This window comes from Parambassis ranga, chromosome 3, assembly GCF_900634625.1.
Source record: "Parambassis ranga chromosome 3, fParRan2.1, whole genome shotgun sequence".
In the NCBI taxonomy this organism is placed as follows: Eukaryota; Metazoa; Chordata; class Actinopteri; family Ambassidae; genus Parambassis; species Parambassis ranga.
This window is the reverse complement of record NC_041024.1, coordinates 10,595,424-10,731,555: the sequence shown is the minus strand read 5'-3', so window position 1 is coordinate 10,731,555 and position 136,132 is coordinate 10,595,424. Positions and strand designations below refer to the sequence as shown.

Sequence of the window (136,132 nt, the reverse complement as noted above, 5' to 3'; positions counted from 1 at the left end):
TGCTGCATGTCAGCAAAAAATATTTTCCAGCTCCACCTGTCACTTAGTGCTCTGTGGTGTAGGTGGATGATAAAAATCACATGTAAGTGCAGGCTGGGTGCACGTTATTTAGCATGCTCCTGCAGCAGTAGTGTTCTGTCTGTGTTCATTTTTTACAATTGTGTTGTCACAAGGTTGCTGGATTTTTCTTTGATAGTGATGTGTAACAGTCATTGTTTTTTTTGGACAAATCAAATAGGGTAGTGCGTGATATAGGCTGTTGCAACAAAGGGAAAGCTTAAATTGTTGCTCATGAAGTATTTACTGGCAGGCCACACACATACACTCGATTGAGCTGAGCGTGTTAGATTGTGTCTTGGGATTTGACATATTTTTAATTTACAGTCTCATTCTGCAGCAAGCGGTGGGGTTGTCACGTGGATGGAAAGCATGATGTAATGGCTACCTTTGTCGTCACCAGGTTCATGAGTGCTGGGTGTGGATTTATACAAAAAAAAAAAGACACAACATTCATTATTCTCATTAGTTAAAAGCACAACATCATAGCAACGTCCTGTTTCTTTACAGGAAATGAATAATTTTGTCGTATCTCTGCTGTGATGCAGATTGAAGATCGGTCAGGTTCACTGTAGCAGTCTCTCTTCTTCTCTGGCTATAAAAGGCCCAGCAACCCATGTCTCTCTGTTGAGAAGAGAAAGAGCAAGGAAGAGGCAGAGAAAGAAGAAAACTTGAGATTTTTTGCTTGGCTGATCACAGACTGCCTCTTAGAGTAAATGTCTTCAGAAGATTAAAAGTAGCCCGGTTCTCTTCTATCACATCCTGACCCTCAGTGGTAAATTTAGTCCTACAAAAGCTTTTTCCTTCATCGCAAAGAGAAGAAAGTGTTGCTTAAAATAACAGCACTTTAAACTATTCTCCCACACGCTAGGTTTATTTTTGTGATTGTGAATGAATTAGGGAGCAAAAAACAAAACAAAATGAGGATTATCAATTTAAATTACTTCAAACCTCCACACATACACTATGCTTAATATGTTAACCATAATGCAGTTTAGCAAGTGCTGCCAGGAGCTGGAGGGGGCTTATTGTTGGAGGGCGTGATTGATGAATCACATGGCTGAATATGGAAGAGAGAGACCTGATGACTGAAAACTGTTGACAGGTTTACTGGAAGATTCACAAAGAGGATGGAGGCTTGAGTAATTGTTATTCATGCACACTCCTCTCTCTGCTGGGTCATATTTAGAAGTGAAACAGTGGTTGGAGTGTTTGTACTGTTACAATTTAAACTGACCTAAAAGGCAAAGTAAAAATTAAAGACTGATGATTTATGATGGTTTATTGGGGTGGGATCGTCATCATTTCACTTTATGGATTTATAAACTGGGCTTTGATGCTTGACACATTTTTCTTATTACATGTACAATCCCTGTTTCCTGCATAATTGAGACCAGATTTATGGTTGTGTCTCCACAAAACCCTGAACAATATTGACCCAGAAGGTCAGGGCTGCATTTGCAAGATGCCTGCTAATCCTGTCATATGATACTAATCTGGCCACAAACAGTTGGCCTCTTAAGCTGAGATGTGATATTTGTGTACTGATCATGAACAATTTACCCCACAACCTTTTCCTTTGTGGCTTTTACAGAGAAGATTAGTGTCCTGGAAGGAAAGAAATTCTTAAACTGAAATCTAGGTAAAAAAAAAACAACTTAGTACCACTGCATATATGCTACACATTTCTGAAGAACAAACAAAAATGTGTATGTATGTATGTATGTATTGTACATTGTCAATAAGAAATCAATTATCCTTGTCCTTGTCCTTCACAAAAACATCTACAGATACATGTATATGGTGATGATATGGATTCTCGGTTTGGCAGTAGTTTGCATGGTCTTCAATAAATGCGACATGGATTGATGGAGAACTTAAGTTGGCCTTGTATTTCCAGAAGGTTTTGATTAGCATGTCGAAACAAAGAGCCTCCGCTGGATCTGCAGGGCAGCTCTGAGTCAACAGGGCGCTGGAGGGATCACACAGACACCTAATTCAGGACAGATGAAAGCATCTGCTCAGGAACTTTCACCCAAGGAAAACAACTAACGTGCATTCTTCCTTATTCATTTTATACGTTTGCTTACACTTGTACGTGCATCAACAGTCAGCTGTACATTTGTAGGTTGTGCACATTATGCTGTTTCACTCTACATTAGCCTTTTTGCTGCAGGAGAAGCTGGGTTGAGTGAACCCTGTGATGTGCTCCACTTGAATGTGGGCCTTCATGTTCACCTTTGTTTTCCATGTGCCTGCTCTTCCATGAGTGCACCTGAGCTTTGAAGCTGCTGTTGTCCAGAAGAGCTATGTCTGTGCTTCTGTGCACGTGTGTGTGCTTGTGTGTGTGTGAGAGGGAGAGGGAGAAAGTGTGAGAGAGAGAGAGAGAGAGAGAGAGAGATGGGCACAGGGATGCAAGCGTAGAGGACAAAGATAGCTTTGATCACATTGGAGTGTCACTAATGTCCTCATCCTCTCTGTAAGAACATCTGAGGTTCCATCACAGGTGTAGATGAGAGTGAGATGCGAGCACCAGAGAAAAGACTGTCATTTTTTTAAGAGTGATACGAAATATTTTTTTGCGCTGAATTGGCTATTTTATTATAAAATTATTGTCCGTTGACACCTGAGCTATCATGTTAAACATCCTGCTGTCTGCACTGATTGATCCTTACAAGCGTTTGAGGAGCTTCAGAAGGAGTGAGCGACTTGCATCTATACTAGTATGTATCATTTTTGGGCCATGTGAAGTGCCTCTTTAATGTGGTTTGTGTGTTTTCACATACATTTTATGCTAAATTTTGCTAAACTCTGTATGTCCCAGGCATTATGTATGATTATGTGTTTCCCTGGCTGGATTAGGGCTTCAGGTTTTAGAGCTGTTTGTCTGTCTTTATCCTCTTCTCGGTGTGACCTACCCCATCTGCGGGTCATCCTTACCCTGAAACCCTCAAGACATGTCTACTGCTCCAAGCTGGTCTGTATTTTAGCTGGGAAGGATTACGCCTGGTGGGAATTAACTCCTTAGACCACCTACACTGCCGCCAAGCCCTCCTCCACAGCTCAGGAAAGAAGACAGAGAGGAAGGAATCATTAGAGGAGCTAGATTGGGGGAGTGTGATTGCTCTGTTTGTTTGGAGAAGATAGGGTGTGTCTCTGTGGTCATATGCTCTCAATTATATGTACTGTAACAGTGGACACTGAAAACTTTAATAATGTCACATTTTTTCATCATTTTAAGCACCTTTTTTTAAATTATTATTATTATTATTATCGCAGAGGCTATATTGTTGGCTGGAATCAGAAGTAAACTGTGAAACAATGCAAGCTGAGATTGGTGCATCCTGTGGGTGGGGTCTGGTTTAGGAAGTCTTAGCAGAATGGGTTTTGTGGTTTCCTGTGAGGTGACTTATCAACCGCACACACTGCCAAATTCCCCATGCTGAGAAATGTTTCTAAAAAGGGTTTGTTTTGTAGTCATTTTGTAAATGACCCACACAAACACAAGGGGAAACAGTCTCCATCATGTCTTATGCAACTAACTTTTTAAATATTCTGCTCACGTTGTTTTGCTCTATAAGGACAGGCTTTGGTATGGGCCTACTTTGAACCGATTCGTGCTGAATTTAACAGACGAAGAACTTGTATTGAAACTGAAAACAGGAGGCGGCTTTTCTCTTCAGATTTGAATTTTTACAGGCTACTGTAGTGCTGGTGTAACATACTATTCACCATCATCACACAGTGAAAGTGAGCATTCAGCATCAGCAGGGACAGCGGCGTCGCTTCTCCTTATTGTATCCCGGACTCTTTATTTCATGGGATAGCGGGGGTGTGCGTTTTATTCAGCATTGGTAAAAGTACATGGAAACCTAAAGACGCGTTACGAGATGAATTGATAATATATGTACAATGCTATTTAAACGAAACAAAGTTAATACGACTTAATTGTTGCTGGTAAATAGTCGATGTCCCCGTTTTTGTAGTGGCCGTCCACCCCTACATACGTGCAATGGTCCGCTCCGCAGAGACACGACACGGTCGTTGCTCACAGAACCGAGGAGGGAGAGGTTTAGTGAGCCTGCCATTGCTGCACACCGTCCGAGTGATGCCCACTCTTCCCAACTTTTCATCCAGAGGTTAGCGACGGGACGCCAAAGCAAGGAGCACTTGTTCGTTTTTTTTATTTTATCCACAACCGGACTTTCTTTACATGACTCGATACCTGACTGGAGTAACGTTAGCGTTTCGGGCAGCTAAGATAAGATAATGAACTTTGGACTTTACAAACGGCTTTTCGTGACATGTTTTCCGTCGTCCTGGATAAAATAAAATAACAACGTAGCCCGGCGTGGCGGCAGCTGGGCGAAAAAAAGACACAACTGGAAGGAAAATAGCGCACTCATCCAAGTGATTACCCAAACAAAGACAGGAACAACTTTTAACCTGCCACCTTTGAAGCGGAATAGCACTGTAAAATGTCCTCCAAAGCTTCCAATAAGGTGGGTACCTGGCCTCATAAAAAGCAAGTGTGAACGTTATACGCTTGGTCTAGATGGTGTCTGTGATATACTGAAAAGCTAACTAAAGCTAAACACATGAGCAGTGGTGGATTTTGCTGTAGCTTGGCTACTAGTAGTACTGTAGCATGCCTAATGATGGTGGTGTGTTTGTGTAGCTGTGTGGCTTAGGGGGGTTTATTTTGAAATCTACACCCAGGAAACATAGCCTACAACTAGCTATACTGTTTCCAGTGTACTAGATTAAAGTGAATTGACTTATGCTGGCTGTTTCTGTTGATAAGCTGTCAATGATAAATCAACCAGCTGTGTTCATAGCATGGTCTCAGTTCAGCTACCTGTTGATATCCAGTCCCAGTTTCATTAAAGCAGTGGTAGGAAATCCCTGAGCATCTAAAAAGTGACTCAGCCCCAGAGGCAGACTGGACCCTGTTTTTTAAGACCACAGCTTCACAAAATAAACTCTGATGAATGAAAACTATTTTTTAAGAACATTTTTATAAGGTTAAGTGTTAAGTAGTGTCTGTTTTAACAAAGTTTTGTGAAACAGTGAAATAAAGAGTCACTATTTTCCAGTACTTTTATGCTGAATTGTATTAATCATTTTCAGTCCTCCCATCACTCACATGTCAACTCCCAGCTGTGTGAAATTATTGTCCATCCATCACTCTAAAACAGCTGCCTGAAAATCTGTAGGGCCTTGCACATTTTTGAGTTTTATGTAATATATTATACATTATAAGTCATTAATAAAGCATCTCTGCAGGATTTAGAAACAGGGTTAGCATAGGTGTTGACAGCAGAACTATCTTTAGCACACTGCTGGTCCATACTTTTACATAGTGTGATTGTAACACCTAAAAAATATTAAAAAGTTGAAAGAATTTTTATTTAAGTGGAGTAGCACTCATATTTGACCTATAATTCCTCATGTTGTTTATACTGCAGTCATTTTTCCTCTAAAGGGGTTGTATTTTTCATTCTGACAAGCGAGGAATGTGCCGTGTTTGTCCAACAGAGGTAGTGATATACAGGTTTGGGCGGTTATGCCAGTTAGACGAAACCACTTCCATCATGTCAGCCGGTGACGTTATGCTATCCTACTGTACTCGATGGACATGGTCACACCTTGACATTACGCTTACTTATTAGTAAAGATTCCATACTGGTTACATTGTTGTGTAATTAGAATTCATATGATCTTCACTTTCTTGTTGTTTTAAACCATTTTAATTTACGGAAGTGTGCATTTTATTACAGTAGGTTGACTTTTGAACTTTGCTTTGTGTTCATTTAAAGTGAAACTGTAATGCCCAGATGACTGCTCTGACAGTTAAATTACATAATGTGCTACGGTGTATCATAAGCAACCTAAAATACAAAATAATAGACAGTATTTTGTAACAGCATTTCCTCTATCTGATTTTGAATAAAGCGCCTTGCTGTGCTAGCAAAAAGTTGTGATACATAAAATCAGGTACTGATACCACCAGTAGATGAATCAGACTGCTCTCAGATGAATAAACGTAGGAATGAAGGGGTTGAAGATGTCATAAACCTAGATTGTTGTTGGGCAACATTGGCAGGCAGAGTGATACCAGTAGTCAGCCACTTTACTATCTATTTTGCATGAGAGGGGAAATTCTGAAATCCGAAGTTTCCTGTTGTAGATGTCTCATATAAAGGGTAAAAACAAATGTCTGAAACAAGTATGAGTATTTTCATTGTCAGCCTTCTTTGCAGGTCATTAGTCAATTCTCATATATTGGTACCTCCATTATGACTAATGATAAACTGCCATAGCACTGGTGTTACTTGCATACCACATCATTAACTTTGATGATAAACTTTAATACAATGTTGCCGGGCATGCTTTCTGGAATAGATCATCAGTGAGTGTGCTGGCATCATGTTTCAGCAGTCAGTATTGTTTGTTTTGCACAATGTTATGTGATATTTATGTGTCAGACGGTTGGTATGAAGTATTCTGAATATTTAGCATTCACTCAGTTTTGACAGCTTTGGCAAAAACTAGAGTAAAGAGTGCCTTACCTAATTGTAGTTGAGGCTGCTTTTCAGTTTTGTTATGGTAGATCCACACTACAAAATTATAGTTTATGTTAATTGCTGTTTAGGAGATTATGTTTTTGACTGAGTGTTATTGGAGAGAGAAGAAAGCTTTGCTGTTTTTCCTTGATTCCATTGGCAGAAAATCAAGTCTGTTTCCAGACCTCTATGCATCTGCATTAAAATGTATTTGGTCAGTGTTTAATACACACCATGAAAACAGTATTTTTCCACATTTAAGAGCATTATTTAAATTGGTTTGATTACTATTCATATAGTTCCCAAACCAATAATGTAAATGATAATAAATTAGTTGGAACCCAACTAAATCCTGTGATATAAACTTTGCTTCACAACACTAATTGCTGGCCTCATTCTTTGTGTTTGGCCTTCAGTCATCCTTGATTTTTTTTTTTTGTTAATGTATCACAGAAGAAGGAAAAGAACCCTCCAGCCATTGGACTGGTGTGTTTTGGGAAGAAAGACTGAAATAAGTGGAAAATGCATTTGGATGGAGGAGGTTGTATTAATTAGAGTTGCACAGCAGGCCAAGAACAGCCTCTGTTTTGCTTTGATGATTACACATCTCCATTTACATCACTGAAGGAGGGAAATGCAATTAGAGAACCAAGTGCTAGAGAGGGAAAAAGAGTCTTGATGGTGTTTTTGTTCTGTGTCCTAAGCTCCCCGTCCTTTTTGGAAAATCAGGGATGATATGCAAGTGATTAACATAGTGGGGAACGGCCTGTCTGGTGTCGTTGAAGAGTTACACCATCAGTTGAATCATATGAATCATTGATCCAGTGTTTTCTTTTGCATGCATCTTATCTCCCCTCAGCATTAGTTCATCAGTGTAAAGAAAAAATCTCCAATAAACGTAACGTAAAGCACCTCCAGATGAGTTGGACATAGTCCCAACCAGATGTGTATATCTGTTAATACACACAACCTGTGTTATCATAAATGCTGGGGGATTCCTAGAGCATGACACAGAAAACACCCTTGGTCAAAATCAAGGTCATTTTGAGAACACTTCATGTTGAACAGTGATTAATGCAGTGTAAGTTGCTGCATATGGGGAGGGAGGTATTTAAAGACTACAGCAGTCTTGTATGGTAGGATGGAGACCTGCTGCCACAAACCCTGTCACTTTTTCCTACTTGCACAAACAGACACGTCTTTGATTGTAGACCCTTGAAGAGAGAGAGCAGGTGTAAGCTGTCTCTGTAAAGGATGAGAGGGATGCCAGTTGCCCACATTGAGGACAGCAGCCTGGAGCCTTGTGGTTCAGCTGGGCTTCAGTTTTTTGGGTAGTTTGTCCCCAGCTGTGACCTATCTGAATACAAATGTTAATGCATATGTCCATGTAGCACAAGAGACTAATATGCAGACTAAAAGCATCATTTTGTTAAAAAGGTGAAGACTCGGACTTCGCCAGTGAAAGCTTCTTGTTAAGTTTGACCTTCTGTCATAGTCTAGATAAAAACATTGAGAGAAAGCAACTGTTTGTGTTGATTCAGTGTCAGGGGATTTGAAAGTGTGGCTGGTAGTTATCAGGATATCTGACCTGCTTATCCTTGTGTCTCTGGGGGGAAATCCAGGGCAGATACACACAGCAGGAGGCAGGTGGATAACAGAGAGGCGAAAAAGAAGGAAAACAGAAAATGCCTTCTGAGGGAGGAGGGGTTATTAGAGGGGTGAAATGGAGAAAGGAAGGAGTGGGAGGGAGAGATGCACCGGCTATAATCTGAGTCACATGGCAGATCTTAAAAAGACTGCCTCTCACATATAACCATGGCATTACAGCTCTTGGACTAGCACATTAATACCTGTTTCAATGTATTTTTAAATGAAACGCACAGGGTGAACTGGATTTCATTGCCTGGTGTGGTTCAAAAGGCTTTTGTGGATAGGAGTAGCAGTTGGCAGCAGCATTTTATTTTTCTTATTGTGGTCTGGCAGCACATTTCAGATGGATGTTATTAAGACACAAGATGATTGACGGCTATCTGCCTCATTGAGACATCAACATGAATACATCCTAAACATTATTGGCTGAGCTTGCCACTTCCTTGGTTGTTATTGGTCCATTCCACAATTTCGTGCAAAAACATGGGTGGGGTTCTGAACTCTCCAAAGGTCTGCTCAGAGAGGCCAAAGCCTACTTCTTTCTAATCCTTTCTAAGATATAAGCACTCATCACAGAGCTTCTATGAGTATTTAAAGTTTTGCCTTTAGGTTTGGCCGCTAAACAATTTACATACCACTGATATACTGATGCTCTAGTCTGGTAGAAATATTGTATAACCCTGTCTCTTGGTTAGCTCCTTGTTTCTCAGCTTATGGCCAGTCTAGCAAAGCTGGGACACTCCAAGCCAGCCCTGCATCCTTTTTGGCGGTGCAGTGCAGTGCAGTGCAGGGCAGGTCTCTGCAGGGATTTATCATTCCCACTACAGGCATAGGGGATTTGACACAGGGTGTTTTGTGTGTGAGAGAGTGAGAGAGAGCGAGAGACGGTGAGAGAGAGGACATGGAGAGGTACAAGGGAGAGTGCATGTGGCAGCCGTGGCTCAGCTGGTTCGGGGAGAGAGAAAGAGACTGGAACAGATTCATCCCAAGGCTTGTTGCCCTACATGCCTTTACACACACACAGCTCTGTGTTCATTTGCTGTCTTCCACAGTGTTGGGAATCATAGCATTGCCTTTTCTGTCTGGGAAGTGCTTATCAGCCGATTATTATCAACCTATGGGAGACATTGTCTGAAGCTTTAACTAAAATAAGAAATCATTTGCACACACTATACAGTCAGTGTGTAAATGTTCCAGAAACCAGGCCACCCACCGTTAAAGGACTTTACTTCTTGTATTGAAAAGGATTGTTAGTTGCTGTGTTCTTTTGAACTACTTTATGGACACATGTGGTAGGTGTGATGTGATTTGACCATGAATCAGTGCAGCACTGACATCGTGCCTCAGGCACGATAGCCCATCATTAATCACCTTTCACCATCATCATCAGTTTGAGTTCTTTCTATAAACAGCCCTGTGATGATCCATATCTGCTAGGTCCTGTTAATTTGGCATTTCCTTTGTTTGTGTGTCTCTACTTCTGTTCCTGTTTTAGTTTAAAGGAAAAGTAGCCTGCATTAACAGTGCTCTGTCATCATCTTATTTTTCCTCTACTGCATCAGCCATAATTCACCTGATCTAAAAATAAAATTGATGTACTTTCACCTTTATGAATCTTGCGCAGTCATGCATATGTGTAGGCACTGTGATTTTTTTTTTAATTGAGATGCCATGGAATAATCTGCCAATGTTGTGGTGTTGTAGTCTGTCACTGCATAATGCAGGTTGTCAGTAATTAAAACCCTAAAACCCCTTAAAACCCTTTCTGTCAATTAGAATAGGGACACCTCTAGTATCATAGATAAGACAGATTGTGTCATCCAGACCTGTTGTTGTGTCAGCTGGAACATGCTTTGTTGGTTAGCCTTTTAAAGCTGGGCAGACACAGTGACTTTTGGTATTCTTGGGTAATGTGTTCCTTACCCCACATGTTTTCAGTCCTGCTGCAGGGCCAGATCATGCTTACACTGTACACAAAGAACTGCAGCATTATTTTGTTTTAAAGCTAAAAACGGAACTGCTGGTTTTAATAGTTAATTTACATTCATTATGAATATATAGCACTCTTCGTAAGGGATGATTTTATTTTATACATCAGAGAAGTACAATGAACTATTGCTGACGTGCTTTTGTTTTGTTTTTAATTATTTGCTGCATGTCAGCATTAAGTGCCTTCAATGCTAGAGTAGTGGTTGTGGTTTTTGGAACTTGATGAAAAGGGTACAGTGTGTAGCTTTATAAACAAAAGTAACTTAGTCCTTGTTGATACACTAAAGTAAAGATAGTTTATAATGTTTACACAGTTACTGTATGTACAATACTGAATACATAATGGTGCTTCATTACACATTTATGGTAGTTATTTGCACATTGTAATTAGTTCATTTGGGGCATTAGACAGTGTAAGCTTCCTTTTTTTTTAAATGTATTATCTCTTCATGCTTGCGAATCTTGATTAAGAATGTACACTCCCCCTCTCTGTCTCTCATCTCTTGGTGGAATGGTAATTATGTTTCCAGTTAAATGCTGGGAAAATGGCCACACTAACAGTAACTCATTAATTCACTATAGATTCTGCCCCACAACATGCCTATTGTAGAGAAGTCCTCAGAAGGCTTGGGAATGCCGTTGAGTGGGCTTGGCCTCTTGTTTTATGGTACCATGTGACCAGGCAGACTGTGAGTTGTGGTTCAGAGTTGCGTAGTTTAAAATTGTTGTGCAATGTACAACTTGGAGGGCATTATGTTTATACTTTTGTGGCAAATATTCAAACTGGCTGCTCCAAGTTTATGTTTGAATTTGAAATGCTGTGCTTTTATTTTGCCTGATCCTCCTGTCAGGCAGAAAAACATGAACAGTTGAAAGACCCCTTGCTGAATCACCATTTTATTTAATGTGTGTTTGTGCATGTTTGTCCCTATGGTGCCATGAGTTTCATCACTGTCAAATCCAGTCACAGTGTGGAGTGGACACAAAGTATACCAATGTTTTGGTCTCTCAATATTCAGAGGACTACACAGCACCAAGCCCTTTGAACTCTGTGCTGCTTAGCTTTTGTTTTTTAACAACTTGTCAGTGTCAAGGACTGCAAAAGTGTAGATATACCATTCTTTATTTTTGTTATTTAAACATTGACATTAGTTCTGAGCCTCTGTACAAAACTTTAAGGTATTCATTTGCTGTAAACCTCCTTGTGGTTTGTTGCTAATCAGTGCAATTGTATGGATATTCATTTAAGGTCCGATGGCCAGGGTTCATGTGGTTCGTAATTTGTGTGACCAGAACTGCAACGTCTAAAATACTACTAAATAAATATAAAAGATACACTAACACATAGCTTTGGGTGATCACAGACAGAACCAATTTTGGAAAAACCTTCATTGTAGTCACCAAACTATGAATGTTCTTCTACTACAGTCACAAATACTTGTATATTTTAGTGTTCTTGTGTTTTGTACTCATTGGAAATTAGGCAGAAGTAGAGAGGGAACACAAGGCAACTGAAGGTGAGGGGAAATCATTTAGTATGAGAAACAAACTGAGTGAGGAAGGTGGGCCTTGTCTTCTTATCTGTACATTCCTGTAGAGTGCATGAGTGTATGTGAAGGGAGGGGTAGGGTGGGAACACTGATAGTTGTGTGTGCTGTGATTGGTTCCGTACATTTCCAGTGCTGTTTCTGGTTATCATTCTCAGTGCCTGGGATTACAGTTTGTTTCCACAGGCACAAAATAAAGCACAACAGTATAGAGAGGGTGTGTGTAGATACAGCACTACAAAACTGTCACCTTTGCATCCTCATCTCTGTCCTCCTACACAATTCACCCCTCATCCATCTTCATATGAGCTCACATACTGATTCCTGTAAAAGTGTGTTAAGACAAAAATAGCTGATTAGACTGATGCATTTAGTGGCCGGTGTCCAGTCATAAAACATTTCCTTTCTTATCAAAGATCTCATTGTTATTGGAAATAAGAAAAGAATTACTCTTTCAAAAGGCTGATCATATTAGGAAAACATGCATTCATGCATAAAATGTATGCTAGCTGGCAGAACCCTGGCCTTGGAACTTTGCCGCCAGCCTGTACACACCACAAGAGAATAAAACTGCTCTCTTTAGCTAACCATCTTTTAGTCCTAAAATAAACATCTCATTCTTGTGATGGTTGGGCCTTCAAATTCCAAGGGTGAGACCTGTTTCTAAAAGGCTATTTGAAACTTTGAAGTTGGTGAGAAACTGCTCCAAGTAAACCGAGAGAAGGATTGAGGAAAAAGTCAGAATCCCACCAGAAGTTACTGTTCTCCTCTGTGACCTCAACACTTCCTGTCTCTCCAGGCAGAGAACAATTAGTGTGGTTGAGCTGGGATGACTTTGCTGCTGGACAAGCTGCACATGAGATGTTAGCCTAGCATAGCTGTGTGTTTGGGTCAGTGGACAGCAGTGAACAGCTCACTGCACATCAGCTCTGTGGAGCTGCACTGTGTTCAACAAAAATAATCAGAGCCTGCACCTGACCCAGAGCCTTTAATGAAGTTCTCACTGTATCCAAGTGGAAAAACATGATTTAGACAAGCAAATAAACTGCAAATGGACATTTTCTATTATATTGCAAATCATAGCCATAGCAGTCCTGAGTCAGATTTTATTTGTGAATTTTTCCTGCTATAAACTGTTTCTGAATGGTTTCACAGTATACTACAAGAACCATGTTTGCTGACGCGACAAGATAAAAATACATTCTAAAACGTGCCTTCTATCCACCCTTCTATCCATTTCACCCTGTCTGCTTTCATGAGACAGCATCAGTCAACTTCAGAGAGAAGCATGGCTCAGATTAACGTTTTAATCCAAAAGCCCGGATTATAGGTTTTGTATTTTATTCCTACCCTCACTATTCTAGCACTGACTCTGTGTCAGATAATTTTCAGTTAGAGGTGTGTGTGCATGTGTTTAGCAGCATCTTGTATGTTGTGTTGAGTAGAGTCCTAATGAAGAGGTTTTTCATGGAGCTGGGTGACAGAGTGGAGCTGCTATTTGAAACTAATTAACTCAAGCATATTTGAGCATGTCAGCACAACAGTACATCATTGCAGACTGCGACCCTGCATCATCATCAGCAGCAGCAGCATCGTCATCTGCCCATTGGCTACTTGCCCTCATATGCACACCCATGTGTACACATACTTGCAGCACTCTCTTCTCCTCTCTAAAAATCACTACTGCCGAATTCCTCTGTTATAGAGAAAAAGTAATGGTGGTTGTTTTGTTGAGGTTGTCACTAAATGTGCAACTGCTGTCTTTCAGATTAGTGTGTGTTGAGTTACACAATACACACTAATCTGAAAGACAAATTGTAAAAACCCACATTAGTGGTTTACACGTTGCACATGTTTACTGTTGAGTGGTTGCCCTCTAGTAAGAGCGTGCGTATCTCTAATTATGTGTTGTTTGAGTTTTGCTGCCTCCGTCTTTTCTTTGGGTCCGATGAGGAGAGATATGATAACCATGGATACAATTGCCCCAGTGATGGGCTGTTGTTGTATCCATGATGGGTGGACTGTGGGATTTGCCAGTGTAAATATTGATTGTAATGTTAGCCTCTCCTTTACTCTGAGTCTAGTCTTACTCTAGTTTTATTCTGTTTATTCATCTGTAATAACAAAATTTAGGCTTTTTCTATTCTTTAACTGTTTGTCTCTAAGTAGCTTCATAATTTTCGTGTATGTTCTTTTCTGTATGCAGTGACCTCAAATGAGGTAGTGAGATGGTCTTAGGTTGCAGGTTGTAAGATGGGAAGTGCTATGCTAGGAAGACTTTTCAATAGTTTGCACTGGGATTTCACTGGACGTTGGAGCTATTTCCTGCAAACAGGAAGTGGAATGTTTTCCTGTGGGTGCTGTGACTGTGCTCGCTTACATCCTGCCTCAGGCTATCAGAGAAGAGCAGACACACTGACCTAAAGTTTTGTCAGGATTTGGCCACACACACTTGTCGTCATCTAGACACTTACTCCCCTGTTGCACAATATTTATCTCTATACCTCTGTAAAATGAATTGTTCTCACCTAGTGGTGCAAAGGTCAGTGTTGACCTATTCTTTCATCTTTTCTTTTTTTATACCAGCACAGTTTATCATGTGTGTTTCAGTTAAAAGCAGTGTCTTGTGGTTTGCATTTGATACACCTACTGACTAAAGCATTCCTTTATTTCAAACAAAGGAAGGTTGTTTAGTAAAGGCCTACTGGTTAAAACAAATTTATTGGTAAACCACTGATAAAGAGCTTGTGTGGTGATTCCAAGAAGGCCATGACATCACTCGTAAGACAACTTCACTCCCTGCTTTTTCGTGTCAGTCATGTCTCCTTAATTTTTGTGTACTCAATACACTTACATTGGGTTAAGTGGGCTAAGTTCACAAAATGTTTGTGGTATTTAGCTGAATCCAAATTTGGACTATACTGGCTGAGATGCATATGTTTGAAGACTTGCATGCTAGTCCTGGCCGTTTTTTTTTTACAATTTCTTTCTGCAGCAGGTTATTATTGTCCATTTCATCATTCATTTTATTCCAGTCAGTTCATCAGTATGCCCCAAAGAAGTGGATTAGTCTTTGCCTTTGAAGAGCCAGAGTGAGTTGTTATCATCTGCGCTGGACTGTGTGTTATGGTGGGCCAGGCAGGGCCAAGCAAGGCTGACTGTAGCTGAACAAAGAGGCCCTGTAGTGTTAGATCATGGCTTGTGCCTGTGTGTGTGCGTGTGTGCGCGTGTTTGCACGGACAAGTACACATGTGTGTGTGATTTGATGGCTGCTCTTTGTTTCCCAGCCCTGGGCCTTGCTGGCCAGAGCTCAAGCCTGACTAATATGGATGTATAAATACACTAGTCTGCCGTCAGTTTGTGCAACATCAAGCACACCATTGTTTCACACAACTCTGTGACTTCAGAGATAAACCTCATCCTTTGTTCCCATTAGTGTTCTTATTATTGTTTTACTTCAGAAAATGAGACACACTTGCATTGTGTTTGTTTTGGCCTCACATGTTATGTGATCTTTGTCGTTGCATGATTGAAATTGTTCCTGTAATAAAATATATGAAGTCTGAGATCATCAAATTACCTTTTGACACCAAGCTGCAGCCAGAAAGGTCTTTTCCACATGGAAAGTTCCTCCCTGTGATATTTGTTTTATGAAAAATACAACCACACGGACACCCCTTATCCACATCACATATTAATTAGCTGTTTAAATAAATGTGTAATTCTGTTGGATTGAATATTGTGGTTGATTTTCTCATGGATGGGGCTTTCACTTGCCCTTTTCCCAGTTTTACTAAAACTTAAGCTCTATTGCTGTGTGCTTTCCATCATCCTTATATCTCACACTCAATCAGCCAGCCTGTTAATCATCACTTCACATTGTAGTGATTAATTACTACAGTAATCTCATCTGGTGGCAAAGCTGTAGTCCCAATGGAGTAAATAGTCTAAGCAGCCTATGAAACAGAGGCTTTCTGTATCTTGAGCTGAGTTATCTTAGTCTACCAGCAAACCTTACGTCTTGAGCATTTTAGCCTGTATTATGTTTAGATATACTGTGTCTTTAGTGACAGAACCTCCATTTGTGTGAATTTACCTGGATCCATTGACAGTGCATTTAGATATTGTAGGACAAAATATGTGATACAAATTATTCTTTCATATTTCATTTCTCTGATTGATTTTCCATTATAATTTATTTTAATGGGTGTCATTAATATGCATGTGTGTAAACCAGAAAGAAATGGGGAAGCAGAGAAACAAAAGAGCCTATTTTTTTCAGCCTCTCATCTTCTACAGTTTCATGTATGCTGTCCCTTGGTACTGTATATTTACGTTGTATAAGCAGAAGCCCACAGGCTCGCTCCCTTCCTCCTGCTCCTCCCTCTTTGCCTATCAGTGCAACCCGCAGTTCAAGGACAAGGCCACCTGCATGCCTGACCGCCTGGTCACATGACCCCAGCGCACTGTTGTCTCTCACAGCGTACCCCCTCTCTGTCTGCCTGGACTGTTGGATGAATGAATAGATGAACGGATGGATGAATATATCACAAAACACTTTTAGAGGAATGGATGTGTTATGGAATGTCAGGGGGAGCCATGGTTAAATGGGTCAGGTCCTCACACACAATAGTGGCATTTCTGTGGGAGTCGTAGGGGCAGACAGAAGGGTGGAGAGGGAAAGGAGGGATGAGAGGGGGGACACCCAAGCCCTCTGCGCCAATTATGGACATAAATAACATCCACACAGAGCTGCTATGGAAATTAGGGTAAAAGGGTTAACTTTGTATTCTAGAGGTGTAGGCCAACTGATTCATTGTCATTTAGTGCAGATGAGTGAAAGGGGTAGACTGACCACAAACTCAGAATTGGTGGACTACTGTAAATGCAGCAAAGGTTTCCACTGGCAGAAGACAAACATTAACCTGCTCGGTCTCACACATTTTGCATCACAATTTAATTTAATTTAATTAGATTTTTTAATGAAGTCTATGAAACAATTATTTGATACTGGTTCTCTCAGTTGTATAGAGACAAATCTTCCTTCTATGTGTTTCTCCATTTGTCCTTTTCAACAAACCTACAGTATTATGTGTCAAGGCATGTTAACAAACACCACTCTCTCTTATCAGGTGGCCTTTGGTCACATGCCCTGTTTTCAGCTTTGCAGTGTGCACCTCCTGTAAACTGTATATTTACGATAAAGGAAGGTGATGACACTAATGACCATGATGATGTTGAAGATGATGGCTGAGATGGTTTGGGGATTAGGTGATGATGAAGGGGTGAGGCAGAGAGATTACTGCGATGACAGGGTGGACAGATGACATGGTGTGTTATTTTAAAAGGCTGATTATAGAACGTGTAGTAAATGAGCACCCTGCCACGTGTGGTGGTGTTTATGTCTTTTTCCCTTCCCCTTCAACACTGGACTGTGCTCAGCACTCTGCCACAGACAGCTGTACCATCGCTCCCTGCAGGGAGACAGATAAGACAGCAGTGTTGCTTCATCAGCTGGAAGGAAGCAGAGTAAAGCAGTAATTTAAAGCTGGATACATGGCACTCTGGGAGTTTAAATAAACAGTGCTGTTTGATAAACAAATTGAAGAATCACACTGACCTAATAAACATTAACAGCCAGATGGTTTGTACATTTATTCAAGGTCTTTGGTATCTCCCATGTATCATTTGAGTCTATGTGGAACACACATTTAAAAAAAAAAAAGCCTATGCTTAAAGAAACCTGTACTTTTTAGTACTAATTTAAATGAAAGTGAATTATACCTGCTTAGTACCATTTGAACCATGCATGGCAACATGGAATATAGACCAGATACCACCGTAGCTCTGCTGATAACCCGTATAAGTATAATATGTTCACTCAATATTTGGGGCCTCAGTCAATATCTGCCAGACGTTAAGTGATGCTGCTGTCACTCAGAGTCTGCAATCATGTAAAAAAACCGGTAACCACACAATTGCTTTATGACAAAATAAGGACATAGTATTTGCGCATGCAGTTTACTGACTGATGCTCTCATTGAAAGCTGTATATGATAACATTCCAGTAGTTATTGTTCCCAGTTCTAATTTTGGAATCGTTTCTGGTTTTATAAACCGTGTAACATATTTAACCTAGGAAGGGTGGGGAAATGCTTACATGCAGTTATGGTGTGCATATCCACATGAAGGTTATGATGTGCACTTGCTAATAGTCTGTCAACTATACTGCATCGACTGTCATGTAAAGGGAATGGGCAAGTCTGCAGTGTAATAAGAATATAAATAACGGCAGAGTTTCACACAAGGTAGATGGTACCTGTGTATATTTGAATGTACCTGTGTATCTAATTAACTTTTTTCTGGATACTGATACTTTTCCTGTTTTGTCTTGTGTTGCAGAGTGCAGCAATGGAAGAAACAGTCATATGGGAACAGCACACAGTGACCCTTCACAGGGTAAGTGTTTACAAGCCTTAAATCCACTCTTCCTTGTCGTCTTTTCCCCTCTCTGCTTGTCCTGAACATCCTAATCCTGTATGTCTTGTGCATTCTTCACTTTTTCCTTGCTGTTCCTTTCTGTCCTCTGCCCATCCATGTCTCTTCTCTCTGTACTGAGAGACCCAGCTGTAGCAGCAGGATGTGTGCTAGTGAAACAATAGTCAGGGAATCCAGATGGCAGGAAACAAGGCTAAGGAAGACAGAAATCAGCATCCACTTCCTTACTACTTCATTTCATTTCCTTCCTGTGGGCAACACACTCTTCTCCCTTATACAATTCCAGTGAGAGATCATTGTTGAAGTCCACATGCTTTTTGTCTGGTAATTAAGAAAGATGGCACCTCCTAACCTCACTAACTATTGTAAGAACAGTGAGTATCACTGAATATACCCTTACAGTATTCCCCATACAAAATGCAATATACTTATTTTCTTAACTAATGCTGAAATTTGAATGCATTTTGTTTTGAGACAGTACAGTTAGAGGATGCGGCTGTGTCTTGGGATTGTTAAGAGCACCTGTCTAGACTGGCTTGCTTGCTGTAATCTAATTAGGAGCGGCTTTATTGAGGCTGGAGGAGCGGCCTACTGTGACCTGTGATTCTCAGACTTGCAGCTCTCCTGTATTGTTGTGGTTGTAAGATTAGCCATTTACGTCACATGGCATTCTCCCTTGGTGCTGGCATGTGAAGACAAAAACACAGCAGTCCTCAAAATCTAAATGAAAGCCTCTTAGAAAATGTGCAAACTTGCACATGTATAGCTTTGTTATTGCCTAAAGTAATTCCTATATTCCCATTAAAGGCCTCCCTCACTGCACTAAACACATTATTATACAGTTGTGTTGATAATTAGCTTGAAAAGGGCCTTTTACGGTATTTGTTAGGCAGCACAGCCTCAATACAAGTCTAATGTATACGCCATGTTTGCTGTATCAGTCAGTCTTGTTTGTGTGCCTGTGTGTGTGTATAGGCCCCAGGATTTGGGTTTGGCATTGCCATTTCAGGTGGGCGAGACAACCCTCATTTCCAGAGTGGAGAGACATCTATTGTGATATCTGATGTATTGAAAGGTGGTCCTGCAGAGGGTTTGCTACAGTAAGTTCTATGTATCATTCTGAGCTTAGAGCAAGCTGAAATAATGGCATGTCCATTCTGGTTTATATAGTATGTCTAATTAACTTATTATTTTCCACTTTTTTAGAGAAAATGATAGAGTGGTGATGGTCAATGCAGTTTCTATGGACAACGTGGAGCATGCATACGCCGTTCAACAACTGCGCAAGAGTGGCAAAAATGCAAAGATAGTAAGTAACCTAACCTAAATTTTAGTTAGGTAGTGTTGAGATCCGTGGCATTACAGAAAGATGGATGGAAAGTTTTTGCAATATGAATGTTGTGTCACATGTATCACAAATGCAAATGCAAAAGCAGAGTCTTTCTCATTAAACTTTGTTTTTGTCAAGACTATTCGTAGAAAAAGAAAAGTACAAATCCCAGTTTCACGGCCAGGGGACCGGGAGACAATGTCTGAGCATGAGGAAGAAGACAGTGATGAGGATGATGGTTACGAGCACCACAGTAGTCGTGGTGGCCAAAGTGCCTACGGAGGTGCAAGTGGAGGCACAGGCACTGGCAGGCGACATGAACGTGAGCGTAGCAACAGCGGGAGGCGGGATCACAGTGCCTCACGGGAGAGGAGCGTCTCACCACGCTCTGATCGCCGATCACAAGCCTCCTCTGCTCCACCCAGGCCTGCCAAGGTCACCCTTGTCAAGTCCCGCAAAAATGAAGGTGGAAATACAACGTCTAAGCATCAGAAAACACAATTAAACATGTTTTAAAACAAACTTGGGCAGATTACTGATATTTCATATTAATGTTATTTTGTTGTGCTTACTTACATTTGAAAGTAGAATATGGACTCCGGCTGGCCAGCCACATCTTTGTGAAAGACATCTCTCCGGAGAGCCTTGCTGCCAGAGATGGAAACATTCAGGAGGGAGATGTTGTACTGAAGGTGAGAGACATTTTTGTAGAAATTAGCCTGAGTAGGTAAAACCAAATATTCTTAGTGTAGACATAAAAGATATATGTCAAAAAGTAGTACAAAGTAGATTTCACCAATGTATTTCTGACCTGTGATGATAAATGTGGCTTCCAGGGTGAGGTCACAATTCATTATTATGCCCGCTCTCCAGAAGAAATACCACACATGCCATTATTCCTTTGAGTTTTTTTATCCACTCATTGTCTGAGGGGATAAATCCCCCATCACCTTACAGAATTGCATTCAAAATCCAATTTAATGTTTCAGTTTTACAGAAGAGAAGTGGAAGCATTTTCTAGTTGAAATTACAGGAACAAAAGCAATGTAAGATAAATATAGTGTTACTTTAATCAGTGTGGTTTAGGATACTTATTTTTTTATTTTCTGTTTCTCCGATAACACTAAAGCTTTGTTATGGCAACTTAATTATGTCATTGGTTTTATAGCTTCCTCTTCTCCTCCCTATTATAGACTCTTTTGTGATGATCCTTTAATTTTTAGAAGTTCATTGGGGTCTCCACTGAGTAACTGTGTAGTAATGATAGTGTGTTTTTGTAGTTCTTTGTTGACCTCCTCCCTTTTCTCTGGCAGATCAATGGCACAGTTACAGAGAACCTATCACTGATAGATGCCAAGAAGCTGATTGAGAGGTCAAAGGGTAAGCTGAAGATGGTAGTGCAGAGAGATGAGCGAGCCACACTGCTCAACATTCCTGACCTTGATGACAGCATCCCTTCAGCCAATAACTCTGACAGAGATGGTGAGACGAGTAGCGGTGCCTTGTTGTATGCAGCTAGCCTTTAGTGGTGACTGTATTTTCTAGAATCCAAATTAAACCTATATACAATACGGTTTTTATTGTGATTTTAACTCCTTTCTGGTATGTACCCTTGAATGCTAATAAATGCAAAATCTACATTTCACAGATATTTCAGAAATACATTCACTGACATCAGACCATTCCAATCGATCCCATGGTCGATCACGTTCACCTGACAGGCCCGAAACGTCGGACCATCTCCGTCACTCACCTCGGCAGATTAGCAATGGCAGGTAGGCAAAGTGCACATATATCTGATTGCAAATCTGGTGATGGGTCACAGCTGTCATACATGACACAGTCATACATCCACTCTCTCACCCACTCCTACTTCATACATCATGTTTGCACCCAGAGGTGAGTGGGTGCTGAGTAAGCACTGATGGATAAATCAATAGATGAAGACATAACATGCATAAACCATCACCCTCCCTCTGGAGCCATCAGTGAGATCCGATAATGGCGTTCTCTGGAAGAGTAGTGGGGAAGAGGGGAGAGATTGATCCATACTGGTTTACTTGTTTTGAAAGTAAAATAGAGTGCAAAGCCAAGAATATTGAACATAAGCAAAGTTTTAACCTGGGAAAACTATTCTCCACATAAACAGTACACATTATGTACAATTGATTCATTTCAATTGATGACCATACTGTCTCCTCTTTTTTCCTTACTGCCAGTTGGAGGTTCCAGTAAGTTATCATTCTTGTAGCTTCGAGGTTGCATAGCTTTTTGTAGCTTTGGCATAGAGGGCTAGCCCGTAGTGTTGTGCATATCTGTATTCAGGGCTGTACTGTGTCTACATAAATAGCTTTTTACAATGAAACGTTGCAGGGAAAGTAGGGTACTCTTTGAGTCTTTATGTGTCGGTTTTAGAAAAAGAAGACAGTTGGTAGTATCAAAAACTATAAACTATTAACTAAAGGGTAAAAGGCAAGAGATGCTTTTCAAAGAGGTGCTCTCTGTCAAACATTTTCCTCAATCTTTTGTGACTTACATGATCTCTAAAGGAAGCCTTTGACAGTAATTCAAAGGTCAAATTTAAGCCATTAACTTTGAGTCTGAGACTGAGATTGCATGCATACCCAGGTATAGGAGGGCTGTTGTAGCTATCAGATGTTAGTTGTTGCTGCTTATTTAACACCCTGGCTCAATAGTTGTTTGTCAATAATATAAAAGAAGATATACTTAGAATGCAGCTTTTTTTGTTAGATGGTACATTGTTTCAGATTCTGGAGTAACCATACTTATTTCAATGCAGGATGAGAGCAGGTTCACTGTTGCATAGATTTCTTACTATGTAAGTGAACGCATCCATCTGACAACACACCTGTGCGTGTTTGTTTTGAGCACTTTTTACTGCAGCATTTTGGTTGCTCTTTCCTGTTACTTTTTGTGCTAATTTAAGACACTGTAGTGATGTATAATATTATATACAAATTTGCGTGACTGATTAAGCTGGAGAGCATGTTATTTGTAAAAATAGACTCTACACCTGACTCTTTTGTGGTGTAAGAAGTAATTTAGTCCGATTGCGACTAGGCTGTGATGCAAGGGAATGTTTTTACTATCTTTTGGTTTAGAAGGAATTTGACATACTTCCCACAGTGCTTTGCCCCAAGCCAGATGCTTCTCTGAATCTGATTGGCTGTAGGGCTTAGACACATTCTTTCCCCCAGGGCACTACGCTGCTCCAGGTTTATGAATAAAGCAGATCACCAAAAAAGCTCTTCATCAAGAGTCTTGCTGAGTTCATACTTTGTGCTGTCTGTCAAGGCATTAAGATAGAATCCTCCTAATAAGTAATGGTTCAACTTACAGATACATATGTGTGAGTAACTTCATGTTTTTTAATATTTTGTGTGTTATTTATGCATAGTTTATAGTGTAGAATTATATGGTCATGTATTAGATTGTTAGGGAGGAACTGGGACTGTGGGGATTTTATTGACAGTAGTACAGCTAGTCACTTGTTTTTCAATTTTTTTTCTATAAATTTTGTGAAGCATTTTTAGAATTAGGGATCACTGGTAGTATTTTGCAGTGTAGAGGTTCAGGTCTGGTTTTGCTGCCTTTTCAAGCTCCTTCAGTTTTTTCCTGCATCTCGCTTACATGCTTTGTGTTTTGTACCCATAGTACAAAAAAATGTGTGAGAGGATTGAACAGAGGGTTCTGTCAAAAGGCATTTGTCAGAGTGACGCCTTTTTTAGCACCATTCTGCGGCAAGCAGCAGCAGATTTAGGCCACACCACTTTCTCTCTCTTTTTCTCTACTCATTCATCCTGTACACACTCACAGACTCTCTCTCACACATTACAATTCTGTCATTTATCACCAGGATGCAGTTCTTATTTACCCTTCTTCTTTTCATAACAAATTCTAAGCCAGGTCCTGGTTGGTGTAATTTTTGTCAAGCTATTTTTTAAAAACAAATATATTGAGATTAGATGTATTCAAAATTGGAATGTATTGTAAATAAGTCTTGCAGTTTAGTCATTTGTGTGTAAATGGATGCACACACTGCCTTTGTGTTAGTTCTATTCTACAGAGTTCTATTGTGTTTGTTTTTTTACTACATGAACAAAAACTGAGAGGACAGGCATGAGAGAAGTCGTGTAGTCTGAGCTGGCTGTACAGCCTGCACCTTAACGTTCTTGTACAAAAGCCTCTGAATACAGCTGAAGTACTGTGCCAGCAGGCAGTCATGTGATCAGATTGGAATTCAACCATTGTTTTAAGCAACACAGCCCTTTCTACCCTGTTAGACATAACTTGCTAGACTCACACACTCAGTTTCCCCATATTTATTTTGTCCAGGTTAAACAGGAATTTAGACTGAAAGGTATCCTAACTAAGACTTTATAATGGGAGGCTCAATCTGATTAGTCTATTTCTGCCTTAGTCCTCAAATTGGCATGGTTGGTGTATGCTCTAAAACAATAGGACTTTATATCAATTTCTGTCATAGTCCACACAGTTTTTTTGGAAGAAAATGGAAGAAAACTGGCAGCAAATTTGCACAGCCTTGTTGTACAGAGCCACACATCCTTTTTTAATTGCTTATTGTCTTTTCATTTACTTTTTTTGTCCACATGCTCTTATGACGTAGTTCATGGTCCATGCTATTTCCTTTTGGGGTTAATTTTATTGTCTTTGTCTTCCTGGTAATGTCAGCACAAGACAAAACCTCTACTGCACATAGAAAACATGAGGTCATCCACACACACACACACACACACACACACACACACACACACTGTAAATGACTAAGCAGTCATTTAAGTAATGATAGATATTAACTGCCAAATTTAAACTCAGTTACTCATACTGAAATGTGCTATTTTTCTATTGCAGCCATCGAAGTCGAGATGAGGAGCGCATTTCTAAACCAGGGGCCATGTCCACACCCGTTAAAAGTTCAGATGATGGTGTCTTGTCACAGGCCAGCGACCAGGCCAGCTCAAGAGATGACAAACAGTTACCACCTCTGCCTGGTAAAGAAACCCAAACTCATCGATTGTCATTTTTGACAAATAAATGGCTAAAATCAGTGCTTCCATTTATAAACCTGTTTTACTGCAGTGTCTTGCTATTCCCTTGCTGTGTTTACCAAAAAAATAAGAATATTGATGCAGTTTTGCGCTCTTATTGTTTAACAGTTTCCTTGTGTGCAAGTGAGTCATTCTACTTGGTGTGTTTTGTATTTGTGCCAGAACCAAAGCCTGTTTATGCACAGCCTGGTCAGCCTGATGTGGACCTGCCTGTAAGCCCATCAGATGCCCCTGTACCCAGTGCCGCTCATGATGACAGCATCCTCAGGTAAATGTCCTAAATGCTGTCTCCCAGCATGCTAAGCGCTGATTTTGGAGCACAGTCTGTTGACATATGTCAGAAGTTGCTCTTGGATTTGAGCAGAGATTCTAGTCGATTTTAATTTTGGCTTTGTTGTTACAGCACACTATGTTTGCTTGAATAGCTGGCTTTATTTTGTGTCTCAGAATGATTGTTTTTAAATCCATGCTTTGCTGACCTTTCTTGTTTAACTCTCTCTACCTGTATTTTTCTGCAGACCAAGTATGAAGCTGGTCAAGTTCAAGAAGGGAGAAAGTGTCGGTCTGCGGTTAGCGGGAGGGAACGACGTGGGGATTTTTGTGGCAGGAGTTTTGGAAGACAGTCCGGCAGCCAAGGAGGGGCTAGCAGAGGGAGACCAGATTCTCAGGGTATGCTTCACTCCTTCTCTTAAGCAACATGACCAATGTTTTCTTTCTGCAGTAACTTCTCTGTTTACACAACTTCAATACTTTCAGTATCTAACATAGAAGCCTTGTAATTGCAATGTTCTGTCTTGTAAGATGATTCCAGGATGTTGTTTTCTGTCAGAGATCATTCACACACTTTTTTTTAAAGTATGGGAGTGTTACATGTATTTAAGTGGGAAGAACATCTGGTGTTATTGTCAAAATAGACAAGTCATAGCTGCCCACACAAAATGAGATGATAAGTGGTGAAACTATGTGGTCTACAATAAGTTTACTTCTGTGTAAAGAGATCTTGGGAATCAAGCACAATGTATCTATCAGACTATGAGTCATTCTTGGGCTCTGCTTCATGTCAAAACTCCCCTTGTTTCCAGTTTGAAGACACAATATAGGTCATTCTTGTGTCCTGACCCCAGAACAGTCAAGTGTCTGTTTAGCTGAACACTAGAGTAACATTGTTGATGGGGTGATGGAAACCTCCTTGATGTCACTGCTGGATCCACTCTTGCATGTTACACCTGCTGTGAAGCTGTGAAGTTCAACTGAGGCTGAGCAGCAGAGCCTTGATACATAGCTGCACTTATATTCCTCAGTGTTATATTCCTTCCACTCAACCTCTTTTGTGCACATGCGCTTTCCCCACTGTACAAACAAATCTTACAGATTTCCAGGACATTGTTTTCCATCTTTAGGTGGTTTCCTGTTGGTCACAGTGTGCTAGTGGAGATAAAGACATCAATTCCTCCTGTTTCTGGGAAGGATAAAGGTGTCTTTCTGTGGTTCACTGACTCAGCCCATGTGTTTCTGGTTCCCCTGCTGTCCCGCAAGCAGTGTCAATAAACAGCAGTTATTGTGTTAAGGGCAGCAACAGGAGATCTGGAGAAGGCTGCTCAGTTGTATGGGGAATGCGTTGCCCTACTGTTGTTAAGAAATCTTTTTCTGTGAAAAAGCAGCTGCTAGTGATACAAGTGATACAGATGACAAGTCCTTTAACAGTATGATAAGCTCATTTTCTGCATCTGCAGGTGAATAATGTGGACTTTGCTAACATCATCCGGGAGGAGGCTGTGCTGTTTCTGCTGGAACTCCCAAGAGGGGAAGAAGTTACTATTCTCGCTCAGAGGAAAAAGGACGGTGAGTGATGGCAGTGTTAATCACCCTCTTAGCAGTGTAAACAAACTGTTGCTATAATCATCTGTTATTTTCTCTTTGGCCTTAGTGTATCGGAGGATAGTGGAGTCAGACGTAGGCGACTCCTTCTACATTCGAACACATTTTGAATATATAAAAGAGTCACCATACGGGCTGAGTTTCAACAAGGGAGAGGTTTTCCGTGTAGTAGACACACTCTACAATGGCAAATTAGGCTCTTGGCTTGCAATTCGTATTGGCAAGAACCACCAGGAAGTGGAAAGAGGAATCATTCCCAACAAGAACAGGTAAGAGGTGTTTTGGGTCACACCTTTTAATATACCTGTACAGCTTGCTCTGGCACTTCATGAATGAGGCATAACAATACAAGCATTGTGATTGAGTCATTCACAAGGTGTGTTTTGCTGAGTTTACTGAAATTATTGTGTTTTAATAACTGAAAATGTTTTCAAAGAATTTTAATGAGTGACATTTGGCTTGTACATCTGAGGATACAAAGTATATATGTGCAGTATCACGATTCAGTCAGCAGCATGTAGGTCTGTCTCAGCTTTGCACAGCTTCTGCACAGTGTTTGCATAGAGATTCCTCACTGTCTGCTAACAGAAAAGACAAAGGCTCCTCACATGCTGCATGCATTTTTAACACATATGTGCATTATGCTTGTTGAAGTGTGTCAGCCTTTCAGCAAAGTAAGCTCATTGCAAACATAAAACTATCAAATCAGGATGCAGTTTAAATGTCTCCTGCTCTATAGCTCATTGCAGTGTGGGAGAGAGAAAGCAGAAAGAGATCACCGTTAGCAATAACAAAGCAGTGAATCAGATAATTTGAGCATGATTTTCTGTCATAGCAGTAACATTTATATCGATAAATAAACACATCCACACCTATCCATGTGAATTGCTTGGTTGCTATGTGACAACAGAAAAACAGCTTGGATGCAGGCAGTTTTTTTTTTTGCTAAATGCTTCAAGTACATTAAAGTTATAAAAAAATCAATTCAATGTATGAAAGCGGAACAACCCTGCATGCGTGCACTGTGCAGTAGAACAGTAGCTATTTCCTCTCAGTATCTCTTCTCCCTAAACAGTACCGCAGAAACATCAATGCTTCGAATCTGACCTGTCTAAAAGTGACTACTCTTTCCTCTCTAGAGCTGAACAGCTGTCCAGTGTGCAGTACACTCTCCCTAAAACACCTGGAGGTGACAGAGCAGACTTCTGGAGATTCAGAGGATTGCGAAGTTCCAAGAGGAATTTGCGGAAGAGCAGGGAAGACCTGTCTGCCCAGCCAGTTCAGACCAAGTTCCCTGCCTATGAGAGGGTGGTGCTGAGGGAAGGTAAGAGTATAAAGGCCAAGATTGCAGCAATCACTGGAGACTCCCACGTGTATTTGTTGTATGCTTTTTTCTATTTCTATTGACTAGCTCGGCTATATGAGCACAAAAATCACAAAAAAGGCATAGATTTTTTTTATGTAAGTGGGTTCACCTCACTTTGCTCCACTATTGGCACTTAATTGTCTTGAGTTGCTATACATTTTCATGAAACTGCATTTGCACTTTGAACTTAGCAACTGTTACTAACTGATGTATTGTCTTTTTGTAACACCTGCTCACCTTCGGTAAGCTACACAACATGTTTATATTTCAATACAGCTGGGTTCCTGCGGCCTGTGGTCATCTTTGGGCCCATAGCAGACGTGGCCCGAGAGAAACTGGCCAGGGAGGAGCCGGACATCTTTGAACTAGCAAGTAAGTACCTCTGTCTCTCTTTCTCTCTCTCTCACTCTCTCTCTTTCTCTCTCTTCCTCTCTTCTTCTGTCCTGTCTTAAATTATCCTACTGTAGAATCCTACTGTGTGTCTTGAATTTAGACCACACTCTAAATTTGCCATTTAAACATTGCTTACACAACCAAAGGCATGCTCTTAGCATCATGTATTCAAAAGAGTGACTTTATATTTAAAATCCAGTAAGCAGACATTAGTACAGAACAGGTTGCCCATTGAGTTCCTCTTTTATTATTTTGCTGTGTGCCTAACTTTAGAATACTAGATAATCCTCAGTATGTTTTATTAGGTCTTTTTAGTTGGTTATTTTCCCTGTTTATAGCTTCTGTTTTCACAACTTTCCCTTTGATTCTTCCAGTCTCCAAGGCGAGCTGAACTGCTTTTAATTTCAGTCCTCTTCCACCTCCTCTCTTAAAATTGCAAGCATTTTGAATATGTGGTTTTCATCATAACACTCCGTATTGAATTTCAGTTACTTGAACTACACAACCACACATTCTGGTGCAACCAAACACATTTAACACACACCCACATTAAAAAAAACTATTTCCATTCCTTGATGTTTATTTGCACAACTGCAGTGATGTTTGTGTAACTGTATTTTCTTTGCAGAGACACAGCAACAACAAGGAGGGGAAAGTATGTCACTTAGTGCATCAAATTTATTTTGTTTTATTTGATTCAATGAATGGCAGTCAATATATAAACTAGTGTTTGGTGGCTATCTCCCTACTTTGTAGTTGTTTATACAACAGCTATTGCCTGGTTAACGCACATAGGGGAATATCATTTAATTTAATTTATAGTAGTCGTAACATTTGGCAATACCTCTCTTATAATTACATTTTAGGAGTAACTCCCAGTCTTGCAAAACTATCATACTGACACAGAGCTAGTGCACAAACATGAAATAGTGACTTGGTTGTGTGAATGTTTTTTAGAATGGGAGGGGTTTGTAAGAAACCGAAGTTGCAGGACAATGCATGCTTTGGATTCAGTTAAAATTTAACAGTAGGCGGAAGAATGAGCTTTTGTTTGCTGTTCTACACCCTGCACAATTTTAAGTCTCTGGAGCTGTGTGTCAGTGTGATATCCTCTGTTACCTTTCCTTATTAAAGATATTGGTGAATCTAAAAAAAGGATACTGTAGGACAAATAATTATCTAATTAAATTCAGTGGTATTCCCCTTCTATATATTACCTGTTTCATATGTATAATGACAACAGCAAGGCTGCATGTTGAGCTGTGCAGTTTAACATGAACAATTTAATTACTAAAACGTTAGAATGAACAGGATTTACTAACTAGGACTGTTCATTTTTTATATTGAGGCACTTTTATGGATGTCCTACATTACATCATACTAAAGTAAAAAAAATCATAAGGCATCAACTAAAAGCCTCTGTTAAGACTGAAACCTAAAAAACCTTTTAGGGTGTGCGGTAGTAATATTTTTAAAAAGTGTAACTTACATGGTAGTAGTGGGGTAAGATTACTGCAAGACCAAAATTGATGAGTATTTAACCTGTGGTGTTTTTCACAAACTCATACGAAGCTTTCAGAATGTTTGTTTGTATGTGTCCATCACAATGTTTGTTAATGCGGTGATGGAAAATCGGAAATGACCATTTTAAAATGCTTAAAGACAAAACATATTTACTGTTTAACATTGCTGCATATGCTTGAACCTCTGCATGCATGGCTATATTTATTTGCTCTTTATGAAACATGTTAATTTCTTTGATAGTTATGACCAGTGTTTATACATAGATCCTATTAGAAGTCAAGCTGGCCCCATGGTGTGTTTGAGTCCTTGTTATACTGAACATCCTGGTGATATGACTGCCCTTATTTGAACCTTGTGTTTCTAGGCAGGAAACCATTGCTTATCTTTGTTTGAATCATAAACCCCTCTTCACATCCTTGCTTAAATCCCAAAGGCTTACAAAGACACTGTAGTCTCATTAATCCCAAATGACCCTCTTGCTCTTGTATGTGCATATTTAATTTCAGCGTCCCTCACATAACACGTTTCCTGCACCATAATTTATACTGCTACATGCACTTGCACACACATATTCATTAAACACGGAATTTCATTCCCTAAACCTACCAAAAATACCCAATGACTGCTGCATGAATTGGCTGCTGTCCTCATTTTGTCTTGATTATCAAGCTGTTTTTATAAACGTACACTTGTCTTCTCCTATATGTAGATTATTGTTCTTTATTTAACTGCTCTATTTATGGGAGTTGACAACTGCACGCTACAAGGATGTCTAATTGGGGCACAGCCTGTGTTTGTTGTTGTTGGTCTGTTGCATTGACGTGATGCAGTGACTCTGTCCATTTGTCTTCCATAGAGAGTGAACCCAGGGATGCAGGAACTGACCAGAAAAGCTCTGGCATCATTCGTCTGCACACCATTAAACAGATCATTGACAGAGTGAGTGTAACTACATATATATGCATGTTGTATGTACCAAATTATTAGAGTTGATAATGTAAACATTCATGTGAGATTTGTTCTGGTAATGAAAACATTGCAATCATATGGTAGTGTGCGTGGCTCACTGCTGCCCTCTGGTGTCCAATCCTTTGAAAGTCATGAATTTTATGAAACTCAGCTGTCTTTTCTGAAATATGTGAAAAAATAATAACATCCCCAGACAGGATTTTTTTTTATGGTCTTAAAAATAAAAAGCAGAGGAATTAAAAATAATTATTGCTTACAAATGTAGGTTTTGTTTTTCTTTGTTTTCTTTATATAAAGGACAAGCATGCAGTGCTGGACATCACCCCTAATGCAGTGGACCGTCTGAACTACGCCCAGTGGTATCCGATTGTAGTGTTCCTCAACCCAGACACCAAGCAGGGTGTCAAAAACATGAGGACCCGCCTCTGCCCTGAGTCAAGGAAGAGTGCAAGAAAACTTTATGAGCGAGCACTCAAATTAAGGAAGAACAACCATCACCTCTTCACCAGTGAGTCAAGTGGGAATAATGGATGGGTCATCCAGGACAGAGGTTTGATTATGAGAGATCTCACAGAGGGTTAAGTCGCATCCAGTTGAGTGCTGCAGTATTTCTTATGCACTCTGTATTGCCTGGCACTGTAACTTTAAAGCTTGCTGACAATTGTCTCACAACGGCCCTAGGCACCTTCTCAGCATGTGTCTTCCTTCTTTGATTTTATCATACAAAGCACACTTTCCAGTGTGCAGTGATTGGTTTATACGATACCTAAGGGAATTGCAATTTTGTGTGTGCCTTTACTGTCAGTGCTTTTACTCTCAGTTTTAAAGAGCCTAGAAAATTATAAGTGGCTCTGAAGTGGGTAAATTGACAGCACTGCTTAAATGTTATGCTTGAGTCCTTTTTATAAATATGATGTCAATCTTAAACTACTGGTACAGCGTCTATGGATGAGAGAGTCTTTTTAGGTTGGGCCTTTAGTTTTGATGAGATGGTTATACTTAATTGGCAACAAAATAATGAAAGATTTGGCTCAAGATTTTGTTTACCCCTCTCTATTTGTCTTTTTGCATTCAGCCACAATTAACTTAAACAGCATGAATGATGGTTGGTTTGGAGCACTCAAAGAAATTATCCAGCAGCAACAGAACCAGCTGGTGTGGGTTTCAGAGGGCAAGGTAAGATGTGGACAAACCTACATACACAAACAAAGCTTTTTATGGACTGGCATTTATCTATTCTGACCCTATTTAATTTATTTATTTGTTTTTTTTTTTATTAGGCTGATGGGGCAGCTGAGGATGACCTGGACATCCATGATGACCGTCTGTCCTACCTGTCGGCGCCAGGCAGTGAGTATTCCATGTACAGCACTGACAGCCGGCACACCTCAGACTACGAGGACACAGACACAGAGGGTGGAGCCTATACCGACCAGGAGCTGGACGAAACCCTGAACGACGATGTGGGTCCGCCTACGGAACCTGCCATCACCCGCTCCTCTGAGCCTGTCCGCGAGGACCCACCTGTCATCCAGGAGCCCCCTGGCTATGCTGCTTACCCGCACACAGTGCAGCCGGATCCGCTGAACCGCATCGACCCAGCTGGGTTCAAGGCACCAGAGCCGCAGCAGGTAGCGTTTCTGAGAGCTGTACGTCTCCCCTGTTGTCTGGAGGACGCAGTGTGCGTTAGAAAGGTTTTCTGGAGGCGCTATTGAAGGCACCTTTTACCTTTACAGTTATTCTCTCTCTCTACTGTTACAAAACTATATCAGTGGGAAAACGTTTGTGGTCAGGTATTTATCCTAATATACATATATATAAATATTATACATAATACATAACTATATTTATTATATTTGCCTTTGTGTGTTTGTTGATTGATGTTTGTGAGAGTTTGTTTTCATTTTTTGAAGAGAAGACCGTGATACTCTTGTACTCTGTATTACCGCAAGCTGTCTTATTAATATGACTGTTGCTAGTGTCACTGGGAGGAAAAACTTGTTTGTCCAAGTGTCTGTACCAGTACTCACCTATGTGCACTTCCTGCCTTTGTTTAGCCTATGATGGGGACTGTGACAATACAACACCAGAAAGTATTATGTGCATGTTGGAAATGCCAGTGTTAAACCAGTGTACCTGTGAAATGTATTAATCAAACTAATCAATACGTGATTGGCAGTTGTGATATCCAAATCTAAGCGTTTGTCGTCTCATGATGTGTTAAGAAACACAAAAAGGGAAAAAACTACTTACTGTATTGTAACCGTAGAATTAAAATCAAGTTAGTATTCTCTAACAATGAAAACTTGTCCTGCGGCTAATTCTTAACGCTCACATGATATTGGTTGATCTACAGCTACTGTAGAGAGGAAGCTGGTAAATTGCTGTTTGTTTCGTTGTCAGCTGCTAAGTAGAAGTAGGAAGCAGGTCATTGTAGAGGGGCTGAGGAGGTAGTTGCACTTGTTAGTACTGCAGCGTAGTGTGTCAGCGCGTGTTATTAAACATTTCTGAACCATTCACAGAAAGCAGAAGCCGCTGCCGTCCCTAGCATCTCCCAGCCTGAGCCCCTGGCTGAGACAGCGCCCCCTGCTGTCGACGTTTCTGTAAAAACTGTAGGGGCTCTGAGCCCAGATGAGCCTCCCTCCTACAGCCAGTCAAGCCCCAACCCAGAGGCTGGCTCACTTAGGAGGCCCACCCCTGAGCTAGCCCCTCAGAGCGTCACACCAGAACCTCTACAGTCCGGACTGGCCAGTTCAGAACCAAAGGTATCCATCTGATCGTCACTGGATGCTCCGTGACCTGGCCGGCTCGGCTCGGCTCAGCTCGGTCTGACTCGGCTGACCTCCTGTGCTACTGCTGCTGCCTGTCTACCTACCTACCTCCTGCTGCCATGCTTGTCTTTCTCTCCTTCCGCCCTGCATGTCTGCTGTCCACAGTGCTGCCCAGAGGAGACAGATGTGTGTGTGCGTGCAAGAGTGTGTTATGAGTGCGTGCACATATTGGAGTGCAAGCAAATGCTGGTAAACAACAGTGGGCTTGAAGGCTGCACTGTTATGCCTATATGTAGAGGAGCAGTGGACATCCTGCCGCTCTCACTGTTGCTTATCTTCTTTGCATGGCTGCAACATTTTTGCCTCATTCTCTGTTAACCATTAGAAGTAGCTCTGTTTGTGTGATATTTATCAGTGCAGATTGAACAGATTATTTACATGTAAAAGTAGCCATCAATTTTCCAACATCTTATCTATGGTCTGTCTCACATGTGGCCATAGGCAAGAAAGTTGTGGCCAACCTACAGTAAAGTTAAATCTGCTTCTACGAAGGATAGTTGATGGCCACTTCTTAATTATCAGGATTTAAATGTGCTTTTTTGTACAATGAGTTTGTGCCTGTATTATTTAATATTATTGTGTATGTTTATGTTATTGCACAAAAACAGTGGGTGACATTTTTTTGTTATTACACTTGTAGACATGCATGTGTCATGCATGAAAAAAACAACAAGTATTAGTCAAAGCATAACAATCATCTTGAAGTAGTTAAACAGTACAATCTTATACATGTTTTGTTGGTAAAGACAACAAAATGGATCCCATTGTTTTGTTGTATCTTTTAACAACTTTGTTACTTTATTTAATTTGAAGTATATTGTGATGTTTGTAAGCTGCAACATTTGGCTGTGCTGCAATTTCTGTTTAATCTAATATTGTCTGACTAGTAACCCCTCCCTCTCAGTTTCTCTATTTCAGGTCTTTCCCTTCTCGTTTTCTCTTCTGCATTTAATTTTTATTAATATGTTTGTTTTCATTCTTTTACTGATTTTTGTGTTTTTTCAAATTCCATGTATCTTTACAGTCTGTAGTGGAAGCTGTGCTGTTATTAACCTTTTTTGTCTTTTTTTTTTTTTGGTAGATGTTTCAGAAGGATCCATACAGCACAGGCAACACAGGGAGAGTTGGTCACAGCATGAAGCCTGTGACCTACAGCCCTCAGCAGGGCTATCACCCTGACCAGCAGCCATACAGAGATTACGACCACCCACCCAGTCGATATGATGTCAGCAGCAGTGGTGTCAACAGTGGAGGTGGTTACTCAGATCCAAAGTACCGTAATTATGACTCTACTCCACCCTATGAGAACAGTGTGCCTCACTATGACCAGCAACAGTGGAACCCCTACAGCCAGTCACTCTCTACTGCCAACTCCCAGGCCTATGATCCCCGTATGCCTTACGGTGATGGCCCTGACTCACAGTACACTCCTCCTCTGCGTTACGATGAGCCTCCACCTCAGCAGGGATTTGATGGACGGCCTCGCTACGGCAAACCGACAGGTTCAGGACCAATCCGCTATGATGACCCTCCACCTCCTGCTCTAGGCCCTGATCTGCACTATGACCAGGATCCTCACCTGACCACATACCCGTCAGCTGCCCGCTCCCCAGAGCCTGCTGCTCAGAGGCCGGCCTATAACCAGGGACCAACTTTACAACAAAAAGGCTACAAACCTCAGCAGTATGACCCTGCTCCTCTAAACTCTGAAACCAGCCCTACACCTCCTCCTAAAGCAGAAACCCCCTCACCCTTACCTGCAGATGCTCCAAAACCTGCCCCTACCAGAGATGACCAACAGGAAGATGACCCCGCCATGCGGCCCCAGTCAGTTTTGACCAGGGTTAAAATGTTTGAGAACAAACGCTCTGTGTCCATGGACCGAGCCAGAGATGCAGGGGATTCATCTGCGATCAAGGTAAATTGTTTGGCTTTGGATCCTGTTATCGTCATTACTTGATTTGTGTGTTGGATTTTCAACTTCAAGAAATTAGGAATTTGATGAAGATAACTTATAATAATAATAATAATAATATTTATTGATTTTGCTACTTTAGGCTGCTGATTTACCCTTGAAAGCAGGTGGAGTAATCCCTAAAGCAAACTCTCTGAGTAACCTGGATCAAGAGAAGATTTTTAGGTAAGCCTGTAGTTGTGTTGACATTAATGTGAATCATCAATTTTATTTTTCTCACATACTTTTTGTCATTTGTCATGGCATACATGTTATAATCTTCATGTTCTGCTTTTATTACACCAATGCAGAGCCCCAGAGCCTCAAAAGCCTCAGCCCAAAGTAGCTGATGATATTGTACGCTCCAACCATTACGACCCTGATGAGGATGAGGACTACTACAGGAAACAGTTGTCATATTTTGACAGGCTTCAAACTGGCCCCAACAAACCACAGGCACAAGCACAAACGAACTACCCCAGGTTAGGCTCACTGTTATAGACTTACTATAGACTATCATAGCTTGTGTCAATCTCTTTTGTCTTTTTTTCACAAATATCACTTTTATGGTCTTATTCTTGTGATCTAGGGTGGAGCCAGTGGAAAAACCAAGTCCTGTGGAGAAAAAATATGAACCTGTTCCCCAGGTGACACCAGCTCTGCCACCAGCCACACTGCCCAAGCCCTCACCTGAAGGTAACATTTACTGTTTCTATTAAAATAAAGATATAGAAAGTTCATTTGAGTTTGTAATTAAGTAAAAATGCATCTGTTGTACTGACCATTATATATAGTTGACATCATTTCAAACGAAATACAAACATGGATGCTGACCTGCACTGTTTTTCCACAGCCAAGCCTCCTGCCCGAGAGGACACTGTCCAGACCAACTTTCTGCCTCACAAAAGTTTCCCAGAGAAGTCTCCAGTTAATGGCACTAGTGAACAGCCTCCAAAGACAGTCACTGGCACCGGGGTTCCACCGACGTCCAGCTACAACCGCTACGTGCCCAAGCCCTACACCACCTCTGCCAGACCTTTCGCACGCATGTTTGACAGTCCTAAATTCAACCACAACCTTCTGCCTAATGACAAGTCTGAGAGTGCTCCAAAGGTAAGCAGACTTTGCGACCACTTGCATATCATATTGTCAAGTTTTGTAGTACCATGCTGACCTGATATAAGAGTTATATAAATTATAATATCTGACAAGTTCCATGTTGCATCATTGTCATGGAAGTAATTGTATTTATTACATATCTCAGTGTTATACCAATGCCACTTGCCAACAAAAGGGTACATGTAATCAAATGAAAACTAGTCAGACATTTTTCCCCTCATCATCTATTTCACACCTTCCCTCTTATCTGTGACTCCACAACTCTTTGCTGATTTAAGTGAGTCACATTCGTCTCCAGTCATCTCTCCTTTACCCTGCAGCTATCGTTCAGACTCATGGTGTAGTCTCAGCCAAACGTCTTGGCTTAAGTTATGTTTTTTGGCTGTTGCCTGTGTTTGTTCATATAACACTTGCTGTCTTTGTGCCTGCCTATAGTTTGTTGGCATATGTACATTGGCAGAATCCTTTGTTTACATAATATTGAGTGTGGTTATACTGCCTAATTAGTCAAAGTTAATTCAATCTGAATTGAGAACATTAACCTACGTTTACTTGGCATGAAGTTGTGTATATAAAACTTTGTAAATATATGAAAAGAAAAGCACAAACAAGTGATCTATATGTGTCAACTTCTGGTGTAAACACAAAGTCATGTCAGGTGTGTAACGAAATTAAGCACTCCTTGTGTTTTGAACAGGGTCGAAGTTCCAGTCCAGTGAAGCCTCAGATTCCCCCACAGCCACAGAACGCAGACCATGATAGCGGCGTGGACACTTTCACTCGTACTATGGACCACCGCTCCAAATATCAGCACAACAACGTCAATGCAGTGCCCAAGGCGATCCCTGTGAGGTGAGGACATCAGCCTGAGTAGACATTAAATCCCAGGTATTCTGTTGAATGTGTGAGTGTAACGGTAAGGTTTTTGTGTTTCCCCAGTCCTAGTGCCCTGGAGGATGATGAGGATGAAGACGAAGGCCACACAGTGGTTGCGACAGCTCGTGGGATCTTCAACTGTAACGGTGGCGTTCTGAGCTCGATTGAGACAGGTGTCAGCATAATTATTCCACAGGGCGCCATCCCTGACGGTGTGGAGCAGGAGATCTACTTCAAGGTCTGTCGAGACAACAGCATCCTGCCGCCACTGGACAAGGAGAAAGGTAGAAAGCCTGGGGGGTCTTAAGTCACAACTACATTTTGGAATTCTATATGAAGACAGCTCAAATGTTACTTCTTAAGTTTAGTGTGCGCTAGTCTAATGTACGGTTCAGGCAGACGTATTCTCTATTTACCACTGAAAAGACCATTGTGGCTGTCCCTGTCTGTTAGAAGATGATCATTTGGTGTGAGAAATGATGTTTTGACAAGTTAGAAATGATCTGTTCATCAGTTTGACTCTCCTCGTTTTAGCTTTCAGCTGTAAAGCTTCTGTTGCGTTCAGTTTATCCTGGGTTTAACACCATGCTGTATTTGTGTTTACAGGAGAGACTCTGCTCAGCCCTCTGGTGATGTGTGGACCTCATGGCCTCAAGTTTTTGAAGCCTGTGGAGCTACGCTTACCTCACTGTGCGTCAATGACCCCTGATGGTTGGTCTTTTGCTCTAAAATCCTCCGACTCCTCGTCGGGTATGCTGTGCTCTCTCTGTTCTTCGGGGTCGTTTGGGCTGGCTGTGTGACAAAGTGAGGGGGTTTTGGGTCACTGTTTGATCAGCTTTTACCCCTAGGTTTGATTCTCTTCATCAAAAATCTAATTTTAAACCCAATAATGTCTTCACTCTCTGAGAATCAATCTAGGGGAAAAATCTGTCTCTCCTTTCATAACTCTAGCTTTGGGTTGATTAATTTTTATAATCAGTACTGTTCTCACCCACACAAGCTTCCATTTGCTGTATCACTGGTTTCCTTTATGTGACATTTATTAATTTAATTCACTAAAACTGAAGTGGTTTCTACTTTTTTTTCTTTCTTCTAAGTCCACTTAACACATTACTCTCATTTTATTTAACATTTATTTGCATGTACTGGATGCCAGGCGTACAATAATTGATTTTCATTTCATCAGTGGGATTATAGTGCATGCTTCTCTGCTCACAAAGATTTTTCTCACATAGCCACCCAAATCCTGACCTGAAGAACAAACTGCTTTTATGGATTTTCCAGAAATTAGGACACTCTGACAGAACCAATAATGCCCTCATTATCCTGCATAAAAACCAGCAGATACACAAAGACATCTTTTTTTTTATCGTGTCCAAATGTAGCTCTCTAAATTTAGCTTCTGCCTTCCAGATAGTTCTTCTTTCAAGGTAGCTGTCAGGTGGCAAGAAAATGAGATTTCTCACCAGTTCATTTTTCTGATTTATTTCAGTTGAAATGGGAAGGAAGGACAGGAAGCACAAAGTAAAAATACTGTTGGTTACTCAAGCTCATATTTATGTTTAGCTATGAAATAAGTCATTGAGGTATTTGGGACACCAATTAGTTAAAAAAAAAGAAATGGGAAGAACAGAACAAAGCTGAAGAAAGTAATTTCTTCTTTCCCTTTCCTTAATACCTCTGTCCTTCAAAAACAGTGGTAATTTTGGCAGTGGTCAGGATTAGCTGTTAATTAGCCTCATTTTAAGGATGAGACTTGGAGGGCTGAATGAGATGTCAGCTCACTCCGTTGTCCAGCTGAATTGTGCAAGGATTATTGGGCTGCATCGTAATCCTCTTATTGTAAAGCAAGGCCACTCTCTGGCCCCCTCCTGTCCTCCTCTGTGCTTTTTCTTCTCACTTTGCTTCTCTGCTTTTTCCTTTTCCCCCTGTACCAGTCTCTGCTCCTGACTGCTTCTCTCTTATTTCTGCTGTGTTATGCTCTGATTGAGCATGCTACACTGACAAAGTCGACGTGATAAATACTAAAATCAGAACCAGTGTGATACAGTTAAGCTTTGTAAAAGAACTCATTCCTTTTTGAATGAAAATACTTAAACACACTGACACAGTATGCTGCAATTTATCTTATTTTAGGGCTTATATGTCTGATTACCATCTGAAGTCACACCTATTCAGTGTGGTTCTACTTGCACACATATACACATAGATGACTGCAGCAAATTGAGAATAAATTTTGTTATTATTTTTTTTAGGAAGTCGGTCTATTTTGACAGCTCTGAATATCAGCCAAAACTAGACAAAGAAATCCATTTTCAGAAGTATTAAAAGGGTTAAATGTGCCAACACATACATGTATATTTTGCTTCTGTAGAGAAAAGAATTCAGGAAATTTGCACCTAATCCTGCTTGAATCAAAACAAAGAGAAGAAAGCCAATCACTCATAGTAACAGCAGTTTTAAAGATCTGCTCTTTGGCATGCAGCCTTCTCGGATAGAATTAAATGTGTTCTGTCCATCCTGAATGCCAAAATTGACTTACAAATGACTCTCTATTAGGATGTGTGCTGCAATAACAAAATAAAAGAATCTGCAGGCCAACCAGCTGAGGTTGTTTTGGGCTTACCTTGAGTCAGCATTAGCGGTTAGTTCAAGGACCGACCCCAAAAAGGGAACACTGAGCTTTTTGAAGGAAAGAAACGGAGCTAGACGCTTAACTGATCTGGGGAAAACAGCAAATAGGCATAGACTCTTCATAACCAACCGCTTTTATTTCAGCTAAAAGTTTCTTATCTGAGTTTAACAGGTACAGAAACAAGCAGGATTTATATGACACAAACCAAGTTAAGAAGTCTGTGGTTATCTAATATCCAAGTGTTCCATGGAATGTTAAAAACAAATGTTTGAAATAAACAGTATTTGCATATGAATGTTTTATGGAAACTAATAAGCAGTCAGTTTTAATGAGAAACCAGCATATCTTCTGTCACGTGTACTGCAGTCAGCGTGTGTCGATGGACCTGAGCCGAGCTGGCTCTGCTTCCTCTGATTGATTACTGGAACTTTCCTCTTGGCACAGACCTGTATGTTTATAATTGCAGTTACACTCACAGCGACTGAGGTTTAATTTGCAGTCAACAAGAGGCTAGGGACATTCAATAAAAATATGAAGTAGCTTGGTCTCATGTGCTGCTGCGCTTGGATATAGGCCACAGGATGCATTTAAAATTGCTTGAGTAGATAGCCGCATCTGCAGTCGGTCCATTTTAAAATAAGGCTTTGTAGTTTAAAGTTTGCGAGTGATCGGTGCCTATGAAATGTAATACAGCGTGAATTTTACATAAAGCAGCTGTTATCACTCACCCTCCTGTCCCCCCTTCCATCTGTCTGTCCTCAGGTGACCCAAAAAGCTGGCAGAACAAGTCTCTCCCCGGAGACCCCAACTACCTGGTGGGAGCCAACTGTGTATCTGTGCTCATTGACCACTTTTAAAGACGAACCAGCAGGTGGAAAGTTACTGAATGTGAAACCATGGGGGAAAATAATGAAGAAGATGGACGCACACATACATAAACACACAGAAACACACACACACACACATACTGTACATACACTGAAAGATGTGCTCCAGACATACAAACATGAAGAAGACCCAGTCAGTGCTGTTTACTGCACCCATGGATGAAGGCGACACACTGGTGTTTATTACAAGCTGTTCTTTAAACTCTTCCTCAATTTGAAGTTTTGATGTAATGCATGCCCAATGTCACAGAAGATTGACACTATATGTATAAGGCAATGTTAAATGTAATGTTTTACATGAATATAGATGAATGGATTGAGGCAGCATATATGCTTCAGAAACATGTGTCTGAGTATATTTATGCTATATATGCATACAGTATATATGGAAGTATAGAGAAGATCTACTCAATTACCACTGTTGTTTTTCAGTTCAGGGAGCTGAATATGAATAAAGCATTGCCAAGTTTTTTTTTTACATTTGAGGGAATTTTATTGAAGGATTGAGACCCGTGGTGACTAAACATCAGCTGGATATGAACCCAACCAGCAGCAGCAGCAGCAGCAGCACACATTCAGAGATGTTCTTCCTTTACTCTTCTCTTCTTTGTTCTTCCTTTTCTTAGAGAAAATATCTTGTAGCTTACTTTTCTTACGAGTATCACGTCTCTCCTTCCAGCCTGAGGGAGATCTATGCATGTTCTTTACTCAGGTCTAGTAGCCTCCTCAGTTTCTTCCTCACATCTCTCTCTCTTCTCCTTTCCGTGCACTCTTGCACTCACACACAAATAAGCAGTGATGCCTTATCTGCAGATTATTCACTTTTCATTAAGAGGAAAAAATAAGTTATGATAAGTTATGGTATAATGTCATTTGTTTGTGAACCCACTGTATAAATGAACTTGGGTTTAGCACACAATAACAGTTGATAAAAGATAACAAAGGTATGCTCTTCTTTTATCTGCTATGCATTACTTAACAAAAAAACAAAACAAGAGAAAAGAAGTGGCTGTAAATAAAGCTAGCATATTGCCTTGTTTCTTTTGTTTGTAAATGAACTTTTTGTATGTCTTTCTTTTTGTATAAAACTTAGAGAAAACATGTTTTAAAAAGCAGAAGTGAACGTGGTTATCTTTGTATTCTGGATATACCCTCAAAGCCTTGGAATTGTAACCAACCAACAATAATGCATCACACCTTTTCTACCAGTATATATAGACTCATTATATTAGCTGTGGTCGCAAAGAGGTCTTTTTATGGCCACGTAAAGGATCAGGACAGGCCTGAAATGCATTTAAAACATGTTCTTTTAAAAAAGGGTGTGCTTTCAAAGTGTCCCCCTCACTGATTTGTGATACTGGATGCTATATTGTGTGCCCTTAAATGTATTTTTGTACTAATAGACAATATATTATGTATGGCACACCAGTACTGTTTTATTTTTTAGATATAACACGGCTTTAATTGGATTAGCTCTTCACGTGTGGCTGACTTTTTTTCTCCTCTGCAACACAGTTTTAAGTATACCACTGTATTAATAAATAAAATCATTTTTAAAGTAAAGAGTGTGTCTGTAAGGCTTTTTTAAACTACTAAGGGAATTTACCTTCAACTGGGACTGGTCGATGATTCTTTTGGACTTTAATCATTTATTTTCTTGACAATGAATTAAAGATAGTGGATATAGGTTCATTCAGATTTCCTAGGCTAATTTTGAAAGAGAAACTGTTTACTGTTACAAGAGCAAATCATTTCTGAGGAGCAATAGACAGTAAATGTGTGGACGTATTAAGAATTTAAAACAACTCATCCATCAGTCACTGTATTATCCCCCTGGCTCACAGCTAGGTGGCACAAGTGAGCCGTGAATGAGGCTTCTACACAAGGTCAGACACACTGAAGTCCTTCAGCTGTGATTTTCACACAATAAAACAGGTTATTTCAACAAAATTTAATAAAAAGGTTCTCATCAACCTTGTTGTCTGATATTCATTTATTTGTTTGTTAATAAAAAGTGCTATATTAATTAAACCTACACACCCCCTGGCTGTTGGATGAAGAATATGAAGAATAAGCATTTTTGACAATCGTGTGAAAGAAAATCTACTTACTGTTTATTTGTGTAAACTCTTGGAAAGTTTAATAAAACTTTGAATCAATCAGAAATTAACAGTATCTACAGCATATGAAGAACTATGCCATGAGGTCTCTAATGAAGTTAGCATGCTAACAGCTAGCCGCGCTTCCTACCCTCCTGTGATACCAACTTTAACCACAAGGTGGACTAGTGACAAGCGTCCAGTCAGGCCAACAAAGAAGGAGGAAGAAGAAGAAAAAGAAGAAAAAGAAGAAGAAGCATTAGGGCGGGACGTCCACACTCATGTCCGGTAGGTGGCGGTAAATGCACCTTAAATTGGTTGCCAACCGCCAGCTAAATTCCTAAAAGAAGAAGAAGAAGAAGAAGCATTAGGGCGGCCATTTGTTTATGAGGAACACCTGTGTGATAAGAACACCTTCGTGACCCAGGTTCTCATGTGTGAGATCCACTGATTCAGGTGTGGACAATACTGGGATATATATATATATATATATATATTAATGAGTTGAAACGCTGATTGAATGTGGATGTCTGCGCTCCCTCTTTAGAGGTATCTGTGCTAGGCTAACAGCTAAAAACAATTCACATTAGCTTGTTTCCTTCATGGAATCAACTGGACTCCAGCGGACTGTGATGAAGACAGTTGCATCTTTGTTTCCACTCAGAGACAGAGGCCTCCGCGGCTCATGGCCTTTATGATCGTTCCCATTAATTAGTTACATTGGAATCCATAAATACGAATTTGTTGGCCTGATAACAACCCAAAACCTGCAGACCCACTGAGGAGAGGACCCTTTCTGTTCCCTACAGAACCAAAACATACACATCTGCAGGCAGAACTTCTTGAAGAATTATCCATCATTATGGTGCATTCACTGCCTACCAGACCTGCCTGACAATATGTTAAATGACAATGCAGTGAGTGTAGGCTGCGGCTGAATCTATCCTCTTTCATAAAAGGTTTGTTTTATTTCCACGAATTCTGATTAAGATGAACAATCTATATCTACATGGTTTTAATGCAGATAAACTTCATTTGACAATAGGTGGATCCTCCATGGATCATACCACGCTCCATCCAGCAGCTTTTCTTATGTTGCCTGATAGTAATGAGCCCACCTCCCGCACCGTCGTAGTAAAACAGACTCCGCGCAGCTCGCCGCCATGTAGACGCACAGAGTGGCACATCTCCAATGCGCAGTGTGCATCTCCTGTCCTGGCTGGTGGATTTGCTGTCGTCTGTGAAAAGCACGCACGGCTGGAGCCTCACGCAGAGGGAGCGCTTCTCTCTCTCTCTCTCTGTCGGACCAAACACCTAAAGACGGATAAAAGAAATCAGCTTGTCTGCAACCATTTCATCGTGGACCGTTTTTTTAACACCACGCGTCTTATCCAGGCTCCATCTCTCGCTTGTGAGTTGTTGGAGAGGCTGCAGAGGCGAGTATGAAAGCGTGACAATGGTGCAAGGCTGCCTGACAGCAGGATGATGCCTTTTTTTGTTGCTTTTTTCCCTTTTCGCGGTTTGACTTTTGAGGAATGGGCTCTGTGCCGGAGCAGTCACGGAGAACTCCCGCGGTTTGTGTGCTGCATCTAGACTTGCAGATATCCACACTTAGTGTGTGGGTTATGGTTAACATCTGGTGCCTCGTCCAGTCCGCTCCGTGCTCACCTTTCTCCTCCCCTCAGCCGCAGCGCATCTCTAATTGGAGGCACTCCGAGCATCCTAATTGATGGAGATCCTCCACATCGGACACTGACCTCGAGTTACGACGTTTACCAGCTCACCGCAGACTGAGACGCGACGTTTCTTCTGCCTCTGGATGGTTTGGGGCTCATCGGCTACACCTGCATTTGTATAAAACGCGGTTTATACCCTTCAGTGACAATGCCGGTGAACGCGCTGCCTCGCGGCGGCAGCAGCGGCTTTGGCGGCGGCCCGGGGTCCCTGAGCCCGGCGTCGCTGTCCCGCAGTCTGTCCCGGCTGAGAGAGTACCGGACCCGGACAAGGATCATGCTGGCTCTGGGAGTCTCTCAGATGGTTCTGGGGAGTCTGATCCTGGCTGTTAGCTTCGCGGCTTTGGCTCTCACCACATCACCCAGAGTCCGACACTCCTGCCCGTTCTGGGCAGGTTTCTCTGTGAGTACCACAATTACACAATGCTTGTATTTAGTGACATGGATCAGTCAGGATATGAGCTTTATACTGTACTGAAGAAAATGAGGGTTAACATCTTTTAAAAAGCTGATTAGGGCTGGTTTAACTGGTGTGCCATTGACTATAAAGGGAAAACAAACAAACAATAAGGTTGTGAGTCACTCTCATACAGATAAGAAGAAAGGGTGAGAATAATAATACCTCCCCCTAACTTACAGTAAGAATCATCACAGACATGTTGTGTTTTTCTTCATGTGAAATTTTTATGTTGGTTCCTGTAAATATTTATGAATGCACACTTCCTTGATTTTCTGCCAGAGACCCTTGAGCAGGGCTGGTCCATTAATTATAGAGACGGTGGGGCAGAGTGCAGGGGTGAGGAGCGGGGGAGGAGGGGTCGGAGGCACAAGGGCCATCTGTGTGTGCGTGAGCAAGATAGACCTGAGCATGTGTTTGTGTGGGAGTGTATAGTTACAGGGGGAAGAAGAGGTAACTACAGGGGTCAGAGTTCAAAGGTCAATGCACATTCTTGATCGGTGCCTCGAGCTGATTGGTTCAACTACTGTGCAGTTGGTGGTAACGGGACCATCCGTTATCTTTGGGCATTAAAACCTGAGGCATCGTCACGCTCTGGCACACACACACACACACACATGGTCAGAGAAACAGTAATTGTGCGGGTAGTGTAAGTTATGTGAGTTCACCCAGAAGAAAATGTACTTGTATCAGGAAGAGAGAATATAATGCTGTGAGCAACTGAAAGTTCAGAACCATCCGCCACTGTGGCCCCAAAACTGGGATAATGTGGGTGAAACTGTGCCATCTGGAGAATCGAATGATGAAAGTGATTTGCCCACAAGTCACTTTTTTAAAAAAAAAATTGGGATGCCTCTGAAAGGCTTGTGTTCAGCACACCGCCACTTGCATAATCAGGTTTAAATTTGGCCATAAATGCCAGATTCCAATAGTGGTGTCTAAGAGCTGATTTCATTATAAAACGTGTCCTTAATAGGAATTTGTATCAAGATAAAGAAGACAGATCGGCTGGAATAAGAAGCAGCTTTGTTGTGTGGTTTAATCTAATAGCAGCAGTGTATGTGTGCCTTGTGTGGCATTGATGCTCTGAAAAGTTAATGTAGTTTTAAATTCAGGCAAGGGAAGTTGTTTCTGTGTTGTAAGTAATGAATGCTCCTCGTGGTGCAGAAGTAGGCTGTTATCAGTGATGTTACTATGACATGTCAGGGAGGGGGCAGCAGCTGAGTCACTTCTGTGTTTTTAAAACAGGAAAAATGAGTGTGAGGATCTGAATGGCTGGATTGGGTGTTGTGCAGTATTCCTGGTATGTATTGTCTACCAAAAGTGGTCCAAGGAAGGACAACCAGTGAACCAGGCCATGGAAGCCAGAGGCTGATTATACAGCTGTCCTGGGAGGTCTGATCTCACAGAGGAGCAGAACAATCATAATGCTGGTCATGGTAGAAACACATCAGCGTGCTGTGAATCAGGCAGAGTGACCCTGCTGAGTCCCGACCACCACAGAAAAGTACATGCCAGCATGATTAGTGCAGCAAGGAGTACTAGAAGGAGGTGATCTGGTCTGATGCGTTAGATTTTCTTTAAGTCATGTGGACAGATGTGTGTTCTGGGGAGGGGATGGCAAGATGTACTATGGGAAGAAGGTGAGCCGTCAGAGGCAGTGTGATGCTCCTGTTGATGGGTCCTGACACATAAACACTGCTGACCCCCTTCATCACATCAGGCGGTTGGATTTATGGTGTCTGAACCTACAACTCTTGATAATTCTTTGTGCATGTAAATGCAACATGCATTGAACCTTAAAGGCTTCATGTTGAGCTAGGTGAACTGAGCTCGTTAGGGAAATGACAACAGATCTTCAACTCTGCGCTTGTGTGTGGTTGTGCGTGTGTGTGTGTACTCCGCAGGCGTCCGTGCAGTCACTGTGGGACGTTATTAAGAATCTCTGTGTGATGACTGCTGTTGTGGGATTTCATCATGGTCGTGGCGAGGGGAGGCGTAATCTTTACTTCCTACATAGAGCAGTCACTGCTAAGCCCAGCCTGGCTCTTCCTCTTCTTCCTACACACACACACTCAGAAACACACACACATATTCCATCTCTATATTTTGCATATCAATATATCTGTATCTCTCATCTGGATTTTCCACACTCTGGACAATAACCTTTTTTATAGCTGTGATGTCCAGACTTGTGTGCATTATATGGACTTACAGAGATGACTACTACAGTACAAATATCTTGTTCTCTCTTCCTCAACCCAGACAGTCAGCTGCTGTCTCTTCCTGTTGACTTTAGAGGCAAAAGATGATGCAGGGCTCTGGTGACGACTCTTAAGTCTGCAGACACAAGGCCAGATCACCAGCAGGTTCACCTGTTGGCTGTGAATCACTGCCGCCTTGCCAGGTTCGGCCAATAAATGAGGCGGCGTGGCCGAGCGAGCCAGAGGGCCGCCGCAGCTGTCAGCAGCTGACATGCAGAACAAATTATCGTCCACCTTGTGCTTCTATGAGTTCAGCTTGGAACTGATCCAAGCTTCCAAACACACAAACAGCCTCTCAATTTTTTTGTTGCATCTGAGAATAAAGACACTTATAGACAAAATATGCAAATCCATCACAAGGAGTTACTCCAGGTATCATTTTCAAATTCACCCTCCCTCTGTATCACTGTAATATTTTCCCTATCCTTTCCTCTTGAGCTCCAAAACGGATTTACTCCTCTTCTTTTTCCCTCCCCCGCTCTTCTACTTGTGTGAAAGAGAAGGAATGTTGATTATGTGTATGGCTTCTCTAAAAGTAACACTCCAACATCCCAAATCTACAGACTGGGTCCGTAACAAAGACGGCTTTAGACGGTTATTCTTAGTGTTTGTTGTGAGGCAGCTCTCTCCGCAGCAACTGTCAGCAAATTCTGCACTAATCTGCTGGAGTGTGTGAACGTGTGAACTGAAGTGTTTTGTAGGAGCTTGTTGTTTTGTGGAGGCTCTCTGTCTTTGTGTGTGGAAGAAAAGTGAAGGACTATGTTGGGAGGTAATGCGGCAACCTGAAAGACATGTTGGTCCATCCAGTCATTCTGTCAGATGGTCTTACTTGGATGCTGATTGAAACGAAAATGTGTGTTCGTACTAGTTAGCAATGATGCTAATATAATAGACTTAGATGGGTAAACCCAGTATGAGATTGCATCTTGTTTCTTGGTGAGTAGCTCTCTATGTTGATATGCTACCTCTGATAGCATTCAGTTTGGAGGCTATTAATGCTGCTTAATAGCATTTATGACTTATGAGCTTGTGATTGCAACAAGGGAATATTCAACAGATGCCACTGGCAATATCTTGGTGCCATTTCTGAAAATGTCAGGAAACACGTCACAACTTGAGAGCATTAAGAAAATGTACCCTCTGAGGTGGTGAATAGGGATGTTTTTTTTGTGCACATGATTAACACGACACCAGCAAATCAGCCAAGATGATTAGCGAGGAACAGAGATCATCAGCAGATAAAGATAACCAGTCAAAATATCAGATTTTTCCTGTTGTTTCGCAGCATCGAAGTGTGAATCATCATTAATTAACTGGCATATTAGGCTGAGAAGGTATCCTGGCAACCGGTCTTAAGACACAAACACACACTCACGCACACACCTTCATAAGTGTAGTCTGCAGTGTTGGTTTGGAAATGGGGGAAAAGTCGTTGTGCCTGCTGCATACGAATGAAGTGAATACAGATGTGGTTGTCAGAAATACTGACACAGTATTTATCATCATACAAATCAAAATGATTTGCTCTTGCTGTTGCTCATGACTCATGACATCAAAGCAGACAGAAGTTTAAACGTTCAGGTGCCTTCAGAGTGGATATCAGTATTATAACTTAAGTGTCATGTGAGCATGAATATCTGTGTGAGAAATACTTTCAGGTTCAGTGAAGCTCATTATGTAATGTGCTGCAGGAACAGCTTTGACTGTGGATTTTCTGAATCAGTGTATTATTGAACTCTGGGTTTCTACTTAAAGAAAGTCATTTCTGTCCCTTTGTTGTCACTTTGTTGGAGCTTTACTTGCTTTTTCTTTTTTTTTTAACTTTTATTATTACAGGTTTTATAATGATTACGTAGAATCTGTGGCTGCATTTAAAGCAAATATACTGTGGGCTTTCATTTATTTAAAGCTGCTTCAACCAAGTTCAAAGATAAAAAAAACACATTAAGGTCAGATTAAGACAGAAAAAGCATGCAAAGGACTAGTTAAAGGTAATTTCAGCAAGAAATACATTGAAAACTCTCTTCTGTACATTTTACAGTGTTTTTCAATGCTATAAAAACATTATTAAAGATGTTATATGATTTATTGTTTTAGTCTAGTTGAGGTCCTCCTTTAAGATGATGTAAAACATACTGTCACTACACCTTATGCAGCATTATGTGGATAGTAACACAATGACAATACAACATACAAGTTGTGTGCTAACAGCCTTCAATGTTGGATGTTGGATGTTGGCCATGTTGGATTTTAAAATGGGCTTTTTTCAACTTTTGGATGTAGGAATCAGTCCTGTCAGTTTGTTCCAGCTGAAATTTTATGCTTAAAAGTTCCCGGTTTAAATGGAGTACACTGGCACATTGTGTAGTACTGGCAGTCTGTCTATGTCCTGCAGCCACAGCGTCATATGATTTGATCACCATCGGGTGGTAAACACTGCAACAAAGGTATGATTCTGGGACAGAGGTCCGCTTTGTTGTTGCTGTATATTCCCAGCTGTCATTAGGGGACATGACTCCCTGGCTGCTGTACTCATCTTGTCAGCTCAGATTAAATGGAGCCTGTGGTCAGCACACATGCTCGTACTCCAGACCACTCGAGGCTGCTGTGCCCTGTCTTGAATCTTGTATTGATCTGCTAATGAGATGGACCCCAATCAATCATCCGACTTGTGTTTAGTTTCATTTTTAACTCAAGCCGTCTGCGGTTTTTGAGCATCTCCACGCTGTCCTGACTCTTTGTGTTTAATGCAGTCGCGCAGTGTGATGATGTCATGTAGTTTTAGCACTCAGTCCGTCCCGAGGTGTTACTGAACCGCTGTAATTCACTTTCCTTCTAGACCTTTCCATAATAAGTAAGTAGGCACTCAGCCTGCTGCTACTCATTACTCTGAGGACTCTCCAGTGCATCCTGCCCCCACTCTAGAGATACCAGTGAGCACCATAATGACGAGAACAGTGTGCCCTCCGCACACACACACACGCACTCTCACGCTAATATTAAAGGTGTCCACTTCTTTTCATTCCCTTTCTGATGTGTTTCGTGGTTACATTCATCTGGACTTTCTGCCTCGTCTCGTCTCGCTTGTAGCACTGATACTTTGTTCGTTGTTTATGATCTGTGTTCAACACCAAGAACAGGATGATCTGAGCGTCTTCATGGTGTGTTTCATGTTGTTTCATGCCCCCCCTTCCTATTTTCCCCCTTTTTAATTTTTACCTAATGAAGCAAAGCTGAAAAACCCGGCGCAGCGATTCGCCTGCTTCATGAAGCGATCGTGACATGAAGTGCAAAGCAAGAGAATAAATGTTTTGGTCGTGTTTCTGTGGGAGATGTGACAGTCATAATTGTATCCGCTGCTCTATTATGTTGTGTTCCTTCAAGAGAAAGGGAAATTTCTTTGCAACGCTTTGAACAAACAGTCCTCAACAAAGACTGTCAGCCTGACTGACAGGAGAGATTGGTCTAAACATGCAGGCATATTTTATGCATCATTTTAGAATGACACATGAAAGCCCTAATATTAGAACATTAGGGCTTTGAATAACACACTAGAGAGTCAGGGATAAGGATAAGAGTTGTATCATGGGTAAAAAAGTCCTTAAATGATGCTACACTGTGTGAAACACATTAAAATGTCAAAATCCATAGTAGAAGCATGCAAATCAAAGTGTCCTCTCAGAGTACAATGGGATGACAATAGTGTTATTCTAGACTGTTCTATTCTAGACGGGATAAATATAGGTTTGTAACTAATGATTATTTTCATGACTTGGTCTAATTGATGTTAAAAACTGCTTATTTGAGATTTGATTGGCTTTATTTTAAATAAGAATAAATGCCCACATCAAAGAAATGATTGCATAGCTGATCCAGATTTGATCTTAATAATAAAAATGTGAAAGCCATCCAATCTTCTCTCATTGGTCAGCTCCAGTGCTCCAGTGTTGCAGTGATAGAGTTAAATTACAGCTGCAGAGAGAGAAAAGTACAGGTAAGAAAAAATCAAGGTGCCCTGAGTGCTAACAAATTCATGTTTTCATCATTTTTCCAGCAAACTTTAATGAGAAATACCTGAAAAATATCTTTATTTTTTATCATTGCTGGCCTGGTAGGTTTTGCTAAGTGTAGAATAAGTCATGTGAAAACATGTCGTTTTATTGCATGGGTGTTTTAAGCCTACATCTCAGCTTGTAAATGTGGTCACACCAGCACAGACTCTATCTGCTATTTTTAGTCTGAACATGCCAACATGACACTTTGCAGACGTGTTGAGGCACATTTCAAGCAAGCATGTTATATTCACATGTACAGGATTGGTGGAATGATAAAAAATGAAGGTTCAGGGTTGTTTTTCTTAAGAATATGTAACAGTAAGAAAAGGAAATGAGACTTATTGTAGAGAAATGAAGGACATTGTACTGTGTTTTTTATCATCTAAGATGTGATTGCAGGGCATCTTTAAGTACACCAGAATGATCAAATGCATCTGTACTGCATACACATACACTTATGTATTGAGTTACACTTTCATGCACATGAAAGACATAAAACAGCCTCCATTATGTGTCATTTTTGATCTCTGGAGAGTGAGGCTGGTTGATGTGCGATGAAAGCTTTGGGTTTTCTGTTTTGTTGGATGTTTTTTTTCCAGACCTGAGCTGGTCACTGTGGATACATCTGAGAGGACAGTGAGGAGAAGAGGAAGAGAAAGACAGGGTCATGTGTTTGGGTAGATAGTTTCATGTTTTGAATGCATGATATAAATTTGAATTTTACATACATCACAGATCTCACTCTTAAATCCTTCTTTTCTCTCCACTGCTGGCTCTTGTTTTTAGTGCGGACCGTGTGCAGGTCTGACCCGCAGACCGGGACGTGTCAGACAGAATGTTTGATGCTGCACTTCTTTACAAACAGCTTCGACCCGGCCGCCAGCAGGTCTGCCTCCAGACTGTTGAATAGAAAAGGCCAACAGGGTTGAACTGAGCTCACAGGGAGGGAGGGAGGGAGACTAGAACAGCAAAGAGGGGGAAGACGACCAGAGACAAATGTCTGCCCCGTGATTTAGAATTTCTGTTTTTGGTTTATAAGATGGATTCAGAAAAACACTTACAGGTGGTGCAATTGTGCAGCACCTGTGCTTATATTCATTCTGCACCTTTATTCACGTCAACCATTACAGAAAAAAAGAGGCTTTACGAAGCAGACTCTTCTTTTATTCGGACTGAAAGGATGATTTTCAATGAAAGACAGACTTCCTCCTCCTGTCTTTGACCTGAGGAAAGATGTTTACAGAGGATTTTTTTATTAAAGTGTTTATTTAGTGACGTGCTGCAACAGGCTGTCCTCGACGTGAAGGTCTGATAACAAAACATTAGACAGACAGATGGGGCTTTTGACTTCTATCTCCTGTAATTGAGCTGTGAATTCTTCCTGCTATGACAAAGCTTACTGTCGACCCTCCCTGCTGCTTTCTATAGCTGATCAATGGAAAAGCCTGCTGACTGGAAGCTCTCTTTGTTCTATGATTAGCAACTGGTGTTGTGTTGGATGGAGCTTTTATGTGTGTATACATGTGGGAGGGGAGGTCACAGGTGTGTGAATGTGTCTTTTTTTTGCTTATGTATATGTGGCAAGAGTAGAAGTTGGTCATATATTTGTGAATGCAGACCAGAGACAATGTCTTAAGGACAGGCTGTAGATACAGAAAGCAGTGGAAATGTGTCTTCTTTTCTACATTTTCTCTGTCTGTTGAAAGTTGTTTTAACAGGTTTAAAAGAAACAGCAGCAAAGATACAGAGCTCCAGGACAACCTGAGGGTGCTTCACTTTTAACATAGCTGGGTAACAATGGAGCTTTCAAGGAGCAGTCAAAGTGAAACTCAGTCAAGAGCAGAAAACGTCTCACATGAAAGTTTATAACGACATTTGTAATTGCTTTCATGCAGTTCATTCCTCGTGCATGGGTATGGATGGTATTATTGTTTTCACCAGCTAAGCTGTGTCCCAATTACAATATATAATCATCATAGTTATAATCCCTTCTAGAGGGATGTCACGGCTAAATAAGGGACTGTTGTGACATACAGGAAGTGTGAGTTTAATGAGAGCCTCAGTGTGAACAAGTGAATGTAAAATCTTATGGCCAGAGTGGGACTCTTGGTAACCATTATGAGTCTTTTTTTCCTTATTTTTACAGTCATAACTCATTGATTTTTAGACAATGTAATAAGCGTTGTCTCAAATTAAATGAGAATATAACACTAGGAGGGAAACAATAATACTATTTCCTGTTGGAAATGTAGTGTAGATAAATGAGCTCTGAAGACAAATTCTCCAGGTCAGAGGTGAAACCTTTAACAGCAGTTAATGATGTATAAAAGGTCACCAGGTCAGAGGGGAGCATTTACCATTCAGTAAACACACATACACACACACAATCATTCAGCATGTATCCGATTTGTTATCTAATGTATAATATAGTTGCCATTGTCTCCCAGAGCAAGAATAATCTTGAAGTCATTTTTCATTTTAATAGCCTGAATGATGCATTTCCTCGTGGCCTCCTGCCATTCTTGTTGTTTCATCAATACAGATGAGACTTTCAGGAGCGAGACAGGCCAATAAGTTAATCTCTGGACGTTTTCCAAGGACTCTGCGCAATTTTTGCATGTCCACCAGTGTGTGTGTGCAAGTGTGAAACTGAAAGAAGATGATGGAGGGAACAAAGTGCAGGACTGATTGATTTGACAGTTTAACACACCTCAGTGAGAGTTTTAATAGGAGGACAAGACACAGCTCTCTCCACAGCTCAGGTCCTTCAGTGGAAACATTATCCCGTGCTGCAGTTTCACAACCATGCTTGGAGTTTATCTTTTTAATTGTCACATTGTCAACAGTTTGGGAGGAAATCCTCACAGTTTCTTCCTGCAGAGAAATGTGCTAATTTATTTCAGACTGTCCTGAGGCTGAAGTGACTTCTGCTGAGTCATTTTTTTTCTCTTTGGTCACAAATTGATGTTTCTTTTTGTGTATTTGTTTTTGTATTAAAAGGAAGCATTTTCTGTAGAAATAAAAGGGAGAGTGACTATGGATTTCAGTCCTATGCTGCAGGGAATGCTGGAAAATGTTGGTGTTTGCTCAGCCTGAAGGAGGCCAGCTGCCCTCTGGGCCATCAGCTCCTCCCTCAGGTTGATATTTCTGCTCCCTCCCTCTTGGTTCTTCTGGCATCACTTCAGCTTGCTTAGCTTTCCTCATCCCCACCCCACCCAACCCTCTCATAATCTACACTCTTTTTGATCCGACTCACTGCCTGATTCTGTCCCTGGAGGTTTTGTCTCAGTAGGATCCATGTTTCAGCTGTGGCAGCAGGAACTGCAGCACCTCTGGGAGTCCACTTTTAAACGTTTCCATGGCAAGCTCAGTAGACAAGATGAGGGTTCAGTCCAAAAGGTTAAAGTTATTTCATCTCTCTTCTGTGCATGCCCATTTGTCAGCAGGTCTTGAACCACAGCAACAAACAGCTTTCTGCTTTATTAGCTGTATAATATATAATATGAAGCAGAAGTCTCAATACCTCAGCACTGCAGTGCGAAATCTAAAAATGTGCTGCTTGTAAGCTTTTTTTTTCCCACTGATCGACTGTGCTTAGTAAGGGAGGACCAGAGCCAGGAAGTGTAAAAACTGTGTGCGCTTTAGAGATGAAAAGATTCGTTGATTGACAGATGATTATTCGGCAGCTAGTTTTTCTTCTTGGTAATAGATGTCAGTTTGTAAAACTTAAAGTGAAATTTGATGTTGTTAATCTTGAGCTCTGGGAAATTGCAATGAGAGTTCTCCTTACATTTAACAATTAAATCAGAATAGGAAGTACCGGCAGTTTAATAATAGTAAAGAAGCATCCATATGACTTTATAGAACTACATGAGCCCTTTGGACCTGCTTGAGCTTGAGCTGTTGCCTTTTTGGCAGTGTCTGTCTGTCTAATGGAAGTGAGGTCAGTGGACACTTAAGCATCATAGTGAGCATCATGTGATAACACCGTCCATTAATAATGTATAACCTGTGGTGAATTAATTAAAATGTTACAAAATTTTTTTAAGCTGTAAACATGTTTGTTTCTGATGGAAAGTTGGACATATTAATTGGAACAGGCTCACTTTTGGAGTCAGCCTCAAGTGACCATTCATGGAACTGCAACTTGTGGCACTTCCTTCTTCCTCATTATGGCTTCATTTGTTCATGTTATCATGGTATGCTCATTGGAGTCAGGTGGTAATGGATTTAAATAGGTGTATGTCCCAGAGAACAGTAAGGCATTTGATGTAATCAAACTGCTTTTTGCATCAACAGATTGAAATAAAGGTGCAAGCATGAAACTGGAGCAGTTTTCCAGCATGCAGGGGTGTAGTGAAGGAGAAGCAGAGGCGGCCGCAGGCTGTTCGACAAATCCAAGAAGATTCTGTTATTTTCTAGGCAGGAGGTAGCAAGTCTTTCCCTGGGTATCATAGAAACGTTTGACAATAAAATATACTTCTCAACAGACATTTGCATTGTGACAGTGTGTGAGCTACCAGCTCATTGAATCCTTCCATCATCAACAGTTACAGGAAAATCTACAATGTGCTGTAAAAGAGAAGAAGAAGAAGAAGAAGAAGAAGAAGAACCTTATAACAGCAAGATCATCGTTCATCGTTCAATACTGGCTTAGATTATAAACTCGTCATAATTGGTAACTAAGGCAACCAGATACAGCTAGTAAGGCTTGTTGCCAGTCCGCATTATTTGAGCAAACTGAATAATGTGTGTGTGTGTGGAAAAGGATGCCAATCTAAGAAAGAGAGCGAGCTCCTGGCGCATGAACGTCAGGGCGATGTGAGACTTGTCATGGGTGATATGATAGACAGGCGGTAAGAGAGCGAGAGAACAAGAAATATGAAAGCAGTGGGACAACAAAGGGTTCGGAGAAGAGTGACTTCTATTAGTGGAACGAGGAAGGAGAGTGAAATGTTTTGGTTGAAGTCAATTACAGCTGCGGTTCAGTGGGCTAATAAGCCTGACCATGTCTCATGCGTCCATATTCCTCTCATTAGCTGGCACCAGAGAACAAAAACACTGTTTTGACAACTGTAGTTTATATGTACTGTGTGTGTGTGTGTGTGGAGCAACAGCAAAGTGAGCAGCTCTCACGTGTGTCCTGTACTTTCTGCAGGGTCCTGAAAGCAGTTTGACTGCACAGGATAATAAGTGTGAGGCCATATTCTGTGCCATCTTTGGAGCTGTCTATGAGTCACTCTGTTTCTCACCTTCCAGTCTTGTGTTTCTTTCTTTCTGCTCTTGTTCCTTCTTACAGCTTATTCACCATTGTTGGTTGCCCCCAGCAACACGATCAAAGTGAAATATTTTGTTAGTGGTGAGACATGGCATCCTTCCAGAAAACGGCTCATATTGGATAGTGGTGTTAATCTAGTGGTGAAAAAACAAGGAAAGGGTTTTTTTCGCCCATATGTGCAAATGTAACCAGGACAACAATCTTCTTTTAATGTTTGGTCTTAGCACTGAGAGCTCAACACATACAGTGTGAGAAGAAGCCAAAGTAAAAGGAAATGATGATGTGAGACAGTCATCCATAAATCTAAAAATACTACAAACTGCTCTTTGGTAATATATGCATGCAGATATGGCAGATAGGAGACCTAACTATGATCATTCCTAAACCTAACCAGGTCATCTAACCCAGTGTTTTCCAACCAGTGTGCCGTGGGAAATTATCCAATTTCACTTAATTAGTCCAAAAATTATTTATTTTGTAAATAATTTGTCTATATGCCAGCAATGTATAGTGACAGGCAGAACAATTAAATACCCTCTAGTTAGATAAGTAAACAGATTTTTCTGTCAGCACATGCATTGTGTTGGTCTGGCAGCTGCTACCTTAACTTAGTGCAGTCAGTGTGTGTGTGTGTGTGTGTAGGAGGGGTGTTAGGGTTAGGTTTGGTGCTGTGCCGTGGGATTTGCAGTGGCTCAATAAAGGTTAGGAAACACTGATCCAACCAAATCTAAATCTAACCAAGCAGTGCCTGAAGATATGCAGTAACAGGCTCATAAACCATGTAAAAGTTGGGTCAATTCCTCCACCTGCCTTTAATCCATTATATATAGAAAAAATAAATGATAGAAAGCTTGAGTTGATTGTAGTTTTTTTTTTGTTTGGATCCAGCATCATCGACCTGCCCGGCCAGTGGGCTGATCAGAGCACATGAAAGGAGACCTTAGTGCATGTTGGCATCTGTATGCATGAATGCCACAGCCAGTGTCTTTGAACAGCTGGAGTCATGAAACAACAGAGAAGCTGTGGAAGGGCACCAGTGCTTTTGTAATGTGACAAGTGAGGACCTGATCAAAATGTCACACACTGTCAGAAGACACTGGAGCAGAGTCAAAGCTCTGGGTAGAAAAGCTCGGGCCCTATCTCTGCTCTGCAGTGTACTTCCACTTGTTTACACCGTGCCCTCATGGGTACAAACTCTTGCTCCTGTCTTGAGCTGGGTGTGGACACAAGCAGACAGTCAGACCAAACAGGAACAAGTGCTGCAGCTGTGTTTGATGAGGCCACATCTCTCTCTGCAGTGCTCCTCCACTCGTGCGTCTATAACTACTATCTTGGCTGACTGCACTGTTTTGAATGACAGGGATGCTCGTAGTAAACAAAAGTTGCGCATGGCGTACTTTACGTTGCTGCACTGGATGCACACAGGGGAAATGGGCATGTTTAATTAGTTTGCCCTGCAGTGGAGTTCTCACGTTAGGCAGCAGGATCGTTTGAATGTTGGGAAGCAGCAGCCAGATGTGTAAATACTGCAGATCTAAACTTATGATCACTTCAATGTTTGGGTTACAGATTTGTGTTCGTTCAAGGAATATAAATGCAACACAACACAGAATAATTTACATATAATTAGCTTCCTAAATATGAGTATTTGTGGGTTTTCTCACCTCTAGAATAAACAGAGGACCCCTGCTGGGTTTGATGTGAAACAGGGAAGCAAACATGAAACTGCTTCGCTGCTTTCTCCACCCGGTTGATGCGTGATCCTGATTTGCAGAGCCACATTCATGGTTTTCCCATTAAACCTTTAACTAATTTTAAGTAGCCACTGTGTGTGTGTGTGTGTGGATGTGCAAGATGAGCAGGGAGCATTGTAGGAAGTGTTGACAGGGCTGCCATTATTAGCATCCTCCTCTCACAGTGAGTGTCTCACACTACCTGTGTCACTTTCCAAAGTCAGCTGATGTTTGTGTCCACACACAAACTTTCCCTCCCTCCCCTCTCCCTCCCTCTGTGTTATTTTTTATTCAGGGCTTAGCACTAAAGGATGTGCTCCCTCATGATTTAAATCCATCCGTGTTTATATTAGAAAATAAAATATCAAGGTGAGGTGTTGTGCATTCTCAAAATGACTCTTGGTTTAATGGGATTAACTCCATGTTTTTTTTTCCTTCTCGAACAAATGCATTTATAAGACACAGAAAAGGTCAAACAGAAAATGGGAACATTTAAATTTTTAATTTGTCAAGTGAAATGAATGATAAAAACCCTCAGTCTTGATGCGTTGACCTTCTTGCTGTAAGACAACGGTGATAATCATCCTGTTTTTATCTGATGTTTTGTCACTACAGCAGCAATAGATAATGGTTCCTGTGAGGCTAATGCTATCACCTGGTTAAATGCTATACAAAATGCTAATAAGTAAACTTTTGATGTGCTTGTAGGTGAATTTAAGGTCTTTCAGGATGGCTGTTTACCCAGGTTTCTAGTTTTACATTGAATAGGCAGGTATGAGCGCAATGTTTACCTCTCCAAAACCTGAATGTTTTCCAAACTTTTCCCTTAAGGCTGTGTGTGCTCGGCTTATCTGTATTTCTCAGGTGGGTTTTGAAGCCTCAAAGTTTTCTCCTCTCATCAGTGCAGAGCAGCGTCTGCACTGACATCACACAAGGTGACACCTACTGCTGTGGTGGATGTGTTCACCATTTGGATTACAGGGATAATCCCTTTATTATTTGGCAATATGTTACCCGAGTCTGCTCTGACCTCTGCAGTGATGTGATCAGACTGTGTGTGTTTATGTGCAGATGCTTACATGCTATCATCCACACAGGGATGATGGTTTTTGCCTTTTCTCACTATTTGAGTTATTGCCTAAACTAAGACACAGGGATGTGATCTTTGCCTGTGATTTGATCAATAGACAAAATTACCGCGGCCTCCCAAAAGGCCAATATTGTTGTGTGGTAATGGAAATGCACTGCCACATGAGCAATGCTTTCTCCCAAAGTAATCCACATTGATTTGTGGGGCCACTTTGATAAATTGAGGGGGTTTTAGGTTTCGTGTTGGTCCATTGCACAGTGCTCACTTCCCTCTGTTGTTGTTGTGTGTGGTGGGTGGGTGGGTGTTTGAATTAATGCCTGTGGATCAGTCTACAGTATAACCCCCTTTAAGTCTCTGTGAAGATGTCTGTATTTTAACCAGCTTCTTTGTATTCTGATACAAATATAGGACATTCCTACACAGGGGATACTTTATCACTTATTTTTATATGTTAATGATGAGTTTGTGGGTGACAAACCTTATTAATATTTATGAAAGTGTGGGGGCTCATTTGTGCATTCATTTGTTACAGAGATGACACTTGGCAACATGCAGTCGCAGAAGGAGTAAAAAAAAACGTCTTTAGTAGGTGGAATGTGTCTTATCGTCAATGCAGCCGTGACCCACTGCTTTGTTTTGTATTATAATATTCTTCAGTGCAGAGCGTGTGTGCAAGTCAGCCGACACTTACCTTATGTGTTGAACTTTATTCAGGTGTTTCACAGACAGCATTGTGAAGGGATGGAAATTAATTGGGGCAGAAATGCCCTTGAAAGTTAATCGCACAGCCGTGAAATTAAAAAAAAAAAAATTAAGGGGGGAAACAATGCACAACTGCACAGAGCCAACAAATGCTGACTCCATACAAACACAGTCACTGCATCAACAACAACTCGTCTACTGAACTAAACCAAGAACGGCGGCGAGGAGTTTTATCAGCGAAAACACTCTAAGATTATACAAATGACACCATCCTATTCATATTGTAAACTTAAATATTTGCTTTTTACTCTGTAGGTACTGCTGCTGTGTCTCTGTCCAGTGCTGACTGATGTTTGTATTTCAGCAGTTCGTCCTGAGGAACAGTGCATGCTTCTCTTCATGTGGCGTTGACTGACTGTGCTGTGGGTTTAGATGAACCTCCTCCTCCTCAGGTTTTAAACAAGCCTAAGAGTGAGGAGGTGCCTCCGACTACATGCAGTAAGTCTGCAGTGATTGTACTAGGAAAGAAAAAAAATATATCTAAGATGAGCCACCTGAAAAGGACTCTGTAGTTTAATGTGATTAATACTTAAGAGAGGCTGGAAAATGTGTAAGAAAGAAAAGAAGGGATCGATCTGAAAAGGTTTTCAAAGTAAGAATGATGACTGATGACTTTTGAACTTAGAACCTTCATTAGCACACAGACTATACCTGGTATTTCTTGGAGAACTTACTAAGGCAGCAAGTGACTAAGACTTGTCACTCACAGAATAGTGCTCCATCTTGTCCCTTTCTGTCACTTTCAAACACAATTTGCTCATGTTCAGGCATTAAAATTACTGGGTTAGGTGTATAAATGGACTCAGGTCTCACCCATAAACTGTATATAACATCTGTGATGTCACCCATAGGTGAGTCCATGTTGGACGCTTTAACTATCGCCATCTTAGTAGCACTATGGTCACCTGTCACTCAAAGTGGCTTCTCCCTTTATTAGACTCAAACATAAATAAAACTTGCAAGTTATGAATTCACCCCCCCCATAGAACTTATCTTATATGAACCCTTTATTATCAGACTGTAAACATACTTGGCTCTGCTGTGAAGTTACACATGTTAACTTTGAGATCTTTGGCAACTGACTAGCTTTTGGTGCCGGCCACCGGAGGCCGTGGTGGGATTTTCAGTTTTTGACACTTTATTTCTGTTATCTAAAATATGAGAAGGAACAGCAGTGAATGTACCATTGCCCCACCATGATTGTTGAAGTCTGAGTTTCTGAGTGATGAGTTTGGAGACTGACGTCTAGATTTTAATTACTTAACACAGAACTCCATAGTTTTAGCTGTATTACCTTAGGACACAAACTTATCAATCACCCCGTTTCCATTCATTTGACCAAAAAAATAAGAGAGTTTTTTCATCTTTATTACTTTAAATTGTAAATGATGTGGTTAAAGCAGCATTTTGGGGGATTATGCTTATTAGCTTTCAGTGATGAGACGATTGATAGCTGTGTCTCCTATCTCTCTGTTCAGTATGAAGCTGCAGCCTGCAGCCACTCAGCTCAGCACAGTCTGAAAGAGGATCTTCAGGCTGATTAAACAAATGCTGCAAAGCATTAGTGAGCTTTAGGGGTGCAGTAATTATTTTACCCCCCTACACACACACACACACCCACACTCCACACCCACACCCACACCCCTTGTTCCCTAAACTTCCATATTTGTCTTGGTAAGTATAATTACAGTTTTAATATGCTGGCTGGCGTGATACTAGGAAAGCAAATGTTTGGAGAGTTCACCAAATGCTTTTTTTAAATTCCTTTATCTTTAAAAAAAAACTGCAACAGAGGAGAAACTATAAATCACATTACTTGGAGAGGGACTGTGCCTTTGGCTCCTTCTCAAAGCAGAATGATTTAACAAAATCTCTTTGTTAATCTGAAATTGTTTTCAGAGGATAATGATACTTTACTAAGATTAATACACATCAACTTGCATCTTTTGGGTGTCTGTGCATGAAATATGGAAATAATTAAGAGGCAGTCATCTCCCATGCAGTCAGAGAATGCAGTGCTGATGAGGTTACAGCATGGATCTGCTCATCTGGTTGCACTCTTCAGAGGTGTGTTATGCTGCGTAAACTGTACACGGCTGTAATTATTGTCGCCTTGTGGAAACTGGCCATGCCGGTATTCGTCAGTGAATCTGGGTGTCAGCTGTGCTCGTTTGTTTATGTTCCGTTGATGAAATGATAAATGTGCTGCGGTCACACAAAGTAAAGTGCGCTCATTAGCATGCTTTTCTTGAGTGTTGCTGTACAATTATTCTGGTAATAAGAGGGAAGCATCTTGCTGCCCTCTCAATCAGAGTTTACCATTTTGAACTCATTACAAGCCACTTATTCTAAAAGTGAACACTTCTCCGTCAAAGCAAATTGAATTTAGATTTTATTTTCTGAAAAATATGCCAGATTAGCTCAGTAATGGCAGCGCAGTAATTTTATAGTAACTCCAGTTTAGGGCTGGGATTTCCTCACATCCTTCTAAATTCTGCACAAACTGCAGATCTTGTTGTGGGTTCAGCTTGTTCATTTTGTCTTACCCCACTGACGGTCTGATTCTATCAAGTAAGACTCCTGTAATATCCTGTATATATGCAGCATGTTAGCCGATTTTCATTGTTATTGTGAAAAATGAATGTTGCTGCAGTTTGAATGCTGTTTCAGAGCAGCTAAACGTTTTGCTGACAAGAATCGTCATTGTCATGTTTTCTAGGAATGTAAAATAGGTTTTGGTACAACCAGCACAACAACCACATTTTTTTGTGACTGTGGGCTCAGTTTTCACTACATTATGAAGCCCTGTACCACAGGGACTGCAGGGTTCTGATGACATGTCACAATTTTTAGAATAGATCTGGTGGACAGTGCAGTACTCCAAATATGATGCATTCAAGTACCGTACCATCAGAAAGTTTAGGCTTTGGTGCTTGGAACAAAAAGAAATCTGTATTCAGTCGTGAAAGAAAACTTCAGACTAATCATACTGATATTTGCATGTTGTGTACACAGCTCCTAGCTAAAATCAGGAAATGTTTGAGAGCTGAGGATGGAAAAACATGGTTAGATAATGAAATAAGTACATGCAGCTGAAAGTAGTCTACATCATCAGGGAAATGTTGTGGTTTCTTCTGCTCTAATAAGTGAAGAACGGGGAGCACTTTAATTGAAGGCCCTGTTGAGTATTCACAAACGGTATACATTTATTATTGTAAATGGTTTGGAACACATGCAATGTTTAATGCTATGCTTGTAACTGCTATTTCTTATGAAAACCCATAAGTTCATGCTGGTGTATAGACAGAACATGAATAAAAAAAACTTGTAGGAAATGTGCAGGGGCACATTACACATGTCTAATATTCACTCTGTTTTGGTCTCACCATCTTCTATGGGAAGTATCTGCACCTTTAGCATCTAAGGCCTCTTTCAGCTGGTTTTGTCTGACTGTGTCTGTTGTTTTGTGCTCAGCACGAGCATCACGACACTGTAAACCACATCCCAGACCTGGTCAACAAACACGTGTAAATCTGAGGAGAGCTGCAGATTTAAGATTATTGTCCTTCCAGTGAAGTGTTACAAATGTACTGGCTCTTGTTTTGGTCCACTGCATTGACTGTATAACAGATAGACAATGCAGTTCTGCCTCCGCCCATTGTTTAAAATGTAGGCCAAAATATCTCACCTTAAATGGGTCAAGAGGTGAAGCTACACCATCACTGTTCCACCCAACCATTCATCCACCTCCACGTCGAGCCACCAGCTAAGGGATCTCTCTTTTTTTTAGCCAACAGAAACTAACAAATGTATTTACTTATTGTTTGCTATTTTATTTAAAATGAACTTAAACACAGATCAGTGTAATCAAAAACTAGCTAACAAGCCCTCTGGTCCACTGCTGCTTTAGTTTTTGGGACAAGGTTGATGTAAACAAGCAGAATCAAAACAAACAACAATCTTCAACCCTTTTTCTGAAAATCTGCCTCTTGACAGCACTTTACATGTTATTATTAGTGAGACATGGGAACCAGCTGTAGCTGTCGAATTGTGATTCAAAGAACAGCAGAGAGGTCGATTATGATGCAGGACTAGTCTGAGAGGTTTCCTGTAACTGACATGGATTTGAGCTGACCACTGCTTTTTTTCTTACTTTTTTTTTTAATAACACATCATAAATTTGCAGCCCAGGCGGCGAGTGTTAGATACCCAAAAGACAGAAGAGCTTTAAATCACTTGGACTCAGCTGTAGATAGTGGAGGCACAGACAGGAGAGGAGGTTGTACTGAAAGGTCTGTGGGCGCCTCTGCCTGTCTCTTCCACTCTCTTCAAACCTTGTGTAAAGGTCGTATCATATGAACTATTCTCACTCCAGGCCGCAGCGCCCAACCGATGTGTAACTGAGAACATTACCCAGTGGCTCTCTGGGATGGGGTTTGGGCAGGGAAGAATTTAAGCAGGCATCTTTTATAAGGAAATGGGGGGAAAGGCTCAGATGGAGCATGAGCAGAATTACTCAGGCTGATGTAAATATGAGGTTAGACACAGATGGTGACACCTTAAGATTTGGCCAGAGTTTATAGCTGATTTTCCTATAATGTAGTGTAACCAATATGCCGCGCATGTGTGCTCATAAAGGCCTCTTTAACTGATTAAAGCGCAGTCACAGTAAATCCTGTAGCCTTAATTATGGTTGTACAAACCAACGGATGCCAGCTGCCTCATTTTCAGTGCAGTCGTCACCATTTAGATGTGTTTACTCTGTAGTGGGAATATTCAGCTCAGAAATAGAAACATCTAAAAAGCCACCAGCCGCTGTCCTTTAAGTATCACCCAAATTAATTTCTTTCAATTCATGGCTGGTGACGCTCAGTCAACCTGCTTCAATACACTCGAGACAAGTCGTATTCATCTCTGTGTTTCAGGGAGATCTTTCATCTTGTGTGTGTGGTGGAGAAATGAGAAGGCACCGAATGAAATTTGTGGCCGTAATCACTTGCAGCGGCCTTTCTTTTGCGTTAATTGCTTCTTGACTTGAAAGTGTCGCTCAGCCGCCTCCCTTTGAATGACAGTTTGGTGTTTTTCTCAGTCTGATTTGCAGAGTTTTGTGACAGGATTTTCCCACCAGCACAGAGAACAGAAGTTATAGTGTCTGGTGAGAAAATCCCATTAGGGTAAAAGGACAGCAGCAGAAAGGGAAAAAAACACTCTTCAAAGTCTTGTAGACTATAATTTAAACCTTGTAATTTACAGTATTTATTCGCTTACCCAAATTACAATAAAGCATGGACTTATAGCTTTAATTAAGAACAAATAATGAAATCAGAGAAGTTCCTGAAAAAAATATTTTAAAATACAGTTTACAGTCTTTTCTGTCAATGAGCGGACTGCAATGACAGAGTCTTCCTGCTTTTCATATACATTTTAAGTAAAAAAACAAAATCAACATTTTCAGCTTAATATTTTGCAGTGGTAACTCTTCAAAAACACTCACAACAGAGGACTGCGGAGCAGGTGATCCTGTTTTTGTTTTATCCTTTCTGAAGGAAACAATGAAATAAAAATGACATTTTCAAGGTCTCTCCTTGGTTTGGTTCTTTTAGGATCCTTTGATGGCAAATATTACATTTCTGGTGTTATTTATAAAATATATTTTTTATATTTCTGTAAAATGTTGGCTTGACTCGTGCCAGTTTCTAGTTTCTTTCATTCAGTTGACCGATTTAAGTGAAGATGTGATCATGGTCGGTGTGATTTATGAAGTATTTTTTTGATAGTAAAGCAGCAGTGTGCATGCTGCATTAAGCCATTCCTTACCATTGTTAACATTTCACAACATAGAAATACATACTACATATCTATTATGTTTTATATTTGGCGCCCTCTTGTGGGTGTAGTGCATGGCCGTGGTTGGATTTGTCACCATGGTAGCCAAGAAAATGGCAGAGAAGCTTGTTACTGATGGGAGAATGATGTCCACCATCATCCTTATTATCAAGACATCATCAGTGAAGGTTTGCAGCCAAGTGGCCTCCATCTTCATTCATGGTCATTCAGTGGCCATTGTGTTTTCAGCCTAAGTTTTAAATATTTGTTGTTGTCAACTCTCTTGTATGTTTGCTATTACAGATGAGAGAATACTATTTACACACCAAATTACAATTCCCCCAGCTTGCCAATCATCCACACATAAACACTCTCTGTGCCACTCACTCCTGTCAGCTCTGTTTGGCTGCAGGGCAGGATTATCCTGTCAGCACAGGACTGAAAGCCTGATTCAGCTGTTGGTGTCACTGTGGCTGTATCTAGGATGGATGTGTGGCTCACTCACTGCTGCATGCACAGTAGAAGGTTTTGGCCCTTTGCTCCCCAATTATGACCATTGTGGCCCAAGCGTGCCCATCAGAAGTCAGAGTAGAAGTTTCAGGTTAGAGTATGTTTCCAGGGGACTCAGTAGATTCTTCTGCTTTTCTTTGTCTCTCAATTACACTTTGCACCCTTCGGTTGGGTCACATTCAACAGCATTTACAAAAAATAAGAAAAAAATAAACAAAAAATCAGCTACCTTCTGTGGCTGAGCAAAACATATTCTGAATCAAACAGCAAAACTGTCATCTGCCCATCATTTAAATGTATTTGATAGTAATGTTGTAAAGTCTCTGCACCCTCTCTTCCTTTGTTGCTGTGGACTTAACAACCAAATGTAACTCAGCTTGTGTTGATCTTCCTTCCAGAGCCTCAGCAGAGCAAACATCCAGATAATTGAAAGGAAACAGGGGCGCATTTCCTATTTTTTTCCATACTTCATATTCATTTGTTTTAGCATCAAAGAGGCGTTTGCGAAATGAGAAGTGGCAGTCCATGTGTCACTGTGTGTGTGTGTCTGTGTGCTCATGCATATACGTGACGCCTGTGTGCAAGATAACAGGGAATCTGATGGTAATCTAAATCAGAAGAAGAAGCCAGAGAGTCATCATGCAGCCCCTCCCCTCTTTGTTTTTCTTCTCTTGCTTTGGTCACATTGCCAGAAGAACACCATGATCGCCCATCAGGAACATGCAAGGATCTCGTACTATATTCTTAGGATTATGATAAGCAGTAGGAAAAGGCGAAGGGAACATTTTCTAAAGCTGCTTCATACTTGGCCTTCTCTCTTTGAGTGCCCAATTTGTAAAGATGTTCTTAAGGAATGTGTGATGATGTGGAATAGAGACATGTGCAAGTCCTTTGAATATATGCTTTTCATATCTAGAGAGGAAACGCATCTTTCTGTGTGGCTCTCACAGTGTTTTGCTGCAAATCATTTGGTGAAGGAAACTTCTTTTTATACAGATGTTGCATATCTTCAACAATATATCTTAAGTTCTATGTATTTTAATAGCGTGCCTCCTCCAGCAATGTTAGCTCTGGAGTCTTGTTTAGCAGTGCATGATCAGCACTTTAGACTGTTAGTGCTGCTTTTGTGATGTAAGGAGACATAAGACTACAGCTCATTAGCACATTTGTCTTTCACCTTGAAGAGGGCAAAGAATAATATCTGTATGTCCATGAGAAAATGCATTACTGCTGATTGATTTATGCTCTATGACTGTAGCACAGACTACTTTCACATCTGGTTTTTATAAGATATGCACTGATTCATACTTCAAAGATTGACAGACGTCATCAAAGGCTCATCCTTCAGTAGAAAGCATTAAAAAATGTGCGAAGAAGTTTAAGCTAAAATGACTAATTTTATGTGTGTAGTCGAGGTGTGGAGATGTTGCACAAAGGCATTATCATACTCCAGAGTCTGGTGCAGCAAACCGCTGCTGTTACGGACACTGCAGCACCCCCCCCCCCCTCTGGTATGTTATTGTTTAGTTGTGATTCACATTCAAAAGCACGTTCCTGATTCATGGATTCAGCGGAGGTACTAGAGACCTCGGGTGAGTGGAGCGAAAGGAGCAAAGGGTGACTGAGATGCCACACCCCCAGGCAGCAGCAACAGCCAACCTGCTGTTGTTCCACTGTTTCTATGGTAACGGCGGCGGGGTGCTGCTGAGCTCTAAAGTGAAGTGATGATATACAAGATGGGAAAGAAGGGGGGGAGGGGTTAGGAAGGAGAAGCAGGTGGTGGGTGGAGGGAGAAGGGAATACTGTATAGGAAGCGGATGTGAGGGAAGGGATTCTGGAGGAGGACGCTGCTGTTGTTGAAGCAGCAGCAGGAACAGAGGGAGGCCAGGCCTACACGTCTGTTAGCTTTGTCAGCATGAGCTCCGGTTAGACAGACTGCAGTGCATCAAATGCTCTGTGGAGATACAGACACAGCAGCTCCAGCACCATCAAACACACTGTATAATCCCTCCAGAGTGATGCACATGCTCTGTGTGACTCACACCTAGAGGTCACTGATCACACACACACACACACACGCACATACATACATACAGCATATGTTGGGGCACTCTTTCATGGCCAGTAAAGGTTACCTGAAGGTTACAACTGAAACTGTCACACGAGCATTAGGAGTTCAGCTCCCCTGATGCTACAGCTCACCTTCATTTGTCTTTCATTTGGGGACATCCACACAACACACACACATACACACACACATGCAGACAAAGAAGTAAATGATCAAGGTGAAACACAAGGTGATTGCTTATCTCATCCACATTTAGAGCTTTATCCTTTTTTCCTTCTGTTAACCTGTCAGTGGCATATATTTGAGTATGTGCTACTTTACTAGACCTTTGTAGGTTTCTGCTTTAAAAGCAGACCTTAAAGGTCTTAACCACCTAAGATGCCAGAGATCAGTGTTGTGTATGGTAAAGCATAAAAGTTTGCTTTTAAACTAAACCAGCAGCTGTGTAGTGAATGCAGTATAATACATCTCTCAGTACAGAAGCAAGTCTGTGTAATCTGTATATAACCTATGTGTGCTGATGCTAAAGATTAGAAGCAGTCAGTGGGTGGTGGAGTGAGAACCATCAAATTTAGCAGCAGCAGCTTTGTGAGGCTCTGCTCAGACATCAGTGCCGCTTTGAGGTAAATGCTAACGTCAGCATACCAGCACGTGGAAGCCGAAATGCATTTTTAGAAAGCGAGTTAAGAAACACTAGGAAGTAGCATATGTGATCAATACTTTACTCTCCTGTGAAATAGGTACCTTATAGACTTTCATTAAAGGCCAAGGACAAAAACTCTGCTCCATGTTAGTCTGCAAATTCACACATGCCAACAGAAACACACACAAAATAAAGCCCACTCAAAGCTGTGCACACTTTTTCACACGTGTGTGTGTGTGTGTGTGTGTGTGTGTGTGTGTGTGTGTGTGTGTGTGTGTGTGTGTGTGTGTGTGTGTGTGTGTGTGTGTGTGTGTGTGTGTGTGTGTGTGTGTGTGTGTGTGTGTGTGTGTGTGTGTCAGAGCAAACCGTCTCTCTATTCTGGCTTCAGTGTTAAGCGTTACCATGTCATACAAGGCATAAACAGTACATGCACCATCTGTGTCTGTGAGGAGGTTGTGGGGAGATTCTTGTGCAATCTAACGCAAGCCTGTCTGAAGCAGCAAGGGTCCCTGCTCCTCTCTGTGCAGCAGCTGATGGGAAATCATTATGGAACCTGGCAAATGGCCAGTTCGGGGTTACCACGGCAACCACACTGGCTCCATCCATCTTGGCAACGATGATGTTTGAGAAACGGCTTGCTTTCTAAACCCTCACTCTCAGTAATGGCTTCTTTGATTGGTGCCATGCATAAATGAATAAGAATGGGTCAACACTATGATTTAGGTAGAATCCATAAGAGTTTCATCACATTTTTTTTTCCTGTCAATAAGATGGAGTCATAAACACATCCACTGCAGTTTGGTTATTATTGGATGTCTCAGCAGAGGGTTATTAGTGTTTAAAGTGGGTTTCTTCACAATTTATAGAGGAAACAAAACAATATAAGACCTGAAGAAAAAAAAAAAACATTATTTCACCATTTTCACCAAACTGCAGAACTGTCTACTGAGGCAAAAGGCCAAAGAGAGAAGAACCACAGTTTTGAAACTTGTTATTTATTCCTTGGTCCGTCTTTTCTTTAATGAGGATATGTTTGCTGTCTTTGCTTTAATTACTATCAAGGTCAGGTTAACAGCAGAAAAAACCCAGATGCCTTTTTTTTTTTTTCTCAGAAGCTCCTCCTGGGAGATGCAAGTCCTCCTCTGTACCCTGAATCTGCCCTGTGGGTCTCCTCGCAGACAGCCAGCATGTTTAACTCAGCTGCACAAACTTTATGTTGTGCACAGACAAAACTGTGCTGCAGTTTTGTGCTGTGATGGCGTGCTATGTGTTGAATACATGTTTGGAATGTGCAGCGGTGGCTCACTGAGCTTCTCCCATCTGAGGATCCAGCAGAGCTCACATGCTTTTTGTCCGTCACAAAGCCGTTTGAGTTCAGCCTTTACCACTAACAATACGCTGCTTATCTCCCAAAACTTTTATTGTTAATTACTTTAAATGTTTTCTTTGTTGGATTCAAATAGCCTCTGCCAGTCATTGTGTGTTCCTGTGTGAGTTGGTCTCTGTCAGAGTGATAAACTCTTTCATGGTTGTGACGCTGCAGCTCCTCTGATCAGTCCTGTGACAAGTCAAAGCCTCGCTTTTATCTCTCCCCTCCTCCCTCTCCCTCCCTCCCTCTCTCTCTCTCTCTCTCTGTCCGTCTGTCTGTCTGTGCGTGCGTGTGTGTGTGTAGCAGAGACACACAGAAAAAAATTGTTTTAGTTTCTCCTAAAGAGAAAGTTAATTTAGTTTTTATGCTCCCATTATCAAATCATCAGTAATTGTAAGTTACAGCTGCGTGTCACTTAAGCTGATGTGCTTCATGATCTGAACATCCTGATCTGCCGACTACATGCATACACTTTAAATGTGAGCCGTCTCAAAATTAACACTCCGGGTGTTGATCCGTCTGTTTACACAAAGCTTTCTTGCCAGTGTTGGCAAAGTCAGTTCAAGGTTAACCAAATTATTGCTGCTAACATAATGAATTTGTCCCTATACAATAATTGTGGACAAAATAATCGACAATAATGAACATAAAAAACAAACTTCTGTTACTGTATTTTTGACTGACTCTCTTTTTACGTGCTTCATTGACGCTACTTAAGAAATAACAAGGAGAAAGTTTTAGACTGTAAAGTAACATTTCATATTCCGGTGTAAACAAACTGACTGCAGCCTTCTCTGAGGTTCTGTGTCCAGATTATTGGAGAGAAATGATTAATGTGATTCTTTGCATATTTGCTTATTGCCGTTTTTCCTCCTTTCATGATTTGGCAACGACAAATGTCCAGTTCAAACAGAATTTTAGCTAACACCACTAAGGAGCACTCCCCTCAGCTGTTAGTTGTTTACAGTGTACAGATATCTCTGATTAACAGTTTCAGGCATCATTTAACCTTGTATACACTGCTGCACCAGCATGTCTCCCTGCTGTTTCACTAAAGGCTGTTCTGTGGTCCCAAATTATTGAAGGATCTCTACCTTATTATTAGGGTCAGTGCATCTGTTTTTAATTTGATTATTTTTTTTTACCCTGCTTCTTAGCGTTGGACTGTGTTTTATTGAAGGAAATATGAAAGATCTTCAGCATTTTCTTCAGTGTGTTAGTGGGTGTGTGCTACCCAGGTTTCAGTGACTAATGCTGCTAAGTATTTAATGTTAATCCTGTTCTGGGAGCAGCCAAGAGGAAAAGCCTCCAGTGACTGACAGTCAGCAAAGCCATCACATGCTTCCACAGACACACAAAGACACACACAGGTACACACATTGTCCTTCACATGTGTATACATGGGCGCACAGGCATGCGTGGCCACACAGTGAAGGGACAGGAGGGACAGCATGAGAGGGAGACAAAGAGACATTTTCTGCTGCAGGGGTGGCGTCAGTTTAGAGTTTAGTGTGTGCATGTGAATGTGTGGTGTGTGCTCGACTCCAGTCTTACAATAATATGATGCGAGTGAAAGAAAGGTGTATTTAAAGTTGAATCTTTTCTTCACTTACATATTGGTACAAAAGAGCATCAGGTCAAGCAGATCATCTGCTCCATGATTTCACAGCAGTGTGACCAGAATCATAATGTCCAAGCCCTGCATTCTCTGCATGTAATATAGTAAGAAATATATTTTTTCCCATCTGTATAAAGATGGCTGCTGTCTAGTGATCTGGTAGTTTTTGAATTCCATCACACTGACCAAAGGAAAAAAATAAATCACCAAGCACAACACCTGAAAAATGAATATAATTTATTAAAAATCTCACTGAAAAGTTGGGCTGCAAGCACCAGATGTGAGACTTGAAACCTTGGCAACCTCGAAATGTTGAGTTAAATTGTGTATTTTAACTGAAGCCATTATCTCCTCCAACAACTAACCAATGTTTGCTGCTTTTGAAGCAGCAGCGGAGAGCACTGAGCAAAAATGTAACTTGAGTCTTAAAGAAAAACAAACACGTGGTAATTAAACACAGGTCTCCTGAGTGTAACTGGATCCTGTAAGTTTCTGAGCCTTGGTATGCAGGTCATTAGAAAAAGAATTGTATATTTACTGTGAAACGACTGCATTTTTGCCCTTTTAACTTCTAATCCATATCTGGTATTTTCCTTCTAAACTTTTAGGTAAACCAGTATTATGATCAAGGCTCAACCTTGATGGTGCATTGTGCAGAGCATCTGTCTCTGCTGCTAGCAGAGGAAAGAGAGAGGGAGGTTAGTAACAGTGACATAACATCTCTGGACTCCTTGTCGCAGTGCCTGGCACCAGTATAGAGAGGGTGAAAACTACCTGCAGTAACACAAGCCGCTGTCTGCAGTTTATACCAGCAATGAGCTGAGCAGACACAGCAGAGACATTATTAGCACAGACAGTACACAGACACACAGTCAGTCTGTTTTTCACTGGATGTGTGGTGTATCCACAGGAAAAGGTTTCAAAAACAGGCATATATCTACAACACTAATGCAAAAATGGAAGGTTAAGGCTGCAGACATGTTATCAAGCTTAAACTTTTAAGACAAAGGCAAATTAAAGCGAGTGTTTGAGTAGTCTCTAAACAACGGTTTTATGGCACTAAGGTATAATTAGATTACGCAGACAGTGTGTGTTAGATGCATTTGTTGTGGTGTGTGTGTGTGTGTGTGTGTGTGTTTGCGTTTGCGACTGTGTGCTCAATTGAAATATTGACATCCCATCCATCGGGTCCTGTGGGTATAAAGGTGAGTGAAGAAGTAGAAGATTGACTAGAAAGTGGAACAAGATGGAGAGGGAAGGAGAAATGAGAAGGCTGGCGAGAGCGCCGTGAAAGTGTGTGCAAGTGCAGAAGTCTAGTGTGACTGTGTGGGCGCCGAGCTGGAGCAAGAAATACAGAGATGGAGAGTGATACGGGGAGAAATTGGATAGGGAAAAGATGGCAAAACCGAAAGAGAGAAGGTGGATATCAAGAAAGCGAGTGGTGAGAGGAAAGGAGCAGAGCATGATGGTGGAAATAAGGAGAGCATGTTGGTGTTTAATGGAGGGTGAAGAAGGGTGAAAGGCAGAGGGAGACCGTGGAGGAATGGAGAGCCGGAGGCTACAAGTACCCTTTGTTCACACACATATTGATGATACGCAAATTCACACCTGGAGTTGCACACACTGTAAAAAAATGAGAATCTACACCCTAAAGTGAACAGCACTGAGAAAACTAGTAGCTTTTTATTTCTATTTTAATTCAATCAGGCAGGAGAATTTAAATGGGATTTAAATCAAATCAGACCCAACAATAACAGATGGGAGTAATAAGTACTGGAGGGAAACACAGACATCACCACATTGTTTCATTTCGGAGAAGCTTCAGGGTAACTGGTTCCAGGTAGATGGAGCACAAAATCTGAAAGCAAATCAGAGTTAATGGAGAAACCTGGAGCTGCACTGGGAGACGGTCTGATGAAATCTTTGTGGTAGCAACAACAACAACATGCTGCCTTTCAACAAGTCTTCTAAAGTGTCTACCTGCCCTCCAGAATAAACTTTACTGAAGCTGCAGTTATAGTTTGGGTCAAAATTATGACTTTTACAGAACATGGCTGAACATACATGAACAGCTGCCTCTTTTACATTTTTAACACAGTCCTATGACATAAATCTTAATCTGTTAGACACTTCCTGATTATCACCCTCTTGTTGTTGTTCCCTGGCCTCAGTTGTGTTCTGTGCTGAGATCTAATAAACCAGGATGTCCTGAAGTCACAGTGGTACCAAACTGTTGAATATGAGCAGCCTTTAGAGCTAATTTCAGTCCAGCCTAATGAAACAAGAAGCACACAGATTCCTGCTTGTGTGGCTGTGTAGGATACGGAGTGAGTCACACTTTAAGAAAGCTGGAAGCTGGCATCACATTTATGCACAAAACAGCCCATTGCATCGATGAAAGTAAGGTCTATATGGAAGACGGTTTCTTCAGCACAGAGTCAGGAACGTTTTATGAAATGTACGTTGTCCTTTTGTCGCTTGTCGGCTTCATTCACCTCTCACAGCATCTGTTTTGGGTTTCCCCTCCCAGGTTCTGCTCTCTGGACTCATCGGAGTGGTGTCATGGAAGAGGCCGCTCTCTCTTGTGGTGAGTGTCATCTGAACGCCCACACACTCACACAAGCTGCTAATCTGACAACTATGAATAAACCAATAATACCTGTGAAGGGAACTGGTATTGTGGTTTTGTGTGAACATGATGCCCCCCCCCCCTCCTGTGTAAACACAGCACTGCACTGTGTATCACACCAAATGTAATGCAGGCTTTTTCTTTTAGCAAAAACATTGAAAGGAATATCTAGCAATTATTTTTCATTATTGCTGAACCTGCCAAAGAGTCCTTTAAGCTGTCATCTCAGGTTATTAGCACAGTGTGGCAGAGACAATCAGTCCAAACCTGTGATGCTGGTCTCACTCGGTTAGAAGCCATTGAAACTGTGAGTGAATGCAGTCCCAGGTTGTGTTCAAATCTTTGCATCACAACTCTGAGTGTTGTACTTTTTCACAGTCGCCGCTGACCTGGAAACAACAAGACCAATGTCAGTTAGAAGTCTTGGCTGTTTCTTTACTTGTCTCTGCCAGCAGTGTCTCACTGTATCGCTTAAACACACAAAGCAGTGTGCTGAAGCACACCTTTAACCTCAGATCACAGGACGTACACACATATCAATATCTTTATGGCCGAGAAAAGAGAGGGCTTCATAGCTAAACGCCTCCGAAGATCTGACGTGCACTGCAATTAGTCCCATGAGTGTTTGTCTTTAGTACAGTTGTGGTATTTCCTTCAATAGCAATAGCAGCTGATCTGACATGGTTTGAATGGACGCTGCACTGTTTGAGACAATATGTTTTCAGCAGAATACACAGCTCCTCGTTAGTTTATTTGTTTGGATGAGAAAGTCACAATTGGCCTCATCTGCACATAATGCATGGTTTGAACACTGAACTAGTGATTAAAAAAAAAAGGGGCGGGGGGGCATAATGGGACGTTGGACCAAAAAATATATGAATCGGATGCTCCAGCCAAGACAATGAATACAAATTTACAAAAGCAATAAGCAAAGGAAACACAGAGTTCCAGCATCCAGTCAAATCATTGTAATTCTGAATCATGCATATTGCTGATGTATTATTCATCACAACCAACAATAATTTGAATAGTCACTCTAAAATGCATCCTAAAATGTGTCTGTTCACGTGTTTCCGTACTGCAGATGTCCTGATTCTATCTTACTAAATACTGTCTTTAAAGTGAGTGTTTAAGTTTATGAGTATGGAGAAGTATCACCTGAGCGTAGAGTATATAAGTAACCTCTGCTGCCTTTGACTCTATTTACCTGTGTGTTAGATACATACTGCACTACTACTGCATTATGCTTTACTTGGGAATGAAAGGAAAGTAGGGATCAGGATCAGTGTGCAGCTTGAACTATAAGTCCCTGTCCAAATCCATTTCATGCTCTCCTAATGTCATAAATAATATCATCTTATTTCTGCAGCTTTACCCACACCTTCCTGCACCCATCCCTTACCTCGCTGTGACTGACCTGCTCACTCCTCTTTGCTTCTTGATCTTGCTTTCCATACTCATATCTGCAGTCACTCTTGTCTCCTTTGTGAGACATTAAACCAGAGATAAGCGATCTGAATCATTTCAGCTTTTTGGGTTTCAAAAGATATATCCTATCGCTAAGGTGTGCTTAGAAATTGGTCACACTTTTGCACTGTAAAAGAGTTAAATCCTCTTACTTTTGTATTCCTAAAAAGCATGTCTAATTTACTGGATTAATGTGTGCCTGCTGAGATGTCTGTCCACAGTCACTGTTTCCTGTCTTTCCTGTGGGAGTCCATGGTGATGTCTGCTCTTGTTTTTATGACTGTCAGTGTAGCTTCTAATTTTCAGTTCTAGCAGGAGAGCTTTTCCATATCTGGCCTTAACCCAGTGATGACTGGCAGGTGACTAATACACCGGCTGGATGCTTTCAGGCATGGCAGCGCAGCGCTAAGCCATCTGCCAACTGTGGGTGGCCACGCTCTGCATCGTGATTTGTAATAACTGGAGATTCTCCAGATCTTTTAGGCATGTCTGTTAAAGACTTGTGTTTCTCTTCTGACTGATAACACAAGGTCCGCGGCATAATTATATCATCCAGACTGTTTAGGAGTTTACAATTTTGCACTTAAATTATGCGCTGATAGGATTGATCTCTTCCATTACTTTTGTATTTATTTATGTTAATAGATTTTGGTGAAACAAGAACTGTTTATTCATCGCGCTCTAAATACTGGATTAAAAAAACAGTTGGCTGATAATAAAAACTGAAATGAAAGCTTCCTAATTAAAATTGTTGTTTGTTTGGTTAATACTGGAAGAAAAATAAGTAAAAAAAAATGTGTATTAACAAAATGGGGTAAAAACATCACAGTGGGAGTTTTATGTGCCAGACTGTTTTTTGGCCTGCATGGTGACTTCCTGGAGTCATCACTAGTTGCCAGGCAACATTATAGCGATCACAAGGGGAGAGCTGAGTCCATGTAAGCTAGTGGTGGAAAGTAACTAGTATGTTTTTATGAAGCACTGCAAATATTTCTATTTTTTTTTTATTTTCTAGGTATGAGTGGTACCAACCAGCAAAGTTTGAGATATAAGAGAAGCTGGTATAAATAGAAAAGATGAGGCAGGGTATAAAGAGTAAATATCTTCAACTCAATGTGCAATTTTTGTTGTGTTTGGATGGTTGGAGATGGGATGTTTGTATGCCAGAATAGGGGGGAAAAACACTATTGTGGGGTAGAGAAGATGTGCTTAATACGAAATTCTGTCTACCCTCAAAATTTTCCTTGTAAACACCACATCAAAGATTTATTGATATGTTGTGCACACTGTGTCCATGTTTGAAAGGAATTCTCTTTGTGAACCGTATCTAAAACAGTTGATAAATATTTTCTCCTCAGCCTGGTGCATTTGTGCAGAGGAAGATTTCCTCCATATCGCTCAGAGTGCAGACACAGACAAGACTACCTGCAGTCTTCTGCTGTTTGTGACTGTGATGGAGTAGGTGTTTAAAGAGAGAGACACAGAGACAGAGAAAGGAGATGGAGGGCAGTGAGTCCTTGTTTGTCCTGTCGGGAAACAACAGTCTGCAGCAGGGAGCATAAAATTTAGTCTCAGAAGCCTCAGCTGTTGTTGTTGTTACTAGTTTGATTAAAGTTTCTTCACACATGCCTCTCCATATGTGTGTGTATTTTTAATAATGCTTAATAATACCATTCCTAGTGTTACAAGGATAAGATCGGCCTTACTTGCACTATGCAATATTTACTGTTTAGAGCTAAAGTAAGATGAGAAGATCGATAACACCCCCATGTCCATGCCAGCAATAGAGACTGTATAAGTATAAAGTATAAAGATTGACGTCGCCTTTAGGTTTCCTGAAAAGCTTTTATTCAAGACGGCCTAGCTTTCGACATCAGGGTCTGACTTTGCGTTATTATTCCCAGATAATCCCAAAATGGGCAAACACTTTGAGTATGAGTGGAGCTGAGGCAAGTAACGCCGTGGCAGACAGCTCATGACCTCTCATGGCATCCACCTGTCACTCAAAGCAGTTCTTAATTATTCATAGGTTTAGGCTTCAAACTTGTACGGTATACAAAAAGATTGAGTGCATGTTGGCATGAATTGGAAAATTAGCTATAGAGGCCAGGAGTGTTTTTGTACCAGGTTGTAAGAGTGTTTATTTCTGCTGCAAAATTAGCCATTTTAACATGGAGGTCTATGGGGATTGACTCGGGAACCTGCAGTTTTTGGCACGTTGGCTTCATTTTTCAGCATTTTAGAGTAAAATGGTGCAATTCAAATATGAAAATTCCTCCACATTACATTCAGGTACAGCAACCGGGTTCATTAACCTCCTGTGGCTTCTTCCAGTAACCCTGAAACATCGGGGTGCATGGGGACAAAATGAGTTCCTGTGTTTTGTTTTTTAAAAAAAAAGCTTTTAAGCAATGTTTCACTGTTCTGATTCAGGCAAGTAGTGCTCTACATGAATGAACTTCCGCTAATTAAATACGTACAAGTATGTAAGTAGTATGCACTACAATCTGTTGTCATGTTCTAAAATGTTGGCACTATTCCTTTTTTACCTACTTTTAGGTTGAATTCTTTTGTTAGATTTGTGTGCAGTGTTGTGGGCTCATTCATAAAAAGAAAGCCATAGTTTTGTAGGCTGTGCTGGCCAGACAACGAGTGGACTCAAATGTTGCATGGAGGGATTTAAATAATGGAGACGCACAGCAGTCTTCAGGTGAAACGGTCACTGCACTTGTGAGGTGTCAGGAGGTAACAAAGTCGAACATGTGCAGCTACTTTAAGTTCGTGTTTCCACAAGGACTGAAGTGTCATCGAGTGAGAGCCTGCAGGGCTGGAGCCAGGGTGGACTATGGTCTAAGTGCTTCACTGTGTATCTGTACTGCAACAATCTATAGAGCTTTTTCATTGTAGGGCAGCATCTGATTTAGATCTTTACTAAAATATTTCTGTATCTATAGAATAAAGTCTTCCAAAGAGATCTACGCTGCCTTCAGCATGGGATGTAGTGCATTCTGATGGCTTTTCATCGTGTTCCTTGTCACTGTGAGCATGCTGACATTAGCATTTAGCTCAAAGCTTTGACAACCTCACAGAGAGGCTCTAGACTCTTATTCTTGTGAATCATGAAATAGTTTTGTATTTTTATTAGGTGTACACCCACTGAACAACACTATTCAATCAGGTTACTGTAATTGTTTTCAGATCAAATATATGAGACTAACACCTGTGAAACAAACAGAAGTGAAGTCTACAGGGTGTTCCTTTGGAATTGAATTACTGTCAGACAAATGTTTCAAGCCCTTGCACTATAATGCATTAATCAACCTATGGCTACAAAGGGTTATCTCGACACCAGCGAGTGCCTGACCCACTGTATGCTGCATGTCCTGAGAATATTAACACTTCACCACTGCTGGGAAAGTCTTCTTCCAGCGCTGCCCTCATTTTTCATTGTTTTCAATCGAAATGAGACGCCGTTGTTCATTCCCAAGAGCGCTTAAAGCTAAGCATGTTTTCAGCTACCCTAACACTGTGGACTCCTTGAGAATACTTCAATTATTGCAAGAAAATTTGCCCAGAGCAGCACTTCTTGAACTGAGAACTGCTTGTGTGGATAAAACAAAGGCATTAGAGAGGGCAAATGTTTCATCTCTACCGACAGTCACCTCAGTCAGTAGTGTGGTGTTATTCTCTGAAGCATCCTTTTACTTTTAGATTGACAGTTGTTAGAGATGAAACATGTTCCTTGCCTGATCCACGGGATTACGATCATCCCTCTGGAGGCCCTGAGACACCATAAACAATCATTCATATTTGAAAGATGTGGTCTTGTGTGAGCTGCTGTCACTTTATATGCTCCTGTAGTTACATGGTATTTTTAGGAATGTGTTTCACACACCAGTATTCAGAAGTCTATCAGCACACGGAAACACTGATGCAGCATCTGTCAGGGAACAGCTGGTAGTCATCATGTCAACTCTGAGGCAAACTGTTACACACAGAGCGCTAAGCTAACATTAAGTGTGTCAAGTTAAGTGTGTTTCACTATAGGTTGATGCTGAGTCTGTTTTATACAAGGAGATTTGTCTCTGGTCAGAGATACTGGAAGTCAGGATATACAGTAAAGCTCCTTTTGAATATATATATATATATATATATATATATATATATATATATATATATATGAAACATTACTTCATCAATCTATTAAAGCAACATTATGCTGTCATTCAGACACATTCCCTTAAGGATTCATTTTACTCACTCATAGTGCTGCTGATGCCTATTTGTTGATGTTGCGAGGCCCTCAGATGTGGCATGTTGAACTTTACATGTAAAGATTACTAAGTCCGAAATTACTGTCCAACCTTTACAGAAAAGTGGCCGGGGTTCATAATACATTCAGAAGGTGTCAAAGTAATGGAAGGAAGTACATGTCTGAAGGGGACAAAAGAGGCTGACAGTAGAAAAATAACTTATTTACCTGTCTGTTCATCTTGGATCTCATACACAATGCTGATTTACAACACCGTTTCCATGACAGGCTGTCGGCATCCAGAGGATGAATCTGAGAGTCCAGCAGATGTTTGTTCAGCACAACACACACACAACCCTCATACACACCGTGAGGGACAGCAGCTACAATACACACACACATACAAAGACACACCTGTGCTTCCAACATCTCCAGATATCTTGCTAACGATGCACACAAATCACAAGCAGAACATACACATCATCATCGTAGACTTTCCATTATGATCACATAACTACAGCAGGGCCAGCAGGACATCGGTGAAAGGCTTTATGAGGTGCTCTCTGTGACAGGCGGCGACCCCGGCGCTCCATAAATATTACAGCCTGTAACAGATGAAGGAGGGAGAGAGAGAAAGAGAGAGAGACTGGCTGTGAAACACACATCACTATACCAGAGGAATGAAGATTTATAATAACCACGCTGACGTAAAAATCAAAACTACACAATTTGTGACTTCAATTTCTTATCATCCAATTAATTAAATGATTAAAAGGCTGTGCATAGGCGGAGATGGTGGGTCTGTCCGCCCAGTTTTGCCCTCCAATAGTTGGGCATTTTTCACACAGACCTTAATGGACAAATTAATCCTCTAATTAGGAGTGAAATTAGCCCATTAACAGCCTCTGTTCCTGGCTCTGTTGCGATAGGGACTGGTTTAGATGTGTGGGTCTTTTTTCTGAGCCTGAATGCTCTAAATTATAGCAGATTTGACTCATACTTTAGATACCTGATTACCGACAGTATTCCAAAATTCCCCCTTTCTACAAGGCTTATATTAAATCTTTAATTCATGAACAGCTAATAGGACACAAAAGCACGATGATGAGGAGCTGCAGATTGTAGTCAGCTTGTTTTTTTATCATAATGATCACACAGCAGTTATAGCAGTTGTTGCTGTAAATATAAAGGCAGAGGTGGGTGGGTAGAAGTGTGAACATCACAGAGAAACCATCTTTAATACATAAAGTAGAACTCATATCTAAATCGTCCATCCTTGAATGTTAGCAATCCTCCCATTTTCATGTTAAACTATATAAATCAGCACCATCTGCTGTGGCTAACACACACACACACACACAGAGTTGACAGTTTTTGTCCTCCTCCTACAATAAACAAACAAGCTATTGTTTTCATACAAAGCTGGTAATCTTTAGTTTATTAATGTAATTATGTGTTTACCCATCATCTGCTCAAAAGATTTTATGCGTCAGAGTTGGGAAGCCGAGTTTTGCAGAGTTTCAGCACAGCAAGATAATTACACAGAGTTTCTGAAGAACAGCAGTGATAAAGCCTGTAAATCTGTGCTGCTGCCTGCGTTTATGACCACTCCGAGCTTTATTGTGCTTATAACTTTAAGTTTTAAGCCTTTTGTGAATGTGATGAAGCACTGAGACACATTTCAGTCACACTATCCCTGAATGATGAAAAGTTTAGTTTGTTTGTTAATCTAACTAGTTACAAAGTGATCACCGCTCATCAAAGCTCTCTATTTGGGGCTGCTTATGTTGTTAAATGTCATAATGATGTGACTCCTGTGCATGTCTGCCTCAGCACGGTATATGGACAAGCTATGCAGCTTAAACTGCCAGCCCATCCATTGTCTTTTGCTTATCCAGGATCAGGTCACAGTTGCAGCAGCCTAAGCAGGGACCTCCCTCTCCCAAGACACCATTGGAAAAATCTTATAGAGTGCGCTCGCTGCTTTGAAACACACCTCTACCTCAGCTCCCCCACGCTGTGTCTGAATTAATCATATCTGTCATTGATGCCCTCGTGTCCTGCTGTACCCTGGTAGCCCTAGCTGCTGCACTCTCTGCCTTAGGCTCTCAATGTATACATGTGACAGTGATGTGGTGTCCTCTTCTGCCTTAGGCTTTCCGTTTGTGCACATTGACAGACAGGTAGAAATCTGCATTTCATTTTCAGTTTTAAAATTGGTGATGTAGTCTACATTTGCTAGTGTTTTGTCTATTCCTGGGTGTTTGCTTAAGGTGCAGTGGATTGAGCTCTCTTTACAAACATATAGAACATGAGCCAAATATAACTTACTGCTTTTTAAAGCAGTCCTGGCTAAACTGTAATTAGACAGACAGTCATCTTGTTGTCTTGTGGGAATTTACAGACAGGTTCACACATTTCTGGACAAACAAAACAAACACTCCAAATGCTTCTTTCTGTGCAGTACAAAAGTAAAACTGAAATGCCACATTGACATCATACTATAATAATAAAATTATAGCTGTATAGAAACATGTACTCATTCAAGCCAAGCAGCACAGCTATTGTTAAACAGCACAAATAGGCTCCACTCTCTTCTCCCTCCCGTCACTTTAGTGCCAATCTCTTTCTATAGAAAACAGTTAGGTGTGTGACACTGCAGTGATTGTGTTTTGGGCAAATAGAGGCATTAGAGGCAGGGTCCACCAGTTCATACTCCACAGTTGACTGAACAACTAGCGCTCTGTGGTCACTTGTCAGGGACTCGAGACGTAATTGCGGTTTGCACACAGTCATGTCAGCCATATTTCACAGCTGAGTGAGTTGATACTGCAGCATGACTACCCACTACTTCACAGCTCTGCCTTATAGCTGCTGTAGCCTCACCCCATGTAGCTGCTGGGTACAGAAAAAAGCTGTGAACAGACGTTTGACCTTGTCCAGAGCATGCACATGCATGAACTGATATATTATACAGCAATATCACAGTACATGTGTTAATCCCATTATTATGAAATGCTGCAAATGTTTTTCTTTGCTACAAGTACAGAAACCAAACGTGATCCGACGCACACACATCTGCTCTAGAACTCATACAAAGCCACCAAAGATGTTTTTTTTTTCTATTTGAGAAGCAGAAAAAGGGAACAGTCACTACTATTTCTTTCCTTTACATGTATTTCTTGGATTTTTTCAGGGTGCTTATGAGCAAGAGTCCAAAGAATCCATCACACATGTGCCTTCTCTGTAATAATTTCGGCAAAACTTTCTTTTTTTCTGATACTATTCAACGCATTTTCTTTGATGCATCATTGGAGTCCTAATAATTTACAACTGGTTTCAGACTGTGTTACAGGAAGGAAGTAAAGACTATGTGCACCATTTCAGGGGAACCATTTGCAATATCAAAAAGGTCTAAATGCTGCCACTGCCGCCTGCCATCCTGTATAATTAAGGAGCTGTGAAGACACTCCAGGCTCGACTTTACAGTATGTGCACATGTACACCCACACATGTGCACAACACTTGCTGGTGAACAATATGCTGAAAGACATAACACACACATGCCATGATGCACACATGTATTCACATATGCAGGCACATAATAAAATCATGCATACTGATTTAAAATCAGCATCTGTGTTTTGCATTTGTGTGTGCATATCTTCAGCTTCCCTCTTCCTCAGAGGCCTGTTATTCTCTGACTTGACCCAGATGGAGAGGTTTTAGTGGGAGATGTAGTATACTGCCAGCTGAGATGGGCCCCATAGGAGCACCTGTCAAGAGCTGCTAAAGGAAAACAGAGAGACAGGAAGTGTGTGTGTCAGACAGACAGACAGGCAGAGATGAAAACAAAAAGTGCATATGTGTGCGAATGTGTGAGCTGACTGAAAGGTGGTGTTCTTGGGTGGAGGGTACAAAGAATAAATCTGCAGGAACCGTTGCCATACTTCAAAAAGAAGGCAAGCACTCAAAAATAGCTCTGGGATGTGATTACTCCCATTCACATGTTCTCTGTAGGATTCCGTGATTTTATGGTTAGGTTTTCTCTCTGTTCTCTCTAGTTATTTTCCAGAGCTGCCGGTGGACTAATAGGAGGAGAGGACCTTTAAAAAAGACAGAATGTCTTGTGTGTTTTATCATAAAATAATATCTTTTGTACTCACAGCATTGTGCACACAAGTAAATGATTCTTTTATTTACAGGTCTACTGAAGTGATATAGTTTGGGAACATGCAGTAAGAGTTAAGAGAAATAGGTTTTAACTGCTTCATTAGAAGATTAACAATTGCTTCTGTATCATCTTGTTTTTTATTTTTCTTCTAAAGACTCAGTGAGCCACACACTAACACAGTTTTGTTGTAAACCTTGCTGTGATAAATGTCCCTCCAGGCTTTCGCCCAGGAGGCTTGGGTTTGTGCCCTCTGTCAGACAGCTTTATCACCCGTCGCCAAGTGTTGCTCCAAATAATTCTTCTGTTTAACTCAAGTTTCCCTGAAATGCTCAGAAGCATGTAGGGGGTGTTTTGGGGCGCAGCATCCCCTATGTATTCTTAATCCTCTCACATTTTAAATGGTTTAAAAAACTCAACAGTAACATAATGAGACAAAGATTTTAACCATTAGATAGTAGCACTGCTGCACTGTGGCCTGAGGCACAGGGAGAAAGGCAGAGACAGAGGCTTTGGGTTTGTTTTGATAAATTTTCTTTGGTCTTCTGCTAAGGAAAAAAAAGGACATTTTTCACTATTGCTAGGCAACATCCTTTTGCATTCATTCAGCATCCTCCATTAAATTTCAAAGTACATCTTAGCTGTGTTTATCTGTATATATTGTTTATCTGTATACATCAGAGTTTTTCCAATGCCATTAGGGATTCACTGCTGTTAGAAACAGCAGTGAATCCCCTTGCAAGGAAATGACATGGTTAGCAGGTGCCATGTCGCAATGGTCGCAAGTTCATTAACTGCAACAAAAACTGTTAGCAGAAGCTGTCAGGTAGACGTGTGTGTATAAGCTGTAATTGAGTTTCTCCTGTCCAATCACAAGGCAGGATGAGCAGTGAATGTTTAATGATTAACCCCAAATGGCAGCTGTTAATGTGAGCTTTGTTAACCTGCTCATGGGGCTGAAGTGTCTTGCACAGGGACACTTAAGCAGGGTGGATGTCTGCCAACATGAAGGCCTCACCCCAAGTACTCTTGTTGAAGAGTGGCCTCTCTAAAGGCACCTCGCTGCCAACATGAATAAAGACTGTGTGTTAGGTTTTCATACACCAGGCAAGCTGAAAGAGAGAGTACAAGGGTGTGTGTGTGTCTGTGTGTGTGTGTGAGTGTGTTTGTGCTTCAGGAGTGTCCTCCCTCTGGTCACAGTTTGCCTGTCACTTCTGGTCAGTTTGCATTAGCCATGCCACTCTCTGTCTCCCACTGCTCCTCAGATCACCTCATTTTCTTCTCACACACTGAATCTGTCAAGAATGCATTCAAATTAGTGAGTCAGAGCATCTTTGCTCTACAAACTGACTTCAGTGTGAACAGCTGAAAGAAGAACAGAGAGGGTGATTAAGGGAGTTTCTGTGGAGCAGCAGTTCTTACCCAGGGGAGCACGCTCACATCACCCCTTCAGTTGTACAGTGCTGTGTGAGCTGTGGAAGCAAAGCGGCTGGGCCTCAGGCAGCTCAGTGGTGCTTTACTTTTCTGCATGTATTACAGTACAGTAGCTCTGTAATGTTTATACAGTTCACTTTGCATCCACTCTTTTTTTTAATTATTCTTCCAAACCACTTAGTCCATCATGGCTAGCCACTTTATTGTTTATTTGTGTGTCTATATGAAGGAGGATTTCCTCGTTCTTATTATCAGATATTTCATCCATTTGATTACATTTTTACATTACAACAACATGAAAGTCTCAACATGCTAAGTCCTCTCATGCTTTTTAATTATTCTTCCAAACCACTTATTCCCCACACAGTCATGGTTGTTGTCATGGTTGAAACTGGGAAAGCACCAGGCCTCCTAGTCTCCACCCTTCCGGGGGATCCCTGATGCTCACAGGCCAGCTGGAAGATGTAACCCCTCCAGTATTACATCTTCCAGCTGGTCTGGGAGCATGTTTGGTGAAAATCCTGTGGCCAGGCCTGGTAGAAGCCTCAGGGGTAAACCTATCAGGTGCTTGTACCACATCTACTCTGAGGTTTCCACAGATTTTCAAAAGTCTCGGCTAATCTCATAAAGAATAAGCCTACAGAGCTTGACCACAGGCTGTGCTCATGGCCCATTTTTCAATCATTTGCAATACATTCTGTTAGACACTCAAACTCTTCCTGGAATAGATGGTGTTGATGAAGATTCACAGTCATCCAGGTCATTTTCATTTAAAGGATTGAAGTGAGACATCTAGAATCATAGAGTTTTCTTGAAGACGCTTCACTGCTCCTCCAAGCAGCTTCATCCCTTCATGGAATAGATGGTGATACTTCATCAGAAAAGATCGTGCCACCCTTTTCTGCAAAAGAGTCAATGATGCAGCAACAAAAAAATGTCCTGACCACGGCTACACCTTACAATCCTGTTCATGTAAATCAGAAGTGGAGGGACTTGACTTTACTTACCACAACATACAAACACCACTAACATGCAAACGAATCAGCAAATGTTCTGGACAAACTGCTGATTGGTAGCATTCATGTGCAAATCCTGCACATTGTATGTTTCTGCAGGTTTTTTGTACACGGTCCAGTTTCCATGGAGATTTACTGTAGGCACCATCTCTGGAAACTAAACTCCTTTTTTCAGCATCATACTCCCCTGCAATAAGAAAGATTAGTGATGTAAGTTTAACCACAGGGGGGTAACACAAAAACAAAACCCTCCCTCCATGACACACACAGAAGAGGAAGAATATTGTCTTTCTTAAAAGGCATGAAATATGTGTCTAAATAGTAATGTTCTGTTTTATTTCACAGAGATACATTGAAATGCCCAATGATTATGTCACACTGATTTGTTGTCTTTAATGTTTTTCAATAGATTTTGGTTAATGATTTTATCTCTGTCTCTTCTGCTGTACACCTCTGTGTTTCTTTATTCTGCTCTAAACTAAACCTTATTTCACTGTCCTTCTGCAATAACATTAAAGGAGCTGAAACTAATTAAAAAGATGTGAGATGCTCCACGCTGTGAAAAAAAACACTCAGTTTCATACACAGACCAAAAGATGCCTCCCTTGAGGCAATTTGGGACGTTTTAGGTATCCTGCTGCCTCTCTCTTTCCTTTTCCTTTTTTTTTTCATCCCTCTCCCTTGCATTCATACCACATTGTTTCTCTCTAAAAGGGACTAAAAAAAGGTCCCACACACACACACCTACAGTCACCAGCTTTGAATCTGTATTTCTGTCCTCCACATCCGCTCATTATGTTTAAAATGGCAGGAAGTGACAGGTAAGGGATCGGACAAAGGTATGAGCAGAGTGAGAGGAAGTTGAGGTAAGAGTATAAAAGAGCACGCTTGGCTGGGTGAACAGGAGCCTTTTGGCTCAAGATAACGCCTGATGAATTGTGTCCTCCCCTAAGGCCCTAAGACGCAGGAAGTGAGGCTCCATACTAATTAGAATATGAATTAGATAGACCCTCTTATCTGATGGCTCAAAGGAGCAGCGGCAGCATGATCCAAGCAGCAGCAGCGGCAGAGCTGTTTCAGCAAACAGTTAGAGCTTAGCTCACATTGCACATTGCTGTCCTTAAACCATTTCCTTGAGTGCTATACATACAGTCATAGAGATCATGTTCTGTCTGATTACACATTAAACAACGTTAACCAGTTTTTTATGCCAAGTTCAGCTGATATTAAAAAAGAAACTTAGAATGATGTGAAAACAGAACAGCTTACAGTGTCAGGGGGACTTGAACCTCAGACTCCTGCTGAAAATCCACCGCCAGGACCATGACATATTGATCAAATGTTACTGTGCTATTGCTCATGTGTTACTGTGAATGCTAAACACCCCCCCCCGCTAAGGTGTTCTCATCTCCAAGTATTATGAAACAATTCTTTCCTTTATCCAAAAGCATTTTAGGAAAATAAAGTAATGGTGCTCTATAAAAACTCTGGAGTCAATGAGGTTATAAAAATCAATCTGGTTAGGAGCATAAACATCAGTGCCAAATGTTAGGACACTTGTAGAGGCACTTCACTCAAAACCACAAATGTCAACCTGATGTAATGCTGGTGGAAAAGTCAGAAGTTCACTCAGGTCCATAAATGTCTGCACAGAATATAATGGCAGTGCATCCAAAAGTTGAGCTGTTTGGAGACTAAACAACAGAAAGCAGCTTAATATATGATTTTAGAAGAGTTTGTCTTTAGATTTAAAAACTTCTATTTGTAGAACAACCCACAGCACACTGCAGAGGAAACATGGATTGAACAGAATCCCTTATTTGTCCGCTTTTATAACCATAATGTAAAACCTTGTTTACACTGTTCACAGCTTGCAGGCTGCTCTCTGTAATGTGTAACAGATTTGAATTGAGACATCATCGTCACACATTTTCAATGAATCACCACCAGCAGGCATCATTTCATACAAAGTGCCTGCTGTACTTGTGTGTGGTACGCATGTCTGCTGGGACCAGGTTCATTATAGGCCTGTCTCATTACAGCAGCCCCCCACCAGGAGCCTGGGGAGGGAAGCAGAGAAGGCAGAACCTCCTTGTTTTAGCTCTTTAGAGGTCAGTGGTTGATTAAAATGTTGAGAAGTGGAGGTTAATCAGCTGCTGACCCTCGGGGCGATATTGTCTTTCATGGTCTGTTTTAATCAATAAGTGTGTGGCACTCCTCTACCTCCTTATACAGAGGCTACTCTCCTACTGCTTCACTCATACAGCTAAGTAATGCCTGCTGGATAGATGCATGGGGGAAGTGCATATTAAAAAGTCAAAAGGTTAAATTGAAATGGTGGTCTCACCAATATAAGATGTAGTTCTGCACACCTGTTGTCCATGCTTTGGGTCTCATTTGCCTGTGACGTCCACATGATGTCTAACCACAGGAACTAATCCATCACATCCTGTGGAGATGTACTCTGACATGCTGTCAACATGACTGCACATCAAAGCCTGCAAAGTCAAGAGCCAAGGTGGTTTTTTTACTATCACAGTCAACAGCTTCAAAAATAGAGAAACATCAGGTGTGAGAACAATTAGAGGAGGAACTCGAACTCAGCCTCTGCTGACAGTGTGCTGTAGCCTTACTCATAAACCTTTCTCACAGCAGACATGTTGGTTTGGTAGGATTGTCTGAATCTATTTAGAAAAGTTTTGATAGTGCATCTAGTGTTTACACTCTGAACTTACTTAAATGGCTTTGCCAGGATATAGTTGTTTCATACAGAAAGTTGTGAAATCACCGAAATAGATGATACCAGCGTTTACAGAATAGACCCAGTGCACTAACCTTAGCTAAGTTTACTCTATAAAACACTGCCTGACAAGAAGTACATTAGGAGAAATAATGTCTGTTTTTCAGGTCTGTATAGAGACACATATCCAATCATCACTCCCAAGTTCTGATTCAGTCTTAAGTCACTACAGCAGGTGGTCCTTAATCAGATATAAATCTGATTTTTCATTATTTCAGTGTTGATTATGTCATGTTGGAATCCATGTGGCTTTTTGCCTATCCGAACACTCTGAGTGTTGTTGTCATCAACCTGATACATAAAGATGAATGTAGACTTCAGGTTTAGATGTATGTAATGTGACATTTGTGTGTTCCCTTTCTTTGAGAATCTTAATTATCCCCTAAGGGATAATCTTTCTCACACATCACTTTGTGTTGCCAGTACAAACTGGTTGGTGGGCCCTTCGCTTCTGGTGATTCATCATTTGTTTATTCATGGTGCTTTGCAAGTTACCGTTGTGAACACACCTGCTCATAATATTCCGTGAGTAAGAAAGAACATGTTTCTTGTCATGGTGTCTGCTTTACCTAGTCACTTTACCAGTAAAAAGTACTTCAACATGCATCACACAATCACAGTATCGTGTTTAGCAGGAAGCAGCAGGAGGAAGCAGAAAGGAGCTGGTGATGTGATGCTTCTTCTGTGTTGTGCAAACAAACCACTACCAACACTGAAAATTTGCAGAATGTGTATGCTCAGCTGTGTTTATTTTCTGCTCACCATGTTGTTATCAGTGTTTTGGTCTGCTTAGCGTTATGTTTTTGGAAAATGTCTATGTTTAGATTCATAAGATCTGCACGTGGCTAGGGGTTCCCAGTAGAAATAGGAGTCTGTAAAGTCATTACATCTGGTTTAGTGTGATGTCCCCTGGGTTCTGCTGCTGAGAGTTAGTATCAACACCTCCACTGTTTATTTGGACCGGCACTGAACTCCGGGTCACTCTGCTTCCATCACAGCTAATCCTGGTGATGTGGTCTGAACACACACACACACACACACACATACGACACAGGCATACACAAATATACACCCTTGTCCTCATTGGTAGGGAGAGCAGAATGTTATCTAAGGAGTGAGAACCAATGAGAACCAGCTGTTGCTGCCCTGGATTTGCTTTCACTTATGTTTTTAAAGTCAGTAGGAGGGATGCCAGGAGAAACACAGTTTTCTTTTGTGATCACGGCTAAACCACAGGGGTGTGTGCAATTTTATGTATTACTTGTAAGGGGCAGGACAATTTTCATGTGCCAGTTTATATATACTGTATAAAAAAGTGATATTCCTCTTAATTCATATGCAGTAATGATCTCTTGTGTTCCACAAAGATCGTTTCGTGCACAGATGTTCCTGAGCTCTGCAGGGGCCTAAGGATTGATATAAAGTGTCAGAGGGAAACTGAATCAGAGGGCTTGTGATCTGCTGAGCGGCAGCAAAAACAAAACATTGCTTCCATCTCTCGTGGCTTAGGGATAATTGAAAATAAATAGCGCTGTGTCGCAGTGCTGCTGCAGACTAAATACTAATGTGTGCTGCAGACTGAGGATGCTAACAGTGCTTTGAAAAATGCTTTTGTGCAGTTCTGTCCAGTATTTAGTAATGTTTCCCTCTATGGGGTTAAACGTCAGTCTTTTCAAAGAGGCTTATTTAAATGCTTTTGTATCTCATGCGGTAGTCACTGGGAGCTCCACAGGGTGAGCCCACATCTCATTCTAATGCTACATTAACATTGCTATGAGTCTTTGGTCTTCATGGGCCAGGCAGTGTGGTTGTTCCTGAAGGGGTGTTTCAGTTTGGTGGTTTTTGGGAATTGACTCAGTTTTATAGTCACCCTCAAGTGGCCATTTGAGAAACTGCAGTTTACCAGCTCCAGTGGTTCCTGCATGGCGGCAACTATGAAATAATAATTAATTTGCTTGATATTATCTTGACTCTCGGCTCATAGGTGACCACAGAGAGTATCTTTCATATGTGTATTTATAGACCATGAAGAGATAAGCCAAATGAAAACGCTGGTGTGAATAACTTATTCATGTTTGTTGACATAAATGGACATTTTTTAAAGAACTATTTATTTTTTTAGTGATTTATATGCCAGCTTCACTAAACAATTTGGGTTAATGTACAGTAACTTTGGTGAGGTTTCTTTTTTAGGATCACAGCACTAAGTCTATTTTAAACAGCTTTAAATTCCAACATCTTATAATTCATACAGCCTAAAATAACACCAATATTGAATACAGCGTTAACATTCATAACAGACAAATTTTCTATGCTTGCATGCATGCTAAAGACACCGTACGCTCTCTTGAAGCTTTGAGCTTTGTGAGAACGACGTGCACTCTAAAGTGTATAACAAGCTTTTGTTTGTGCTTTTGATGCATCTTTGATGAGCTGATGAGTGTTGGAATTTCATCAGGCGTCTTACTCCATGAAGCAGAAGCAGATAATCGGTGGAACTAATACACATGAAGAGGTTGTTGTTGTGCACAAGGTTATTTTCATGCATTTCATGAGTGTTCCAACATTGCCAACACATTGTGTTGTTGTTTTTTTCCCCTGATTTGCAGCTGAGTGCATGTAGTGTGTATGCATGCATGAAAAAAAATACAGACGATTGCACAGGCACCTTATAGGGTCATGATTGCTTCATGATTGAGATGCAAATTGAATAGCTTCTTAAGCCTCAAATGACCATTGGTTCGTCTGTGAGGCAGGTCAGTGAAGAAACACTTTCAGCTGGACAAGTTATTAAATGATGACATATAATGTGCCTATTTTTTTGCATATTTTTCATTTTAGTATAATAAAATGCAATTCATGAAAATGTGATGTTGCATAGATTCACACAGCAGGTAATTAGCCCTGAGTTGTAGGTATAAAACTGCATAATGTAAATAATGTCTTACTATAACTTTGCATTGCAGTTGTGCAAATGTGCAAACTCCAGGTCATAAAACATTCATTCACCTCTGCTGAAAATACTGCTAAAATTGTCAGTCGATGATTTATGACCTCCCAATTTCCTCTGTTCTTATTTCTATTAAGTAGCTTTGTATTTTTTAGTAGTTGGCTTATAATGAAACGGTGAAAGTCTACAGTGTAACATTCTACAGTCTCCCAACAGGGCTTATCTTATCTCTGCCTTGTGCTTCTTTAAATAAACAGAGGTGATGAATGAGCTCAGTTTTCTGTTGCTAGTGGCGGCACAGACAGACGGAGAGAACTTTAGAAACATTAGATGTGTTTGAATGAAATCAAGCACGCATCTATTTTTAATTTGTGATGGATTTGATTAGTTTAGACAGTTGTATCGAAGGTAAGAGTGTGTGTACATTGTTGAATTGGCTGAATTCCCACAAGGGATAGTTTGATACTTCAGATTATTGTGGGGCTAGAAGATCAATGCTACTTTAATATCTGTCTGGTGTGTATGAGGCTCAACTTAAAGTGGTATGAATGTGTTTATCATGGTTTTATTACAGGAAGGACAATTTAAAGTTCTCATCTACCTTTTTGCTTTTTCAAAAAATGAATTTAAAGGTCAAGAGCAGGGATCCAGCATACTGTGGAAGACGAGAAGTCTTAAATCTGTATGACAAAATGCTGCTGAATGTAGCAGGCCACACAGTTACATTCTTTTTCTTGTATGCTGAATCAAATAGAAGTGAGGATCACAGGATTCAGGTCAATGAGACGAAAACTATACCATCATAAGATAGTTGACTTTAATATTTTGTTCCTATAAAGACAAACCTGGATGCAGAATAGGAGGAAGCAAATTTCCAGCCAAATGATTTTAACCCCTGTGACAGTTATGGAGAATTATAGTGACACACCTGAACCTCAGGTCTTATATACTGCGATCTGTGTGTGGGTGATGGAGATAAATGGTGATTGTATTACGGTGTATTGTCCTCTGCAGTGAGTGCTAAACGATGTGATGATGACATGCAGCGTAAATCTGCCTCGCCTGCTACAGCGACTAAGTGGCGTGTGTGTGGCTTTTTGTGAGTGTGTGTGTTTTGGTCTTCAGCATGCAGAGGGCAGTGCAGCAGTAATTAATGACTAGCTGCTAAATGGTGCTATGTGATCCTACATGTTAATGAGAAGGCATTGTTGTGAGGCCAGGCATGACAATCAGCTCAGCAGAGAGAAAACGTTGGGGTGCAGTGGACACGCAGGCCTGGGGAGAACAAATCAAAAGGATTTATTGTGTTACATCCTTGTATAAAACACAATTGGTTGATGTGTGTGTGTCTGACCCAGCAGCACAGTGATACTGAAACAATAAGGCTGGTTGCACCAGCTGTGTGGTTTCATGGCTGTGTGCTGCTTTTTTTTATCGTGGCTGTATATTCTGATAAGGGATAATTGTAATATCTGACAGTTATGCATATGCGCACAGCTAAAAATTAAATATCCCTTTAAAGCAGCATGATATTATGGCAGCACTCAGGCAGTGAAGCTTTGATTAAGTGATAGTGTCTCCTCCTGTGATGGAATTGCAGCTGCTTATTGTTTGTGGTGCAGCATTATACCTTACTGGCTCCACAGGCAGCAGAAGGCCCGTGTATGTCAGAGAGGGAGCTTTTACTGTCACTGGTTTCCCAATTGTAATATTCTCATTGCGATCATTGTTGACACGGCATCATTCAAGTTAAACGCTGCTTTCTGCCTGCTGTTCACTGATGCAAAGCAGCACTCTGAATACTGTCACTCTTATCAATACTATATGAACCCGTCTGTTATGACAAAATCTCTGAATGTTATGGAACCATCGCTTACAGTCATCTACACCAACAGACTTATTGTCACACTCTTTGTTACAGCCAGCGTAAAAAGGAATAAATCCAAGTTTCAATCACATAATTGCCTAAATATTTATAAACCCTAAGACTTCCATTAGTGAATGCAAACCTTCTGCTTTTCACCAATCTCAATTAGAGAGTCTCTGGATACTTGTCACTTTGAATGAAGAGGATCACTGTACATTAATTTAAATGGGTTCATGCTTCTTTCTAGTAACAGACAGAACTCATCAGTCCGAATGAGAAACATCAGTCCAGCCCAAATTTAATCCAGCATAAAGAAAATCAATCATTTCTCTTATATACAGAAGAATGTCATTAATAATATGAAACTAATGTTTTGTCAAGATGATAATTTGTCCCTACAAACCCTAAAGACCCTGTATTCATATGCAGACGATGGCAGCAGCAGATGTTATTAAATCTTCGTCATCAGTCAGCCAACATAAACTAAACATTTACACTTGATAAGAATATCAAAAATATTTTATATATATATATATATATATATATATAAGCATCTTAGACAAATCATGCTAACTCCATGCTAACTGTCTCTGTCAAGACATTTAGTCATAAGTTGCTCCTGATGGTGCCATAGTGGCGCAAGCACAAACATTGTAATGTACAGGACTGCAACGCAAGACTTTTCTTTCTTTCTTTTTTTTTACAATAAAATAAAATAAAATGATCTGTGGTTTCAAGGTTGTCAAGACAATACCTCTGTTTGAGTCAGGGCTCACACAAAGGTAAACATGACACCATTTTTTCTAACTGCTCTTTTTCATTTGGTTTCATTTTATGATTGAAGCCAGTTCATGTCATGTCATGTATTCACAACTGTCATTTAATTTTTACATATAATGTGAAAAGATATCTGTAGGCATGTAGCATGCCGCTATTTTGATGCATTGTCTCATTGGTCATTCAAACGATTTGAGTAGCACATCATTTCTTCAGATGATGCAGCCAACTGTTTTAGAGGAAAGACTGTTTGTTCTTACATAGCTGATCAACAGGGAACCAGACAGCTGATATCACCTTCAAATGAAATACTAATTAATCAGACCTACACATCATTACCACAGATGCCCCTCTGAGACTACATGCTGTCTGTCTGCTCTCCTGTATGTTTCTGTCACTCCTTACTAAAAGTCTTCTCATTCATTTTTTTTTCTTTTGTCTGCATTTTTTCCACCACTCTTCTTATTTTCTTCTTTCTTCTGAGTTTTTTTCCATCAAGCTCACCCATCAGACTCTCAATCTTTCAATTTTCTGCCATGGTGAAAAGCACTTAAACTTATCGCTCCATCTGTTTATTACATGCCACCTCCAGTTTCTTCAGTCTCTTCTCCGCCCTCTCATCCCCTCTCTCCTCCTTTCCATCTGTTTATGTGTGGTCTCAATAACCTTTATTTCTGTCAAACTCCTCCTGCTAGTGTCCTTTATGTCCTCTGCAAACAGCATTTCAACACTTCGCCAAAGCAAACTTTGCAATTCTGGCTATTATCATGGTTTTTCGATTTAGTTGTGGGGGAAAAGCATCGGCTCAGAGTCATGTCTACAATGCAAAGGTGAGGTTTGCAGTTTTGTGGACAGGGAGGCCTGGTTGTGTGTGGTCAGTTTTAAAAATGTTTTTGTTGTGCTTGCCCTGTAAATTAAAGTGGCAGCAATAGTTGGATAAATATCCACAGAGCTGTCTCCTAGGAAAAAACACCTTTATCCTTAAGAAACAGGAAGAGTAGCTTTGTTAGCTTAAATAGTAGCACTGTAGAAGTGTGTGTGTGTGTGTGAGTGATATTAGCTGCTTTACAAGTAATAGTAAAGGTGGAAAATAAGGACTCAGAGTTCAGAATTTCCATCCATCAATAAGTTATTTTATAGTGTCATTGTGTGAGAAGCTTTGGTGTAATTATGCTTTCTCTCACCTTCAGACTCTGCAGGTCTTAGGGGAAACGAGTTATTGATTTCTCTTGACATCAGTGCTAATATCTTCTTTGATGATCTTTTGAAATATCTGTGAATGACGATTGATTAGAAAAGTGCCTGTGCTATAGCAGCTACCTCTAACACAATATGAGAAAGATATGCGTTGAACCTGTGTTAACAGCAACATTTTGACATTATGCTGTCTTCTTCCTCCTTCCCTCCCTCTCTCTCGCTCCCTCTCCCTCCCATCTCCCTCTGTCACAGATCACATTCTTCATGCTGCTGTCTGCAGTGTGTGTGATGCTCAACCTGGCAGGCTCCATCCTCTCCTGCCAGAATGCTCAGCTCGTCAACTCTCTGGAAGACTGTCAGCTGGTGAGACCAACTGGACCTTAACCTTACAAAAAGTGTCGACAAAAAGATGTCCATATTAATAAGTGATGAATGCATATGTCAGTTTTCTTATATTCACCATGTGAAGACTTATGCACTGCTATTTCTTCATTCGGATTGGGCCCTCTTTACTAACAAGCATCAGATATCACATCTTAATCTATATGCAAATAAACATACTTAATTTTTTTTTGCAAACACCAAATGTGCTGTAGTTTTAGACATCAGTGAACCATCTGTGTCTGGTGGGCTAGAAATTAAAGAAAAGTAAAAGATCAATTCATTGGCCTGATCGCAAAAGATGACACTGTAATCAAATTAATGAAATATGAACTAAAGTGTTGTTTTTGCCTGCAATTTAAAATCACACAGGAGTGCAGTGAAAGGTGCGACAAGCTTGTTACATGTTATTACTACGCTTATTGTGAAGTGGCATACTATTTTTGCCATAAAAAGACAAAAGTGGTCTTTTGAATGACTCTCAGTGCATCCTTTATAGTCTCCTGTGTGCACCCAAAATGGCTTTGTGAGCCTGACTGACACAATACTCTTCAAAAATCACATTCCATTTACTTATGCAGGGCTCAAAGTGGCTTATAGTTGAAGGAACGTGGATCAGTCTGGAAGTCTGGTGCTGAACTTTTTTGTTGTGATGAACTGTAAAAACCAGCAACTTTTGTGAGCATCAGACATGTGTTCCTTGTTGTTTCCATGTGAGTCCACATTTTATGAGCACATGGCGGCACATGGTGGGCTAACAGGCAGCACGTCTGTTCTAAACAGGCTGCAGAACTGAGTCGGCACCAAAAACTATTTGGTGGTGACTAATGAGTCGTGATTAACACATCCATCTCTGCCACGATCAGAGAGATCTAACATTAAGACAAACAACAGTCACACAGATACAGAGTCTAGTCCACTAGAAGCATCCTGTTGGAAAATCCCCACTACTCATACAGTCCTCTTGTCAGAATTGAGGAAGAGGCTGTCTCTATTCATATGTGTTACTTTCTGAAACTGGAATTCTGACATTCATGTCCAGTTCACGCAGTGACTGGCCAGCTTAGATCTGATCTGAACTTCTCACTCACAGCAGTTGTTCACTCACTTTTCATTTGTGAGTGTGAAGCAACAATATATTTTAGGAAAGTGTCTCAAAGTGTCTGCTGTTAGCCACATATTTAAACAGCTGAAGTACTTTTCTAGCTTTTTGTTTTAAGAACTTAGTAGGCAACAATCCCTTGTATTCCAAACTTTACATAATTAAGGCTATTTTGTTTAAGCTCAATAGATAGTATGATGTATTTCATGACTAAAGTAACCCCTCAGTGAATCATCTAGCACCCCACCCACTAACCCCACCACTTCCACATTATAAGCAGCTTTCCTCCATAGTGGGAGCAACTGAGTAGCTACACCAACTTCTCTGCTTTACGTGGCTCCCCAGAGACCCTCCCCCAGTCGTGACTGAAATATTAATGTTCCTCATCTCCTCTCCCCAATGTAATTAACCCATACTTGTTGGGTTCATGTCCTGCTTTCTTTCAATCTGGGACACATTGCAGAGGTATGCTCTACCTCCAGCCTTCCCTGAGTAGCTTGTCAAATCTCACAGTCCTTTGTCTTATTGTACACGTGCAGCAGCCTCAGTCTCAGCGGCCTGTATTATATTTTATATCTCCCCTAAGTCTAACTTCATGACTGCATTTTCATCAGGAACATACAGCAAGTCAAAACAGTGTATCATGTATATATAGGACATCTAAACACCAACCAAGCTCAGGTCTGATCTGTGCATGTGTTTGTGTGTGTCTCTGTGTGTGTATCTGTGCGTGTGTGTGTGTGTGTATCTGTGTTGCATGTGGCGTGCATGCATGAGTGTGGATGTGTGTTCCCCCCTCCTATCCCCCAGCTCAAGTTCGACAGTGATGGAGTGTGTGTATGCTGCGAGCTTCAGAAGCAGAGCTCGAGCTGCAACAACCTGGGAGAGACACTGAAACTGAACCCGCTGAGGGACTGCAACACCATCCGCCTGCGTCTCAAGGTGGGTGGCAGTCAGCATGTCTTTGTACAGTAGCTGAATATCAGAGCACTGGTATGTTTACTGATCATTTCCATTTCTTAACTCAAAGTAGAATTTTCTGATAGATGTGTACATGTGTGCAACCTGACACCTGTAGTGACACAGTGTACCATAAGCTGATTAGTGGTGTGTTACACTGTGTGGTTTGTCTTCTTGAGTGGTACCATCACCAACCTCTCACCAACAGAGGTGAGAGCTGAGAGTCTTTTACTATTAAAAATTATACTAAAAAGAGAAAGAAAACATTTAAATCTGATATTCATGTACTCATTATCATACCTAGTTATAAAGCTGAGTTTTCTGAGTTATTCCCTACAACCCCCCTACCCACTCCCCCCACAACCTTCCAATTGCCATGTATAGCCAGGGTCTGCTCTAATGTTGACATCATCATATCTGCATGAAGCACAGCCTCACAGACTCAGCATTACAGTCTCTAATCAGAATATCATTAACTTGAGTTACAGTTAAATTGATGTGTCCAAGTTCCTCCTAATTCTGTAACAAATCCCTCGTAAGCACAATACAAAACAACATAAGAGTTCACTTTAAGATTAAGAGGAAGTGGCATCAGCATTAGTCTTTCCCCCTGGAGGCAGACCTCTTAGTATGCACCGTGTATCTTGTCAAGGCTGACTGTAGTTTAAGTCTGAGTGTGTGATCTTGCTAGATTATCTTGACTCCCAGTGTTCACAGGGATGATATATAATGTGTCTTACTGGATAACGACAATCATATCCGCTCGTTTTATGTCCCTGATTGATTCTAAAACATTGATAACCAAATAAAAGATGTCTCAGGATGAAGCATGCTTATGAAAAGGAGGAAAGATCAAGCACATTTGTCATTGTGATCATAACTCATTAAGAGAGATGGGGAATTGGTGCTATAAACCTTTATTAAGTGCCAAAGTAGTCAGATGTATTGAGTTATTTCTAAAAGGAGGCTGTCATGTCCAAGTCTCCAGAGTCCTTGGCCATTTCAGGAGGCTGTTAGACTGTCTCAGATCCTAATGAAGTCATGATGCATCTGCCATATAGTACTGTCCTTAAAATACACAGTATATAGGGAGTAATTAAATAATCACCTACCTTGAGTTTCTTATCCAGTCGGCAGCTCCTCTGTTTAAAACTTTTTGTTTTCCTTCAGTAAAGCAATTCAAGTTTCCATCCAGTTTTTCTCCTCCACTGCCCGCGGCTGTAGATCATCATTGTGAGGGAGTATTGAGGTAATTTGTGATTTCCTGTAAAGGGGCGGATATGTAACCTGGCTGTCTAACTTGCTAACCTGATTGACCTGGGGCAAGGTATCTTCTAGAGGTTAAATATCTGGTGAGCAGCCGTGTCAAACAGTTTACGCGGAGGTGTTATTATATTTCTCTGGCTGACAGGATTTATTATGTCATTATGCACATTGTGGGCACAGGGGAAATCAAGGAAGTGCAGCTTCCCACATCTGTGTAGCAGATGCATTGCCACAACAAAAGTGAGCTCACAAGAAGCCATCATAAATATTTCTTGTCTAACTAAATAGTTCAACTTTGCTGTTAGATAATTAACTAAACAGAATACATTTATTGAACCACAATAGTGTCAGCTTCATCTCACGGCACAGCAGGAAATGACTGACTGTGAACATATTTCATTCAGCCAGCTAACCTGCAATGTGTTCATTCATGAAGGCACCGAGCTGCATCTCATCACATCACTAGACCTTTCCCTAACTGCCTTGCTATTTCTTGAATTCTGTCTGTAGTTTCTGTAGTTTTCTGTGTTGTTTGTTTGTCCAAAATCAGCAGCAGTTGTCTTCTTCTGCCTCTGTCGTCTTCTGCAAGTAGACCGCAGAGTGACAACATCCATCCACTGAAAAGCGAGGCCATATTCTCATTTTGTATTCTCAGCAAATAATCACTGTCTTTAGTGTCTGGGTGCAGAGTAGTTTGTCTGCCTCTGTGCTGGGTTTTCTGGGCACAGAAAGGCAATTGGTTTTGTTTGGTTTTGTTTAGTTTTAGGGACAGAGACTCCTCTCATGCAGGTCACACAGACATGTCAGTCCACAGCTTATTTGTAGTCTTTGCAGTTCTTAGAATAAGATGTGAGGTTATGAGTGTCTGTCTTTGTTGGTGTGTTGTGAGACCACAACAGTGGGTCAGCGCCTGTAGACTGATTAAGACTGAAGCTGTGAGTAGAACAAGTCTCAGGCAGAAATCCACATGTTAGTTTATTGACCTGTTTACTGTATTATGACGCTAGTTCTTCTTCTTCTTCTTCTTCTTCTATTCTACTAGTTTGAGATCAAGCTTCAGGTTTAATGTTCACATTTTATCTTATCTTTGGGATCTAAGATCATCATGTGTGCTATGTAGAGATCAGAAATCTCAGGAAAAAAACACTTCCTTTATGTTTATATAGTTGTGAAGTGGCATCACAGAGATCAGCAACTTCCTGTCATAAGTTAGAAAATCTCTGCAGGGCTTCACCAACAGACTGAACTGACCTCCCTGAAACTGCTATAGGGCTTCCTGAGGGGAGTATTTTCTGTCAGATCCTGTAAAGAGCTGCTTTGGGTTGCCAAGAAAGGGGAGAATAATGCAGCCGTCAGTGAGAGTATTTGCTGAAACTCAATGCTGGTTGAAAAAAAAAAAAAGCAGGGCTGCACCCCTTTGTTATTCTGAACCTGTCGTGTTTGGTGGAGCTTGAGGGAGCGGCTAATTGAGGCGTATGTGTTGTTTGTGTCTGGTCAAAAACTTCACGGTTCAAGGGACAACAGTTGAGTATCAGTGATGTGAAAAACCAATTAGACTCTCTGTACAATCTGCCGCTACAATGGTGTGGCCAGATTAGGCAGCCAGTTGAAATAAGAGGTGTAGTTCATTTTTCATTCAGTCTTTTTTTGCATTATTTGACCAGCCTTTTTGATTTTTTGTTCACATAAATATAAAACATGAAACATTAAGCTTTGTACCTTGCATGACTGTATATGGCAACATGGTACATTTCCCACACTTCATGGAGCAAAGGTAATCATGTAAACCTTAATTCCCACTCAGCTTCATGCTCCTTTTATCATTTCTGTTTAATGGCTGGTGGGGATCTTCCATGTTTAAAATGTCAGGCAGGCTTGTTTCTCGTCCTCCAGACTTTCCTCCAACACAAAACACGAACTGACAGTTTTCAAGGCATTAGTTGTATTTTATATTTGGCACTACACAACTTGAGCTCAGCTCCAACTGGCATCTTCTCTGCTTTAACTTCCAGCTCACACACAGACTTGATCTTTGGCAGCTGGGTATTAAACATGTTTGAAAAACAGTTGCAAGGCTGGCATTTCTGAACATCTCTGATGCCAAGTTGATCCATTTTATATCACAAACTTCAAAAGGAAAGGAAGTTAAGAATTGAAGTTAAGTGACACAGTTGGCAGAAAAAGTTGCTGCCTGATATAAACACCAAGCTTGAATCTGTACCCTGATGGCAAACTTACAGCCCGGAGTAAACCTCGGCCGGTCAGATCGTCTCTGTAGGTCTAATCTAAGTGAGGGTTTGTAATGTCACTGACAGTTATGTGCCTTCTGAATAATGTGTGCAACAGGCTGGAAAACACATTGTGTGGTAACAGGGGAGCTTCAATCACGAGCCTACAGAGTGCACAAAAAAAAGTGTCGTGAGATTTAACTCTCTTCTGTTTTCGTCTTTGAGGAATTACATTGTTATAGCGATTGCTGAATTCACCTGTTTGGTGCACCGGCAGGACTTTGGCTGCTGATATCATTGTGTTTCTGTGTGGATTTATGGCACTAAATGGCTGTGTGCTCAGAAATACATCTCTACTTGCTGTGAGATTTTTCTGCTCTGTTCATTTTTGAAGCCATACCTCATTCTGTGACCATCGGACACATTAGAGAAGGTTCTCTGTACTTGAACCTTGCAAAGTTTATAAAAACAAATATCCATGTTATATTCAAGCAGCTATCCTGCTGATCACACAGGCTTATTTTACACACATACTGTATATATATTTCATTTTCTCAGCGATACCAGCTGCTCTTATCCTCTGTTTTCTCAGCACATTATGTGTGCCACACAGTTGCTATTCCCAGAGTCAATTTCTAGGCAGATGTTATTATTGCTCCTCGTGTCTTCCTCCGGAAATGAATTCATGCAGTCCAGTTATTACAGCTTTATTTTTTTGTATCATACAAAACCTGATATAGTTTAAAAATTGATCCACTTAAATATGATTATTCCCATCTTTTATAGCACAAACAGCAGCATAATGGGACTGCAGAGTCTTTTCTCTGATTCAGGGGTCTGGGCTTGTATTTCACCATCGTGCACATTTATTTTTGCTGACAGATTCAATACTTTTTTTTTATGTTTGTCCCCTTGCAGTTCACTGCATTCCCAGAGTGTGCGTGAATGTGCAAGTGTTTAACCTTGGGTGTTTATGAGCTTGTTATTGAGTTAGTCTGCAGCATTTCTTGAACATACAGACGTCATAAGTCTTTCTGCCAGTCTCTAACCGATTAAGTTCTCCTTTGAATGTGTTAATGATGCACACTGGCTCCACTATAGTGTGATGTGCTTTACTAGAGCAGATATCTATATCAGAGCTTTCTCACTGCAGTGCCACCCAGCTGGGTTTCTAAACTTGGTTACCTTACCAATGACGTCACTGCCGTTTGTGTCACCTTCAATCCTCTCTGTGTTCTCTCCTTTTGTGCCATTATCACCTCCACTGTTACTCATCTTAATAGTCTTGTCTTTTCTTTTATTTCCTCTCCTCAATGTCTCTCCTTCACCTTTGTAATTTCTCATATTTCCTCCTTTCTTTAGTTTCTCTAACAGACTCCTTTTCTTCCCACCTCTCCTTTAGGAGCTGCTGTTCAGTGTGTGTGCCCTCAACGTCATCTCCACCATTGTGTGCGCTCTAGCCACTGCAATGTGCTGTATGCAGATGGTCTCAACGGATGTGCTGCAGATGGTGAGTGTGAACGGAAGGGCAGGTGATCGCCCTGCAGTCCCATTATCATCGATCTGTTTTAGGATATTAACAGCAGTGTTCGAATCCTCAATACAAGTGGACAGGTGATACAGGATCCCTCTAAATGTGTCACAAAAATGCATCCGATTTAATATGAAGTACATCTGAATGATGCACTGTCCAAATGTTCTTTTTTGTTATTCCTTGTGGAACAATGCAACTAAATCAACAGCTAAATGATTTCAGCAAATGTGGCCAAGCTCATCCTGACAATCATTGAAGAGAACTTTATAGTGAGTTCCAGCTGCTGCCATTTGGACAGTCTGAAACAAAATGACAGTATGACGGTCTCTGTATTTCTACTGGATAAAATGATGCAGAGAGATGCTAAAAATAGGGCAGGGCATCTGTATTCAAGGTGTGGTTGGTTAAAAAATGTCACTTAAGGTAATTCAACGTAATTCTAAACATTAAAGTTTTGTCAGTATTATTTCCAACAGCCTTTTACACTCTTTATGCTGTAAATATTGTGCATGCTGAGTCTGAATATTAAAACTGGTGCTCTGGGCTGCATGTGAAGTTTGATTTGACAGCAGGCTGAAGAGGCAGAAAATCAGCAGGGCTATGCTGTGTGTAGGAGCTGTGCTATGAAAGTTTTAAACCCAACCTGGTCAATGACTGCAGCAAACTTTCATTTTGACTATCAGCCACTTACATTTAAAAAAAGCAAGATCCTGCATGCTTGTCTTGCTTAACAAACCTCTAAAATCACACACTTTAATTGTCAAATAGATACATACCGCACATCTCTTCCTAACATAGTTTGGTTATTTAGTAACTTTTGTCTAAAGACAAATAAACAAGGAGCATTTCAGTCTTATTATGTGTTAAGCAGCGTGTATTACACTTAAGGTAACACTTAAATATCCATCATTTAAGATTATAGTGGCTGAACATTGTGGCGTCTAACTGTTGCTTGTTCACAGAGAACAAACTGCACCTTATCACCAAAAGTCTTATCAAGTTTCCAAGAGTGGCTTCAATTCCATTTTACATCGGAAGATGTTAACCTTTTGTTTAGCTCTGTAAATGTAGCCACGTCAATAGCAGCACTGGCAGCCTTGAGATTAGAAAAGCCGGCTGACTGTCAATGGAAGGTTGTCCCACTTAGAAAAGTCTGAGTGAGGACACTAGTGTGCAGCACTATTACAAATAAGAAAAAACAAAAAAAAAGAAAAGGAAAAAATAGTCCTGAGGTCCCTGAGAAACATACTTATGGATTCAGCTTATTCAGTGACTGATCACTCAGGCTAAATAGGTGCAATTGTTTGAAATAACAGCAGGGAGGTGCTATAAAAACTTCACATTTGTGTAATCATTCGCCCCTGGGTAGCTTGAGTTTTAAAATACTGAATGAATAGCTGAGGGCTCAGCAACGTGTTGTAATTAAGGACTGATAATGGCTCTTTGTGCTGTGTTTCAGTTTATGCCGCACAGAGCACGAGCGCTGAATGCTGACTGTATGACACCCCATGGAACCATCCTCCACCAAACACTGGATTTTGATGAGTTTATTCCTCCCATTCCACCACCACCATACTACCCCCCAGAGTACACCTGCACCCCCTCAATGGATGGACAGAGGTGAGAAGCAAATCTACATTTTATCAACATCACATTGTCATTTACGGTATTATCTTATGGGGGTATGTGCACACTCTGGGAATACATAAGCATACAATACCTGACACTTCACAACAGATTTTCAATTGATTCAATTGCTGTCAATGTAATCTTACTCACTGCAAAATCACACAATATGCACCTTCTTGATCTAGTTCCATATCTGCACAAAGAATGGAATGGAAACTGATAAAAAAGTCAAACTCTGAAATATAAATTCTTACTTAGGCATATACAGAACAGTCATTAGAACCACTGAAGAGGATATATTAGACACCAAATGAACAGTCAGTTCTTGAAATTGGCATGATTGAAACAGGTGAAACTGCAAAGCATACGGCTCTGAGGGCACCTTCAGAGCAGAAGGTCATGTGAGAGTTCCTAGTGTACGGTGGTTTGTACCAAGGAAGAACAACTGGTGGCATACTCAGGGATGACCAAAGTCAGACCTGTGACTGCAGAAAGTATACCTACCATACAATGGGCACATGAGTGTGTGTGTTTTTGTGTCTGAGTGTGCCTCTGTGTGTCTGTGTCTGTGTCTGTCTGTTGTTTACCTGTGGATGAGACAGAAGTAGTAGGATGCACGATGGATAGAAAGCAAGCTGCCTAAGGCAGTGTGATGATCTAGGCAATGCTCTGCTGCATTCATGTGCATGTTACATTGATGTCTGCCACCTGCCCATACCATGTACACCCCATCATGGCATTTGGTGTTCCTAAAATGGTAGAGGATTGCAGTATATTTTGAGCATATATATCATTATCCTAAACATTGGTGCCTATTTTATTTTGTCCCTTCCTTCTTTGCTTCTATATACCTAGATTTATATTTGGTATAAAATTGACATAATTTGTGGAATAAAGCTGGAATACTTATTTTCATTAATAGAAAACATTAAAACATCAAAAAGTCCATTGTATTTTATTACTGTTATGGAAAAGTATCATCATTAGGACTCATGTGTAAGAAGAAGAAGGTGAATAGTCAGACGTCAGAAGCCACATTTGCATTTAAAGACTAAACCATCATAATAAGCAGCAATGATGTGCGTCTATTTACTCCACACGACCATCACATGTGTATACATCAGTTCAGAGCATTTCCCTCCACTAAGCAGCTGTGACATCTCAGCTGTTGTAAAAAGACTCCTCCCCTCATCACTCTCCATTTTCTCAGTCTTACCACGGAGGTGCTGCTGCCGTAGCCATTTGGCTGGAAGCCACATCTGTTTGTCAATTACACCATAAATATATACAAGGCAGAGGAAGCATTTATGGTGTTCCTGCTCCAGGCCAGGGATGTGTCATGACATCATCATGGCTCCAGTAATTGGTGGAAACTCTCAGGTTGTATTTCATGCTCTGCCACTTTAGAGGAGAATATATAATTAAAAGATATGACGGCACGCATGGCTGCTTATTCTTAATTGGTACCATATGAAACAGTGGAAGAAATACATAGAATAACATAGCACCAATACACCCTGGACTGGGGGTTTCAGAGACTAGAGGATTCAGAGGTCTTTCATCTGTGCTTTTTTAATAGAGAATGCAGTGCTTTTTCTCTGAAATTCACACTGTGTACACATGCACACTAAGCCACTGAACATTACACCGTACATTTTCAATATTTGAATGGATCTCTGTTTCTAATGTCCCTGGCAGAGGCTTGCATCTGGACTTTCCTCATTCTCCCTTCAGTGCCATCTATGGGGTCCCTATAAACAGCCCAGGGACGCTGTACCCAACTGATCTGCCCCCTCCATATGAATCAGTAGTGGGTCAAACCCCTGCCAGCCAGGTGAGGAAAAACAATTCTGTAATGTTGTCTTTCTGTTTAAAAAACTAAACTAAAGGCTAAAATGTGACTTTTAGTCAAGCCAGTGCCATGCCTTCTGTGTTAAAATACCAGCTGATTATCACCTCGTATTTCAGACTTACTGAAGCACCTTGACTGTCATGTTAAAATGATCAGAGCTTTTTTTAGGCTATGCTGCATCTCACTGTGCAAAGCTAAAAATAACTCTTTAATGTTCAAGCAAATCCTTTGTCTTCTACTATATTCTTAACATCATTTAACACCTCAGGCTTTTTATCCACTACTCATTTATGCACATGATAAATCCATAGTTCTCTTTGTACCTATTTTATACTGTGTCCTTCAAATAGGATTCAACAGGTTTTCTCACCAGAAATAGATTTGTAGCAACTTCTATAGAAAACTAATGGAGATGATGATTTCAGGCTAAAGACTCTGAATGATTTAATTTCCCAGCATATACACACCATGTGGTGTAATTTAAAAATGAGTATCAGTAATTCTATTTTAATTTAAAGTTACTTATCAAAAAATTACATGATACTGGAGCTCTGCATTGGTACCCATGTCCTTTAATGTGAGAAATTACTGCTGTGGTCTTATAGTGCCCTCTACAGACTAATCAGTGGTATTGATAGTTAGGTGCCACAGCTGTTATGCAATACATACAATGCATACAAATATTCACATTTGTTATGTCCTATTCACTGCTTATAATTTCCTTTTTTTTACAGGTCACCACCAGCATTGATCAGCAGGCCACTGAGTCCAGTCAATGTGAGAGGAACACGACAGCAGGACTCAGCACTCAGGGTAAACAGACAGCTAGAACAGCTGCACTGAACATCACAGAGGCTTGTTTCTTGTTAATAATACCTGTGTCCTGGTTTTCAGCCTCGGTGGACAGTGCATCTCTGATGGTGTCAGAGGTGGCAGACCCAGACCAGACGTGCTCCTCGGAGGACTTGTGCTCTCTGGAGGTACAGGGCTCTGACTCCTCTCCCTATGGCACACTGCACACTGCCCCCACCGATGGAAGCTGCACCAGTCTGGAACTTTGTGCACGTGGCTCCACACGTTGTCACCGTGGCATGCCTCACACTGACGCTCGCCCTAGCGACACTGGATACAGTGAGTCCTCACACACCCAGGAGTCACTGGAACGCTCCCCGGACTGGTCCTCAGAAAACTTTAGCAATCTGGAAGACTCTACAGAGAACACACACCCATGTGAGGAACTCAGGGCTGCAATGCACATAAGTGATGAGCTGGCCTCAGCCAAACATTTACCTGAGGAGCCACCTAAAGCATCAACACACTCCCTCATTAAAGCACGGATGATGAGCCGGAAGCTGACGCTCCCAGTTACTATACCCCCACCACCTCAGCCTTGCTCCCCCACCTCTGTGGCTTCTTCAGGTGGAACTTCAGCTATCAGCCCTTTGGCTCCCTCTCCTTCACCCTCCCCTCCAACCAGGCCACGCGGCCCTAGGCTGTGTTTCAGTGTTTGGTCACCCTCTTCTACATCACAACCCCCCTCTACCTCAACCCAAAGCGGCCACTCACCCTCAGAGAGGCCTCGGGGGCTCAGAGCAGCCAGGAAGTACCGCAAACTGGCACGCATCGTCCGATCCACCAGTGACCCCATCTCCTGTTCCACTACGATAGGAAGTAAGTGTTATACAAGATTCATAATGCAGTGTAGGAACAAATTGGCCATTCATGTTCCAGATTCACCAGCATTAAGAATTGCTGTTTTTTGCATGAATAAATCAAAACAGATCAGATCTGAACAGGTCAGATTTGTTACAATTTATATGCAATTATATGCCATACCAGCGGCAGCTCCACCACATTACTTTCCTGTCAGAAATGTTGGATTACTGCTACTGTCTGCTGTCTCCCTCTACAGGAGAAAGTAGTGCCTGCGCCTCTGGAAATAATCCAGCTACTGAGGATTCAGCTCATACATCACCAGAGCAAGGTATGAACACACAAATTGAATGTTTTCTGAGAAACATTTATTAGATTCAACATAAAACGTGAGTGAATTCAATGAAAACTATAATTAAATGATCTGGTTTACTGTTTTTTACTAACTATGTCTAAAAAAACCTCTGCATTTGTTTATGAACAGATGGCACAAGGCTTAGACAGGGCAGCCTCATTGTCACTTAATGTACCTAAATTCACACAAGTAAAAAATGGTCAGCCAATTAAACTGAGCCCTTCATGACCCAAAGTGCCATCAACTGGCATTCACCTAAGTTTACAAACTCTATATGATCAAATATGTTTAAACAACGTTCCTCGGTTTCATCCTCAGAGCCAAGAGACATGGCCACAGAGGTGGTCGGAGGCAAACCCGGTCGTACGTGTGTCAGAAAGCAGCAGAAGGAGGGGAAGAAAGTCGACATCCACCTTAAGCCCCGGTCTTTGCACACACACTCCTCCCATGAACACCCACACTCTTTGGCCGACCTTAAAATGTATAAAGACACCAAAATATTAGTGGCAAAGTTCCTGGAGCACTCGAGCTGCAGTCTACCTCCTGAAGTCCAGCAGGTTGTCAACAACATCAAGTGTGTCATTAAGTCGGATGAGAAACACATGGAAGAGGCCATCTTTAGTGCCAACGTGATAGATCAGGTAATTATACAGAAAGTAACAGTTGAAAGCAGTTTAGTTTAGATTTTGATTTTTATTGGTGAGCAATGACCAAATTGGATTGTAGTTAATGTTATGTTAAAGGTCCTGTGAGACTGTAATGGCATCGACACAACAGAAGTCAAAGACAATGATAAAAATGGAGAGATGTGTGGTGAAAGTTAGCATGAGATTTGCCCCAGAACAAAAAACACAAAACAACAAAAAAACAGAGATTATCCTTTAGAATAAAATGGTGATAATTATCAGCAATTATATATCTATCATTATAATCTATAGAGCAACGGTGTTGTTATTTGTGGAGAGTTGCATATCGACTTCAACAGAATTTGCATATTTATAGAATTGAATTATGTAAAAGAATAAATAACTAATCTTCACCATGTCTCTTTCTTGTTAATCTTATGTTGCTAGGTGATGACCCAGCGCATTACAGGCAAACCTAGAAAGCGTAGCCATGAGGATCTTCACCTACAGAGCTGCGGCGCTTTGAGTTCATCCCCGTCCCCTTCCATGCGCCGTCCAAAACATCTCCCACAAACAACCAGCGCCTCCTCCAACCCACTGGCCTCCCCCTCTTCTGAACAAAGCCTTGAGTCCAAAGAAACCATTCTTTGACGACTCATTACCCCCCGAAAGGACGCGGGTTAAATCTCTGAGGGGGCATTCCAGGGCGCCAGTGTTGCAGACATGCTGTCTTGTGAAGCCAATGTCTCTAGAGTAATTAATAACTCTTCAGACATTGTGAGACCATTGCGAATGCAGTACATAAAAACTGAAATGCTCTTATGCTGTATTTCTTAGTGCCCTGTGAGACCATACCAAGTCATCAGCAGAAATGGTAGCAAACTCAGACTGAGCCTGCCAGTGTCTGTAGTGGCTTCTTTCTCATCAGAAAAACAAAAGAATGTTTCTCCCTCAGGGGATCTTTTCTACTGAGTTTCATCTCTTAAAAAAGAACAAATACACAGCTGGTAAGTTTGGATCCATGGCTGAGAGACGGGGGAGATTGTGTTATCAGTATTCCTCTTGTCCTCATAAGAAAACAGAGAAAATATGTTTGTATTAAACTGTGATCTGAACTGACAGGGCATTAGCCACTGTTTGCAGATGTTGTGGACTTGTTACTGATAGGCTGGTGAATATTTTGTGGTTCAAGAACATCACAGATGTGGATTATTTAACTTACCTCATTGTGTTACAATTCTTATCAGTGTTACAATAAATATGGGTTTCTATATTGTGGTTTGTGTTCTTATTTTTGTTGACATTTCTGGATTGTTTCTGATAACAAAAACACCGGACAATGTAACATGTCTTGCCACAGTTGATGCTTGTGCCTGTTTTATTTATGCTGTAGTTAACATCATGTGATTACTGTTCCTCATGCCAGGGGTTAATGTCATAATTGTTTTCCTTGCAGAATTACCCAGATACTCACATTCTTGTAGTAACTCAGTAATGGCCATGTGTTATATTTAGTTAGTAGAGTTTTGGAGCTTTAATTTTGCCACATTTCCCTCACAAGTAAATTATGATTTAATTTATGGGCATGTACCCATAGCATGGATATTCAGAAGCAGGATTTTTTTAAATGGCTGAATGCATCTGTGTTACTGATAGAAATAAGGTGAGCTTTTTTTATGTTTTATTATAAACTAGACTACAAGACATGAATGCCCCATGCTGGTATTGTTAGTGAAACAAATACATGAAAAGAAAAACTCAATCTGGAACCTGTATTTAAAATGTGATGAGAAAGTGTTCTCACTGTCAGCCTTGCACTTCCGGTGATTTCTGCTTTACGTACACAGCATACAAATATGTCCCTGCACAAGTAAAACTGGAAGTAAGCCTAACATTTTTACCAACAATTTCACCAACAATTTCATTTGTGTTGATCGTCTAGACTTTTATTTTGAAATGCATTTGTTCGGTAGCAGAAAGCGGAAATGGCGCGGAGTGTTAGCGGCTAGCTTCATCAGCAGCGCAGATATGATCTATGGTCTGGTATCGTGGAGAGTGTGATAAGAAACTGTGTACAGTGATTGTTAGAATCCGTTTGCTTGCATTACAAGGATTGCATCTGCTTTCCGCAAGAGGAGTCGCTTCTTTTCTTTGATGGTAGCTAATGATGTTCTTTCATGCACGGCTGCTAGCTACTTTGAGGTGGTTAGCTGGACGTGAATAGGAGCTAACACTAACGTCAGGTCAGAATCCAAGATCATCGATGCTACTCTGTGACGGTGATTGTATGATTAACGGAGATCTAAACGCTAAAACCTACAGCCCTGCACAATTTCCCAAACAGCCAGATAAATCCTGCTAAATGCTAACGTTATATAGCTAAGTGTATGTGCTGTGTTGTAGCACTCCTCATTGCCACGGCGCTGTGTGGCTGTCCACGTCTAGTCTCGTCTGCTGTGTTTAACGTTGCCAGCTGAGCTAGGCCACGTCCCTGCGGGCGTATTTCACCTACTAACATTGGACGTATTGCAGCGAAGATGCCGAGTGTGCGGAAGAAGGAAGGAGAGTAAAGATCAATAGAAATGTGAAAAAGCCTTCAACATTCATGACTGTCTGTGAAGCCTTTGATTTTCCAGAACGGGTGCCGCATATACACGGCATGTCACGTAGACGGATGTGTTTTACATCGGGAGAATACTCTCATTGAGCTCAGTAGGTTAATAACCCAGAAGTAACGCTATACTTTGTTTATGAGATGGTCGGTTTCGGTGCAAACAGACGCGGAGGCCGCCTCCCGTCCTTCATCCTCATCTTCTTGATGGTGATCATCGCCATACTGTCTTTCAACTACTGGACAGTGTCCAACAAGCACGGCCGCTTACTGGATGAATTAGCGGAGGTACAGTCGCAGGTGAAGCGCACGGACGCGGCGCGGGGACGGCTGGAGAAGCGGAACTCGGAGCTGATGGTGCAGGTGGACACGCACAAGAAACAGATAGAACAGAAGGATGGAGACTACAGCGTCCTGGAGGGCAAGCTCCAGGCCCGAGAGGCGCTCATTAAGAAGTGCACTGATGAAAAGGTACACTTGGCTTTACTTTGTTTGATCACGGACTACATGGCGTTTAGGGTTACTACTAGTACTGTGTTTACTGAGGGAAAATGGTCAAAAGTTACATTGTACGTCATTAAAACTGGTACCCAAACGTTACACAACCTGCAATAGACAATCATAAAATCATATTCAGGTAAAGGTAGTTTGGGAAACAAAGTAAAGTATGATAGGAATTCTTTGTATTTGCCTGCAAATGACAGTATTTAACATGTGGGTGGGTGCCTTACCTGAGAAAGAGCAAACAGTGTTAAGGATGTGCTGGCAAAACAAGCTCAACGTTAAATATACAGTGCTTGGTATGTTTGGACACTTGACTAAAACACAACTAGGAAATCACAAAAAAATATTCGTTCATCAAGTTCAAAAATACCTGGGCCTCGTGCTTTTCATTGTGAGGCTGTAAATGTGTATCAGATGGAACATATCGACAGTACTATTCATTGGTTTGCACATTTCCATCTGCTTTGACTGCTTTCACTAAAATTCTGCTCCACCAATAGTTTAGTGGAAATAAAAGCTCACATTGAAATTCACACGAAAATGTATAAATCATGTTTTTAATGGCACCTATTCCTTGAAGTGACTTAACATATTTTTGGTTGGCGTGATATAGGTTGATTTGATTCATTTTTATTTTTGAACAGGATATAGTTTGTTTGACACCCAGCACATAATAAAGATAAGCTACAAATGCAATTTTACCTTAACTTACTTATTATGTCTTTCTTTCTTAATGATTTCTTTTAGAGGCATATTGCTGTGCTTAACAAGGCCTTTCTCCCTCTTGTCCTGTGCGGAAGGCCCAGCCACTGTTTGATTGGCTTTTGTGTCCCAGCACCCTCTGAGTGTTGGTGTGTGTCCAGCTGCCCTGGGAGACTTTTAGACAACAGATGGGCGAGCAGTTTTTCTTGAATTTGCATGCAGCCTGACGTGCCGATTTCTAATGGAGGGGCATTTGTTTGGCTTGTATTTACCCTGTGTGTGATTTAGTGGCATAGTGCTGATTTCAGAGTGTCTGGCACAATTAAATCCAATAAAACATCAGAACACAACTGGATGTCTTAATGATGAAGTACAGGTTACATCCTGAATGGGCAATTGCTGTTTAAAAAGGGAGACTTTAAATCTTGAGTTCACCTAAGTTTATAAGTAATCCATTGCTTTGTTGTGTCCTTAAACAATGGCACATATAACTTCCTCATTTGTTCCTGAGTGGAGCTACAGCTTGAATAAGTTCCAGAAAGATAACACCACTTGCAAAGGGCCATAAATGCACACCTAAGGGTTGCACATGCTCTGCAAACACAGACATTAAATTAGACAGAATTACATCAAAATGACAACCCCAGTCATTAATAATAAAGAAAATTTAGGGAGAACTATCATGAAAATGAAATGTCATGTTTTTCTGAGGGGGTGTTTCTGAAATAAACAGAAGTCCGAGCCTTCTGGTTTCTTGCTGATGGCTTTCTCTTTCCGTAATCAAGATAAAGAAGCTGTTGCATAGCAGTTGTTCCACTCCTTTCTATTGTCAACAACCAAGCCCTGTATCAGGTGAAATGTCAGCCATAGTGTGTTCCTAAATGGCTTCCACACAGGAAACTCTAGATAGACCTGTACCTACAAGGTGCAAAAATGAATCATGCAACCTAATGGTTCCTTACTCCATGTGTAAACAGTGTTATCACATTGTCATGTGATCTGATGAGGTACAGTTTCAGCAGGTTAAATACAAAGCCATAAACTACTTGTAAGGGTTCAACAGGATCAACTTTTAGTCTCCTGATGCTGTCGGTCTTGCTGTCTTAATCAATTACAACTCATTCAAGAACAGCAATTTTATCAGCTTATTAATAGCTTCCCCAAAACATCTCTGAATATTGAAATTCCCCAGGAAAGAGAATCTCTTATTTTGCATGTATCAAAGGTTTTTCTTCTGTTGCATTAACTGTGTATATATTGTTTAATTTTATGCCTGCTTAAGACAACAAATTGAGCAATAGGTTAATGGTTATTCATATATTAAGGATTAGCAGATGCAAAATTCTGCAGGGAGGTCCACTTGGTTGTGCTGCAAGTGCAGCATAGAAAAAAAAAAGGCAAGCCTCTCCCTGCTGGTGACATAGTCATAGAACCGGTTGCATTGTGTACATGTCTTAAGAAATATTTGTCAAACCTGTATGAAGGTGTCATCTTACAGGATCAGCATCCTAAACGCACCTTTCCTTTTTTGGCAGATGAAGTTGCAAGGTGATGTGACAGCCCAGATGACAGAAATTCAAAGGCTGAAAGGTAAGGCTGCATCCTTGTGTGGCCAACAGAGGGCACTCATAATCCACACTGGCAAAATCCCTATTTAAGGATGGAAATTCTCACTCATTCTCAAGTCGGAAGTAAACCTGTCAAATTGTGTTGTTTGTTTGTGTGTTGGTGCAAACAGAGCAACTAAAGGAGCTCAAGCAAGAGTTTATGAAACAGGAAGATCAACTCAGAGAAGTGAAGAAAAACAGCACTACCTTAGAAAGAAAACTGGAGTATGAAAGGTATGTATCCTCCTGTCAGCCCGTCCTCTGCTCACATAAAGCAGCTATGACATGAAGAACCCATCTCCTAAAATTTGAATATGAGATTTTTAATATATATGTTGAAAAAATCTGAGAGATTAAATCAAAGATGCATTTGTATTAATTAGTTTACAGTGTGGACGCCAGATTGCACAGCTGAAAGATGAGTATGAGGAAGCAAAAAAGACTCTGGAGGAGGAAGCATCAAAGCTAAGACAGGTTAGTGTTAACACAGCAAACAGGATAGTAATTATTCTTCTTTCTGATAACTCTTTTCCTCTGGCACACATTGTACTTAATGAATTTCCTTGTCTGTGGTTTTGTTAAACTGCTTCTTTGCCATTGTCTTTCTTACTTTCACTCTTTAACTTCTGATCATTCTTCAGAGTGTCATGGATGGCCAGAAGGGTGTCTTGGCAGGTAGACGTGCAGACGGAGCTACTGGAGTGGAGCTGGCTGGAGAGCGCCATACAGTGGCCACTCACCGGCATGACAGACAGCCAGATTTAAAAGGTAATGGTGAATGTGACAATGTCAACACAAACATGTGCTGCTGCATCTTCCCGATCAGGATTTTGATTGATTGCTCAGAGACAATGTGCATGCTCCACTTGTTCATGCAGATCAGTGTTCAGTTTAAATGGTAATGACTGTGTGTTGTTCCTGTTTATGTAACTACTGCATTCATTACATTGTGTTACAGAAGAGTTGGGTAAGCCTGGCAGTGATGCCGGCATGCCTGGCATTGAAGACAGTGAAGTGGGAAAAATCGATGATATGCACTTTGGTAAGCAGTTCAACTCTACTTTTAAGAGCATTGCTTTTGTGTGTTAAACCTAGTATATTCACAAATCAGGAAAAATATGTAGCTGTATAGAATTACAGTGATTTGATTTTTGACCATATTAGTAGGGAAACAATTAAAAAGCCTAAAGGTCTCGTACACATTTGCTGCCTTTGTATCTGCAGTTTGTGGGGACTACAAGTCCCAGCAAAAGGATGTGAGGTTAAACTCTGTACAAAAATACCAGTTAGTTAAATGCTTTGAACTTACATCCAAAACTGAAGAAAGGGATCTAACCATTGTGGCTTAAAGCCACCTACTACTGTGCATACCAATGTGGGCAGAACAGGAAATTCCTCATTATTATGTCACGGAATGTGGCGTGTAAAAATACTTTTTCTGTCATCATTCAGGCTCCTTTTAAATTCACACTTGAAATTTCTTTGCAGCCTTGAAGAAACCAGCTATTACACAGAAGCACGATGATGCTCCTGAAGTGGTCGGGGGAGCTGGTGCTGGAGCTGGAGCTGGACTAGGGCCGGCCGATGGTCCTGGAGGTCAGGGCCTGTCACTGGATCAGCCCAGACTGCAGCAAGACAGAGTAGATGGTCGAGGGGGAGCGATTGCACCTCCAGGCATCAACAAACAGGCAGACAGACCTATAGTTTTTGAAGAAGACAACAAGGGAGGCATCAAGGCAGATGAGCTGGGAGAACAGCAAAGACAACTTCAAGGTACAATATTCACCGCATTTATGTAATGAGTGTAATAAGCTTTCTTTTAGAGCCTTTAGGCGTGGGATAATTGGGTGTAGGACTGACAGTTTTACAGATGTGGTGCTTTCAGTTGAAAGCTAAGATCTCGGTGCATGATTTCATCTGTAACATGTTTTAAAATATTTTAGCCACATTGCAATGGGCCATGTCTCTTTACAAGTCTCTGTCATTTTATCAGCTCCTGACAATGTCAAAGGTGACGGCGAACACTTGAAGAGGATTCCTCTGCCGCCCAACCCTGCCCAGGTGCCCAACCCCATCCAGCCTCACCACGCCAAAGACCAAGTTCTTGCAGAGCCAGTTCACCACCGACAAAGTGAGTGACCACAATTTAAACAATCTGTCATAAGCAGACTTTATTTAGACAGTGGTTGCAGCTGTGAGTTTTTTTTCTTATTATTCACACATGAAAAAATTAAAATCCGTGTTTGTTGTCTCTGTGCCTTCCTGCTGACTCACAGCTCTCTGTAATGCAGAGAGTGAAATACTGTTTGCTGCAGTGCCATCTGTGTGGCTTTGTGTGCTAACTGGATACACCCCCATATTTCAACATAACATAAAAATTCTAAGTATATAAATGGGAGTTGTGTCTGAATATGGGTAGGAGCTTTGTCGGGGAGTAGAGAGGGCTCAGTTGCAGGGGAGAGAAGACAAATGACACACACCTGGCTCCCAGATGATCCTCTCCTGCTGCCTGGCTTCTGCTCAGCTTCACTGCATTTTCTCCCTCCTTCTCTGTTCTTTAATGTTCTGTCATTTCACCTCCCTCACACATCCAACTCACTGACTGTAGAAATGATACCTTGAAACTTACTCTATTCATTCATTTTGTTTTAGTCTTCTATCTCAGATCTTTTTTATAAATACCATCTTATTATAAATTAACCACCAGATGTCTCACTTTTGCCAGAGTCTGGTGCTCACTCGAGTCTACCACCCCAAAGAAGCCATCTGGCTCAGTGCTTTTCCAGTCCCACCCATTCCCATCAATCCACACTGCCATTTGACCTCTAAAGGTCTTAATGGGAACATAAACTTCTTCAGATGCTAGTGTGAAAAAAATTGGAGCAATAAAATCACAATTTGAGTTACATTTATTTTTAAAGTTATATATCTGTGAGTTTTGCACGTTTGTCCCTGTGATTGTTGGGTGGACTGTCCAGGGTGTACCCTGCCTCTCACCTGTAGATAGCTGGGATAGGCTTCAGCCCCCCATGACCCTGCACTGCAGGACAAAGCGGGTTCAGATGATGGATGTTTTTGCACACTTTAGAAACTGTAGAAATGTCCATTTGAGCCAGTGGTCTGTAGTGACTGTTATTCACTGCAACCAAGGAAATTAAATAGCTTATAGCCTATACTTTTTATAACCACATTTTATTATCTGAAGCTGCATTGGATTAGGATGTGTATAAAAACACTACATGTTAGGATCGCTGTGTAATGCAGCTAGAGGACATGTACACTCTTTAACATCATTTATACATATCTTATAGTAGCAGCAAAACTAAACTGCAGGCAGGACTTACTGCTGGGTTATTGTGATTTGACTGGGCAGAAGAAGACTTGTCAAGTAATACATCCAGCAAGTCCCTTATTATTAGAGAACCCTGGTAATTCCTGTTGGCTCTGTGATTGACTTCTGTCCTCTCCAGAAACACTTGTCTTCAAATTAAAATCTGCCACCTTGCATTCAACTCATCACTCTTATCTTTTGTCATCCTCTTCATGCAATCACCTATTCCTTCATGCATTCAGTATGCAATATTTCACCTCCCTGTCTCCTTACAACTGCCTCCGCTTCCCTCCCTTCCTGATGAGGCCATTCTCTGCCTCCTGCAGGCCGGTTCTTTGATGAGAACGAGTCCCCAGTAGATCCGCAACACGGCTCTAAGCTAGCGGACTACAATGGGGATGATGGGAACGTGGGTGAGTATGAGGCTGACAAGCAGGCCGAGCTGGCATACAATGAGGAAGAGGATGGTGATGGTGGGGAGGAAGACGTTCAAGGTGAGCCAGGCCGGGGAACTGGACTGCCTGTCCAGATGTGTATCCACCATTCCTCCCTTGCTCCCTCCACCCCCCTGTCCTGCTGCTGTGCCCCACTGCATTTGTCCCGAGTAGCTCACAGTACCCTGAGTTTGGTCCTTGCAACATCATTAATACAGATATATTTAAAATTATAACCTCTGTTTCCTTCAGAGTCAAAGCAGGGATGCTCTGTTTGCAGTTCAGGATGAGTAACTGCTCCTGTTAGATATTTCATAATACACACAGTAACATGTATTTGTGACATTTTCTCCCGTGTAGAGGGAAAAGAAAGACGACCCAGGAACTCACGGTTCTGTGAGAGTAATTCAGTTGCCATCTAGTGCCTGTGCTTCTTTTTTAGCTAAACCACCTGTCTGTGCCCACCAAACATCTGACCCACATCTAGACCAGTAGATATATATAAATAGCTCACTGTGTTCCTGAATGTGTCTTGTGTTCTCGCTAAAATATGATGCATGCCCATGTTTTTATTTGTCTTTGTGATCATTTCCCAACCATCAATCTTTGATTGAATTGAGTTTTAATATTTGATTCTTGTGCTGCATTTAGAAGGAACTCATTTAGTTTTATACACCAGAGAAAAACATGTTCCAGTCACATCTGACAAGTTGGCCATTTGTATGTGTTACATCTGTGATTGCAGTAACAATATAAAGGTCACCCTTATGTGACATGCACATTGTTGACAATATTGCATTAACTCCTCCAACACATTGTTCAATTGAAGATCCTAATGTACTCAACAATGATAAATGCAGTAGATCCTAATACTTTTGAGCTATAAACTGCTAATTGACCACAGTTTATACTGTGTGGTTACAGCATTTTATTATATGTTATAATTTATTATTACATGACTCTAATGCCTGTGTTGTTGCTCTTTTTCCCAGATGACGACGAGCGGGACATGCAGGGGGATCGGGCTATGGATTATGGAAAAAGACATCAAGCCAATGACATTCTTTGAATGGAAACTCACATAGGCGTAACTCATCCAGACTTTCCTTCACAGTTCCTCTGGCCTCTCAATACTTTGAACATCAAAATGTTTAAGAGTTTATAGGATGCATCCTCAGTGTCATGGACTATTTTGAAAAAACCGACAATGCAACTAATCATAGAATTCTGAATAATGTAACATAATACCAAGAAGAAGAAAAAAATCCTGGCATTTTCCTGAGCTGCTGTTGATTTGCTAATGGATGTAAGTTATGACAGTAGAGATAATATCCTGTACATTGACTGTTTTTGTATTTGATAACTGCCTCCGATCATAACGGAGTGATCTAAAAAGGTTCCTGTTGACTCACATCATACCTTGAAGGCTCAACCATCTCTTTTTGTTTGGTTGTTTTGTTTTATTTGCTACTTTTCTTTTTGCTTTTTTGCCGTTGCTTGATAAAAAAACAAAACAAACTCTAAAAGATTACTCTTCTAACACAATTTGGGGGACTTATAATGGATGAGTGTTTTCTTGTTTACAGGAGATGGGATACAAATGCCAAGGACTTTGCTTATGGCTATATTAATGTAGTTTTTCTTTAATGACAGACACTCAAAAGTGCTCCTCACTCAGTTTTTTTTCATTATTATTTTAATGCCAGTGCATGCATTTGAACCTTTTTTATTAATAATCCAGTTGAGCAAAATACTGACGCTTAAGCAATACTTAGAGCAATGTTAGTATCCTCCTCAGTGTGCGGAGATTAACCCCTGCACATAAGGAACTGACATAACTGTACTCATGCTTCCATTATTGACGTCACCTGTATATAATGTAGTTGAACTGTTATCATTTGTACTGAGGGAACATAATTCCTCACCTTTTAGGGAAATCTGTGAACATGAAATCAGTTCAGTTTGTGCAACCAGATAAAAAAAACATGTTTCTCATGGAAAGGCACATTGAATGTAATTTAATTTTATTAAAGGTGATGTTTCATGTCATTTGTCATTGTCAGTGTAGATGTATGATTGCAATAGGTCTGTGGCGACTTAAATCCTCCTCCAAGTGTGTATATACAGCGAAGCGCTGGTGTTTTAAATATTCATGTATTAGTTGGTTTTTAAAGGAGAATTTCCGAAGACGGAGTCCTCTGTGTTTATAAGCGCTGATAGAAGAAAAGGGAAAGCGACAGCCTCCGCTGCAGACTGTTTTCGAGAGGTAAGGGGGTGTGTCTGTGTCCCATACGGGTATCTGCCTCGGAGAGACCGAGCAGAGGCGGGAAATGGCGCCTGGTAACACAACGGTGTGTCATTTCGAAGACGGCCCTTGAGTACATACACATAAAAAGTCGGAACAGATCGTTGGAAAAACAAGCTCAGCCTCTGTTGTGATGCTTAATCGGCATTGATACGTTATCTTCAGATACTGCGGATCACTGTAAAGTAAGTCATCAGTGTTACCTTCACCTATACGTGCATTTGTTTTCCTTTATTCACATTTGTGTAATGTTCGGTAATGACGGGATAAATATTTTTCCTTTCCTGCCCGTGCACATCTGTTAGCCCGGAGCAGTTTTTTCCTTAAGGCTAGGTAGGGTTAACGCTAACCTAGCTATGCTAAGCTAAGTTACATAGCTAAGGGCAGCGAAAACACGGCCTAACACGGACCTTGCTATTTTCTGCTCGGTCTAATATGTTGTAGCTACCTTTCGCTGCTATTGCTAAGCATTTCAACAAATGTGGATACGTGTAGCAAAATATAATATTCAACTCTTTACACAATAAACTGTTAACACAAACTGGCCAGGTCCGTCGTTTAGTTTACTTTAAGGTTAATGTCGTCCACATTTGGCATTCCTTAAGCTAAACTTTGCTAGAATTACATTAGCTCGCCTGCATCGTCTTCTCCATTTGTTAGCATTCATCCGGCGTTGAGCGGATCATGTTTGTCAACACTAGCCGGGAAATAAAATCACATTGATGGCTTTGTTATAGATAGCGTTGCCTGGATTAGCAGATAATTTGGATAGCGTTACTGTGTTTGGTGTCGATTAAAGACGAGGAGTTGCTTAGTAAGACGAGTAACTCATGGTGCTAGACGAGTCAAAACACTCAACAAACTTTATAGCTTTTAGCTAATCATGTCTTTTCTATTTAACCAGTTCATCATTTAGCGTCATTTCGATCAACTAACGATGTCACACTGGCTTGCTAACGGTAAGTTAGCTTGTTTGGGCTTGGCTTGTTGAAATGCTAACATTAGCAAACTCGAGTGCACTTAAGTGCAAGGTTGTACTACACCTACAACGTCAATTCAGAGATTTTTTTATTACAAATCTAACAATGTGGAAAAAAGGAAAGTTGTGTGGTGTACCTTCACTTCCGAACGCAAACCTCTTGTGCTGGGGTTTGACGGGGTAGCGGTAGCTTAACGGAGCTAGCTGCTCGTTTAGCTGCAAAGCTTGGTAGTCATGATAATTTGTTGTGCTTTTTATAATTCCGCACCATTGGAGCTGATGGACCAAGTGTACACTCTGCTTAAATATAATATCGATTATGACATATGCTTTATCCACTTATTGAGCAACTTGGCTAACAGTTGCCTCGGGGTAAATTTTGCAGAGGGGACTGGTTGTCGGGAGGGCCTCGCTTGTTTCTCTGCTGTGTCTCCATTGCTGCTAGCTTCAGCATAGCTTGCTGATACAGTCTCAGTTGCATGCATGTTCTTATTTCCCGCTCACTTGCCTGTACCTAGCGATGTGCATGTTCCTTGGATAGTGGCCGATTGCATAGAAAGGTGGATGTTTAGAAGCTGTAGCGTTGCTGTCATGCTTCGGTGAGGTTTGATCATGCAGTAAATATAGCCGGCGTTTAATTTCCCTTTTTTATTTAGCTGCAGTAAGGAAATATTGTGCATCCTGACATGTGCAATGCGTAAGAGCAGAGGCATGAGTGAAAAAGCAGCTTTATCATATCAGAATGCAATGCTTTATGCAGCACAACAGATTGTTGGTGATCGCTTTTTACTAACAATAGAGCGTCAGACAAAACCTTAAATGCAGCATCTGTCACTTTGACTATGAGTTGACAGCAGAGAATTGAAAGTAGAATATTTAACACACAAACGTAGCAGAGCCAAGAGCCCTGATTTAGAGGAACCTGCAGGTTATCGCCATCAACAACACAAGTATTTTTGATTGTTTTGTTATTATATATTATTTATTGTTTTCGGTAAAAAAAATATCTCCGAAATCTTACTTGGATTGACACATCTCTTGCCAAGTGAGTCATACTCTGAGTATGAGGAATATGGTGTCCCTTTCTATGTATTGGCTACAGAAATACAGTTGAAAAAATCACAATAAAAAGCCAAAATGTTTCAGACATTTTAATATTTATCGTCGTGTCAATTGCAGGTAGTGCAAAAGGGGAAAATGTATTTGTTTCACTATGGATGTGGCGCAAAGCCATGTTCAGGTTGCTTAAAGCATGGTAGCTAGTCATTTTTTCACACAAATTCAGATGTGTTGTTATTTCCTAAAATTGCAATTATTGAATATATAGTAATAAATCATGGAGTGTGTCCTTCTTAAACTAGTACTTCTCCCCCATCTACAGAGTTATTTGATAGGGTGAGCAGTTACAGCTTTTAGGCTTGCCCCACTTTTCCTGCTTGCCTATAACTTTAAAGTTACCATGTACTCTGACACTGCTGCAGTTTTTGTGTGTGTGTGTGATTGGACAATAGCACATACACTTTTGACATGCTCATGGATATAGTCTTGTGTAAATGTAAAGCAGATGTAGTGAAGGACATTTATAGTATGTACAGTATGTGATTGGAAAGGCATTGTTGTGTCAAGGGTTCCTGACAGGTTGTGGATATGTCCGGACACATTTGGAGTTACATAAGCACTCTGGCCCGCTGTGCCTGCCAGTTCGTTCTCACTGTGAATTGTCTTTAGTTCTCCCTGTACACAGACCATGTTAAGCCGAATCCTGTCTGCATCTGCAAAGATCCTGGGTACTGCTTTTTTTTTTTAACTGTAAAAGTGGAACTAAAGCCAGCTGTGGCTGCTGTGATCCACTGATGTAAGTGAAATGGGATCTTGAATGCATCCAGATGTTGGCAGAAAATGCACCATACTAACACATAGATGCATCCCACGCACTTAATCTATTTTAAAAGTTAAAACAGTGGGGACTGTTCACACAACTTGTTCGTTCGCTTTAAAAGAATATATATCTTTAATTTATTTCCTTGACCGTATAGTCATAACGATTCTTCATGTCTTTTCTTGTGTCTACCCCCTTCCCCTTGTCTTCATTTTCTAAACCAGCTTTACATGTGACTGCTCAAACAATGAGGCTGAGAATGCGTAAGGCGTCTCAGCAGCCGAACCCCCCTCTGGCAAGCCGCCCATCCCGAACCAAGCGGAGGCATTCAGAAGTAGAAGAGGACCCTCCTACCAGTGGAGGGAGGGGATTGTTCTCAACAATCAAGAAGTTCATCAGAGGAAATGCTGTTAAGGTAACTACCTTTATGATCCCATCAGGCCAACTTTTATTTGAGTCCAAAACTAGTATGAATATGGTGCCACTGCTGGCAGCATTACTGTGCAGCTGTAGCAGAAGTTGTCCTCCTCCTTCTCCACAGTGTGTTGAATTAACAGTGTTAAACTCAATTCATTTTGCACTTATCTACTTAAAAGCTGCATTTAACAATGTGCTCTTCAGGTCCCTGAGTGAAATACAGGGTTTCTTGGTGCGAAGTGTCATGTTTCCCAAGAAATGTCTGGTGGAATGCAGCAGCTTGTCTGAGAACTCGGACTCTGGTCTAATTTTAGCTTCTGGCTCACAGAGTTGGTGTGCAGGGACAGGAGGTAGTAACAAGTGGAAAAGTCAGCTAGGCTAAAACACATTTTTCCTACCGAACAACGTGGGTGTTGTAACAACCCATAATATTTTTACTTGATTTACTTATTTCCTCTTGCGCTTTGATCACAGTCCTTATATAAGACTTGCAGGACATTGTATCTTATGGTCCATATACACTAGATAAATCCAGTGGAAGGTTCATTGTATGTCGCACTGTTCAAGATAGTACAAACAAAATCTGTGTGAAACTTCCAAATTGATTGTTTTGTCATTTGTAGTCATTGGTCACAGTCAATAAACAACTGGTTTAAATGTGTTTTATTTTTATGTTTTCATCACATTTTGTGCTGTATGTTTTCTCAGGTGCAGCAGGAAACTCCTGCCAAGAAGACACGCCTCCACTGCGATGTGGACAACAACCTGATCACCTCTACACCCACCAACCCCCCTCGGAGGACTATTAGCAGAGTTGGCAGGAGAGGCTCCATCAACGGACGTGAGTGGCAGTCAAATGACTACAATATTTGTCTGAATGTTACATTTGTTTAAGCGTCTTCATTCTTCATTGCAGAAGCAACCAATCATGACAGAAGTAAGGAGAAACCTAACGGTAGTCTGGAGGAGACTACAGCCGTCGAGGTGCCCAGCAGCCCTCCCAGAACAACCCTTCTTGGGACCATCTTCTCCCCCGTTTTTAACTTCTTCTCAACAGCTAAAAATGGTAAGTGTGGACGCTGATGTAGTTGTGTCTTTATAACACAATATACATTGCAATAAAGGTCTGCAGAACATGTATAGATAGGCCTACTGACTTTAAACCAGTATGCAATAGTGCACCACTGCAGTATATGTTATTCTTGTTGTTTGGTTTTCAGCCTCTTCTGGATCAGACTCCCCAGACCAGGCATTAGAGGCTGAGGAGATAGTCAAGCAGCTGGAAATGGAGCAAACAGTGGAGACACCCACTAGCACAGCAACATCCACACAGGAACTCTGTGCCGCTACTCACTTCTACTCCAGTGTATCGCAACTGCCGCCTCTGCGACCTCCCACCATCCTTGAGGCATCTCCCACAACAGAAGAGGGAGAGCTGGACCCAGATGCGGACCTTCCCCCTCTCACAGGTAGATATGTACCTTAAGAAACCACAATTCTGAATGTTCTTATGTAGGCAATTCTTTGCATTATGTTGTTTTTTTAAAAATGTTTTTAAATATTCCTTTTGTTTTCCAAGCTCCAGGCTGTGGTCCGGATATGGCATGTGTAGAAGCACCTCCCACTGCTGTACCACCAGAAGCATCTTATGAGGAAGACTGGGAAGTCTTTGACCCGTAAGTTAATCCATTAAATGCTCTAACTGGCAATAACACTCCACTAAATACGATTCAATAACCAATACCAGAATATTAATTTTAGGGAAAATCTGAAGTCCTCGTTTGAAGTGTGGTTTTATATTTAGATACTGAAAGATTAAACTGTATCTGTTTCTTGGTGCGCATAATCAGGACGTCAAAGAGTTTTGTCACTTCGACTGTGATATTATTGTGAGTGTGGCCTGATTGGTTAGTCCCTGTAATCACTGTTTTTGCAGTCCTGAATTAGCTAAAGGTGTTGTGTTTTGATTTGCAGGTATTTCTTTATCAAGCATGTCCCACCACTTACAGAAGAGCAGCTCACACGTAAACCAGCCTTGCCATTGAAGACACGCAGCACGCCTGAATTCTCTCTGGTCCTAGACCTGGTCAGTCAAGTTTTCTAGTGACAAAAAAGCTGTTTTTTTTAATGATTGAAGTGGAAAATTTGAGACATGTTTACAGTTTACATTTGGTCATGTATCTTTTTGTGTTGTTTAGGATGAAACGTTAGTCCATTGCAGTTTAAATGAGCTGGAGGATGCAGCACTTACCTTCCCTGTCCTCTTTCAGGATGTCATTTATCAGGTTAGTGCCAACTTTCTAGAACACTTCACAAATTTCTCCATGATGCCACTAGAGGGCGCAATGTCATGTTTTAAAAATATTTCCAGTGTTGTTGTTAAAAGGAATGTATTATTGAGCTTCTTTTCTCTGATTGCATTGACTTTGTCATATGATATTTATAAACATTTTTTGTCTTGTGCAGGTGTATGTGCGCCTGAGGCCGTTCTTTAGAGAGTTTCTGGAACGCATGTCTCAAATATATGAGGTAAATATAATCTGCCACCTCTTGTCAATTTTGTATAATTTTAAGGACTTATGTATATTTTGAGATTTATTATTTTCCTTTTCCCAGATCATCCTTTTTACAGCCTCTAAAAAGGTGTATGCAGACAAACTGCTCAACATTTTGGACCCTAAAAAGCAGCTAGTAAGGTACAACACATTTCTTGTTATCATTGCACAATAAGCTCAACATCGTAGTGCGCTTGTGTTGCCATGTGCAGCTGTTCGGGTGTCACTGTTGTGGTTTTTCCTGAATTATTGATTGTACTGTCCATGTCACTGATGGATGTTTTTTCCTGTCCCCCCTTTCATTCTCTGCTGTAACAATAGACACAGGTTGTTTCGAGAGCACTGTGTCTGTGTCCAGGGAAACTACATCAAGGACCTCAACATCTTGGGCAGAGACCTCTCGAAGACCATCATCATCGACAATTCACCACAAGCCTTTGCATATCAGGTGAAATAGATACTCAGAATTCCACAAAGAATCACAAAAACATTTATACTACATTGCATAAAAGTGTAACCATTCTTTCAATATAGTGGAGCCTAAAATACCAAGTGTATTTGCTGTCCTCACTGACCAAAGATTGTACTGTCTAAGGCACGGTGGACTGATCAGCTTATAATTGTTTTTTCTTATCAACAGTTGTCCAATGGGATTCCCATAGAGAGCTGGTTCATGGACAAGAATGACAATGAGCTGCTGAAGCTGGTGCCCTTCCTGGAAAAGTTGGTTGAGATGGTAAGATGTTCATTATTTATTGGACCTGTCAATCACTTAATGTAGGTAGGCAAGGCCTTGCAGAGTAATACTGGCCCATTTAATTAAACCTTCTCTTATTTGTCCTTTGTGCTTTTTCACCTGCTTGCTGGACGTGTCAGAATGAAGATGTGCGGCCGCATGTTCGGGAGAAGTTCCGGCTTCACGACTTGTTGCCTCCTGACTGAACTTGAAGTAGGACAACAGGAAAAGACTGAGAACAACATGCGTGTAAAAAGCCTCTCTTTGGATTACAAACTACAACATTGCCATTACTTTAAAAAAATAGCCTTTTTTGTTTTTAAATCCACTGTTGCTTTTTAAAAACTTTAAAAGAAACATTTTTAAAAATCTGAGTGAAATTTTCTAAAAAACAAAAACATAGATGAAGTTAGACACACACTGAACACACCCAGGTTGACTCTACATTTTGAGTGACCTTTCAGCTGTGGAGCCAGATATTGACTCCATGTTAAATTCTGAAGTCTTGGTGCTGGTTTAGTGGATTTGAAAATGCCACCTGGTAAAGAGGAACTCTATAACGGCAGAGTCTCTACCCAAACCAACCCCCTGGTGCTCACGCTGTTGACACTGATGAATAATGACACTCTGAGGCTACAGACCATTTTCAGCAGGAATGACTGGCCTATAAATCAATCTGTGCATGTGTGTATGTTTACTCCTAGCCACACACACACACACACACTCACTGATTTGGTGTTTAGGCAAACCTACAATCTGTAGCCTTTTAAAAGCATATTATGCATTCCTCCGTAGCTGTCAAGTTTCTATTGTTGGTTGCAGTTTTTTTCTGGTAAAACTGGTGTTTCATTGTTTTTTGTTTTTTAAAGCATTGCAACAATGTTCTTTTTCTTCGGTTTGTAAGATATGATATTTTAAAAGGGGTTGTGTAAGTTTTATGGTAAGCGTTTTTTATTTTTAAAAAGAACATGGGTGCATATTAATGACTGTCCACTGCATAGTCAAATTAAATTTATGGAAATAACCCAGGACTTCTGTTCTCGTTTTAACAAATAATTCAACATTTTGGCATCACTGTGGACACAACTAGGCTCCTTAATTAAACGTTAAGATTTTCTTACCTGTAAATCTGACATTGTAATGGTTTGAGGGCATTCATTTTCCAAATGATCTGTCAACATTAACCTTTCCTTCACAATAGTATTTGATTTTGTCATTTGTCTGCAATCAGTATTGTCTATCTCGAGTATTCTGGCTAAATCGGTGATCTGTTTCTTTTAGTCGTACTGTGTGGTTTGATGGCTGTATCAGTAGCATTATGACTAATGTAGCACATCTCTGCCGGTGAATCATGAAATGTATGGCCAGACTTTGTACCAGCCACATCTGGCACCAGCAACATACTGTTACCGTCAGCTTCACTGACTGCCCTTCTACCTGTGTCATATATATTTTATTTGCAACCTTTAAGAATTTGTTCTTTCTTTTGGTAAAGCATAGTTTAAAGTATTGTTTAAGAATGGTAACTCTTTGAATGTGTTGTCATCCAATGGAAGCCTGTCGAACCAAACTGACATTTCGCTCCTCGTTTTTTTTTTTTTTTTTCACAGCGAGAGACGCACAGTGGATTGTAAAATGTACATGTTAGCCTGGGAGGATAGATAAAACACCCAAACCTTTGAGATCACTTGAGTCTCTGACAATTTGGCTTGCATTGTTGACCCTTTTTTTAGTTCTCATTTGAATCAAAGTGCATTTTATGTTAAAGCTATGAGTGTTTGGTTTGCTTGTACAGTGCCATACGATTCCTCCCCTCATAAGTTCTGCCTTACGCCATTTCCTGTGCTCTCACCCATTTAAAAAAAAAAATAAAAAAAGGCTTCAATGGAAAGAGACAATCAGACCTCAAATCTCTGCAGATACTAAAACAAGGAGATGCCCATGCTTCCCCCTGTCTTTCCTCCCTCATTATGTGTTGTGCTGAGTTGTTTCCCATATGTAAATTAGCCAGGTGAATCCTGCTTAAACAGGTTCTCTTCCATGCTCGCCGACCTTTGCCTTTTCTTGCAAGACATTAGTAGCTCTCCAGAAAAAAAATCTAATTAAATATTGTTTAAGTGAAATTGTTAAAGGGCACAATGGTGTTTACTCAGACATAATGTAATGGGTACACATGTCCAGACTATGAATGTAAATTGTACATGGGGTGGAAGCTCAAGTGTCTTTCCAGGTTCCATGTTCTGTCCTCAGCAACTAGAACAAATAGATGAGGAGGGATGGCTGCCATTTTTAAATGTTGAAGAGGAGGCAACAAATGTGCTTGGAATAGGGAATTGTCTTGAGGTCACACCACACCCCCCCACCCCCATCTCCCTGCCTCCCATGACCTCTCACCATCCTTACTGCCAACTCGTAGTATGCAAGCCTCACGTTGAGTGTGTGATGTAGCCCAGGTGTGCTCGTCTCCTCAGTGGGCTGTGTGATTATGTAAAATTATCAGTCGTGGCTTTTTTTTTTCTGAAGGATCTGTGGGAGGTGTTTGATACTTTGTCATCCAGCTCATTTTTATGTGCATTACCAATTTTATTGTACACTTAATGTTGTACAATACATGCAGCTTCATGTTTAAAAAAAATCCTTAAAGTAAGGAAAAACTTTTGTATTTTTGATTTCAAAAGGCATGTCATATCTACTTTTTAAATGTATTAATGAAGATTTAACTTTACATCAGATGGAGTGTTTTTGTTTTCTTATAAATATCTGTATGTTTAGTTTAGCGCAATGTCACTGAACTGTTAAATTTAGCATGTAGAGAATACAGCTTGCTTTGTGGGAAAGTCCTGAATTAAATTTTAATCATGGCACTTTTTCTGCAGAAAACAGCAGTCGTGTTAATGATTTTTATTTTTATTTTTTTTTTCAATATCCGTTAAGCCATTTTACTTGCAAGAATTGCTATTTGTGCTGAAGATGTATTTAAAAATGTTTTAAGACATCTTTGTTATCTGTCAGGCTGTATGCTATTGTAAAGTGTATATACAGTTACATTGAATTTCTGAAACAAAGTTTTAAAGTTAAAAAAAACTCTGCATTTGTTTTTATTCCTCTTGGACACATTACATGCTTCTGAAGATTAATCGTGGGAAATTTATTGATATTGTCATTATACACAAACACTATTTATTGCAGTGATGTTTAAAGCGGACCTGGAGGATGGAGGACCTACAGTGGGTACGGAAAGTATTCAGACCTCCTTAAATGTTTCACTGTTTGTTATATTGCAGCCATTTGCTAAAATCATGTAAGGTCATTTTTTTTTAGAATTGTTGACGTTTTTGCAGATTTAAAAAAGAAAAAGTGAAATATCCCATGGTCCTAAGTATTCATAGCCTTTGTTGTGACACTCATCTTGAACTCAGGTGCTTGAATGGCCCAGCCAGAGCCCTGACTTAAACCCAACTGAGCATCCCTGGAGAGACATAAAAATGGCTGTCCACTGACGTTTACCATCCAAGCTGACAGAACTGGAGAGAATCTGCGAGGAGGAATGGCAGGATCCCCAAATCCAGGTGTGAAAAACTTGTTGCATCTTTCCCAAAAAGACTCATGGCTGTGTTGGATCAAAAATGTGCTTCTACTAAATGCTGAGCAAAGGCTCTGTAATTTTCAGTTTTTATTGGTTGATAAATCTACAAAAATGTCAACAATTCTGTGTTTTAAAATAGAAGTACCTTATTCATCCCAAGCTAGGAATTTTGCTATTGCAGCAGCAATATACAGGCTACTATACTAAAAATATACCTCTAACGATAGAAATAAACAGTCTAAACATTATTTACAGCAAACAGGAATATAAAATATAAGTACAAAACCAAAAGTGTGCAATTTAACAGTTAAAACCTGACCTTGTGCAAAATCTGTCAGTTACAGCAATCAGTCAGTGTTATCTTTGGCACAGAGATGAGGTATTATGAAGTCTCATGGCATGAGGCAGGAAAGTTTTCCTATAACTATCTGTATGACAACGACGCTGTCTGAGCCTTTTGGAAAAGGCGCTCCATTGTCCATCCAGTGCAGAGTTCAGAGGGTGATTGGGGATATCCATTATTGATAACAGTTTGTTCAGTGTCCTCCTCTCCACCACTGCTTCAAACATCTCCTGTCTGCAGCCATTGAGACAGAGCCAGCCTTCCTGATCACTTTGTTTAGTCTGTTGTCTGTTGGCATCACTGGATGCAATGCTACTTTGAACCACAACTCTACAACCTTCCTAACCCTAACCCTATAATGCAGAGTTAGTTTGCTGTTATCTACATTAAAATTTTGAAGTAGCAAAAACATTGAAGTGGAAGTTGGAATTTTTGTCCCTAATGTTGTACAGTGTTCTGGTGATATTGGAAAAAAAATAATTAATTCTATTCTTTCTGTCAAAGCAATGGATTATATTCGCGTTAGCCCCGCCCACTGACTTTGATGGGCGACTTTGACAGATAAAAATAAATTCATGAAACTCTGCAACGAAACAAAACGTCGTGAAACAGAAAAAACAAAGATATTAATATAATTTCATTGTCGTGCGGGTTTAAAGCTTCGCCACCAGGGGGCGCCTACTTCCTGCGCCACTGGTTCAAAGTAACAGCAAAGGTAGTGGGATAAAAGTGATGATGACTTTATGAGGTAGGGAGAAGAAGAGGCCATATGATCCGTCCTCCGTCCATCAATTGAAATGTTAATTGTGATTATGCTGCTGATAATCTGATGCAGATAATCTACTCATGAATAAGGTTGCAGACAGAATTTAAAGATATGTTTTATTAACTTGGAGTTATTTTTCACAGCTTGAACAAGTTTACTCCAGTTCTCACCTGTTCTCATTTTTATAGGAGAGTTCTTTCTCTCTCTTTTTTTTCTCCTCTAAAATGCAGTTTAGCCGTCAGGTTGTGTGCCATAAACCGTATAGCCTGTATTTGCAGATGTCGTGTCAATCCTCCAGCAGTCAGTCTGGTGTCTTCTGTCTTCTCTGACAGGACTCAGGTTTCAAACGGAGGAGTTAATCAACACACTCGATTAATAATGCAGCACCGACGGCCGTGCTTGTTGCTGAAATCCCTTCTGCGTTTCACAGCCCGCATTTCGCACCTACTTTTCTCTCTTTACCGGTGTCCTTAATTACGCTGCTTTCAGACCAGGTGTAGAGTTGCAGTCGGCCCGGAGGTGAGGAGCGTGCGGCCGCGCAGACTGATGACCTGATGGGCAGAGATGAAGTCTGAAGGGAAATGAAGATGTGTTTTTCCCCTGAGCAGTCTGACCTTACAGCCTAAATATGAAGCCTGTTTTCTGTTTGTCTTTTTTGCCTCAGCTGAATATTTTTGCTACATCAACAGGATAAAGTGGATTTTATTTATCTGGAGTGGGTGCTTGCTTGAATTTGAGGACTCACAATGTGGTCTGCATCAGCCCTCTGCATACTGTGCATCTTATTTGGTAAGTGCATTACACATACATATTAGTTGTTCAAGGCTTCTTGATTAAATATCAATACAGTGACGATAACATTTGTCAAAGTTTATGAGATCAGTATATGATAAGTCAAGCTTAATTGTTAATTGACCTGTTAATTATAAAGATGTGGTCATAATATCACATATTATTGCTAAGTGTTTCTAAGAAATTAAAAAAAAACAATAAATTGCCACAAAATACATTTAATATTGACATTTTTTTTGTTCTCATCTACAGGGTTCACGTTTGATATCAAGGAAGTGTGTTCACAACCCAGGTTAATACAAAGAAACCCCAACGAGGTCACCGAGTTAGAGGAAGACATCCAGAGAGTTATAGATCAGATACACTCTTTGTCTCATGCAAACACACGCAGCAGCTCCACAGCAGACAGTGATGACTTAAACTCATATTATAGCGTTCTGAATAATTTGTACACCGTTTTTCAGCCTCTGATGAGGGAAGGATTTATGGATGACCTTCCCACAATGTTAGTTTGTATTCTGTCTGGGAGACAGGACTGTGGACTGGAGGCAGAGCTGACAAAGACGGTGTCTATGGAGTTGGGGGAGCCAATACTGACGTTTCTGTCAGCTTTGACATCACAGACGTGCACTGCAGGGACCGCAGGGGGAGAGTCCAGCACCTTCTTCGGTGCCTATCTCAGGGTGGGAGACTCCACCACGACAGCATTAAGTGGGCTTTGGCAAACAGTTCTGAATATGATGCCAAATCTATCTGTTTCTGGCAATCTGATAAGCACTGTGCGTGGCCTCTTGGAAGCAGCAGTGACCTACATCTTAAAGTTTGTTGCATCTTCACTGGAAACACCGATGGATTACATCACAATAGCTTTACAGTTTGGAATTAGGGTCCCGTATTTAGACAACCAGCAGACCTGTGAAAATGGTAAAAGATAGTTCTGCATCACTGTATTTATCTGATCACAGTATATAATATAATGTCTTATAACAAATTCTTCTGTCTGTGTTCTGCAGGAGATCTTAAGCAGCTCATCGTGTGGTGAGTTAAGACCTTTTAGACCACACCATTAAGCAATTCAGAAACCTGAAAGCTTCCAGAATTATGTGTGTCTTTATATACATTTCCACAGCTTTGAGACAATTTGCATGTTCTTTATCAGAAGATCTCAGGTTGTTTGACAAAAAGCCAGAGCTGTAGGGCTGTGTACTTCAAAACTGAAGTTATCTATGTACAGCATGCCTTTCAGCAAGAAACATACGGTGCCTGAACACTTTAATGTATGTACATTCTACTGTTATGATGAAAGCTTTTAATGTGATAACAGCTTAAATAATAATCACGTTCTGCATTAGTTTAGCAGCTATAAATCTTTGTTTTCTGAACACATGACACAACAGCAGATAGTGGCAGAATGCCTGCATAAACTGCAATAAACATTGCATGGTTTATGCAAATTATTAAGATAATGTAAGTAATAAAAAAAGCAGAAAGACAACACTTAGGAGAAAAATTCCACATTTTATTACATCCTTTATGTCTGAATTCTGTGTCACGGCTGTTGCTGTAAATATGATTAACACCCTTGTTTTGTTCAGGGGACTAAGGAACAATGTGAGCTGGTCTTTAAGCATGTCACTGGTTGACATCCTCCTGGACATCTTCCTGCCTCCAGAGGACTCAACAAACACATTTGCAGCGTGTCAGAATCCTTCCACCGCCCCACTCCAACGCAGCATCTCAGAAACTCAGAATGGCACACTCAGCAGCTATAAACT

General features: G+C 40.8%; 4 protein-coding genes across 15 annotated transcripts; all 4 read left to right on the top strand.

The window, feature by feature from the left end:
* Positions 1 to 4,089: 4,089 nt before the first annotated feature.
* tjp1a (tight junction protein 1a) lies at positions 4,090 to 42,722 on the top strand. Of its 9 annotated transcripts, none has more exons than XM_028402477.1 (30): positions 4,090 to 4,559; positions 18,212 to 18,268; positions 19,283 to 19,407; positions 19,514 to 19,616; positions 19,776 to 20,103; positions 20,226 to 20,329; positions 20,951 to 21,119; positions 21,286 to 21,412; positions 24,531 to 24,670; positions 24,890 to 24,995; positions 25,246 to 25,396; positions 26,461 to 26,569; positions 26,655 to 26,874; positions 27,745 to 27,929; positions 28,248 to 28,343; positions 28,993 to 29,019; positions 30,745 to 30,827; positions 31,155 to 31,365; positions 31,933 to 32,033; positions 32,138 to 32,488; positions 33,380 to 33,622; positions 34,770 to 35,606; positions 35,746 to 35,828; positions 35,954 to 36,124; positions 36,232 to 36,338; positions 36,496 to 36,755; positions 37,459 to 37,613; positions 37,701 to 37,921; positions 38,244 to 38,387; positions 41,035 to 42,722. In XM_028402477.1, exons 1-30 carry the CDS (start codon positions 4,536 to 4,538, stop codon positions 41,127 to 41,129), a joined length of 5,133 nt encoding a protein of 1,710 aa, XP_028258278.1. In that variant the 5' UTR covers positions 4,090 to 4,535; the 3' UTR covers positions 41,130 to 42,722. The 9 variants fall into 9 exon arrangements, with proteins under 9 accessions (XP_028258278.1, XP_028258284.1, XP_028258283.1 ...); XM_028402483.1 differs by having other exon boundaries at positions 20,223 to 20,329; positions 38,244 to 38,327; XM_028402482.1 differs by having other exon boundaries at positions 20,223 to 20,329; positions 38,244 to 38,348.
* A 2,420-nt stretch (positions 42,723 to 45,142) lies between these two features.
* On the top strand, positions 45,143 to 111,496 carry fam189a1 (family with sequence similarity 189 member A1). The gene is made up of 12 exons (XM_028402279.1): positions 45,143 to 45,394; positions 75,195 to 75,251; positions 97,477 to 97,587; positions 99,485 to 99,649; positions 104,564 to 104,671; positions 106,155 to 106,315; positions 108,023 to 108,158; positions 108,911 to 108,989; positions 109,071 to 109,847; positions 110,089 to 110,160; positions 110,503 to 110,825; positions 111,258 to 111,496. Exons 1-12 carry the CDS (start codon positions 45,143 to 45,145, stop codon positions 111,459 to 111,461), a joined length of 2,445 nt encoding a protein of 814 aa, XP_028258080.1. The 3' UTR covers positions 111,462 to 111,496.
* Positions 111,497 to 112,803: 1,307 nt separating this feature from the next.
* Positions 112,804 to 122,048, top strand: golm2 (golgi membrane protein 2). Of its 2 annotated transcripts, XM_028402329.1 has the most exons (10): positions 112,804 to 113,892; positions 116,163 to 116,217; positions 116,366 to 116,468; positions 116,618 to 116,708; positions 116,876 to 117,002; positions 117,193 to 117,276; positions 117,723 to 118,007; positions 118,228 to 118,365; positions 119,892 to 120,059; positions 120,992 to 122,048. In XM_028402329.1, exons 1-10 carry the CDS (start codon positions 113,566 to 113,568, stop codon positions 121,066 to 121,068), a joined length of 1,455 nt encoding a protein of 484 aa, XP_028258130.1. In that variant the 5' UTR covers positions 112,804 to 113,565; the 3' UTR covers positions 121,069 to 122,048. The 2 variants fall into 2 exon arrangements, with proteins under 2 accessions (XP_028258130.1, XP_028258131.1); XM_028402330.1 differs by lacking the exon at positions 119,892 to 120,059 and having other exon boundaries at positions 112,805 to 113,892.
* Positions 122,049 to 122,304: 256 nt separating this feature from the next.
* ctdspl2b (CTD (carboxy-terminal domain, RNA polymerase II, polypeptide A) small phosphatase like 2b) lies at positions 122,305 to 130,761 on the top strand. 3 transcript variants are annotated; one of them, XM_028402346.1, is made up of 14 exons: positions 122,305 to 122,489; positions 123,209 to 123,263; positions 125,387 to 125,577; positions 126,288 to 126,420; positions 126,496 to 126,645; positions 126,800 to 127,048; positions 127,159 to 127,255; positions 127,554 to 127,665; positions 127,778 to 127,864; positions 128,046 to 128,108; positions 128,196 to 128,275; positions 128,456 to 128,582; positions 128,775 to 128,870; positions 129,011 to 130,761. In XM_028402346.1, the coding sequence occupies exons 2-14, from the start codon at positions 123,242 to 123,244 to the stop codon at positions 129,074 to 129,076; spliced, it is 1,473 nt and encodes a 490-aa protein (XP_028258147.1). In that variant the 5' UTR covers positions 122,305 to 122,489; positions 123,209 to 123,241; the 3' UTR covers positions 129,077 to 130,761. The 3 variants fall into 3 exon arrangements, with proteins under 3 accessions (XP_028258147.1, XP_028258150.1, XP_028258149.1); XM_028402348.1 differs by lacking the exon at positions 122,305 to 122,489 and adding an exon at positions 123,102 to 123,118; XM_028402349.1 differs by lacking the exon at positions 123,209 to 123,263.
* The last annotated feature ends 5,371 nt before the right edge of the window (positions 130,762 to 136,132 follow it).

Bases quoted from the DNA above. Each gene is read 5' to 3' on its own strand.
- tjp1a (XM_028402476.1), top strand. From the start codon at position 4,536: ATGTCCTCCAAAGCTTCCAATAAG. The intron at 26,570-26,654 runs GTGAGTGATGGC...CTTTGGCCTTAG, and splicing joins CGCTCAGAGGAAAAAGGACG to TGTATCGGAGGATAGTGGAG. The intron at 38,388-41,034 runs GTATGCTGTGCT...GTCTGTCCTCAG, and splicing joins ATCCTCCGACTCCTCGTCGG to GTGACCCAAAAAGCTGGCAG.
- fam189a1 (XM_028402279.1), top strand. From the start codon at position 45,143: ATGCCGGTGAACGCGCTGCCTCGCGGCGGCAGCAGCGGCTTTGGCGGC. The intron at 75,252-97,476 runs GTGAGTGTCATC...CCTCTGTCACAG, and splicing joins AGAGGCCGCTCTCTCTTGTG to ATCACATTCTTCATGCTGCT. The intron at 104,672-106,154 runs GTGAGTGTGAAC...GCTGTGTTTCAG, and splicing joins CAACGGATGTGCTGCAGATG to TTTATGCCGCACAGAGCACG.
- golm2 (XM_028402329.1), top strand. From the start codon at position 113,566: ATGGTCGGTTTCGGTGCAAACAGACGCGGAGGCCGCCTCCCGTCCTTC. The intron at 113,893-116,162 runs GTACACTTGGCT...CTTTTTTGGCAG, and splicing joins AGAAGTGCACTGATGAAAAG to ATGAAGTTGCAAGGTGATGT. The intron at 120,060-120,991 runs GTGAGCCAGGCC...TCTTTTTCCCAG, and splicing joins TGGGGAGGAAGACGTTCAAG to ATGACGACGAGCGGGACATG.
- ctdspl2b (XM_028402346.1), top strand. From the start codon at position 123,242: ATGTCACACTGGCTTGCTAACG. The intron at 125,578-126,287 runs GTAACTACCTTT...ATGTTTTCTCAG, and splicing joins TCAGAGGAAATGCTGTTAAG to GTGCAGCAGGAAACTCCTGC. The intron at 128,871-129,010 runs GTAAGATGTTCA...TGGACGTGTCAG, and splicing joins TGGAAAAGTTGGTTGAGATG to AATGAAGATGTGCGGCCGCA.